Source organism: Ochotona princeps, chromosome 5, assembly GCF_030435755.1.
Source record: "Ochotona princeps isolate mOchPri1 chromosome 5, mOchPri1.hap1, whole genome shotgun sequence".
In the NCBI taxonomy this organism is placed as follows: domain Eukaryota; kingdom Metazoa; phylum Chordata; class Mammalia; order Lagomorpha; family Ochotonidae; genus Ochotona; species Ochotona princeps.
In genome coordinates, this window is record NC_080836.1 from 36107816 (window position 1) to 36251994 (window position 144179).

At 38.2% G+C, this 144179-nt stretch overlaps 1 protein-coding gene and 2 pseudogenes across 1 annotated transcript; 1 reads left to right on the top strand and 2 right to left on the bottom strand.

The window, feature by feature from the left end:
• Positions 1–4722: 4722 nt before the first annotated feature.
• On the bottom strand, positions 4723–5461 carry LOC101532979 (small ribosomal subunit protein eS6-like; annotated as a pseudogene).
• An 86-nt stretch (positions 5462–5547) lies between these two features.
• On the top strand, positions 5548–115751 carry LOC101521522 (RNA-binding motif protein, X-linked 2-like; annotated as a pseudogene).
• A 620-nt stretch (positions 115752–116371) lies between these two features.
• Positions 116372–117070, bottom strand: RPRM (reprimo, TP53 dependent G2 arrest mediator homolog). Its single transcript, XM_004577162.2, has one exon. The coding sequence runs from the start codon at positions 116974–116976 to the stop codon at positions 116647–116649; it is 330 nt and encodes a 109-aa protein (XP_004577219.1). The 5' UTR covers positions 116977–117070; the 3' UTR covers positions 116372–116646.
• Positions 117071–144179: the final 27109 nt, after the last annotated feature.

Here is a 144179-nt window from a genome sequence, read left to right on the forward strand (position 1 = left end):
TTATCAAGCACCTAAGCCCCATACTGATATTGACATGGACATGACAGAGTAGGTCATTATCTCATAAAGCCATCCATTGGTTGGGGCTGTGCAGCTAAGAAATGTAGTCTGGGAAGTTATAGTTTATGCCCTTACTCTAAAGTTAGGAAACTTGCTCAAATGCCATTTGCATAGTGGAATAGTAATCTCTCTGCATCTCTCTGCATCTGACACTTTTGAAGATACTGGAAATTCTAATTTTAATGTATTGAAATGAGATGATGACTAAGGAGATTAAATAAATAATGCTTAATTACCACTTCCCTCTCACCATACTCTAAATAAACTTTGATTTAATATCTGCAGCTCAAGGAGACAGATAATGATTACAACTAATTTTATTTTTATTCTTGGTCTCTCATCTATTTCTAGACAGTTCTAATCCCTACTAAAGGCTCACTGTCATCTTTTAATCCTTTAATTAAAACATCTCCAGCTTCCTACTTTGGCAAATTGAACCGTATTGGGTTGTTTTGCTTTATTTCGGGTGCTGCTTACTTGTTTGTACTGACTCACTCAGCCTTAGTGTGGTTCTCATTACACAGCATACAGTTGCTGTTTGGGGTGAGAACAGACTGTAACTATGCCATGTTCTCCACAGCAACACAGGTTTGAGATTTCTTATTTGCTGAATCCTAGGATTGTTAAAAAGTGAATTTACTCCTGGGGAATAGTTCACATTTTAAAGTGATGTTTGTGTGTAAGTTAAAAATAATAACATACTCTCAGACTTCATTGCAAATCTCCCTTCCAAGTACTAACCAGGCCCGACCCTGCTTAGCTTCCGAGATCAGACGAGATCGGGCGCGTTCAGGGTGGGATGGCCATAGACTTTCATTGCAAATTTAAACTGTATAGATTATACCAATTTTAAGCATTTATTTTATTTTCATTTGAAAGACATTTTCAAACACAGAGAAAAGTAAATAGATCTTCCACTGGATGCTTCACTCTTCAAATGGCTGCAGAAGCCTGGTCTGTGTGAGGTTGAAGCAGAAATCCTGAAACTCCATCTGGATCTTCCTTGTGGGTGGCCCCACTATTTTCCCAGGGACATTAGCAGGAAGATGGATCCTAGAAGAAGCAGCTAAGAGTCAAGCTGCACTCATTTGGGATACTGGTATCACAACCTGTGACTTATCTCATTATGTCACAACAGCAGCCCTCAATCTGTAGCAGTTTTATACATCCTTGCATTCTTACAATTCACAGGTTTCACATCTCAGACTGAAACTTCCCAAGTGAACTGGTACAAATGTTCATCAGAGAAGAAGGAATCAAGATGAATGAAAAACGCTTATGAGGAATATTGGGTATCATGAGAAGACACTGTATTTGAATTAGTAGGATTCAAGTGCTTGAGGATGCCAAAAGGGTAGAATACATGCTCAAATGAGTAATGACAAAAAAGATTCTGAATCCTAGAGAAATATACAACTGTTCAAGTACAGCAAGGTTACCTATCAGATTGAAACCAGTCAATTCTACTTCAAGACAAGACTGTCAGGCTCTGCAAGATTAAAAATAGAGAAGATTCTGAAAGCTGCAAGAGAAAACATGCCAAGCATTAATAGAAGGGTCCCAACTAGTGCAGATATCTCAACAAATACCTCATAGGGCAGGATGGAGTATAATGAGACTTTTATAGTACTGGGAAAAAATTGCACACAACAATCTGATTAGACGAACTGTCGTTAATATGTTAGAGATTAACATACACCCAAACAAAACCTGAATTTGTCACAAATAGAACCTTGTTATAAGAAATGCTAAGTGAAGTTCTTCAAACTGAAAGATATACTAAAGCTAAGAAAAAAGTATCAAGACCTAGAAAACTTACTGTCAAGAGTAACCATGCCAACAAATTCAGAATGTTCTTATATTGTAAACATGGCATGTAAATCACTGACATCTTTACTTCTAACACCAAACAAAATTATAATTACTACACACAAATTTTAAAGTATTGGAACTATGAAAAGAGATAAAATGCATATTGAAAATTCAAAGTATGAAAAAGAAAGAAGCACAAATGCAGAATGAGTTATTAGGATTTTCTAATTCTTTTTTTTTAATTTGGTATAACCAGTGATACATGATTACCATTTCAGAATTGAATGTTGTAGTCAGAAGATTTGTGTAAATTTTAAGATAACTAGAATGCAAAACCTGTACATGAACTTTGCCCCCCAAATAAGCAAGGAATAGAAGTATTTCACTGGAGAAAATCACTTAACAAGTGATTTTCTTTGAAGATTGTAAGCCAAGGAAAAAAAATTACAATAAAAATATGTGGCAGCCATCAAAACAGCATTAGGAAGAACTTACTTCTCAATTACTGCCTTTAATGTGGCTAGACTAAATGATACAATTAAAAGATGTGCTTGAATGGATTGAAAACCAAGACCCAACCTTATGATGCTCATAGGAATTCTGCTTCAGGACCAATATTGTGACACAGTGCCTTAAACCACAATTTATGATACTTGCATCCCATATGAATACTACTTCAAGTAGTGGCTTCTGAACCAGCTCACTGGTAGTACCCCTGGGAAGGTAATGCAAGATGATCCAAGTACTTGGGCACTTGTCACGCAAATGAAAGTCAGATGGAATTCCTGGCTTCTGGCTTTGGCTGGCCCAGCTCTGAACATTGTAGCCATGTGGGGAGTGAACCAGTACAGGGAAGAGCTCTGTTTGTATCTCTGAAACTCACTTTCAGAAATAAATAAATAACGATGTCCTAAAAAAAAATAAATAAAAATGTCCTAAAAAATGTCTTCATCACCTCTAACACTGATTGGGAATGAACGCTGTGCTTTCAATAAGGGCTTACATATAGCACGTAAGAGCTCATGATACTTGGATCATTCAAAAGAGATCATTCAAAAGAAACTTTCCTGAGCTATCTCTGGAATTGGTGGAGACTTATTCAAGTTAAGGATATGTGCTTATTGATTGATTCTAAACAATATGATGAACAATATTTTTTTCTGCAAAGCACTAATATCTGAACTGAAACAGAAATCTTTAAATAAGAAAATTTCAATGTGTTTTCAGTATCCTTGCTTTTAAAATGTAAATTCATTCTTTATGTTCTACTGCTATGAATTACAGATGAAGTGATTTGATATGTTATAAAAATATAATAGTATATCTGAAATATTTTGATTATATATTCTTCTGAAGCCTCCTTCTTTTTATATTATCATTAAATATGGTATTCATTTCTCATTGATTCCCACATTACAGAAAAGTTCTTTGAATGAATAAGCTTTTCCTGTTCCTGTCAAGCATATAACATGTGTAGATAGGAATAAGAATTTGTGATTAACATAGGTACATTTATATGAGATATCAAAATTTGCAAATAGTCTGAGAACTAGAACATCTTGAGATGTACAGTTTGTATAGATTCAATGGAGGTATTAAGCAGCAACAGTTCCACCATGGCTCACTGCAGTCATTCTCTTCAAGCTGTACCCTTCCCTGAATAATTTTTAAGTAAAGATTCTTTTTAATTTAAGTGATGTTTTCGAAACTAATTGTTGTAATCAATAATATTTGTTCTGGGCCCAGTACAGTAGCCTAGTAGCTAAAGTCCTTGCCTTGCATGTGCCAGAATCCCATATGGGTGCTAATTCGTGTCCCAGATACTCTACTTCCCACCCAGCTCCCTGCTTGTGGCCTGGGAAAGTAGTACAGGATGACTCAAAGCATTGGACCCTGCACCTGCATCGGAGACCTTGAAGAAACTCTTAGTTCCTGGCTTCAGATTGGCTCAGCTCCAGTCATTGCGACCATTTGGGGAGTGAACCAGTGGATGGAAGATCTTTCTCTCTGTCTCTCCATCTCTGTGAATCTGCCTTTCCAGTAAAAATAAATAAATCATTAATAAATACATAAATAAATAAAATCTGTTCTAAAGAAGAGTAATCAGGGAAAAATCAAAGGAAAGAGTGTGTAGAATCCACAAAATGTAGAGTCTGTTCTAAATTTTTAAGAATTGACAGTAGCCCTCATCTTAATTTCTTTCCATTTTTAGACAGTACAATGAAGACTTGAGATGACAGTAACCTTTCCAAGTATTTACTTTTGCACTGATTATAATTAAGACATATTGAGATAACAGACTGAAGCTTCAAAAATGCCACTCAGACTCAGTAAGTGCACTTTAGCATTCTAACCTAAAAATATAATTATAGCAGTCTAAATAATGAAAAATACATTTATGAACAATGATATTCATGTGGCTGATCATTATAAAGTACTCATTATAGGACAGCAACTGGGACAAATATTTGAAATGTTTTATTATCAATATGATCCTGATATTTTACTAATATTTCTGTTTCATTGCTAAAAAGCAATAGTGATAGTGATGAACTTAGTGAATTCATGATTACACAGCTATTAAGTGGTGAAACTGGGATTACATTCTATATATGGGAGATCTCTCTGTTTCTCTTTCCACATCTGTTAATGTTAAACATTAATGTTAATGTAGTCGTTACCAAGGCTAATGTTTTTTCTTATATCTTCTTGATGAACTGGTCCTTTATCATTATATAATGTCTTTTTATATTTCTTTTTGAAGGTTTTTATGTAAAACCATCATACACAAAGCTTATCTTTTATTTCCTTTTGTGAAATCCAAATTTATTTATTTGTTATTCTTAAACCTTATTTTTGAATGGACTCTGATTTAGAAGTAGACACTCTCGGAGAAGACAGCCTATGTCTCTTGGCAATCTGTTTGTGGTGTTTTTCTTTCACTTCCTTCATTCTCTTGGCCAAACTTTAGCATTATTCTGTTATCTCTTCCTTGTTCTTAGCTTGCTGTTTTCTCAGAGTGATGCACCAGCATTTGTGCTGGAAGACTGTTGGAGTAACCAGACACTCAGTCTTAGGTGCTTTGTTCCTGGGTTTCTTACCTTGTTTTTTTTTAGGGATTTTCTTACGGTCATACTAATGTACGTCTTCTTTGGAGAAACTGAAAAAGTTGCCGATTTTGTTGGCTCTTTTTACCTGGATAAAAAGGCACCATGGTATCAATCCAGGAATATCTTTCTCTCCTTTTCTTACAATAAGCAAGTTGAGAACACTCAATTAATATCAACAATACAGCCCTGAGCTGATTTGTGCTTTCTTTCTCCAATTCTTCTTTATCTGTAACAGGATTGCCCCTTGTTCAGCAGCAGGTGAACCCAGCCATGGGTGAAGATGCCTTGCTTCGTTGGAAAGCCTTGTTTGTCATTTCTATCACTAATTTGAACCTTGTAGCCCTTCCGCTCTTCACCAAAACATCAGCAGCAACTTATTTGGCCATATGCTTCTCATAGAAAGTTTGAAGTTTGTGTTCATCATCCACTTCGATGACTTTTGGGCAGCCAGTGACTGTCAAGGAGATATTAAGCTTCATTGTGAAGCAGTTGATCCCCTGCTACAAAGCCTATTTTACAAAGTGTTGCATGTACCTATACATGCTGAAAATGAAAAATAACATGGATGTATGAGTATACAAGACAAAGGTATACATTTTGCAATGGCACAAGGCACAACATTAAAAACTGTTCTTTCAGCTATTTACCCTTGTGTATTTTGACTTTGTGTTAAAATGTTGATGCTACTGATAACTGAGTTCTGATGTTATTTCTGCTTCCCAATATCAAAAGAAAATCAGGCCATCTTGCTACACTAAGAAAAGATCAAATTTCAAAACTAGAAGGGTTCTTTTGAATGCACATAACCTTTTTTCTGTTATAAAGTTAAAATTTTAAATTCGAATTCATCTGTATACATTTACCTTTAACAATGGGTTTTGTGTTACTTTATGGTTTCGTATCATTAGTTGGCATTCTCCAAATTTTGCTTTAATTTTTGCCATTTCTAACAGGGTAGGTTTAGTGGCGACAAACTCCGTTAGCTTTTGTTTGTTGCAGTCTTTATGTCTCCTTCAACAAGCTGAATGAATGGGAGGGCCAGCTGGGCATGGCAGAGATGCCGTGGCACTCAGAATACAAGAACAGTGCTTGGGTCTTCCTGGGAGGGCTTTCTTATGAACAGATGGGGACATCATTTGTGTATATTTACAGTATGAGGAAGTTGTTAGTATTAATCTGGTGCAGGACACAAGACTGGAAAATACAAGAGTTTTTGCTTCCTCTGCTATGAAAACCAGAGGAGCACAATGCTGGCTGTTGGCAATATTAGTGGAATCAAGAGCAAAAGAAGAATCATCCAAGTACATCATGTGGCTAACTATCAGGTTAGTAACGTCTCAGAAGACATGGATGAGGTAACCAGAGAACTCCTGGAGATGGGCTGTGGGGCTAGGTAGCCCCCTCCCTAAGTGCATCTGATGCTTCTGAAGATGACAAACCCATAGAAAAGCACACAAACATAAAAACAGGAAAAAGAGAAGCATGATGGGGAGGTACAAGTAACACAACCATCCCCCTTTTCCTTGCCCAGAAGCAAGGCCATAAAGGAAAAGGATGAACCTGGACCAAAGCCAGACAGCTCTCAGAGCTCCAAGAAGGTTCAAGGGGATGGAAGGCCTGAAGTGAAAATGGGGAGGATGTTGCAGGAGTTTGGGAAAGCTGCCAGATTGTGGTGCAAGTCTGACCTCTGGGAAAGCAGGGAAAGAAAAGATGATGGCTCATCCTTATTTCTTTGGACAGAGCATGGGTTCCTCCTAGTAAAAGATCCTGAAAGAACTCACTGTAGTCTGTCACAGGTACTTTTAGGCAGTAAATGTGCTTTGTTTTTGTGTTTTTTTTTTACAGAAATAAATTATTTGAGTGGCAGTTATGGGGAGGAGAGAGGCAAGGAATGAGGAGCAGAGAGGTAGGAAGAGTGAAACAGAAAAATAAAAGAGAGAGAGAGGGAAGTAAATTCCATCCACTGGGACTTGTTCAAGCTAAAGTCAGAAGCCAGGAACTCCATGTGGGTCTCCCACATGAGTGGCAGGGATCTGGGTCCTAAGGCTAGGATGGGAAATGAAGCAGCTGGGAGTTGAACTGGCACTCTGAGGTGAGGTGCCAGTTTGTAGGTGGCAGCTTAGCATGCAGCACCACATTTGTCTAGGTTCCACAGTTTCTACTTGATTTCTCAAAAGCAATTTCTAGCTTTGTTGAATTTTTAATTTCTGTCATGTAATTAATATTTTTATCAAGTTGTTTATTATTTTATCATTCACTGAGGTTCCTTACAACAACTGTTTTGAATTCTGTCTCAGGCAGTTCATTGCTCTCCATTTCTTAAGATGAGTTCCTAGAAAATACTATTATTTTGGAGTTGTCTATTTCCTTGATTGTTTTGTGGTCATTGAAACCTCGCATTATGGTGTTTGTATTTGGAAAAAGTAGTCGCCTTGTTCAGAGAGTCTCAACTGGCTTCGAGAGAGAAAGAATTTGACAAGTTAACACAGCTGGGAATTCCGTGGGTCACTCAGTGAGTACTAGGATGTTCTGTTGGATTTGTGGCCTCCCACAACTCTTCCACTGGTCCTTATCAAAATGGGTATGCCTATGGGTGCAATGAGGGCTAAAATGTTCTATTCTGTTATCTTGCTTACATTTCTTCCAGGGCAAATATTTTTTTAAATTTTATTTTATCTCCACACAGTAGCTTGTAGTTGATTCTTAGCATATTGTAAGTGTTCATTAATGTTTGCATATTTGAAATATTATTCAGTAATTTTTTTCATCCAGTGATAAAAATATGTAGTCTCCCTTTGAGTTACTAAGTAAATAAAAGCTTTCTTATAATTGAATGTTTTCAAAATTTTGGCATCCCTGAGCTGCTTACTCTGAATTCACTTTACTTCTTAGGAGAGATGACATGATGTAGGCCACTGGATCTGGTTCTTAGATCAGCAACATCAGCATCACTCAGATCCGAGAAGTCAGGGTTGTGCGTTCTTGGCTCTCAGCCCAGGCTGATGAATCACAAGCTTGGGTGAGGTTCAGAAATCTCTCAGAATCTCCATTTGATTCTAGTAATGCTAAAGTTTCAATAGTGCTAATGTGGAGGAACAATGAAATTTTCATGAGAAGCATTGAGTTCTAGTCCCATTTCACATCCAGTTTTGTAGATTTGTATAGGTTACTCAACTTCTTTACATATGCATGTACTCATTTGCACGATTAATAATATGATTTAAAAACATGTTCATGAGTATTGTATATTGATTATACCAGATGTCAGGAGTCTTACACCTAAAAATAGTAGTCATTGCCATAGGGATGTTTCATTCCACATGGTCTAGCTTATAGCCTTTCAAAATGCCATATAGGCCTGCTCATGTATGATAGAGCTCTTCATTAGCTATTACACAATTCTAGGCTAGGAGTCTGAAAAAATCATGATTACAGCTTTTTTGTTTGTTCCTGGTGCAATTAGCTCTTTACAACAAGGGAAACTGTTGTAGGATGTTGTTAAGCACTAAACAAATACTCCTCTTCACAGCATATTGGTGATTAGCACTGCTAGATCTTGTATGTGCACTGATTGGGCACGTAAAGTAGATAAGCTATTTTCAGGGAAGTCCAGCCAGGTAGAAGTGATGGACGTAATTGAACCCTCTGGATAAAGAAGATTATCTTTATTTATTTATTTATTTATTTATTGCCAGCATGACCAGTAGGAAGAGTACTGAATACTCACATTTTGATTGGCTCCTGTTACAAAATAAATCTCTTGTGTGCTGTGCTTTATGACTGATGGGGCAAAAGTGGAAAAAAAAAAAGCTTTGGAAAGGACGGCTTGCTTGGCAGGCCTCCTGGGCTATTATACTGTGACAAAGCTGAACTTTCTCCAGGGCATTAATCACCCAAAATGACCACCTGGAGACTGAGTGAGGCCCCTTTGTTCAAGGTCTCTGGTTGCACAGCTCTGCGATAAAAACCCTCACCATCTGTGATCAGCACTAGTGGCCAGCAGCCACGAGGTAATAAAATCAAAACATTCCCCTTCCACTGTATCCTGTCTCAGCGAGACAAAGGCTTAGCAGAGAGCATAGGTCATTAAATTCTGTTTAGACTTCCAGAGTTTAGACTTCTGTTTTCATCAATAAAATAAATGTTTAAAACTAAAGCCATTTAAAGGGGCAAAAGCAACGAAGCATTGACTTATTGGCCTCTAGATGATGCTAGCTTCTTGCCATTGCATGCATTTCTAATAAAAGCAAGAAAAATTGAAGTGGTGAGTGTTCCCTATTGCCCATTTAAAATATATGTGTATTCTGGCTTATTTGTCCAGTGATCTTATTCATTTAAGATTAACTTTTCTGTATGTCCATGATCTTTGACTTGAGTATGTGAGTAGTATTGCACTTGCATTGAACTTGAATTATAGCTTTACATTTGCCAAGCAGAAGATTCTCTCTGCAGTAAATGACTTTTTAAAGAGTTTCCTAATAAGCGGTGGTGTTCAATATGTTGAGAGCCACATGTATCAAAGTGTTAGCTATTAAAATAGGTTGCCTTAATCAAACAATTAAATTTTCTTTAAAGGAGCCATTTGACTTTATCATAAGGCACATTATATTGATAGGAAGGAGGAGTCAGACACATTTGCAGGTGTTAAAGGAGTGACTAGAAAGATCAATTAAAGTTTCCAGTTCTCTTCCTCCTCGTTCTTCAGTCACCTGATTCTCTTGCTTTCAAGTTGACAGCAACACAGATCTCTCATCTTCATGCTGACTCTGGCTTTTTCTCAAGGCCCTAATCTGCCCTTGGCATTTTTGACTTCACAAACAACCCAAGTCACTCTGTTACCTTGAACTTGCACATTGCCATTCCATATAGATGACTATAAATATTTTAAAGATTACTTCCTTGTATTTTCACATCTACGCACATTGACCTTCCACACACCTAAAAAGAAATAAAAGTAAGAGGGAAAGACTAACTAAAAAGAAAACCAGCAGTGAAGGAAATAAAATCTGTATGCTGTTATAGAGTCTGCCATTACACAGCTCCATGAAAATCTTCTTCTAAAATGGAAAGAATTTACCATTACAGTACTTATTGAACATGAGTGATGGATGTCTTCTTGCTTAATTCTTTGATTTTGGTTGCTTGTTTATGCACTGCCACTATAGTTGTCCAAAGCAAGACCTATTATCTTGTGGCAGGTACAATTTTTTATGATTGTTTTGTCTTCCAAGTTGAATAAGAATACACATACAGTCTGGGAGGTGCTATCCATACAATAGCCCAAGTAAAATATTATTGAACAGTGTGAAAAAGTGTTACAGTTGAATAACTATTATTTTTATTAGCATGATACTCTTATTTTGTTAAAAGCAAGGAGGAATTTTTCTCAGTATTGTACACATTAATCAATTTATCATGGATATTGGGTAAATCCTAAATAATACATTATTGCCGGAGTCCAGCTTTGGCCCGGGGTTCAGAACTCGCGAAGGGTGCTTGGATGAGGCGCGAAGAGAGGATAAAGAAAGAGACAGATGTTGGACTCTATGCTTGGCAAATTCTTGCAGGGAGGGAACTTCAACTAAACTTGAACTATGGTTATGCAGCGGGGTGGAGGAACCCACCATGGGGGGAGGGTGGGGGGGAGAATCCCAGATTCTATGTAATTACAACACAATGTAATTAATGAATAAATTAAAAAAAAAAAAGAGACAGACCACTAGAATTCCATGATGATAGTGGACTATGCAATAAAGCCGTCTGCTTTATTTATACAGAATCAGTCAAACTCTGGCTCAGACTTTTTACGTCATGATCAAATGGGTGTTACTAAAGATAATTCTGCCATTTGTATCACCTAAAGCAAGCTCAATCAGTAACACATTCCTCTTGGGTCAGCTAAGGGAGGAATGTGTCCGGAGGCAGGACCCAAAGATCAAAGAGGGAAAGAATGGATTTCCTCTACCTCTGGAGAGTTAGCACCCTTGATTAGCATAAGATCAATAATAGAAGAGGATTCTAAGCAAAGGTAACTGCTCTATGCCTCTGATTAGCATAGGATCAAAAGGGGGAGTTAACACCCCTGATCAGTATATTGCCAATGAAGGCAGCTGTGACAGCAATTGGTAAAAACCTTTTTGCTAAAGCGAATATCAGCAACATCAACTTTCAAGTTCGCATAGATACTACGCGTTAACCCCGCAGGGGCAGACAATGCCTAGATAGGTTACAGGAAACTCAGTGGGAAAGGCCAGTGTCCAGCAATGGGAAGTGGGCTGCATTCAGGTGGTCAAAGCAACATCCCGCCATAGCCCTGCCCAGTGGGGAGTTCATTGCGGCCCTGCCTGCAATTCAACAATGCTCTTCACACCTTCCTGTCTTCCACATCCACCACACGGACCCCGGCACATTATTGGAAGTCTTCCACAACTTATATTTTATTCTAATAAAGGAATATATAAGATTATTGTTAAAATCTAGGAAAACAGGTAAAAAATGTTTAAGGAATAAAAGAAGTATAATCTTCATATCTAAAAGTAGCCTCTGAAATATTAGTTATTTAATCCTTTTTTGCATATCATTTAAAAATAACAGTGTCAAACTTCATCAAAGAACCCCTCACATCCTCTTCATTCTAACCAGGCCAGTGTCCTCCCCTACAGCTGCAGCTTTCCCTCAGCTCTTCATTTCGTCCTACTAGACACAGCTTTTTTTTTTTTTTGCAATTTTTTTTTATTGTTAATTATTTTGCATTATGTGACAGTTTCATAGGCTCTGGGTATCCCCCCCTCCCTCCCCCTCCCCTCCCCCCGGTGGATTCCTCCACCTTGATGCAGTATTACAGTTCAAATTCAATCAAGATTCTTTCATTGCAAACATATACCAAGCATAGAGTCCAGCTACTTATTGTCCAGATTGGTTGAACAGTTTCTTGGGGAGACCTTTTCTGGTCTGAAGTTTGAGCTGGCAGAATATCATCACAGTCAATTAAGAGTCCCAATATAACATCAACTGTAGGTGAGGGATCTCTAAGAGAAGGAAGTGATGTCTAATTCCTGTCTTCTACGTGTGATACCATCTACCCTGTATCTACTGACATTTCAACTGGAATGTTGAAAGAACTTATGTACAGGGCCCAGCACAGGGATCCCATTTGGGCACCGGTTCTAATCCCGGCAGCTCCACTTCCCATCCAGCTCCCTGCTTGTGGCCTGGGAAAGCAGTCGAGGATGGCCCGAAGCCTTGGGACTCTGGTTCCTGGTTCCTGGCTTTGGATCAGCGTAGCACTGGTTGTTGTGCTGACTTGGGGAGTCAATCATCGGATAGAAGATCTTTCTCTCTGTCTCTCTTCCTCTCTCTATATCTGACTTTCCGATAAAAATAATATAAATACTTAAAAAAAAAGAACTTATGCACAAGAGAGATTGGATACAATTCTCTATACCACTGTTTTCACTTAATATTTTGTTATTGTCTTATATCATTAAATTCCTTTAGATTTGCTTTTGTTGAGGCACATTTTTCTATCACACTGCTATAGTATAATGTAAGCACTTTTGTGTTGTTAGATGTTCAGCTCCACTCCTTTATTTTATTTGCTATTATAAAAAATAATGTATTACTGCAATGGAGTTAGTATAGCAAATGCTTTAAAGCATACATATTAACATGAAAATGGAGGGTTTGTTAAAGTGGAAAATATGTTAGATGATGTTTTTAACTAATTTTTAATTTCTTGGCTTCAATGGCATGTGCTTAAAGATAAAAGAAAAACATGTTATTATTTTTTGTGATAAATGCCAATGTTTTAGATAGCATGTAAGCAGAAGAAAAGAGAAAGAAGGAGACAGAGAAAAAGATTAATGAAAATTTAATATTTGGTGAATCTGACTAATTTCATAAATGGCCTGAATAGACATTTCTTCAAAGATATATTACCCAGTAATTATAAAAGAAAGGCAAATCAAAGCCACACTGACTTAGCTCCTCACATCTGGTAGAATCACTGCTATCAAAAAGAAAAAATATAGGAAGTATTGCAAGGATGTGGAGAAGAGATGATTCTGTAGTGATAGTGAAAGTGAGTTTACAGGTTCAGCCGGGAGGCTGGGACAAAAGGAACCCTCTGCAGCATGGCGGCTGCAAAGAGTGCCCAAGCCAGGTCAGACCCAATGCTTGGGACTCGGCCCAGGGACATCATAGCCACACGGTGATTGAGTCCTATGCATTCCCAGGCCTGAGAAATTTCTTCCGTCAGGGTGAGTACACCATGATGGAATCTTGGGAACTGGATTAAGCTCATGACTCCTCCCTGTCGCCACCATCTTGTGGCAGGAAGAGTCTGGGCAGTGTTTAGCTGGGGAACTGGGGCAAATGGAGCCCTCTGCAGTGTGGCAGCTGTGAAGATTGCCCGAGCCTGGTTGGACCCAATGCTGGGGACTCAGCCCAAGGACACCATTACAACACGGTGAGCAAGTCCTAAGCTTTGGGCAGCCAGTGCCCCCATTGGGTGCCAGGCTTTGCCTGCTGGCCACCCAGTGGCAAGCTCTAGAGTTTTTAGGGTATGTAATTGCAGCCTAGGTATAGCCATGGATAAGGCCAGTGTGAGTGCAGATGAGGGATGAATCCTGTGTGACTCCCAGTGACAGGGACACAGAATGTGCTTGCAAGCATGGGGACTGAGATTTGGTGGTTTGGAGGGGAGAGTCAGTAAGATCTATTTGGGCCAGACTGATTCACCAGCCCACATGGGAATCCTGAGATGGGCTGTTAGTGTACAGCATCTTTGATTGCCACATACCAGTCCACATGAAAGCTATGGATGGGGGTCTGTCTGGCAGGGCTAGGTACCAGTACCTGACTGAGTGGTGGAACAGGGTATGGGTCACACTTGCCAAGGTCAAGACACTAACCAGCACGTGAGAAAACGAGGTCTGGAGGTAGATTCTGTGGGGGATATGTGAGCCCAACCCTGTGGAAATACAAGCCCCACTGGTTAGCTCAAGAGTAGGGGTGGTGATGGGCTGAGCTATGTGTGACCATGGAACCTGCCATCACTTACGGGTAAAGGAACCAAAAACAGTCTGGGCAGGCCAAGGCAGCAGCACCCGAATGTGCATCCTAAAACAGGATGTGGGGTGGGCTGGGCTGCAGCTAGATGGGGTAGACTGGGCAGGGCTGAGCAAACCTTAACTCACAAGGAAGAACAGAAATCAGGCTGGAACACAGATTATGCCTAGCTAGGTTCATACACCTACTGATAGGCATGAGCCAGGGTACTATGCCACAACATCGAAGGCAAAGGCTGAGACAGGTGGGGGACTAAGCCAACTGGGTCAGAGCAACCATTGGCATACGTGTAATCTATTGCTGGAAATAGGACCTGTTGGGGAACTATGAGAGTACACCCTTGCTGGGTTGGAGTTTCCACTTGGTGAGTGTGGGGGCTGGTGCGGGGGCAGCATTCTGGTCTGGATGTGGCTGCTGTATCCCTTGGCACAAGTGTGAACTGGGGCTGGGCGCACAGAGCTGGGATAGACTCCAGCACCCTCTGGTGCTCTTGAGAACTAGGGTAGATGTAGGATGGACTAGGCTAAGTCTTGGCCTCTACTGAGCCATGTGTGAGCTGTGTCTGGGTATGAACAAGTCTTGGCAGGGCTGAAACATCCAACAGTAAGAACCAGAATGGGTTGAAGGCCAGTCAGGGCAGGCCACTGTTCCTGCCAGGACAGGAGGTGGACTAAGTAGGGCTTGCCTGTGGACTCACTGGTATGTGCAAGATCTGGCAATGGGAGAGGTTCTGATGGAGGAGCTTGAGACTCCTCTGGTAGGACACAGTCCCTGCAGGTGAACGCAAGAACCATGATAGAGAGCAGCCCAGTTCAAACTAGAGAAAGATACCCAGCAGCATACATTTGGCTTAGTTTGGGGGCAGACCAGGCTGAACCTGTTCACATGACTTGCTGGTGAGTCCGAGCGCCAGAACAGACTATGGATCAGGCCAGGTTCAGTTTCAACACATACCAGTACACGTTACGGGTGGGATTGGATGCCTACTGGGCTGGGCTAGACTGTAATCCTCACCAGCATCAGCTGGAATTGGGGTGGGCCGTGCTTGGCCGGGTTACAACACCCACTGGCAAATGTCAAGGTGAGATGGGCCATACCAGACTTGGCCGCAGCGTCCAGCCAGCACACATGAGAACCAGGGAGGGAGGCGGGGAGGAAAGCTTGTAGGTGGAATGTGGAGGGCTTCCCTGCTTGACAGCCACTCCCACTGGAGAGCATGAGCTGGGATGGGGGCAGACCAGACCAGGCAGAGCTACAACACTTGTGAGGTAGATCAGGGAAAAGCCAGGCTGGACTGTTTCAACTGGTGCAAGTATAAATCAGAGTGGGTGAGGGTTGGTTGGGCTTTGCCACAGCATCAGCTGGCAGAGGTTGGCACTGGGGGCTAATTCTGCCAAGTTAAACTGCAGAAGCACCTGGAGAGTGCATAATCTGGGAATGGGAGTGTCCTAGCAGGGAAATAGTGGGTACCTCCCTCTTGGGTTACAACTCCCTCTGGAGAGCATGAAAACCAGTATGGGGCAGGCATGGCTAGACAGAACGGTACCACCAGTATGTGTGTGTGAGCTGGATAATAGGGCTGGTTGGGTTGAATTAGGCTTCAATGCCCATTAACATGTATGAGAGCTAAATGGGATGGGGGACAGACTGAACAAGTCTGCGGTACATACTGGTATGCATGGGAACCAGGGTGGGGGGCATGTCTGGTGGGGGTTATGGGAAGTCACTCTCACTAGGCTGCAGCTCCCACTGGTTTGCGTGAAGGCAGAGTGTGAGATGGGCAGGATAGGGCTGGACTGCAACACCCACTGGCTCATGTGGAAGACAGGGCTGGAAACAGAACTGACCCAGCAATTGCAACGACCAGCATATGCATAAGCTGATTGGGGCGACTGACTGTTCTGGACCCTGTCCTGGCAAGCACACACGAGAATCAGGTCTGGGATCACCTCAGATGAAATTTCTTTGGGGATTCCTCCAACTGAACTGCTGATCTCAGAACCCAAACCATAAAGAGACTATGACAGACAGTGGATTCTGAATAAATTTCATTATGCTTGGAATGGAGAGATTGGCAGCAATTCAGAACTATTGAACTAGCAAAACTGCTTGAGCAGGACCTTTGAAGCAAGCCCCACATCGGGCACCTGGGATGGTTGGGAGGCTGGGTGGGGCTTTTCTTTTTATTTCTCCCCTTACCCCAGATACAGAAAAAATAATAATATCAATGTGGAAACGGTGGTCTTGGCCACTTTCCTGTAGCCCTTGACCCTTTGTGCCTTGATCAATTATATATATGAATTGAGGCATTTTCCTCTTTTGAAAAAACAAACAAAATAAGTGAGTTTACAGAGAAATCAGAACTTTAATCGTCATTTTAGTGTAGTCATTGAGTTTGCCTGTAGAGTATTCTCAGGGTGACACCCAAGAAGCAATGAGAGCCTAGAGTTCCTCTGATGTTGCTGCTGGAGCATACCTGGCCTGACTGGTCCCTCCTGAAAGCTTCTGAGCTGTATAATGTGTGCCTCATTGAGGAGGGAAAATATCAACTGTCTTTCTAGCTAAGAAGTCACTTTTGGGATGGGATACAGTATGAAATAACTTTGGGTACTTAGTAGGGTGAATTCTTAGATTTACCACGTTACATCCTTTTCTGTAATGTACAAGGTGGTGATTTTGGCTTTTTGTCTGCAAGAGATGTTTTCAAATTTCTTTTATCCTTTTTGTTTCATTACTTTATCTTTTTCTCTAACCATTTTCACTGTGCTAGAGAGTAGTTATTGTTCGCTATCTGGCAGTGATGGACTTGGTGCAAGGAGTCGATAATACACATGTGGACTACTGACTGATGGTCAACAGCAAAATTTATTAAACAGCATCAAACGTTTTAAAGAAAGGGTCACATAGCCATAAGGGAGGAGGGTTTGAGCTATTTTCATATCAACAGCAGGGAGCCTCCTTTCCTTCCTCTGTTAGTTCCTGCTCCCCTGGGCAGGGTGGGAAATAACTCTCTTTGTTTTGTATATCCAATCAACTGTTCTCATCCAGCTGATAGCCAATCATTTTTCCTCATGATTCCAATCAATTGTCCTACAGTTGTAACTTGGGCTTCCTTTGAGTGTCCTCCCATAGTGAGAATGGGTGTTCCTATTACCAGGGCATGCAGTGACTGACCATGTTCATTTTTTCAATATTTATTTTTATTGGAAAGGTAGATTTACATGGCAAAGGAGAGACAGAGAGGAAATTCTTCCATTCGCTGGTTCACTCCGCAACTGGCCGCAATAGCCACAGCTGAGCCGATTCGAATCCAGGAGCCAGGAGCTTCTTTCCGGTCTCCATGCAAGTGCAGGGTCCCAAGGCTTTGGGCCATCCTGTACTGCTTTCCCAAACCACAAGCAAGGAACTGGATGGGAAATAGAGCAGTTGGATGTGAACCTGCTGCCATATGGGATACTGGTGCTTGTTAGGCAAGGATGTAGCCACTAGGCTATCAAGCCAGGCCCATGTATTGTGTTTGCTGCTGGGTGCCCTGCATGCACACTCTGCAAACTGTTCTCTCCACATGGTCTCCTACAATATAGTTACATTCTAGCTATCATTTATTAAAAGATTCTATTTTCCTAACAGTTTCTGCATTTTGCAATTGGCTTTCCTCTTTATGCATTACTTTCTTGGTTTCCTTTAAATGTTGGAGTTTTATATTGAAAACCTACACATTTTAACGGTTGTGTTTGAATTTAAAAAATTATGGGCCACTGTGTTTTGATATTGACCCTGGGCTTTCAGAAATATACTCAGTTCCATGTTTTGACTCTTGTGCACATAGGGACATGCAGAGTATGTATTTATTTATTCATATCATAGCTTTTTGGAACCCTTTATAGTGTGCTAACTTCTAGTTCAAGACCTTTGCAATTATGTTTTAAAAATTGATCCCCATTGTAACTTTAGACTTTAGAGGTCATCATCGTTCCAATTGTCGTGATGGGAAAATTAAGGTTTATAAATGTTACCTGAATTTCCCAGAGGCTTACATAGTATCCATATAGTACTACTATTACTGCTAACCATCATGGTTGACCAAAGAATTTGTGGAGCCAACTACAAAATGAAAATGTGCGCCCCTTTTCACAAATAGGAAGCAGATCTTTTCTTGTTCTATTGGGCATTCTCTCTTCTTTTCCTCTCTCTCCTCACTGTCCTCTCTCTCTCTTCCCTACTTTTTCTCTCCCTCCCTTCTGCCTTCCGTTCCCTTACTCTTCCTCTCACGCTGTCACCACTTGTTCTGCATTTACTGTTGAATTGCCCTTGTTTGGGAAGAAGAATACTCAAATGTCATAGGCAGTTTCAAGCAGATGCCTGGAGCGAGGTGCCTCACTCTGTGACTTGTTGCACAGGACGTGCAAACACAACATGGTCCTTCTCTGCCCAGGCTCATATAAGGACAGACAACAGCCAGTGGTACTGGGTAGAAATAGCCTGTGTGAGAATGGAAGTACAAGGGAAAGAGGCAGCAACAGCTGAGAACCTGCCTCCATGAAATAGGGCCACCCACCATGGGAGGGAGGGAGGGCTGCATTGAGGTGAGACTCCAAGTTTTTGATGTGTTTACCATTGTCCCTACAGAGCTCCCTTCATAAATCACAGTACCAAAGATAAACTTGTAAAGAATTTAAAGACATTTGAAACACCAATACCCAAACACTTGAACACAAGATTCTTCTAAGTCTTGCCTTCAGAGAAGCATTCAAAAAAACACTAAAGCTCATGAAATTCATATAGTCACAGAATTATTAATTCAGTATAATTAGTACAAAATGCAGAATTTGAAGTCATTCACGGCAATGTAGACTTCAGGAATAGTTTGTTCCCTTCCTAAATATCATGATTTTTCAGCAGAGGAGATGAGAGCTGTACAAGTTTATGAAGTATCAAGACCCAGTTCATAGAAAGAAGGCTTTTGTTAAGGTAAGAAGAATCCTTAGAGGAGTTTAAAGGAGGGGAATGGGGAACCCCAATACTCACCTTTTAGACAATCCATGCTATTGCCATTACAGGCTTTACTTTAGTGGTCATTATGCTATTAATTAAATTATTTTTCCTCTGTAATCTCATCTGTGCAGAAGCATGCAGCATGAATAATGAATAATGTTGATCTATTATGAGAGTTATCTTAATTTTTTTTCTTTTATGATGGTCTAGACATTTTCTTATTTAGCTGCTTAGTTTGGTTTCCCTAGATCAGTGTTTCATCTTTACCACGTGGTTCTTGTGCTCAGCTCCCCTGGGATAGGACTGCTGAGCTCCCCAAGAAGTAAGACTGGAGCTCTCTGAAGTAGAGGCGGATTGCTAGCCCCAGCTCATGCGGCTGTTATAATTTAATGACAAATTTCCCTATTAAGTCTGTGTTCAAATTACATCTGAGGAAAGAAAAGCAAATTCACCACCGGATCTGCACGTTTCCCATTACCCTTAATAAAACATATTCCACAGCGTGGAGTGACATTTTCAAAGACCAGACCTTTCAGCAGCCTGTCTTGCTGCTATTGTGCACAACTGAAGCCTGCCAGGCTACAAAGGGAGAAGCTGGGGGAGTGGATTAACATGTAAACCAACCTAGGCCCCTTCAAATGATGAATTCTAAGGCATACTTTGTAAATTCATTTTACTGTGAGAGCAGTTGAGCCTGGAAATTAATTTGTATTCATAAGGCTTCCCTTTTTTTCTCTTTAGAAAACGATAGGCATTGTTCTTCTTAAAAAATTTGCTTTTCACAATATGGCACATTAGTTCTGTGGAATAAATATTTGTAACTAATGCATAATACAGACAATTATGGCTAGAAATCAAATGTATTTTCCAAAAACATACAGAATCCCCCAATTCTCACATGGTATTCTGCCTTAGAAATGCAATGGGTATGGTATGCTGTGTGGGTTTTTTGATGCATATAGGTATGCTTATTTATTTTAGCATGACACATATATAGAGCAGTTAATTTTTTGAACAAATGGCTGCAGGTAAAAATGTTGTTCAGTTTAATCGCTGTCCAGTCCTGTTCCCATAGCAGTTTTCCACATCAGGTGAGAGCCAGTGTTACAAAGTTTAAGGGATTAGAGCTTCCCTCCTTCGGGATAGGACTTGAGGGAGTCTGACATCCTTATGGAAGTGCATTGCTGCAGTAAATACAGTAAATACAACATGACAAGCATTATCTTACATCCACAAATACTCAGCTCACCATTATAGGCAGCACAGTGGAATGACTATGATGATATATTTTAAGCTTAGATCCCTCCTAGTGCACTGTTGAGAAGAAATAAGGAGATAACGGGTCAAAAATATATCAGCTAGTGATTTCCTACCAGTATCTCTGTCCTTCTGAAGAATGTTTTCTTCTGAAGGGATGAGTTCATAAAATAGACTATTTCATGGACTGTGCATTTTCTTTTCAGAATATGAATTAAGATACCCTGGTTTGGCAAGAGGCTGAAGGATGTATTTGATTACATGATGGGCATACAAGCTTTGTTGGTAAAATATTCCATCCAGCTTTATCAGTTTCCTATACTATACTGCTTAAGATTATTCAGACAGTATTTCTACAAATTTCAAAATATGCCATTGTCTAGAAAAATTTGCATCAATATTGCTTCAATAAAAAAGTATAATAGTGATTGAAGTTAGTATCATTTATTCTTCCTATCTATGTGGAAGTGAAAGCTAAGTCTTAAATGACAGCTTTTGCAAATAGTGTCACTAGAATGATACTGAGAATTAAGTTGCACTCTATGAGAAAGCACTTGGAGTTCTTGGCTCTTGTATACTGCCAAGCCAGGATCACTTCTTTTTTTTTTTTCATTTTTTTAATGTGAAATAATTTATTTATTTTTAAAATTAATTACATTGCATTATGTGGCACATTTTATATGTACTGGGATTCCCCCCCACCCCTCCCCAAACCCTCCCCCCACAGTGGATTGCTCCACCTTATTGCATTTCCATAGTTCAAATTCAGTTGAGATTCTTTCATTGGAGGTATTTACCAAGCATACAGTCCAGCATCTTATTGTTCTGGTAAGTTCAATAGTTTCTTGGTGAGACCATCTCTGGTCTGAAGGTAGAGCCAGCAGAGTATCATCCCAATCAATTAAAAGCCCCAACATAATATTTATAACCAATTACAACATTATGGCATTAATTGACATGCTATTGATTAACCAATATGTTAATAGTGAAATGCAGGTTCTCAACCACAACCTGTGACTTCTTCATAGACATTTCCATTTTGGTTTATATTCAACAGTGTTCTATACACCTTAAAATGGCTATAGATTGCCATTCAGCTGTCTCATGTCTATTTTAGTTTTAGTATTTAGCAGTTTATAGCATTGAAGCATGGTTTCTCTGAACCTGGCTGTTTTTTGGGTAATCTAACTCTATAAGAAGACATATGTCAACAGTTTAGCTGAACAGTTATAGCAGGGGTGTGCAGAGAAATCTTCAATACCCAAGTGAGGAGTAACTAATCTTTGTGTTTCACCCAGTGAGTTATAAGTGCATCCCCGCTGACCGTTCAGGATCACTTCTAAATTTTCCCTAACCCATGTACTAACTAACATTTTACTTTCTGTAGCACACAAAACAAAGCACATGACAAAGAAATACACTGTGGATGCATGGTGCTTCTGTTGTGGTCAATTTCTCTGGTATGAATTCTGACAAGCCGTTTCCTCTTAGCACCACAGAGAGGTGATAAGTAATGGAATCCAAATAAATAAGATACTAAAAGCTTTTATTTTTCGTTAGAATTATAGGAGTTTTGAAAATTGTTGAACAGAGACATAACTGGAATATGGTTTTCTCAAAATGTTTAAAGCCCCAGTTGCTTTGTGAGTATCCTAACACTGACTCCTACCTCCATTCCACACTGCTATTCTGGTCTTCCCTTCTGTGACCTGACTGATGGTATTCTCTCCCGCAGGTGTGGGTCTGCCTGGTTCCTCTATGTTTATTAGCACAAGGATTGGTTGAATTACACTTACTGTAGCATAATTTTTATTCTCTTTTAAGTAGTCCGATTTTTCAGATTTAACCATGCACTTCATCAATTGGTAAAAAAGCCTCTTTTAAAAATAAATGAGTAAGCAAAATGGAGAAATGCAAGAAACATTCATTTGCAAGCAGCCTTTGCTTGGAGCAGGACTGCCCGCCACACACTGCATCCTTTAAGAAACATGTTACCAGGGATGGGTGTTGTGACTTGGTGGGTAAAGTCACTGCCTACGATGCTTGCATCCCATAGGGGAGCCGGTTCATGTCCCAGCTGCTCCATTTCTGATCCAGTTCACTGTTAATGTGACTGGAGAAGCAGTAGAGTATGTCCCAGGTCCTTTGCCAGAGGCAGCTCATGCAACTATGCCTCAAAGCGAACCCCAAAATATGACTGCTGGATTGGCTACCCATAATGATGATAACATCCAAGTGAAAAGAGAAGTTTCCATTTTGCTTGCTTTTTAAGTTCCTGTTTACATTCTGAAAGAGAATTAGAAAATAGTCTCTGATTTAATTATCATAAAATCTAGGGAGAAAATATCTCTATGTTTTAAGATAAAAAATACTGCTCCAGTTATATAGTCTTTTGCAACAGTTTTTCTCAAATGATTAGCAGGTGTTGAAAAGAGATAGACCTCTCTTTTAAGAAAAGTCTCCAGAAAATGAGGTAGTACTTGCTACTTCATGCCTGTAATAAATCTCACTTTGTGATGAGATATATTTCTTTTTATCTGTTTTTAAATTTGATTTGCTAACAATTGTAAAGAATTTTGGGGATCTTTGCACTTTATAAATATTAATCTATAGTTTTCTTGTAATGTTATTATTAAGGTAGTGCTGGCTTCATATTATAAGTTAGAGTATTTTCTCTTCTTGTAACATTTGTAAGAGATTGTAGCAAGTTATTGTGGTTTATCTCTTAGACATTGGGTAGAATTCACCAAAGGCCTATCTGGGCCTGGTACTGATTTAGGAGTTATTGCTTATTTATTAGATTTCTTTAATAGATATAGGTATATACAGATTATCTATTTCTGATGTGAGTCATGACAAATTTTTCAAAGCACTGGTTCCATCTACCTAATTTTTAAAGTGCAATAACAACAGCCACAAAATCCTAGTCTTTTGTTTATTATGGTTTAAGAAAATTCAATGCTTTTCTCTGAAGGTCCAGAGTTTGAGCAAACACTACCTGAGTGAAAAATCTCAAAGGACTGGGACATTTTTCTCTTGTACCCTTTATAACAGTCCATCTTTATCCTGGGTCATTTTTTTGGGGTATCAGAAAATAGAACTTGGAAAAAAATGATGAATTAGTTTGGAAACAATGGTATTACTCACTTTCCTGTAGCCCTCGACCCTTTGTACCCTAATCAACTAAGTAAGATTATTTAAAAAAAAGAAACAAAAAGAGAATAGAACTGTCTTGTTAATATTTTGCCAGCATGCTGGGGTTTTCAGTAATTATGAATCATTGCTCTATGACAGTACTGAACAGAAGGGATGGAGATCAATATCTATGTCTATATCTATATTTATATCTATATATCTATATATCTATATCTGTATCATGCAAGAGAAGATGAATGGAAATGCTGAACAAATTTGGGAAATCTTTTAAGAAGCACTATGTAACCATTGCAAATGGAGGACAATGAAGAGTCAGTGCTATGATTCACTACAGGTACTATTTCCTGGAGCAGAGCTTGTTCATTGTGTTCCTGCCTCAAGTAAATCAGACCAGTCCAGGATGTTTTGTCCCTGTCTCATTCCATGACCTTTTGCTAAGTCCAGTTAATTGCTCAGAGTTTAATCATTTCAGTTCGTATTTTATAACAAAAGCCTTATTTTTCTACTCTACCTCATTCTTCTCGAGGACTAAACCTGACATTTCAAGGTGCCAAAGATTGTTATATCCTAATGTACCTTGATGGGAACAGCTTTTCACTCTGACCCATCCTGATACCAAAATGCCTGGGCTAGATCTCATAATAAAGGCCAATGTTTCCATTGTTGCAACTAGAACACAGAGAACAGGTTAGCCAGGCACTTTCAGAACTGAAATGTCCAAATATATTGGATTTAATTCCCAATCCAGAGCATCAAATCAAGAATATTCTCTAGAGAATTATTGAGTAACAATTCCCTCTCTTCAACATAGAACTAAGTATCACATGATTGAATACAGTAAAAATAAATATATATTGATTTCTTTTCATGGTTAGTATGAAGACAGGGTAATAGTTTAGCTAGATGTATCAGTTAATCTGGACAAAGTTAATAATGCAAAAATTTTTCCTCTTAAAAGTACACATCATAGGAGTCCAAAGCAAACATAATACATGTGCGTAGAAAATATACTACATTTTATGAAGAGAAGATGCTTTAAATAAACACCTGTTACATTTCTGTTAGACTCACTCATATTTATCTGTTACACCAGATGCCCTGTTATCATTAATCTATGTATGACTGTCACAAGACATTGTGTTTTAATTTATTTTCTTCAGTAGAAGGAGATTTTTACTTTTTCTATCAACCCAGAACATGACACAGCATCTTGTTTTAAGTGGTAGAGAATAAATATATTAATATGAAAATAATGGATTGAAAACAGGATGATTTATAATATTATCCTTTAGTCCAGTTTAATTTAATAGCTAGTTGTTTGCACTTCTTAATCATATGGCATGTAAACATGGATTGTTCTTGTTTAACTAACCCAGGAGTATTACTGTGCTGCTATAACTGTATGTGCATGTAATATGAGGACTATTGCAGTGCTGGAGTCTTCATGGAGATCAAATGCAGCAATTCATCTGGAATGTTCAACAGACTGCATTACTCACAGCAAAAGCCCAAGGAATATTATTTTAAATTAATATGTATGTTTTAAAAATTAAGTATCACATTATCACTCTTCTTTTTAAAATTATTTATTTTTATTGGAATGGCAGACATACAGAGAGAAGGAGAGACAGAGAAAAAGAATATGAGTGAACTTTGCATTAAGACACCTGATTTTGAATTCTAGCTCTGCCACTTCTTGATAATCAGAAGGATTCATAACTTCTCTTGATATTTCATAGGAAAAGCACATTAGAATTAATTCACATTTTCAAGAATTTAATAGAATAATGTTGTCAAAGAGCCAATAGCAGAGTGGTAGCACCATGCAATCATTTTCATTTAGACATTCAGTGACTGGGTTAAGTTAGCCTTACATTACAGAAATTAAGTATCATTCACCCAGAACCATTCAGAAATGACACAAATGTACCAGGAAGATCTGAGAACAATGTCTACAACTTGGCATTCCTAAAAAGCAAAAATATTCTCTCTGCTTGTTCAAGTGGCTTGGTCTTTCTGGAAAAGTCTTGGTGTTAGATAAAAAGATCATTTTGTGTCAGTGTAAGGCTTCAGGGGAGAAAGGCTATGTCTGATAATGTTCCATTGTCTTCCAAAGTATCTTCTTTAGTGAGGGCTGCTACCTAGCAATAAATCAATAAAGAATTGTTCATCAATGATTGATTAATTTCTGTTTGATTACCCAGAGCTGCAGGGAAGAAAGATTGTCTAATATGCAGAACTAGCTGGCTCAAAGCAAGTAAACCCATGCAGTGCTAAAAGCTTTGTCTAGTTTTCCTCGCATAAAATACTTTTAACATTAATGTAAAAATCAATTTCCTAGATAAAAATAGAGTAGTTGATAGTATATTTATGGGGTGTGCTATCATTTCCCACATTGGACAGATGGAGGACAGAGAAAGAAATAGATATCTGGAAACTTTGCAACTAGTTTTATCATGGAGAGAATTGATATTTATCTTCTATGTTAGTGTATCACTGGTGAGTTGAAAAATGCATACAACCATGGGCAATAGATATAATTGACTACCTTCTGTTTTACAAATACATCATCTGGACTTAGAATTAGAACACATTTAATGGAAAAATCACTCAAACTTAAGTAGTGAACCTCAGCAAGTAATTTGGATGAAACCTGATTACTAAAGGTGTTTATTCCAACTTGATTATTCTTTCTTACATTCCATTACTATTTTATACTGATTAAAATGCTGATGTCCTCTGTTAAAAAGAATTAAATTGTTAAACTTTTCAAATTAACCAGACTGAACCTTTAACAAGAATGTCTACAGGTCTGTACACTAAATAATGGAATATGAGATTTCAAAATAAGATAAACCAGAAGCATAAGGGTGCCATATATTTTTTTTTTGCTTCTTTTTGCGACAATTATAAAACTTGCTTAAAACCTTTTAAAGATATCTATAGAAATACTGACATATGGGTATAGAAGTCAGATCTTGAGCTATTCATAACTCTTCCACATATAGTCTTCCATTACCACTCTGCTTAGAGTTTATCACACTGGCCTTTGGTTTGTGCTGATAGCATCACATCAATAAGGCAACTATGCATTTATAAAAATATGTGATTAAAGGATGCATCTGAAAGTAGTAAATATTGGTTCCAAATATTTTACAATTGTTTGCAGTGATTTTTTAGAGGGATAAATCCTAGTCACAGCACTAAATTTGTTATTTTATATTATTTTAAAAATTTATTTATTTTATTATGTGATAATACAGTTCCATAGGCTCTGGGATTTCTCATTTCCCCTCACCAAATCCATTTCCCTCCTAATTTACCTTATATTTTTATAATAGTATAATCTTTTATGAACAGTCATAAGTCCATCATTCTGCTATTTAAGTGTATCCTGACATTGTAGTTATAGACAATGGCAGAGAGTCCAGCATCCAATTGTCAAGATACATTCAACAGTTTCATTGGGAGTTCATCTTTGAAATGTAAGTAGTGATGCACACTTCATTGTATCTTCACATCTGGATATAATAGTCTCCATTACACAGTGACTGTACATCTCTTTAAATGAAAAGTCATAAAAGAAAAGCAACAGCAAGAAGAAAAAATGGAAAATTAACAACAACATGAGGTTTAACAACATAGTACTAAATGACCAATCTGTCACTGAAGAAATGAAAAGGAAAATCAAAGCCTTCTTGAAGTAAATGGTGCTACTGTATGACCTATGAGTTAGTGAATAATTAATAAGAAATAATTTTTTAAAAGAAATGACAGTTAAAAGAAATATATCAACATCCAAGCGATATAGCCAAACATATTAGTACCCAGTCGGTTGTGTAGTGTGCAATGATTTTCAACCATTCTGTAGGTTGCTACTTCACTTTGTGATCATCTCTTTTGCTGTACAGAAGCGTTTTAGTTTGATGTAGTCCCATTTGTTTATTTTGGCTTTGACAACCTATGCTTTTTGGTGACTTTTCTAAGAAGTCTTTTCTGATTCCTATATCATGGAGAGTGCCTCTTATGTTTTCCTCTAATAGCTTAATGGTTTCTGGGTGCAGATTTAGGTAGCTGATCCATTTAGAGCTGATTTTTGTATTAGGTGACAGGTGTGGGTCTTACTTTTTACTTGCAGGCTGTTATCCAGTTGTCCCAACAGCATTTGTTGAAGAGACCAGGCTTTTTCCGTGGATTATTTTCAGCTCTCTTGCCATAAATGAGTTGGCTGTATATGTGTGGGTTCGCCTTTGGGGTTTCTATTCTTTTCCATTGATCTTTTTCTCTGTTTCTGTAGCAGTACTAGATTGTTTTGACAATCACTGCTCTGCAGTATGTCTTCAGCTCTGGAACTGTGATTCCTCCAGCTTGATTTTTATTTTTCATGATAGCTTTGGCTATTTGTGCTCTCTTGTGTTTCCAGAAGAACATTTGTATCATCTTTTCTGTTTCTGAGAAGAATGTTGTTGGGATTTTGATGGGATTGTGTTGAATCTGCATATTACTTTTGGTAATATGGACATGTTAATGATGTTGATCCTGCCAATCCAGGAACATGTTAAGTCTTGCCATCTTTTAATGTCTTTTTCTATTTCATTTTTAAATGTTTTATAATTTCCATTATTGAGGTCTTCCACATTTTTAGTTAGGTTAATTCCAAGGCGTTTGAGATTCCTCTTTGCTGTTTTAAAGGGGATGCGCTTACAATTTCTGTCTGAGCTATGGAGTTACTTGTATGTATTAGTGCCGTTGATTTATATTCATTAATTTTATATCCTGTTGCCCTGCCAAAGTTTCTTAGGAGTTCAAGTAGTCTCGATTGAGTCTCTTTGTTTTCGTATGTGGAGAATCATGTCATATGCAAATAGGGGTAATTTTAATTCCTCATTTCTGATTTGAATTCCTTTAATTTGTTTTTCTTGCCTAATACCTCTAACAAGGACTTCCAATACACTATTTTTGCAATATTTTATAGCAGTGTTGAAAGTGAACATCCTTGTCTAGCTCAATATCTTATAGAAAAATTTTCTAGTCTTCCCCCATTTTTCATATATTGCTTTGATTGTGTTATAGAATGTTCCTCTATGCCTATCCTGCGTAATGTTTTTAGCATGAGGTGGAGTTGGATTTTATCAAATGCCTTCTCTGCATCTATTGAGACGATCACGTGGTTTTTATTTTTCAATTAGTTGATGTGATGAATCACATTTACTGATTTGTGAATGTTAACCATCCCTGCATGCCAGGAATAAATTCCACTTGGTCCAGGTAAATGATCTGTCTAATGTTCTGTTGGATTCTGTTGGCTAGTATTTGGTTGACAAGCTTTGCGTTTGTTTCTTCAGGGATGTCGGTCTGCAGTACTCTTTTTCTGTTGTGTCTCTATCTGGCTTTGAAATAAAGATGATCTTGGCTTCATAGAAGGGTTTGGAAAAATTGCCTCCCTTTCTATTGTTTGGATAAGCGTGTGGATAATTGGGGTAAGTTCTTGAAACATTTGGCAGAATTCGGCAGTCAGCTACCTGGATCTGGATCTTTCTTGGTTTAGAGGCATTTAATTACTGATTAAAACTCAGTTCTTGTTATAGGTCTATTTAGGTTTATTAATTGCTTCATGATTCAATTGCGGTAGCTTGTACGTGTATACAAATTTATCGATTTTTTGTAGATCTCCTGATTTGTTAGTATATAGTTGCTTGTAATAGTTTCTAATAATTCTCTGTATGTCTTAGGTATCTGTTGTTACATTTCCTGTTTCATCTCAGATCTTTTTCATCTCTTATCTTCTCCCCCCATTTTGTTTTTGGTTAGTTGGACTAATGGAGAATCTATTTTGTTTATTTTTCTCGAAGAACCAGCTCTTTGATTAATTGATATTATGTATTGTTCTTTTGGTCTCTATTTGGTATGTTTTGATAATTTTTTTTTCTTGGTAATCTTGGTATTGCTTTGCTATTGTTTTCCTAGCTCTGTTAAGTGTGTGGTTAGTTCATTCATTTAGTGTTTTACTAATTTCTTAACATAAGCATTGACTGAGATGAACTTTCCTCTTAACACTGCCTTGATCATATCCTGTAAGTTTGATATGTTGTGTTGATGCCTTGATTTGTTTCAATTAATTTTTTATTTCCTCTTTGATTTCATCTCTAACATGTTGTCATTTAGTAGCATATTACTCGGTTTCCTGTTCTTTACATGTCTTCTTTGGTATTTTGAGCTGTTGGTCTCCAGTTTGACTCCATGATGGTCTGAGAAGATGCATGGTATGATTTTGACTTTTTAAAACTTTCTGAGGCTTGTTTTGTGGCCTATAGCATGGTCAGTCCTATAGAAGTTTCCATGTACTGATGAAAAAAAGTACATTCTCTGTCTGTAGGGTGAAAGTTTCAGTAGACATCAGTTAAGTCCATTTCCTCTAGTGTCTGGATGAGCTCTGTTGTTTCATTTCCTTGCTGAGTTTCAGCCTTGTCAATCTGTTCATTATGTTAGTGGGGTATTAAGGTCCCTCATTATTATTGTATTGGAGGCATGTCTTCAAAGGAAATAATACAATGATTATTTTGGATATCTTTCTGTTTTATTTAAGTGATATTCTATACATATCCTTTTGCAACCTGCTAATTTTGTGGAACTTCAATTTTGAAATTTTTATTTTTCAGTGCATATAAATTAGCACATTCATTTCAACTTATGTATAGCATAAAAGGCATTTTTCGGAATGCTAGCATTGTGCGAAAGTGGATAAAACCGTAATTTCTGACTGTGAGTGCGGATGCTTGTCCTAGCTGCTCCACTTCTGATCTGGCTATCTGCTACTAGCCTCATAAAAACAGCAGAAGGTGATACAAGTGTTTGGGCCCCTGCCACCGATAAAGAGACTTGGAGGAAACTCATGGCCCCTGTTTTTGGCCTGACTCAGCACAGGCAGTTGGGACCATGTGGGGAGTATACCAATGAACACAGGATCTTTCCCCCATTTTTCTGTCTTTCCCTCTTTCTGAAATTTCGACGTTTAAATAAATAAACTAATTGACTAACTAATTAATTAGTATTCATTTAAAAATCAGGGGGCTGGCACCATGGCATGAGTTAAGCCACTGCTTTCAGTGTGGGCACCCTAAGGATTTCAGTTCGTGCCCTGCCTGTTCCACTTTTGCTCCAGCTCCCCATTAATGTGCCTGGAAAGTCAGGGGAGGATGAATCAAGTCCTCAGGTCCCTGCACCTAAAAGGGATACCCAAAGGATGCTCCTGGCTTCAGGTCAGTCCAGCTCTGGTCTGAAGAAGTAAGATCTTGCTCTGTGTCTTCTCTTCTTTTTGGAACTCTGTCTTTCAAATAAAAATAAATATTTTAAAAAGTGAAAATCACATAGACCACAAAAGAGAAAATAAAATTGTATTTGTTGTTGTAGGTGAGGTGATTGTCTGCAGATAAAATCTTAAAATATCTACAAAAAAGCTCATAGTCCCTATAAATGAACTTATTCAAAATTCATCATACAATATCAACATATCCAAATCCATTGCATTTTTGTATTTTAAACAACTGATTCATGAAATTATTATAATATTACTGTTATGATACCTCTAATTACACTAAGCATGTAGGTATGAATCTAATAAAAATGTGCTGTATGGTGAAAATTATGAAAGATTGATATAAAATAATTATAGCATAAATAAGTAGACAGATATGACATGTCTGTGGATTGGGAGACTCAACATTTTTAAGATATAAAATTTCCTCAAAGTGATTAATAAATTTAAAGAAATTCCTAAGTTCTAGCTGAGATATTTTGCACATTTTTAAAGCTGATGCCAAAATGTGTCCTTTCTTGGATGTTTTTAAAGTGTAAGAGCCAGTTAATAGCTCAGTGAATTCTTTTGTGTGTTTTGAGCATGCTTCACTTCAGGAGAAGGCAGTGCTTCTGCAGCGTTTCAGGACTGGAGCTCCATTCTGCAATCTTTCTCTCGAACCATTGATTCTTCTTATGAGGAACTATAGTGTTCCAATTAAGTGTGTATATAAAGGACATGGTTGTCCATATTCCATTCACCTGCTACTTGAAAAAAAAATCTCCTCTAAGCTCCATTTATAACAATATGAATAAACATGTGGCTGTCAGGGAAAGGGACAAGACCTAGGTTTTAACCACCTCATGCTGTCGATTGATCACCAGATCTCCCATCTGATCCTTTATCTCTTTTTTAAGAAGTAAGTGGAGACTCTCCTCTGGCCAAGTCTTCCATGGCAAATGGGTGTTCCTTCTGGTGGTATCTCTGTATTATTAATAATGCTTAAGTGCCCCTCATTCTTTTATGTGAATTTCCATGTCTATATCCTCTTTCTATCTTGCACATATTTGAGGACATTGAATTGATTGTTATTTTTTTCTACTCATATCAATCTACTGTCAGATTAGTAGAGTGGCATAAGGCAGCAGAGATAAATAAGCATTTTACCTAAATTTTGTTACATGTCTAGATTGATATGATTTTCATATAATTGGTTTTTTTCCTTTCTATTATGGATAGTCAGTTCAGAGATTTTGCTCCCTTTTTTGGGGGGAGGGGAAATGTGTGTGTGTGTGTGTGTGTGTGAGAGAGAGCCAGCCAATCTACTTCTAGGAGATAAAAATAATTGGTACAAGAAAATAAGTTGGAACAATAGGTCACACAAACATGACTGCATTTTTTATAAAAATAGAAAAATGTATGTACTACAAATCTTTTTATTTAAAAAGCTAAGCTTCTACCAATACACAAAATGCTAGGACTTGAATACTGTGAAGATAACTTTTATTTCTCTTAAAGTACCAATTTCAATTTATACACCTTCTCAGGTACAATCAACCATCTGCTCATCTGGCTATAGTCATTTGCCTTGCTTCTGACCTGTTCTTCTAGGGAAAATTAGAAGACTTTGATTTAATTTATACTAAATCTAAAGCCAAGGTGTATTAGTGGGGAGCTTACTTCTTTGTAAAAGTGTATAGGGGAAGCCATGCTGGCTCGGTGGCCACAGGAGGTGGCGGGTGGCCTGAGGGGGCCTGAGGATGTGGGCTTATGTGGGAGTAGGGGCATAGCACCAGTGGGCGTGTGGGAATCTGGGAGCTCACCTCTAGGCAGGTAGACTGAACCCAGGGATTTCTGCATGTGCCTGGTCCTAGGCAAGGTGAGGAGAGGCGAGGAGAGAGCCCCAGGTCAGCATGCTGCCCTGACATGCTGGTGGACCAGGCCCGGAGAACTTCAATGAGCCTGGATCTTGGGTGTGCGGAGGGGTAAGGCACCAGGCCAGCATATTTGCCAGGAGCTTGGAACTCTGGTGGATGGGCAGATCTCCTGATCTGCAGACTACCCACTGGGCATTCGAAGGCTGGGTTGGAAAACACAGGTACTGTTGGGCATAAGGATTGTGGTTAGGGAAAGGATCAAGGAGATACAGGATAGGGAGGACCACCGTGGGAATGTGTTGCAGGTGAGGAATAACTCCTGAGGGACTCCCAATGACAAGGCCACTGTACTTCCAGGTGAGGGGACTGAGATCCGGTGGTTTGAAGGTACAAGATTGGAAGAACTTTATGGGTCAGACCGATGAACAAGCCCACATGGGAGAAGTGAGCCGAGGTTATTAGCATGGATTGTTGCTGACCACCAGATGCCAGCCCACATGAAATCTAGGACTGGGTCTGGCAGGGCTAGATCCCATTATTTGACAGTGAGTGTCGGAACAGGGGATGGATCACATTAGGCCTGCATGTGAGGCTGATTGAAGGAAAGCCAGGCTGGGCTAACTTTACCTCCTGATGCATGTATAGGCCAGAGTAGGTGTGGGTTGGTTGGGCTTTGCCACAGCATCAGCTGGCAGATGCTGCCACAGGGGCAAATTCTGTGAAACTGAACAGCAGAACCACCTGGGGAGTGTAGGATCCAGGAGTGGGAGGGGCCAATTAGGGAAACAGTGGGCATCTCCCTCTTGGTTGCTACCCCCACTGCTGAGCATGAGAACCAGGACTAAGAGCAGGCATAGCTAGGAAGAGTGTAGCACCCACCGGCATCAGTTTGGGCTGGATAGTGGGGCTGGGTGGGTTGAACTAGGCTTCAATGCCCACTGACATATATGAGAGCTAAATGGGATGTGGGACAGACTGGACCAGTCTGCTGTACATACTGGGAAGTAGGGGAACCAGGGTAGAGGGCAGGACTGGTGGGGGTTAGTTTGGGTCACTCTGACCAGGGCGAGTGTGTGGTGGGAAGGATCAGGCTGGGCTGTAATACCCACTTGGTTGTATAGAAGACAGGTCCTGAGACAGAACTGACCCAGCAATTGCAGTTACCAGTGTGTGTGTGCAGCCTGATTTAGATGATAGACTGAGCTGGATCCTGTATTGGCAAGCACACACAAGAATCAGATCTAGGATCACCTCAGATGAGGTTTCTTTGGGGATCCCCCCCCAATGGAACTGCTGGTGTCAGAACTGCAGCCATGGAAAAAATTGCAGGTTCTATGGTCTGACCGTACAGTACATGGGCTTCCTCAGTGGTTTTATGGAGCAGTGGACAGCATGACCAGATGCACATGCAGGGTATGGCCGTACATAGGAGTCTGCAGAGGATACTTGGTACCATAACAGAGGATAGAGGACAGAACAAATCTATCAACTACCCCAGCCAAGCATTGACAGAGAATACCTGGGCAAATGGAGACTCTAAGGTAGACTGTGTCAGCCAGTGGATTCTGGAGAGATTTTGTGCTTGGAGTGGCGAGATTGACAGCAATTCAGAACTGTTGAACTATTAAAGCCATTTGATCAGGACCCTGGGAGCAGGTCCCATATCAGGGACCTGGGATGGGTGGGAGGCTGGGTGTGGTTTCTTCCTTTATCTCTCCCTTTCCTGCAGATACAGGAAGGAAAAAAGAGTATGGAAAGAATGGTCTAACTCACTTTCCTCTACCTCTTGTCTCTGTACCCTAATCAACTATATAAAAGTCAAAAATAAAAGACAAAAGAAAAAAATGTGTGTAGGGGAAAACATTGGATGGTGTGTCAAGAGGGGTGGGAGAAGTTCCAAAGCCTAAGCAATTGTGTCATGAAAAAGAAAAGTGTTTTGAAATGGATTTTTCAAAGAATGAGCATTTATCATTTTATTTTTTTGGCATTGGACACATTGCCATGTTTGGGCAACTATGACTTATATCTCTCTTCAGAACAGTTTGTTGCTACTCCATAATGTAACTTAATACTTCTTTAAGCAATACCATACTTTGGATGGTACTCCATTATGTAACTTGTTTATTTACAAATATTTTCTGCTATTCTGTAGGTTGTCTTTTCATTCTGTTGATAGAATATTTTGTCATACAACAATTTTTAATCCTGACGTAGTCCAGTCTGTGTTTTAAAAAGTGTCATTTGTGCTTTTTATGCAATTTGTAAGAGATTATTGCCATATTTAATGTTAAATCTTTGTTTTCTTATGTGAGATCTATAGTTTAACTCTTGCATTTATATCTTCAGTCCATTTTGAGTTCACTTTTACACATGGTGTTAGATAGTTTTCAGCTTCATTCTTTTGCATAATGACAACCAGTTTTCTAATCACCCTTTGTTCATTAATTTCTTTTTTTACTCTTGAACAACATAATTCCAGATATTGCCTCTGTCACAGACTCTCCTGCCTATTTTTCTTTTAGAACTTTTAATAAGATAGCATGTATCTCATGTGCCTTTTTGATTTTTCATCACTTTAACTCTCTATTCTGCATTCTGGCAATTTACATGACTTACATTCCAGTTCACAATTCTCGTTAAGGCCATCTACTGAAATCTTAATCTTACTTTGTTTGCTTGATTATATATGGCAAGAGAATAAACTCTCTGCAATGACCAATGGATACGTGTTAAGTTCAACCAGTCATGAGTACTGAGAGATGACTAAAGGAGGGGAGGAAAGAGAAGGCAATCTATTCATTACACCGGTTTCATCCTCCATCCGTGAAGGGTATCTCTGTTCTACCAGGCAACACATGAGCTTAAATTTTTCTTTCTGAGTTATGTATGTCCTTAATTTTTCTTCTTCACGTTTTAAGGGGTAAACTGCCCAGCCAATAACAGTTTTCAGACAATACACTATTAGTCTATTTTTATGTCCTTCACTGAGTTTTGCAAATTGCTCTTTTTTTTAAGGCTTATTTTTATTTGAAAGATTTATACAGAAGGAATGGCCTCCACAATAGCCAAGCGTAAGCCGGGTGCCCCAACCAAGTCTCCTATGTGGGTCCAGGAGCCCAAGGACCTATGCCATCTTCTGATGTTTTCCAGAGGCCACAAACAGGGAGCTGAATGGGAAGAGGAGCAGCCAGGCATAGAACTGATGCCCATTTGATATGCCTGTGCCTGTGCCTGAAGGTGAACAGTTAGCCTGTTGAGCCATGGCATTGGCTCCTGCAAATTATTTTTTTCACTGAAAACTACTCTACTCACTCAATTTAAGTACATTATTTTCTTTCTGGAACATTGACTATAGTGGACTTAAAATTTAGAAAATTTTGATTTTTCAACATTTGATTAGTGCTTATGAAGTTTGCCACACTTTAAAAGCCCATTTTCATACAAAAACCCATTATTTTCATAATTATTACTACTTTATGACCTGAAAGTTTTGTTTATGTTTTAGCTGAAAATTTGTGTAATATTAGAAGTGAATAATTACTCATATTTTCTTATAATTTTCTGTTCAACTTTTGGGATCTGTTGAATGAAAAACAACGTATTTTTTATTAGACAGTTATATAATTTGTCAGTTCAATTATAGGTAATTGACATCCTTGTAGGTCTAAATAATCATGATTGTGGGATTCTTTTGTTGAAGTCCTCATTTTTTTCACTGGATTTTCATGTTCTTAATAGTTATCTTTTACAATTCCTCCTCGCCTAGGCATTTTATGAAATTGTTAGTAAAATGCCTTCTTTCTTTATAACTTATGGTACATTTCAGTTTGCACAAATGAAACCAACTGAGTCTTGATATTTCTATTTTAGTTTTGGACCCTACCACCTTACCAAATTATCTTAATGTGTGTGATACTTTTATGCTTGTGTATTATTCCTTTAGCCAGTTTCTGATATCAGAAACAGAAATATACCTGCATAATGTGTTTAACAAAAAGCTTCAAGCAAGAGTTGATCCCTTCCCTTTCCTGGAGTTCCCAAGCTCAAGTGGGATCTTGGCAATTATACAAATAAAAATAAGAGCAAAGGAAGAGAAAAATAAAAGAAAAGGAAGGAGGATACATTAACGACACAGAGAGATAAAGTATATTGTCAACCTGAGGACTTCCACATCCTTCAGTATCATGGGAAAATGGGCTATGAAATGGAGAGCTATGAGACATAAAAAGTTAAAGAAGTTCGTAAAATCCAAGAAATGTTTTTTTTCCTATTAGTGAATTTACTTTTTGAATTGTCTGACTATGTTTATTAAAGTACATCATTTCCCCTTTAAGTGCTTGAAAAAAAAAAGGATAATGGTTCAATTGCAGTGATGAGCCCCCATCTCTTATGGGGGAATGCATTAGTTTGGAAGCCAGCTCAAATAGTCTCATACAATAAAAAGACATGTGCTGGCGCATGTGCTAAAATGCCCAGGGTGTTAGCCAGCTCCAGGAGCTGATTAATTGGGCTTCTCTTCCATTTTTCAAGGAATCTTTTGGCATTTCTTACTTAGTTTGCTAATCATGGGCTCTCTGGGATTCAAAAGTGCTAAAGCAGTTCTCATCTCACGGAGAGCATTGTGGCCAAATAGGGCCTGCCCCTTTCTCCTGGAGTGTAGATAGTTCCTGGTAGTAGCCCAGGGAAATCATGAGAGCTCCTCTATCAGGGAGTATGGGAAATGCAGGAAGATAGAATGGAAAGTATCACTGTGTTTTTAGTCTGTATTATAAAATACATGAAATTTGTTCACTTTATATAAATTAAAATAAGGTATAATAAAAGAGTGCTTGTATCCTTAGGTGTGATTATACACAAAGGTCTCTTTTAAGTAAAAAGAACGAATTTCATTCTTAAAGACCTCACTATGAATTTCAACCTAATAAAGCACAAAAAAATGTTGTACTTAGAATCAGGGGCAGTACTTCTGAATCAAAATAATAAAGTAAATCTGTGATGTAATTTTTTTCCCAAAAATTCATGCTAATATACTAATCTTAAAGATAGAAGACTGTTTAGATGACTTAGGTTTTCTAAGAACTCACTGATTGATTTAATGTAAAGAGCAGCCAATTAAAAATCAATGCTTACAAGGATCTCCAGGGAAATAGATTTTGTTAGGTGCTAATCTGTTAGGATATGATCAGATTTTTTTTGTATTTAAAATAAAGCAATTCACCCTAATCAATTATATAAACATCATCAAAAATAAAAATAAAGCGATTCCTATGGCACTGTTGTTTTACTTACTCTGATTAGAGCTTTTTTGTAAGGTATCAAGAGTATTTAGGATAAATCATGAAGTGTATGAAAACGTTGAGAAACATAGAATCAAAAAGTTGAGAATCAGATTTAGAACTAATGTCTTATTTAATTCCATGCAAAAACTAGATGAAGCATTATTTATAACCAGGTCTTAAAGTTTATTACATGGGCACAATAACTCTGGATCATACAATCTTTATATAAACTTAGTCAATGATTGTTTACTGGATATCCATTTTTTCATATGAAACATGTAATTGTAAAAATTGAGACAGTCCTTATATTCAGAGAGCAAATGGTTTAATGGGCTAGATACATCACAGAAATATAAAGCTAAGTGCTGAAACGGGGTATAAATAATATTTCAGGACAAAAAGAAAGAACCACACAAATGTCCTGGAAGATGAAGAATTCAGTGTCTCATTCTGTCTCTGCGAAATCTTCTCAAGTAAAAATTCATTAATCCTAAAAAAGTAATCTTTCAGCTGTGCTTGACCAAAGTGAACAGCAGTTAACAAGTGGAAGTGAGCAGGAGGAAGAGTGATGCCACAATGGAGGAATTCATTTGAGTGAACATGCTATAGTGGGAAATGCTAGCGTAAAACTTTGTTAAAGCCAAATTTACAATGAAACATTTTGAACATTGTGATGAGGAATTTAGATTACATTTTATAGTTAATGGACAGTCAATTAAGAGTATACAGAGAGTAAAGGATTATACAGAGCCATGATTATATGGACTAAAAACACTTCTGGCTGCTTTAATCATTAAACTTTGAGAAGGTCCAATGCATAAAGGGAAGAAGGAAAATGACTGAAGAAAAGCAGGGACTAATTATTTACAGCAGTACCAGTGATGACTATCTGCCATTGGGGCCAAATGGGAGAGTCAGATTTGAGAGACATTTTGATAGTGGGATTAATAAAATGAATGATGTGAAAGATGAAGCAAGCATTAAAATCAAGCGAAACTGTAGCTGATATTGCTAATATCTTTTGGTATTTATTCTCCCTTTCTTTCCTCATCACTAATCAACATTTTAGCTGGGTATATACTTATTTTAGAGGGAAAGAGGGAGAAGAGGCAGAGGGAGAAAGAGCACATTTACATCCAATGACTGATTCCACTAATGTCTCCAGCAGCTGTGACTGGGCCAGGCAAATGTCAAGAGACAGGATGCCAATCCAGGTCTTCAACATAGATGGTGGGGATCCAGTTACTTAAACCATCACTGCTGTCCTCCCATACTTGCATTAATGGGAAGGTGGAATCAGGAGCTAGGCCCAGGAACCAGGAGCTAGAAGTCCTCCAGTTTGGGATTTACCACATGTTTTGCTAGTCCAAGTTTCCACTCCCAACAGTGTTACTACATCACTACCCAACCAAATGATTATATTGTACCTGCTGTAGCTGGATTGGCAAGTGATTAAGTTTGAGCACATGAGATAAAAATATAATTTCTAGAGATTTCTACTCAAGAGAAGTATTTCCATCTTGCCATTTTTCCTCCCAGTTGCAGAGATGTGGATGACATGTGTCAGAGCACATTACACCCCATCGGTATGATGAAGTGGAAGCCAAAGGCTGCAGGTGATGATTTTGCACATCCACGTAGAGAAGTAGGATCCTGAGTCAGTCACTGGTAAGTACAAATTCCCACTACAGCCCAGTGGCTTGCCTCTGGACACATTTTATATGACATAGTAATCAATGTAAAGATGTGTTTTTGTCATTCATATTTTAAGTTTTTGTGTCACACACATTTAAATATAATCCTGACTAAATCAATGGTGTGAGGCTTCATATCTGCCAATTATATAGCAGTCAGAACCAACTCAGCTATGTTTTAATGCCATACTGTTTTCAAACATTGATGACCTAAAGCAGCATTGGCTACTTGATGCCAGCATTATAGCACAGGAGGTTAAACCTATTATACATACATTATGCCATATGGGCAATGGTTTCTGTGTAGCTGCTTTGCTTATGATCCAGCTCCCTGCTAAGGTACCTGGTAAAGTAGAGGGTGGCCTAGGAGTTTGGACCGGTGAACCTGCATGAGCGACATGGAAGAAGCTTATAACTCCTGGTTTTTTACCTATCCCAGCTCTGGCCCTTACAGCCTTTTGTGGAATGATAGAGTGGATTAAAGATCTCTCTGTCTTTCCTTATCTTTATAACTCTGCTTTTCAAATGAATAATAAATATTTTTTAAAAGCAGCTAAAGCTGGTTTTCACTACATCACATGGATGTTCTTAAACTGAAGAGGATGTGGAAGTGACATCCTCTTAGTTGCACAAATGGAATAGAGAACCAGGAATATTGATGAGCACCATGAAGACTTACAAATGACATTTCAAAAATGAAAGTTGTCATGGGTGTTTCACCTAGTGAGTGAGATGCATGCATTCCTAATTGGAGTGCCTCGTTTCTGGACCCAGCTCTACTCCAATTCTAGTTTTCTGCTGAGCAGTGGTAATGGCTCAAGGTAGTTGGATTCCTGCCACCCACAAGAAAGACATGGATTGAGTTCCTGGCTCTTGACTTCATCTTGATCCTTGCCCAGTTACTGTGGTCATTTGACTAGTGAACCAGTGGATAGAAGCTCTCTTTCTCTTCTTCCCTCTCCCTCTGCCTCCTCAAGCTAACCAAAGCCAAGCAAAACAAAACAAATAGCAGTAAATGATGATGTCATTAATCACAAACAGGAAGTAGAAAGAAGAAAGGATATGAACTTAATTATGGATATCCTGCCTATATAAATAAATTTTTCTTGTAAGTAGTATAAACATGGAAAACTGAAACCCAACTGTGCATATTAAGTTCACACTTGTCTATTATTAGAAGATTAGAATCAATGGTGTTAATGAGACCACAAAAGTTATATTGCAAAGAATAGATATGACCAAATCTTGGAAAGAAAAACATTTATATAAGTGAATGAGGCTGCAATAGCCCAGTCAACCTAGTCAACCTAGTAAGGTGTAGGATGATGTGAATTTTATAATTTATCATTTTATTGAGGAAATAGTTAAGTATAAGCTGCCAATTTGGAACAGTATTAAATATTGAACCAGCCAGTCATTTTGCACTTATACTGAATCGGTCTGGCTTTTTTTTTCTCTGTATAAAATCAAGATATAATTACACAACAAATTTTCTAATTATTTCTCCACAGTGAATTTGTACAGTGAAGAAAAATAATATCATATGCCTAGTGGCAAAAGACCCAATGTCTTCTGGCAGATAATCTAGGAATCAGCCATGTCAACAATGAAGATTGACTGTTTCATAAAATTGGGGTGATTCTCAGAATGGCTAGTAAGGAGCTATGTTTACTAAGAATGGTCTCTTGAGTAGTCCATGTCCTCACTAGCCCTAACCTCCTTTGCATAATCCTTGCTTTAGGACCAAGTCATTTTTACTAAGCAACAGAGTAAAGTTTTCTGCTTTAGTTAGGTGCTTCAACTTTCTTATTTCTAAATGATTGTATAACATTGAGGTCTGAATACAAAATGTGTAATTCAGAAGTGAACCAGCAGTCTGGACAATAAAAATACTTAAGCTGCTAGGTAAGCTTCATTGAAGCTTTAATTTTATTCTTTGACAAAATTTTATATAAATATGTGACAAACTTGAAAATTGATCAATGAGCAGTAAAAATTTAAAGTGTAATAGTTTACTAAGAAAGAATAATAGTTATAAACTCCAAGTAAGTCAAACTGAATTTTGTATTATTCTTATAGAATATTTTAGTTGAAAGCACCAAATGATATCATATAGATATTATGAGTTTAAAAATCTTTACAACAATTAAAAAAATTTTTTTTCCTTAGTGATCTATATTTTAAGATATTTAAGAGATTGGTTCCAATGTCCAGCTTATTTTGGAAGCATATTCATAAACTAGACAATGTTGTCTACTTTCAAGCAAACATCAAGCAAATAATTTTACCTAGGAAAATGATCGGTCATATTTATGGGTGGCAAAAAAGAGCAGCACATGTTAGGTTAAGTTAGAAGGAAATGCTCCTGTATCCCAAGGACTTAGTAACCATTACTAAGGAAACAAGTTTCTTAGGGTCCATGCATCATGGAGTCGAGAATTCAGAGGGCCTCTCTGTTGAGTTTACAGAAATATAGAATGACCACACACATAAAACATTAAATGTTTTATTTGCAGCCGTATCAATTACCTTCATTTTGAAAATCATTGTTTACTTGAAATTCATTGTTTACTTGAATTCACTTTCTAAATGACAATACATCTTGTTAATCCTAAGGTTGTGTAAAAACATAACCATGTATATGGAAGCATGAATATAAATCAGATGGAGTATCATTTTATGCCGTGAAGTAGGTGAATATCTGAGAACTACCTGAACAATACATTGGAAGAGAAGCAGTTTATATTATGTTTGAGGAAGAAAACAGAGTGTTCAAGGGTACTTCCATAAATTCTTAGGGTAACTGGATTTTAAACATTTTATAAATAAATATGTAAATAGAATACAGATTTTAAATATTTTATTATTAATCAATTTTTCATGAAATTATTAGCGTGTGTTTACATTTCTAGTTTTATCATTGGTTTTTCACTTTGCTTTCTTAAAGGACTTATTATTTTTTTAAAAAAAATATTTATTTATTTATTTATTACTAAAAGTAAGAGTTACAGAGCAATAGTGAGAAAGACACTGTGTTAGGACCCATAATGAGTGGCAGAAAAATTAGACTTTAAGCCCTAATGTACAAAAATGTTAAGACTTCAGGAAAGATGTGCAGAATACATTTTGATGGCCTTTTTGAAGAAGCAAGGTGGATTCAAATAGGGGAAATGGGTTCATATAAAAAATAGAATATACATATGTACATATGTATATATATGAAGTTGATTGAAGGATAATGCAGAGAGCTTTTTTCTGTTTCTCTATATAGGGTACCAACTACATTTTTTAATGAGGAAAAATAAAGTTTAAAAAGTGTCAAAATTAATGAGTTCTTTTTTTTCTTGTTGTCCCCCCTGGAAATAGAGTTTATTCCCTGTGGTAATTAAAGCCCTGGGTTGGTTATTACAGACATACATGGTGCCAGCAACAGGTGGGTGACTTACTATGATCAAATAAATTCTGAAGCCATTCTGTTTCTCTGTGAGACTTCACCCTTAAAGGCTCTTACCTTGAAAAATGCTAAAACAGTGTTTTGAAAATTCTCTATTGTCAAATGATGAAGAGGATGACTACATTTCAATAATATCACTTTGAATATTATCTGAATAATATTTGATACTATTATTTGATCTTTGAGGTCATATAAATAAGTGAACCAGGTTGGATGCAAGACAACAGAGGATGAAAATGAGATAAGAAAATTGTTGCTATTCAGACACCTCACCACTCATTCCATTTCCTTGTCATATTGAAACTATGATTCAGTCTTGGTGACTCTTGCCATTTTAAAAGGAAAGACAAAATTTGAGGCCTTTATGCTGAAATCTCTTGAATTTTAAAGCAACTCTTCCAAAAATATTTTTAAAAATTATATCCTAGCCCACTAAAAGCTTATTTGTTTACTCCATCTAGTTGGTTGATGGAGTGCTAGCTTATTGCTTCTGTTCCGGTGAACTTTTTATTATACATTTTTATGTAGAGTGGGGAAAACAGCTTATCTTTGTTTTCAAATTAATTCAGAACGTAGACATTAGATATGCAAGTTAGGCATGGTGACATCCTGGGATTCAAGGTATACAAGCACATGGATAAAGTATGATTATGGGCTTTGAAGAGTTTGAGGAGAGGAGCGTGCCCACATGTGTAAAACTGAAAACATAAAGTGAGTCACCTCTGTTCATGTTTTCCACATCACTCCATATTAAAAAAAACTTAACTGGAAAAATAATTTATTTGAAACCAACCATTGCTATGGGAAAATTACAAACACAGGACAGGGACATTGTTTCCTCTCACGCATTATCAAGCACAAGACTGTGAGCTTTCCATACCAGGCTTAAGTGCTTTACTTCTGGGAATTTTTATTTTCTAAAGAATAAATATAGAGAAAACATCCATTTTTGGAGGATTGGGTTTTGGAGGGGAGGGAACACAAGACTCTAAATATATTACTGAGTATTCTACCTGTTTTTTTGGGAAACTTTTAGGAGCTTTCAGTAGCTTCTTAATGCAACAGAAAACTTTTTTGCTGAATTTATGTGACAGGAAAACTGAACTTGTATATTAAATAGGCAGAGGAAAATGAGTTTTAAGCTAAATGACTTGAACTAAGGGCAGTTATAATTTGGTGTTTCATTTGTAAGTTTTTATTCGTAGTTAAGTGGAGGAACCATGAAACGGAATGAACAACCTAATAGAAGGCAGTATGTCCTGTTCCCATCCCACCATATTGAGCGCTTTATGTTTGGTTCCCTGTTTGGTGAGTACTCAGAGGCCTCCAGAAAAGACGCTTAGCCCCAGTGGTGGCAGAGGTGTTGGAGAGACTTGATCAGTGCCCGCAAAGCACCTGCAGTTATACTCACCTCAAGACACAGAGTTTCAAGCATGGTTCAATTTTATGCCACTGTTAAAAAATCAAGATAGCAAGTTAATTAATTATTAAATATATACTCTTGCCAAGTATTATACAGTTTCCACCAAAAGTGTAATCTTGAGAGAGTTGCCACACAACCAGACAAAGTGAACTTTTAAAAAAAAGGAAAAGAAGGGCCTGGTGTGGTAGCCTAGTGGTTAAAGTCCTCACCTTGCACATGCCGAGATCCCATGTTGGTGCTGATTTGTGTCCCAGAAAGTCCCACTTTCCAACCAGCTTTCTGTTTGTGGCTTAGAAAAGCAGTCGAGGATGGCCCAAAGTCTTGGGACCCTGCACTCGCATGGAAGACCCGGAAGAGGCTTCCAGGTCCTGGCTGTTGGTCTCTGTCTCCTGGCTTTGAATTGGCTCAGTATCAGCCATTGCGGCCACTTGGGGAGTGAATCAATGAATGCAAGATCTTCCTCTCTGTTTCTCCTCCTCTCTGTATATTTGACTTTCCAATAAAAAATAAATAAATCTTAAAAAAAAAGAAAAGAAAATACAACAGAGAAAACTGAAGAAAAGGTCAAATTGGTAAAGTTCTGATGTATCTCTTTGGGCTTTACAAATGAGACAACTAAGGACTGGCACTGTGATGTAGCAGGTGAAGCCACCGTGTATGACATCAGCACATCATGTGGGCACTGGTTGATGTCTCAGCTGCTCTACTTCCAATCCAGCTAATGGCCTATGAAAGATGACTCAAGTGTTTGGGGCCCTGCCACCGATGTGAGAGACCCAGAAGGAGCTCCTAGCTACTGGCTTTGGCTTGTTCTAACTGGCTATTGCAGCCATCTAGAGAGTGAACTGTGACTGGAAGATATCTCATTGTCTCTCCCTCTCTGTCTATACTCTGAGTTTCATATAAATTAAGTAACTCTTTGAAAGAAAGAAAGAAAGAAAGAAAGAAAGAAAGAAGAGAGAGAGAGAGAGAGAGAGAAAGAAAGAAAAAGAAAGAAAGAAAGAAAGAAAGAAAGAAAGAAAGAAAGAAAGAAAGAAAGAAAGAAAGAAAGAAAGAAAGAAAGAAAGAAAAAAAAGAAAAGAAGGAAATGGGACCCCTAGCGGCTAAGGTCCTCAGCTTGCACGTCCCAGATCCCATATGGGCTCTGATTCTAATCCTGGTGGCCCTGTTTCCCATCCAACTCCCTGACTGTGCCCTGAGAAAGCAGTGGAGGACAGCCCAAAGCCTTGGAACCCTGTACTCCTGTGGGAGACCCAGAAGAAGCTCCTGGCTTTTGGCTTCAGATTGGCTCAGCTCTGGCAGTAGTGGTCACTTGGGGAGTGAATCAGCAGATGGATTATCTTCTTCTGTATACCTGACTTTCCAATAACAATAAATAAATCTTTTTTAAAAAGAAGGAAATGAACACAGAAACTGCAACAGAGAAAGAGAGCCTTGTGGATGGTGGGGATTCTGAGATGGTGGGCACTGCAATATAATTTCAGGTGGTGAAATTGACCCAAGGAGAAGTAGGAAGATGCATATATATGCTCTATTTCACTTGCTCAGGATTCTGTACTCTGCTTTGAGCTATTAAGTTGGCCACTGAGAACAAACCATGGGGGCCAGGTCACTGTGTAACTTAGCCCTCTCCCCACTCACTATGGTTTAACTTCAGACTAGATATAATACTTTATCTCCCAAATTGTTAATGGCCAGGCTGCTGTGAGACATGTGTTTGGATCTAGGCCTCCAAACAAGCTCTGCTATTTCCTATAAACCCTCCATATGCCCTCCATCACTGCTCAAGTTTGAATGCTTTAGTTAAAACAAAATTAAAAAAAAATGACGAGTAGCTAACACAGATTTACAGCTTAAAAGATAAATTCCAGCCCACCTCTCACCAAACATGTCTTGTTGACAACAGTCTGATTTCAAGAAGGAAATAGAAAAAATTACATTGTGCATTGCTTCATGGCATTTGGCTCTGGTACTTTATTGTAGGGGCTTAAAAGAAGAAATGAAAGTAGTTTGTGAGAAGAATCCAAGGGTTTTCTAAGACAGTGACGAAGGAAGTGATGTAAGACTCTATGAAGGTTTTCTTCTAGTTTCTGGCTTTCATTGTATTTAAATACTATATAATGCAATATTTATTCTATCATGAAAAACTTTTAAAAAAATAAGGCAGTGGAAATTTTCTGCACCTGTAATACCATCCCACTACACCTGGAACTTGAACATCCTTGGGTGCCATTGTTGCTGGTGGCAGCTTTTACCACTATACCACAATGCTTGCCCCTTAACATAGCTTTTCAATAATAGCTAAAATGAATTTTTGTTTATTTGAAGGATTTACATTTAACTATTTCCTACGTGCATGGGTACAGTGAGGTGAGTATTTGGAGTTAGAATGGTATAATTGAAAACACCTCATAAGAAAGCTCCATTAACTGCTGGTTTGGACATCATGTGTCAATGGCGGTGTATAAACAAGAAGGAGGAAAAAGATTGGCCAAGGCGCTATTGAATAATAATTTTTTATAAGATTTATTATTATTGGAAAGCCAGATATACAGAGAGGAGGAGAGACAGAGAGGAAGATCTTCCATCCGATATTTCACTCCCCAAGTGAGCCGCAACGGGCCGGTGCGCGCCAATCCGATGCTGGGAACCTGGAACCTCTTCCAGGTCTCCCACGCAGGTGCAGTGTCCCAATGCATTGGGCCGTCCTCAACTGCTTTCCCAGGCCACAAGCAGGGAGCTGGATGGGAAGTGGAGCTGCCGGGATTAGAACCGGTGCCCATATGGGATCCCAGGGTTTTCAAGGTGAGGACTTTAGCTGCTAGGCCACGCCGCCGGGCCCTATTGAAGAATAATTATGCAGCCCATGAATCAAAAGGAAGATTTAGAACATGCAAAGCATCACTCCAGTTGTTAGATCATGTCGTGCAATTACTTTGGGAGTTGCAGAATGAATGACAAGAAGGAAGGAGAAACAGGGCAGGCAGAGCTGGAGGAAAGGTGGGCACTGATCCTTAATTTGTAATCTTTTAAGTAAACTCTGTTGTCATTTTTACATTCATTAGAGCTTGAAATATGCCCTCTAAATGGCCTTAGCACCACAGTTTCTGGTTTTCTAATTTAAATATATAATAGGAACATTTTCACATCAGGTTCTACAAATATGAAGACATTTTTTTGAAAACTGTATAGTTGGAGCTGGCACTGTGATATAACAGGCTAAGCCTCCACCTGTAGCACTGGCAATGAATATGGATGCCAACTCATGTCCTGCCTCTGCACTTAAAACCCAGCTCCGTACTAATGGCCTTGGAAAGCAGTGGAGGATGGCTCATGTCATTGGACCCCTTCACCCATGAGGCCTACCTGGAAGAAGTTCCTGGCTCCTGGCTTTGAATCAGCTAAGTTCTGGCCTTTGGTAACCACTTGGGGAGAGAACCATCAGATGGACATCCTTTTCTCTCATTTTCTCTGTAACTCTGCCCTTCAGGAAAAGAACAAGCCATGAGCCCGATTCAGTAGCCTAATGGCTAAAGTCCTCGCCTTGCAAGCCCAGGATCTCATATGGGCACCGGTTCTAATCCTGGTGGCCCAGCTTCCTGGCCAGTTCCTTACTTGTGGCCTGGGAAAGCAGCCGAGGATGGCCCAAAGCCTTGGGACCCTATACCTAGATGGGAGACCTAGAAGAAGCTCCTGACTTTTGGCTTCAGATTTGCGCAGCTCTGGCCATTGTGGCCACTTGGGGAGTGAATCAACAGATAGAAGCTCTTCCTTTCTCCCTCTCCTCTCTATATGTCTGCCTTTCCAATAAAAAAAAATCTTTAAAATACCAGGAAAAATAGGAGTAAATATTTCCATGTTCATAGTGAGTCTGTCTACATATAGTATTTAGCTTGATGTTTGTCATTTAGCTCAATGTTGGGACTGCAGACTCATTTTTTTGCATAGGAACTTTTCAGTTAGAGCTTCTGGCAGCCTTCTGAGGAAGGATTAGGTATGAATTGATTAGCCAGAGCACAGATTAGTTGGATTTCTGAGTTTGAAGGGATCTTTGTGATCTTTCAGTCCAACCTTCTCAGTTAAAATGAAAGAACAGGAACCGTGAATTTTGCTGATTTGCGAAGGCCATTTAGTAGATTGGTTGCAAATCCAGGAGTAGCATTCTGGTTTTCTAATTCTCAGTCCAGGCTATCTTTCTTATGAAGCCCAAATTCAGAAACACAGCAAGAATGACTATGTATTTCTCTGTTTAAATATCATGACATCTTTCTCCACATCTAATATAATGTGGAATTTAATGCTTCTTTTTTTTTTAAAAAAAGAAAGAAAGCTCAGGTGGTGCTTAGGATTTCCTTGAATAAATTTAAAAGGGGTTTATCATATACCATGGAGAAATTATTTCAAGTTCACCACAAAACGTTTGACTATGAAAAAGTAAGATCTGCAGCAGAATTAGGTCCTTGCTATCATGACTCATAGCAATACAGTTCGTCATGTCCTCTAAAGGACACTGGCTCTACTTGCTTGCTTTGCGCAGTTGTTAATTTGCTAATACCTACTTGAAAGTTTCCATATAACACTGACTCAGACCATTTTTTCTGTTACCAATTTGTAAGGTATTTATATATAGCATGGCCAACTTCAGAGTTAAAATACTCTACTGGTAGTTGAATTACATATTGTATAAGTTATGAATTTGATTACCTACATTAATGATGTTTATTCCTGTTTATCTTCCTGTGTCCTGGTGGAAATTCAGTGTAAGTACCATGGGTATCAGTAGGGAGATGGAGCTGGGGAATAGGAAAGACTTGCATGGACAAGCCCTGAGCCTACACTCATAACCACTGCCTCCATATTGTGGTTCAGTTCTGAAGAGACAAAGGGTCTTGAGTCAAGCACATCATTCATTGATGACAGTATGCCATTATTACATGTACTTTATGCTGTGATGCCATCAGAAAAAACTGAAACAATGTTGCAGAGTCTTGAGGGATGGAAGAAGGCCCTGAAGGTCACTTGCAAATGTGGACATGAAAAAAAAGTCCTCTACATTTTACCCTGTAATGGTGGTGGAAGGTCTATGAACCAATTCATATAAAAATGAGTGTTTCCACAGCAGCACTTCATAGGGAATTTATTTAGAGAGGGAATCTCTCCAGAAGCCAAATCCCTGGGCTTGTATGATCCAGACAATTCCCTGATTTCTATGAGACTCAATTTCTGACTATGAAATGGCTGAATAATTCTTACTTGCTTTGTAAGTTTATTGTAAAAGCTGAGAATAACTGTGCTTATAAAGCCACTTCAGAAATGATTTAGATCCAAGTAAATGCTGAGATAATTATAGAAAATCATCAGCAGGTATAGAAGAATTTTTGCATTCTACCTATAGGCAGCAGTTAGAGTTAATACTACAAAGCAACAATTAATATTATACTATTACTATTAATTGCAATGTTACATTTAGTTTCTTCTTCCCAATGACACACTGATACTCAGTCTATTTGTTTATAGCTGTAGTCATTCATTCAGTCAATATATGTATATGAGTGTCTTTAATGAACCAGAAACTGTTCTAACCACTTGGCGTTATCTATAGAACAAATAGGCAAAGGTTCCTAGATCTCCATTCTAGGAAAGGGTTGAAGATGGGAAAAAGATGATGAACATATTGAATAAGAAAATTATATGACACATGCTGGAAAGTGTTGCAGAGGAAAATGAAAGCTGGACTAGGGTAAGAGGATTTGGGAGAGCCTAAATTGGGGGCAATTGTTAATGGAGTGGTCAGGTTTGGCCTTGTTAAGGAGGGGATGTTTGGGAAGATAACTCCAGTTGAGGAGGACATTTGCCACTTTAACGTTGGAGGAAGAGCATTTGAAGTACATGGGCTATGTAGCGATAGAGGATGGTTTGAAAGATTTGGTCCTTTATTTTGAGAATGGGATGCCATTGAAGGTCTGTGATCACAGAAGTGACATGATATCCTTATATTTTCAGTGATAGTCTAATTGCTCTCTCAAGGACTAATCTTGGGGACACAAAAGAGGCAGCAGTGATAGGAGTTAAGGGGTAATTACAAGAATCTGGGAGTCTGATAATATCTTAGCCTATACTGAAGAGTTGGGTACAGACAGGACAGTTAAGGAACTGCTCAGAGGACATGCTATTATTTTAACAACATTTGGTTCTTCATGTAGGTCATCTACAGCTGTAACTGAAAAAAACAGCTTAATTTTTTTAAACAAAACCTAGCATTTATGTTTTAATGCATTTGAACTCTACTAGCCAACCAAAGCCTATCTTTCTTTTTTTAAATTTTATTTGATTTTTACTTCTTTTTAGGTTAGTATCGTCATTCTATGATACAGTTCCATAGGCCCTGGAATTTCCCCTGTGCCTTTCCCAACCGCCTGCCTCCCAAATTCCCCTGTATTATTACTATAGTATAGCTCTTCATAAACAGTTTTCATCATTGCGGGCATGGACAATGGTAGAGAGTCCAGCATCCTGTTGTCAAGATACAGCTAATAGTTTCAATAATAGTCCATCTTTGATCTGGAAGTAGAGATGCACACTGCACTGTATCCTCACATCTGGACATGATAATCTCCATTACACAGTCACCACACGTCCTTCTTAAATGAAAAGCCATAATACAAATCAACAACAGGAAGAAAAAAAAAGAAATTTACAATGCCATGAATTTCTCAAGAGGTTTTGACAGCTTAACAGTCCTGAATTGCTGGCGATCCTGCCACTGCAATCATGATGAAATCTCTTGAATCCATTGACTGCTGTAGTCCACCTCAGTGTTTTCATCTGCCCAGATCTTCACTGGCAATGCTTTGTGACAGCCTAGACAATAAGAACAATGACAGTAAGGCTAGATCTGAAAAATTTCTGGGAGTTGTCCATAATCCAACATTTGCCATAACTTGAGTTGTTAGAAAGTTCCAAAAGGGGAGTGAAAGTGCTTATTACAAGATGGTATCTAATTCCAGGATGATATTTTACTTTTCTTTTACAGATCAGGCAGTAAGTTGATTTCCTCAAATTGATTTCTGTACATGGAATTGGAATGACCTGTTTGCCTCATTCTGTTGTTTGCTACTCGGCAGGATATGGCTCTTACTGATTGGATAGCTTGAAGTGCATGATGTTTAAACTGATTGACTGTGTTCCACACCACTACAGTTGATTGGATAATCTGTGTTGTACACTGATGTAAGCTTAATTGATTGAGTGATTCATACCATGTGCCAATGCTGTGTTGGTTGATTGGCTGACTACAAACCCCTGAACATGGTTGGTCAAGGGCTGCTCCCTCCTTCTACTTGTGTGGTGTGGAACAGACCACCAGTTGGCAATGGCTGGTCCTGAGATTCTAAGAGTCTGCATCCGACTCATTTCTGGGCTAGATTTGATCAACTTACAACATATACATTGAGACAAAAGACAATAAGCTGTTTCTACCAGTACCATGGCTTATAGGTCAATTTTAAGAACTGATGAAATGTTATATTAACTTGTAGGTTTAAAATATGTGAAAATGGCTTTTTAAGAAATGTCTTAACAGAAAACTTTTTCCTGAACCCTCTAATCTCCTCCAAGAATAGAATGGATTTTTAAAATTTTATGGTGATTTGGAACATATTTGATGCAATATGACTCCCACCAGTAAGAAATGTGAGAGGTTGCTTTTTTTTTTTAGAGCAAAGCCTTCTTTCTGTTCCTTTTTATAGAAGATTTTGTTGAAAAGGATGCTTCTCTTAAGTATATTCATAGTAGTACAAATGTACGAAATGTAATTTTGAGATTTGCAATGGAAAATCATAATTTCAAAACTATCATCTAAATAAATGTAAAAGCTATGATTATAAAGCTCTCTTTACCTTTTGAAATGCAATGTGCATGTAATTTTAGTATTTATTAGCACATTAAATTTATTAAATAAAAGTAATTGTACAATTTGAATATTTATGTCATACTAAATATAAGCTTAGTCTGCAAAAGTTTCATGAAAAATTTGAATTATCTTTTATTTTAATATTTTAAACTTTTAAACTCTGTCATGGTATATTTTAAATTTTACCATGAAATAATATTGACAGGCTTGAATACATCGCTCACTACAAATCCCACAAATAACCCAGTCAGCTTTTGTTATATCCTCTTTTTTAATTAAGTTTTTTAAAAGCTTTGAGATACGTGGAGTGCTTACATTCATGACCTTCAAGCATTAGTCTAACAGAAAGAGATTCAAACAGCAAAAATTCCCAAAATTTAACTTGTGATGCTTTAAGAACAGGGCATTATTTCACCCATTAAAAGGACAAGTACAAGAGAGCATTTATTTCCATTTCCAAGTAGACTAATCCTAACTTGAGGATCTTCATAATTTCCTATGGAAATATATAGCTGTTGCTATTTGTTGAAAGGGTTAAACCAGAGAGGTAAGAACAGAAGGTAGACTCAAAGAAAAATGTATTGCATACTCCTTGGAAAGCCAGTGGGTTTGCTCAATCTCTTTCCAATAAGCACCTTCTTGAAATTTTTAAAAAAGATTTATTTATTTTTATTGGAAAGACAGATATATATGCAGAGAGAGAGAGAGAGAGAGAGAAAGAAAGAGAGAGATAAAGAGGAAGATCTTCCATCTGTTGATTCACTCCCCAAGCGGGCACAACAGCCAGAGCTGCCTTGATCCAAAACCAGGATCCCGGAGTCTCTTCCCACACGGGTGCAGGGTCCCAAGGATCTGGGCCATCCTCAACTGCTTTCTCAGGCCACAATCAGGGAGTTGGATGGGAAGCAGGAACACCAGATTAGAACCGGCGTCCATATGGGATCCTGGGCGTGCGAGGCAGGAACACTAGCTGCTAGGCTATTGCGCCAGGCTCACCTTCTTGAAATCTTAGTACAAAGCTTGGGCTGGTGCTGTGGTGTGACTCTTCAGCTAACTCCAAAAGTGACACCAAATTCTCAAAGCTATAGTAGTAGGAGCTAGGTCTTCAGGAAGTGATGAGGTCCTTTGGACAGAGCCCTCCTCAATGGAATTAGTGCCCAAGGGTGCTGATTTAATGCTTTCATCACTTGAAGAACCAGTGAGAACACACTGTCCATGAAATGGATAGTAAACCCTCAACACTGGACCTGCAGGATCTTGATTATGGAGCTGCCAGAGTGTGAAGAGCAAATTTCTGCTGCTTCTCAGTTTCCCAGGCTAAGATATTTTGGGGAGCAGCCCAAATGGGATTAGCAGATAAGCTGAATGTGAAGTTCAAAGCTGCATCAATCTTTGAGCCTTGCTATGTACACAGGCGTTGGTGTTCAGTGAATCCAAACAGGACTCGAAGGCGAGTGAGATGATTTTATTTTCTAGTCCAAGGGGCAACCTCTTGCGATAAGCAAGAAGCATCCCAAATGAAATAATCGTGGGGTTTCTATAGTAAAAGAATCAAAAAGCTACATGACATTGAGCAAGTACACGATTAGGGGCTAGCAATGACACAAGACAGAAAGCATGTGACAGGAATTTACAACGAATAGGCTTGGGGGTCTGGATTGTATCACTTCAACGCAGACAGTAATAAAATAGCGTGCCTCCAAGGTAGCGGTTTTCCTGCAAATCCAAAAACTCCAAGATTCTCCCTATCTCCTGCCTGCTTCCTGGTCTTTCAGGAAACAGGAGCTTTGCTCATAAGAGGATTCAGGTGTCTCTTTGGAGATTCCAGACTTCCAGGAGTACAGTCACCTTTACAATTAACCTTTACAATTAACCCTTACACACAGGATGCCAAAATCTCCCCCACATCTCATTAGGCGTGTATTCTAATTTATTTTGTTAGTTCTGACAACATATTCAGCAGTCCCTAATTTTTTGGGGGGTGGGGTGGGGATTATTTTTTTTGAACCAGATACCTCCAGCTTTATTTTTATTTTTGAGGATAGCTTTGCCTATTTGTGCTCTCTTGTGTTTCCATATGAGCTTTTGTATCATCTTTTCTTTTTCTGAAAGTGATCATCAAACAATCTGGTACTAGTACAAAATAAGAGAAGATAATGCAACAGAACAGAAACCCCAAAAGGGAACCCATACATGTACAGCAAACTAGTCTTCATTAAGAGAAGTGAACATAATCCAAGGGAAAAGTCTGATCTCAGCAAATGCTGCTGTGACAATTGGATAGCAGCCTGCAGAGGTAAGAAGTAGGAACTAGATACAGTGCCAAAACAGACATCTCTGGATTCTTTATCTTGTTTTAATTTATCAGTTACCAAATAATTATGGTTCTCTGTCTACCAAACTTATGGTTGCACTCCTTTCTTAGTTAATAGTTACATTTAAATATATAATAGTTTTATGTGGCAGTTTGGCTACATGGTACCCAGGTATTCTGTTATATTATACTGTAGACATTTCTACAAAGCTACCGTGCAAAAGAAGGTAGAATTTGACTGAGTAGATTTTGAGGGAGGTAGATTTACGTCTATGAAGTAAGTAGGCCTTATCTAATCAGTTGAGGTCTTAGGAGAAAAGTCTCTGAGAGGAAAAGGGCATCCTGCCAGCACATCGTCTTTGAACTTGAGTTGCAATATCATCTTCTCTCTGGATCTCCAGCCTGCCAGCCTATCTTGCTTATTTGGAATTATCAAGTTTCTCAGTCACATAAAACTCTCTCTCTCTCTCTCTCTCTCACACACACACACACATTGTTTATCTTGTTGTCTAGAGAACCCCGACTTATATAGGCTACATGACTTGTCTTAACTGATGAATGTGGCAGTCCAAAGCATGGCTTTAAGAGCCGGTGCATGGTTTGCCACATTCAGCTTTTCCTGCTTCAGGAAACGTGAGAGCAGAGAACAAAACTAGAGTGGAAACAGGCACACCATGATGGACAAGGGGTTTGAACCAGAATTAAACTTTCATTTTTATAAGCCTCAATTATTCAGAGGTGGCCAAACAACCTATATTTTTGTGATTGGCAAAACAGTTTCTAACTTTATTCCTTAATATGAGAATTTTCTACTTATCCTGGGTTTTATAATTTCACTTAGTATCATTTTAAACCTTGGGATTGCAACAACTTAAATTGGGCTCTTTCAAACAACTGAACCATTTGTTTAATTATCCAGTTGACCCTGAAGACATTTTGAACTCAGGGATGTAGAATCAATAATCCAATCTATGCAAATTCATTAGCATCCTCATTTCTCTAGCTCAAAACAAACAAGCGAACAAAAAAAAAATCTCAAGAGAAAAACTAACAAACAGAAATAGGTATTGATTGCATACTAATAGATCCTAAACATGAATTTCTCTCATGGGAGATTCTGTGTGTGTGTGTGTGTGTGTATACACACACACATATATACATATATATGTATACAAAGACACATATGTATGTATATAGATATACATGCATCTCTCTCTATATATACACATATGTATGAATATATTTAGATAGATATATGTAGAGAGAGCCCTCTCTCCAGCAGTTCATTACCAAAATGGGTGTAGCCAAACCTAGGAACTGGGATCTCAGTAAGGCCTCCCATAGGGTTAGTGGGAGTCTTATCATTTGGGTCATCACTGCTGACTTCCAGAATCCACTTTATTAGGAAGGTGCATTTAGGTGATTGAGCCAGGAATTGAGCTTTTGTGCCCAATGAAGAATGGACTGGAGTGGGAGTATATGTGTAGGAAGAAGATAGCGTTACAGATAAAGGCAGATACTGCAAATGATCAGAGGTAAATCTTTTAGATTTGTGATACACATATTTTTGTTTTGTTTTTGTGATATATATAGTGACAGGGAGGGAGAGAGAGAGAGGAGAGAGATCTTCTGTCTGCTGATTTAATTCCCAAGTCACCACAGTAGTCAAAGCTGGGCCAGATTGAAGTCAAGATTTAGGAACTCTGTGCTGGTCTCCTACATTGGCTGTAGTTTGGTCACTCTTGTTATAGATCATTATGGTCTCCTACATGGATATCATGGGCACAGGTACTAGTTATCTTTCACTATCTTGCTATTGTGTTGGCAGGAAACTTGACTGGAAGAAGAGCAGCCAGACCTGAGCCAGTGTTTCAATATGACATGATGCTGTTGCAAGAGTGAATTAACCCACTGTACCACAAAGTTGGATGCTGTCTAGATAGTTTTTATTTTTTTATTCTGTTCAGTTCTGATCTTACAGCATGAAAGCTATCATAATTTGTAAATATATGAGTACAACTCTTATTACCACACAGCTGTTTACAAAATAAGGCAGCAGGCTATGTTTGTATTATTGGTTGTAGTTTGGTCACTCCTGTTATAGATCATTATGGCATTAAAGCAGTAGCAGTGCTGTTGGGTATAACTTAGGTCTGGTTGGCTTAATTACACATTTCAGTGCTTATTATATGCATGAAGCACTCATAGGCATGAGAGATATGCAGTGAACAAAACAGACAAAATCTTTGCCCTAAAGGTGTATTACTTGTAGGAGAATTTAAAATAGAAAATTATACCATATATGAAGGTATTCCAAAAAGCTAATGGAAAATATGTAATGAAAAATTATGCATAGATTTAGAGGGCTTTTTTTGCACCAATAAATTGCCAGTTTTGTTTTTTCACTAACTTTTTGAGGAACCTTTATAATTTCACCTGCTAACATGGAAAGATAAGCAACTTGAATGAGGAGGTGGATAGAAAATCTGCACGTTCATTGATAAACATTCATTATTGGAAAGGGCCAGAGTTTGTGTGAGAAACATGGGATTAATTAGAGCAAAGTTCCTCAGTTACACATGATGTTATTTTTTAAAGCATATAAATGTGGGTTTCAATGTGATTTTTCTCAATGTAATGGCCATAAAATAATCAACTGAGCTAAGAAAATGTTTCCATGTGAATGATCTGGAGCTTCAGCCAGAGAATTAATTTGGTACAAGATGAGTAATGTGACCATAGAGTGAATTGTACAAGAAGCTCATAGCAAAGAAGAGTAAAATGGATTTCTTGTCCACAGAGACTAAACGTGAAGTGACGATTTTTACAGAAAGGTTGGATCGTGTCTCATTCCCCTGTGGAAAATGTGAAAAAGATGTCAGATTATTGGGAACATTTGATTGCCTTGTCCTTTTTTTTTTTTTAACCACTGTCAGCCCTCTGTGTTTGGCTACACATTCAGGAGCCAAGTGAGAGAAGCTTCCCCTTGGGAGTAACACAACAGAGGCTTGCTTCCAACTATGGCATGGTTGGGTAAGAGTTTAGTGAGGAATAATGACATGAAATGATAGCAAGCCATGAGTAGGTGACAGAAGAGTGATTTAGGGGTTGTTTTTGCCACCTGTTTTCATCTCCTCGTCCACATTTAGAAACTAATCATAGTTTTAATGAGCATTTGTTCTATAAGCTTACAGTTAGCAATATGTAAAAGATCCAACCTAAGGCACTATATTAACATCTTCTTTAATGAAAATGCTCTTAAAATTGTTAGTAGCAGAGAATAAGGATATTTCTCATTGTTATGTCTTCTGGTTATATATTCAAATGTATTTTCAAAGGATCTGTGAAAGAACTTCAGGAAGTTCAAGGGAATTAGAATTGAGATGTATCTTTGATATCAGAATTTTTGAAATTCATGCTTAGCTTTTTCATTATAGACATCTTCCATGAAATTTTTGAATAACTTTCTTATTAATGGATTTAAACAAATTTTTCATTGCCTTTTTTTATTATTTATTATTTTTAATTCATTAATTACATTGTATTATGTCACACAGTTTCATAGGTACTTGGGTTCTCCCCACCCCTCCCCAAACCCTCCCACCATGGTGGATTCCTCCACCTTGTTGCATAACCACAGTTCAAGATCAGTTGAGATTCCCCCATTGCAAGCATATACCAAACATAGAGTCCAGCATCTTATTGTCCAGTCAAGTTCAACGGCTTCTTAGGTATACCCTCTCTGGTCTGAAGACAGAGCCAGCAGAGTAGCATCCCAGTCAATTAAAAGCTCCAACATACCATCAGCAAAAATTTACATCATTATGGAATTAATTGACATAGTAATGCAGTTCTTTGTGGCCAAATGGGCCAAACTGGAAACCATAATGCTAAGGGAAATGAGCCAATCCCAAAAGGTTAAATACCACATGTTTGCCTTAATTTAAGATGATATGATGTTATGTATAACATGCTATGTTATGTATGTTATATGTTGTGCATAAACTAAAATTGAAACGTCAATGAGGTGGTCACAGAAGGTGGTTAAGAACTCGCATTTACTTTTAACATATTGGTTACTCATTACTATGTCAATTAATTTCATTGCCTTTTAATTCCATGAATATTTTGAATTTTCCTGCTATATTCAACCATAGGAGAGTTAATTTTCAAAAATTATTTAATGGTCACATTGTGTGAAACTATTTGACTTAATGAAGAGCATGGAAATAAATGCTATAAATCTCAGAGCTCTTTCTGGCAGGGTTGTATTGTGATTGGGTGAACTGACTTTCCATGAAGGCCAAGTAGACTGTAACCCATGAGCTGATATTTTGGAGTGTGGGGAAGACTAGAGTCAAATTTTGTTTTACCTGATGATGATACTGACGTTTCAATATTTTAAGCAGATGTTATCAATCTTGCCCCGTTATTTGGAATCCATTATGTCAAATTCATGCCTTGAGTTCTGCAGAGCTGAAAAGATATTTTGGGAAGAGCTTAGAGCGAAGAACTAAAGTAAAAGCTCCTGATTCAGTTGTTACAGCTGATCAGAATCCCGAGTCTGTTCTGCTTTCCTTTATCATAGCTGAATCTTCATTTATTGGGATGGATGCATTTCCCCTAAATGACCTCATCTCAACTCCACTTTGACATTCTGATACATCTGCCAGTTTCCCAGATTTCCAGTAATTATAGGACACATGTAAGAAATGTATTGAAGATGTAGATTATCAATCTCTTCTTTGAATCAGTAGGTATAAGACAGTGGTTCCCAAAATCTGTTTCTACCAAACCCTGTACACTTTTCCCATCATCAGGAAAGTTGCAATGAGCACTTGTTGAGTGAGGCTTGTTGATGCATTGCAGAACCCTGGTGACTTATATCGGTCCAGGGGTGTGCTGATGACTTGTCTTGATCCAAGTTGACTTGTGTAAAGTTTTTTATTTCAAGTTTTTTTAGAGAATATTTTTTTCTTTACTGATGTGAAGCTAATTAACTTTAGGATGAAGCTGATGTGTATTTGTGAGAGTTGAAAAAGAAAATGAATCAGGGATCTTAACAAAATGAGCCATCAATCAACAAACCCCAAAGCCTGCCCTTTCCTGAACCATTTGTTATGTGACAATCAAGTACCCTTACTGGCTAAACAGATGATATTGCCTGTTCTTGCAATTGGAAGCTTGCTAATTTCATCTACTTGTGATATTTTTTTCAAGAGTGCTGCTCTTGCCATTAGGAAAAAGAGTTAAAATACTGTTCTGCAATATTCTGCTCGTATTAGGTATAATTGTAGTAAACTACTACTTCATATCATTTATAATAAGTTTTGAACACAGGGAAGAATGCTTATTTGTTTGTTTTTTGCAATTATATGCTTGATACCTTTACAGGAGAAATACAAAGAGCCTTTGTATCTTAGGAATTAGCAACTTTGAAAAAGCAACTTATTGACTAATAAACACATGGAAATTGCTTTTTTGAAGAATTTGGGAAGAGCAGTTGTTAAATACTAAAGTAATAAGCCTTTTTACTTTGTAGGTTTTTTAAATTAAATTTTTTCTTTATTTTTGACAGTCTTTACATAGTTAATTAGGGCAAAAAGGTTCAAGGGCTACAGGAAAGTGGGTAAGACTATTATTTCCACATTGTTTTTTTCCTGTATCTGGGGTAAAGGGGAAAATAAAAGGAGAAGCCTTACTCAGTCTCCCACCCATCCCAGCTCCCTGATGTGGGGCATGCTCCGAGGGTCTTCCTCAAGTGGTTTTGATAGTTCAACAGTTGTGAATTGCTGCCAATCTCGTCATTCCAAGCACAATGAAGTTGCTGCAGAATCCACTGATTGACATAGTCCACCTTTGAGTCTCTGTTTGCCAGTTTTTCACTGCCAACATATGGCCGGGGTAGTTGATTGATTTGTTCTGTCCTCTGTTGTGATGCCAGGTATCCTCTGCAGGTTCCTATGGTCTGCCATATCCTCCACGTGCAGCAGGTTATGCTCTCCACTGCTGCATCTGAGCCTCTGAGGAGGCTCGGCTCTGGCATTTGCACTCCATGGGTCCAGCAGTTCGATTGGGGAGGTTTTTGCCATGGAAAAATGATATGCTTCAATACAAATATTTCTCTGTGTGTGCAGTGCTCATTTTATCTGTGAGAGGTTTCTAGGCTAAGCCTCTGTTGGTTTGGGGTAAGAAAATGTCACACTTCCTTCAGGACACCCACTGAAATAACTTACTACTCTATCTGAAGAGATCTGTTGTGTTCTTCACATCAAAAATTCTCTTATATGCAATATGTTAATAAATCAGATTAGTAAATATCTCTGACAGTAGAAAGGACTGGAAACAAGCCTCTTCCCATTAGCTTTGTGCATACAGACTGCTGACTGCGTACAAATTACCAGAAGGATGAGACAGTTCCTGTGCACATACAGACCTCTGACTGTATGCACAGCACCAGAGGGATGAGACAGTTCCTGTGTAAGTCTGAGGAGTCTCAGCCCATATAAAGAATGGGATGCAAAACTGAAGGATTGGAAAAAAAAGTTGTTCCCTACCTCATGTAATGGTATTTCCAAGATTTACTTTAATTAATCTGATTAAAATCGTATACCCTAGAGGAAATGTGTGTGTGTGTGTGTGTGTGTGTGTGTGTGTGTGTATCCATGTATATATATGTATATGTGTAGTTTCATGTACTTCTGCATCCATAGGTGACCTGTAACACTTTGTAGCCTTTGCAGGGTGGCTGAAAGATGGTACTTGACTGGCTACTGTCCAAAAGGAGAGAGAATTCTCCTTCACTTTGAACCCCTGTTGGGCTACCCACAGTGAGTAAATGATGTTGAGCTACTTTCGATGCCATTTTTATGGAGGCTGTTGTTTTGGAGCCAATCTCAGAGAGAATAACGGAATTCCTACTCTCCCAAGGAGCACTGATTGAAAGATTTTAATAGATGAAAATCTCAGAAATAGTTGAAAATAAAAAAAAATTAAGGAAATATTGGAATTTCTGTTGGTCAAGCAAAGGATGAAGGGAACAAGATTTTGGAGGATTAATGTGAATATAATCTTATGCCTCTCAGCATGCTGATTATGTTTGTAGGATACCATAGTCCATAAAAAGAATTACCATTCCTAGACCTTTGACATTTCAATTTTCTCTAAACTCACACCTTAAAACTTGAATTACTCCATAGGAGCTACTAGAGTATTAAAGGGAGACCAACAAGCAAGGCTCCACTCACCAATATCCCATGGTTTCATACTTCAGGTGTGGTAAACCAGCATAATGGTATGGCAGTCTTCAAAGAGTTGACAGAAGATGTATTTTAGGTGCAGAGAGAAAAACATAGAGAACTCCCATCCAATGACAGTCCCCCAATGTCTTCTGTAGCCACAGTGGAACCATGTCAAAGCTAAGGGTCAGAATCCCAGTCCAGGTCTTCTTTTCTAAGTGGGCAGCAGAAACTCAGTTGCATCAGCTGTCACCACTGTCTCCAATGGTCTGCATTGTCAGGAAGCTGGAATCTGAAGCCAGAGCTAGGCTATAAACACAAGCACTCCAGTGTAAGATGTATACTGCTAACCAATGGTTAAATAACTGATCCCCAGATAAACCCATTTTTAATCCATTTTTCCACAAATGTTTTGAAGTGCTCTTCTACTTCCTCTGATCCTTGAACTAAGGAGATGAGGATATCATTAAAAAAAAAAAGGTAACAGCAGCATATGAACATGTAGTCTCAAGTAACTTTGTCCGCAGCCTTGTGAGTAGTGCTGGAATATGGATAAAGAGTTTTCTCCTGTAATTGGAGGCTTACAGTGTCAGTTTGATAGCCTTGGTCATGGCTTTTCTATACCAAAATGATTACCTAAAGAAGCATCTTCTTTTTACAAAAATGACATGTTTCACTGATATTTCAAATACCCATTCTTCCTTAAAGTTCAATTTGCAAATCTTATTATTTATTTACATGTTTATTAATATTGCTAATTTTAAGAACACTTTTAAGTGGGATTTTAAAATTTGACTAATTAAGTTCTTATAAGCACTTTAAACTGCATAGAGAACAATTTTTTTCTAAGTGGTTTGTCTAATAAGCAAACCTTCTAAAGTAGCAAATTAAATCTTGTATACCTAATGAATTGAATTTATATGTGTCATAATTGTTAATTGTAATAATTTTTAGATCTTTTAAATACTGAGCTACCACGTTCACATGTGGTTGAACACTGGTAATTCTCACCATAAACTTACACGCTTATGTCAATAACTGAATTGAAATATCAGACTGACCTTTTGGTTTAGGTGTTCTAATATTTTAACTTTTTAGATCAAAACAATTAGAATAATACATATAGAGATATTATTCCTTCATGTGACAGAAAATGTGGCTGTATTGCTATTTTGACATAATGTTTTAATTTCCATTTCTACTTTTTATTTCTGAGAACTATTCTCAAAAACAACAGCATTTGCATTCCCCGGGGAAACTAACAGAAATGCAAGACACCAACCTCAGACCTTCTGAGTCAGAAACTCAGCAATGGTGTCAAGCAGTTTATAGCTCAATAAGACCAGCAGGTGATTCTGATGCATACTAAAGTCTAACAACTGCTGTCTATTTAATTCTAAAGTGCCTCAAGAGTAAGACATTGGTGATACAAACATAATTAAACTATCCAAAGTATTTAGGGTAATCTTCCCAAATAACTTGGGGTTGCATTTCATGCTGGCCGAAGCTAAATATTCATGAAAGGTTTTCGCTGTTTTTGTTTTTGGAAGAATGGGAAATAATGGGACAGTAGATGGTTTAGGTTATCTTTCTTATGAAAATGAGTTATCTATAGAGTCTCATGTATATTAGTTCATAATCTGCAAACAATCCAATTTCGCTAGACTCAAATCACACATTTGTCAAATGTGATTTAAGTTAGCAACTCCTTTCAAAGCATCTTCATTACTTGATTGAATTAAAGCATTTTCCTTTTTTAAAAAAATATAGATACTTTCATATGTTTTATTTATTGGTAGGACTACAATACTTACAGGCATTTTGAATGAATACTACTTTTAAAGACTTATGTGTATGTATTTGAAAGACAGAGAGAGATAAGAAGGAAGTTTGGAAGTTAGGAAGTTAGAAAGGAAAGAAAAAAAAGAAAGATACTAGATTTTTTTGCACTTGTTGCTGGAAGTCCAAACCCACCAGGATTGGAGCAGGCTGAAACAGAAACCAGAAGCTCCAGCCGGATCTCCCTCAACAATGTGAGAAACTCAAGAATTTGAACTACTATCCACTATTTCTCAGGCATATTATCAGGGAGCTGGATTGGAAGCCAGAACAGCTGGCCTTCTAACTGGTACTTGTATGTGGGATACCTGTGCTGACAAGCAGCTTAACCAGCTACACCACAGATCCCTCCCATTGCTATTTAATTCATTATTGTGTGATATTCACTTTGCTTATTCCTATGTCAATGTCTCACTGCCAAAGCATTATAGTCATGTTAATATTACAAAGACTAGAGATTAAAGAAGGAGGGAGATTTGTATGCATCTTCCACCTAAAATTTGTGAGGTGGCACCTGAAGTGGTAAACCAAACTGCAAGAGTTTTGCAAGGGCCAGCTGCAGTAGGTCTGATGCCATTATATCCAAAGTCATCACAATAAATCATTACTATAAGTAAAACAATAAAGACGGAAGAAAATTCCAAATTTCCTTTGGCTCCTAATGAGACCCTAAAGGGAAGTAGCATTAGACAAGAATCACCAGGAGAAGTGACAGTGTCATAGAGACAGAGGAATGAGTCATGAACCGTGGGGTGAGGAATAGAATGTGGTTAATCTCAGGAGTTCAGGGTGAAGGAGCCGATTTCTGATTGCCAAAAGAAGAGATGTGTGGGGGTGGGTGGAGATGGGGGGGTGGTTGTTGCAAGCTGTTATAAGTTGTATATTGGACAAAGTTGTATATTGGACAAAGTATATAAAAGAAAGATATATGTCTTTCTTGTTAGAATTTGGATTTTAATGAAAAAGAAATTAATCTCAAAGTTTCCAAAAGGGAGCTTTGGATTATTTACAAAAACAAGAAGCAGAACAATATTAATCTCATATCCAGATTGGCATACTAGGGATCAAAATAGGGTGCATTGTCACAAGTCTGAATGGAAATGCTTCTGAACATTCCTATACTACATAATTCTGAGAATTCTATACTCCACAAATGTCAGGGGTCTCTAGAGAGTGCAGATTTCATAAGATAGGTGCTATTAATTGGCAGCACTAATGTGGGAGTCATTAAAGACTTCACAGAAAATGTGTATTATGAAAAAACTATGCATGGACTTCAGCTTTTTATACCAAAGTAAAGCTATCTTTTAACTCAACTTTCCAGAAGCTTTTGAAGTATCCTCATGGTATTTGAAAATAATGATACTGGAAAGACCTCTTTCAACATGCAGAGGATCTGTAAAAATTTTGTTTTATAGATCAAAATTACTCACTTACTGAATAAATCAAACAAACGTATCAAAGAAAGAGGAGGATACAGGAAAAAAACCTGTAAAATTTGTAGTAAAACTGCGTTAAACCCTTTCTGATGTGAAAATAATTATTTTCAAACTAGTTTCTAAAAAACATATGAGTAGAAGTTTTAATTTCAACTTAAATTCTATATGATAGTATCAATCAAACAGTTGCAACTAGAGGACTGGAGAGGAAAAATATTCTAGATATATACACATATAATTATATGGTGTTAATATTACATGTATTTTCCAATCCACATTTTGAAAAATACACATTTTATAATATATCACAATATATTCAAAGTACAGTACCACAAAATCATTCATGTATTCAACAAGTATTTATTGAATACCTGTTCTATGCCAGGCAGTGGGGTTCTATGTAGGCCTCCAAAGGGGAGATGTGATTCTGTCTCCAAGAAGCTCAGGGTAAATTCCAGGGACATGGAGAACAACGAGAACTGGGGAGTAGACAAGACTGATGTTTATCTCTGGTTTGGTGTGGGATGGGAGTGGATATACCTTGCTTCAATATACGGTCATGAAGATGAGATAAAAGTGTTGCAGAGAATTAAAGAACGAACTGCACGAGAGCATGACAATGAGTGTCCTAGTACTGTTTTCAATGAACTGAAACGTCAGGTGGGTCCAAACATAATGTTGAAGTGGACAGTATTTTGAAAGCAAGAGAGGCAAGTAGGGGTTGGATCATGCCTGTCCTTCTGACTGATTTGGAGCAATAGTAATAATCGTTGAAACAGTCTCATGCAGGAGAGTAACAGGATATATTTGTAGGTTAAAAAATTAATTCAGCTTATGAGAAAACATGATAGAAATACATTCTTTTACTTTTCTGAGATAATTGATTTGCTGTATGTTGGTTTGAAGAAAAGCTTGAGATTTGTCGTCCTGGATTCAAATATCAGTCCTATCTCTTACTTGCTATGTGACTTCAAATATCTTATTTAACTTCCTGGAGCCTGTCTTGTAAAATAATAGAAAGAACATTGTGCTATCTTCCCTGCAAGGCTTTGTGGAATCAAGGGCTACAAATGAGAATTTAATGAGAAGGTATTCAGCTGTGCTCTCTGTGTATAGCTGCTTTTGTTCCCAAAAAGCAGGAACCCATCTCATACTAGATGAAGTGAGAATCCATGTCGCTGAGAGGCCAAAGGCAAAACTTGGCCTCTGCAAACACTAGAATTAGGAATTGAAATCATTAAGATCCTATCATGTCTCCTCCACATGTTGGAATTTTTTCTTATTCATTGAGTACTGAGTTCCCTTTTTAGCCTACAGTAGCTTGGGGCTCTGAAAGAACAGTCCAACTGAGTTGTAATTTTCTTAGCTTCATTTCCAAATTCATAGAAGAACCTTTCTGTGCTCTTCTGTTTGTTCTGCACCCAAATAGCTGTGGCAGTAGCTGAGTCATAAACTGATACGACAGTAGACGATTTTGTATACCAATATGGGGTGAGGATACTTCTCAGAAGAGGATTGCTTCCTCAAAAGGTGACAGAGGAGTCAGGGCCTTGATGAAGTCAATATGGTTCACAGAAATAAGTAAACATCAAAAATTTTATTCATAAAGAGTGACCAGTCACAAAAATGTGGGTAAGTTGAAGGACAGCCATCAGGGATCATGTGCAAAACAGGGCAAGGCTCATCTGTATACTATTGAAGCATTTATCAGAACCCAAAAGGAGAGAGTAGCTAGCTCAGTTGCCTTGAGGGAAACACGGAACCTTCTCCTTGGGAATAATGTCAACCCAAGGACATTTCTTAGAGGATATGTCTAGAACATCCACATTCGGACTCCTTACCTTCTGCTTATATACTCTCTGTGCTCTCTATTGGCCTAAAGTACATGGAAGCTCAACAGCAGTGGGCTCTATGGGTTTCATACGTAGAATCCAGACCCAGGGCAGAAGGCAGAAGGTGAACAACACACTGGAGAAATCAAGGCTCCCAGCTCAGGAGGTTGTTGGCAGACACAGTATGAAGTCTCAGCTTCCTTGCTTCATAGGATATCCCTACTAAATTGTAGTTCCTGCTTTTGTTAACAGAATCTGTATTATATTTAGTATCTGTGTGAGTAAATAGAATCTACCATTTAGACATCAACTAATTTATCAGTTGACTGCTAACTAATTAATTACATCATTTTAGAGGTGAGTGATATAAATTACAGTTTTTATCACTCCCATAGTTGTCCTTTATTGAGTTCATGTGAAGTAGAACTTAATTCTTTCAGGTTCCTAAAACATGAAAAATAAATGGGTAGATTTTAAATGGGAAATTAGGTAGCACATCTTTAAAGGCAAGTGCATTTTGACAGATGTTTGTAGAAAAATGCTGTTTTCAGAAAAATTTTGCAATATCCTGGCTGATAACTCTTATGTGAGTAAGTGTTGAGTTTATTCAGAGCTCCAATATAGACATTTGTTAGAATTTTGTTCTAAACTGAACTTGTTTGTAATCCTTAAAATATAAGTTTCAGTGCATATGGGACAAAATTATAATTCTGTATCTTTTCTAAAAATAATGAATTCTTAAAGGAAGATGGGAAAAAATAACCTCAAAACTTAATGAGAATTTCTTTTTTGGAATAAGCTTATCAGTAGCATATATTTTATTATTTAAAAAATGATGGTGTTTTCTTAAAATTAAATTTGATAATTCAGTGAACATATGTGTTAGGAATCCTAACAGATTCGAAAGATTTAGGTTTCTTTTGGTAACTGATGTGTATAGCTTCCACAAAACTGGAAGATGAAGTCAGGACAAGAACCGCCAAATGAGATACACCAAGGTAATTCAAAAAGAAAAGTCCTCACAGCAGTAATGGCCCTGAGACCTGATATGTAACTAAGGTTGGATGCATTCATGCACAGGTGCTGGAATGAGATTTTAAGAGGAAGGAAAAATGGATTCAAGTTTAAAAAATTAATTTTGAGTGTTTATAGCTTGAGAAATATTCTATCCTCTTTCCCACTCCATCCTGAATATCCCTCTTAATTCTCAAAATACATTTGTACTTTCAAACTCCAAATTTATTCCTAAAATCATTGGAAGATCATATTTTAGCATTTTCTTCACACAAACTCTTTTTGTTTATAAGTGAATAAAACATATATAGTTTTAATAATTAATTACATTATATTATTCCATGATACAGTTCTACAGGCTTCAAGATTTCCCTTTCCCTCTCCCCAAATCCCTGCTCCCCCTACTAATTTTCCCCATGTCATTACAATAGTGGAGTCCATCACAGTCAGTCCTAAGTCCATCACTCTACTATTTAAGTGTAACTTGACATTGTAGGCATGGGTGATGGCAGAGTCTACCATTCTATTGTCAAGACACATTCAACAGTTTCATTGGGAGTCCATCTTTAATTTGGAAGCAGAGATGAGCATTGCAGTGTAACTTGACATGTGTATGTGATAGTTTATATTGCACAATTAATGTACATCCCTCTAAATGAAAAGCTATGAAACAAAATCAACAACAGAAAAATAGGCAGTTCACAACAACTTGAAGTTAAATGTTACTGAATGACCAATGTGTCGCTGAAGAAATGAAAAAATCAAAGACCTCTTGAAGCAAACAACGCTATTGTGTGACGTATGAATCAGTGAGTAAATAAGAGAAATGAAAACTTTTTCTAATGAATAAAAATCAAAAATATAAAACAATATTGAATTTTTTAATGTTTAAGGGCCACCAGAAAGCAAAATCCCTTAAGGGGAAGGCCGTGTTCTTCTTTGGCAACAAGGAAGGCATTTTAAGGACATTGTATCAGGATTGCTTTGCTGTCCCAAGTACTAGAAATTCATTTTAATAAAAATCACTGATATAACATTATCAAAAGGCTTGGTATCTTAACATATCAATTTGATCATTCTATACTAATAGAAGCTTATTTTTAAAAAATAGATTGAAAAGGCTTATAGCTTCATTATATCATACAGATGTTAGGAAAGTCACTGAAAGCCTTGTTCATTCAAGTGAGCCCTTCAAGGCTAAAGATAGAAGACGGGAAGTGGGTTACATTATATGAAAAGAATGCCAATTCACTGGGTCACAGTATTCAGTTGCATTTGGGAGATTGACTAGTTATTCCTGACTACCCTGAACCAGGAGAACCAAGGAGAGAGAAGGAATCATGCATTTTAAATGCATGAGTCAAGCCTGATTCCTTGTTTTTCCAGTATAGCAACTGAACAACAATGGTCTTTATCTCAAATATAATACATTTACAAAACGAAAATTATGCATTTCCAAACTTTTGAACAAAACATAATGCTATGAGAAAATTCCACAATATGAAATTAAATCACAAAAGCACAAAGCAAGATAATATGGGCAGTACAATTTCAGCCTTATAAGAATGTAATTAAAAATTTATTGTAGTCTTTACATATAAAAATAGAAACTGTTTACATGGTAAGAATAGAGAATTTTTTCTTTGCTCTTTTATATTTCTGTTTCTGTTGTGAAATGTTTTTAAGTGAAAAGATATTTTTAATCAGAAAGTAAGTAAGTATGGTTTACAAAAAGGAAAACAACAATATAAATGTTCTGCTTTAGCAGTAGACTCAACCCACTTTAAGATGTTTAAATATTCTAGTTAATTATTCAAAGGACATTTGCTATAAATAAATAAGTCTGTTATAAATTCTATTGGAATTAAGACCTGTATTAGAATAAGTGTATGGATGTTGCCTATAATTAATGACAGTGGCACAAAAGCAGTTCCCTGTTTCTGTAGTTTTGGATTCATAAGCAATGATTTTCTTATCCAACGCAAATACATATTCCCCCAATCAGTATTGTATTAGGAAAAAGAAAGTGCTTTTGAATGACTGCCTCTGCTTCATGAGAACAGTCCATTGTGTCTCTTTGTTCTGGTCCTAACATACTGGAGTGGAGCCAACATAAAATATTGTTAGTAAATAAAAGTACTAAGCAAGCTAATGTAATTATCACTTGTTGTGTTCATCCCTCTAACCTGTGTGGATTTTTATTCAAGGGCATTAAGGAATCATTTCACCAAAACTGGTGGAAAACTGCCTACACATTTGCTTAACAGAACACTCCAAATTTTCACAGCCTTTAGTTTTTGCTGGTGTTGCTTTTGGTATTAAACACATTCAGCTTTGACTGCCAAGGCTGTGAAAAATGTTTTCCCAGACCAGTGATTAACATTTATTTTTACTTATTTATTTTAATATAGAAGTTATTTCTTTAATCTTTATATTTTTATATGTTCCTATGTCATCCCTTTGTGAATTTCACTAATTTTATTGTTTGTGCATTTTTTTTCTATTTTAAAGGATTTTTATTAATTTTTATTTTAAAGGCAGTATTACAGAGAAGACGAGCTAGAAAGAGATCTTCCATCATTGGTCAACTCCCCAAATGGCCCAATGGTCAAAGTTGGGCTGTCCGAAGCTGGGAGATTCATGTGGGCCTCCAATATGGGTGCAGGGGCCCAAGTACACTGGTCCATATTCTGCTCCTTTTCCCTGCACATTAACATTTTTCCAGTGGGGCAGCTGGGACTTGAACTGGTACATATATGGGATGACAGTGCTGCAGACAGAGGCTTAGCTTGCTGTGTCATGGCACTGATGCCACAACCACTTTTCACATATAATGTGTCATATACAACTCTATGCTCTGTGGATACAACAGTGACTTCAAACAACAAAGGCTTTGTCCTTAGGGGCTTACATGCTTATGGAGGTAGACCATAAAGAGGTAAAGCAGGTTCAAGTGTTGCAGCATCTGAAGGTTAAATAAGTTAGGTGCTCAGTTTAAGAAAAAGAATACAAAATAAAACCCAGGGCTTCTGAGTATTTTGTGTGGAAAACAAAGTGCAGGCGAGAGTAGGAGGTGCTAAGGCAAAAAGAAGTCACAACCTTGTCAGAGGATTATCATTGAGAGATGTAACATAAACAGAAGTGGAGAGGAGGGAGGGAAACATGTCAGGGACTATGTGAGATAAGAACATTCGAGAAAAAGAAAGGAGAAAATGTATAATCCTTATTTGGAGAGCATAGCTGCTATGTTTTTAGATAGGGAATTGGTGGAACAGAAAGAAGCAAGGCAAAGAAAAAGAAATAGAAGATATTTCATACAAGTGCTTGGAGAGAGAGGGGTAGAGAAAGAGAGAGAATGTGAGTGATGGAGGACAAATGATGTAGGCATCTGTAAATTTTCTGTATATATCTAAATATTTACTTTATATTTATATGAAAGGTAGTGTGATAGAGAGACAGAAAGAAAATTTCCATTCACTGGCCTATTCTTCCCTTGGTTGCAGTAGCCATGACTGAGCCCAGATGAAGCCAGGTGCCTGAAACTCCTTTTGGGTTTTTCCCATGAGTAACTGGGGCATATGCACTTGGGTCATCTTCTGTTGCTTTCCCAGTGCAAAAAGGTGGAGCTGGTTGGGAATCAGAGAAGTCAGGCTTGGACTGGCACTCTGACACTGAATGTCAGCATCACAGGCAGCAACTTAACCAGGTGTGCCAGAAAGCCAACCCTTCTCTCTTTTTAAAAGCAATTACTTATTTAAAAGGCAGAGTGTCTGGAATAGGGCAGAAGCAGGAGGAGACATGGAGGGAGAGATGTCTTATATGATGGTTTCCCTTCCAAGGCCTTAACAGGTAGGTCTGGGCCAGTCTGGAAGCCAGAAACAGGAATTCCATTTGAGTCTCCCATACTGGTGGCAAAGACCTAAGTCAATCATCCCTAAGCAGAAAATCTGAATTTCATACAAATCTAAAGTATTCTGAGCATTGAGATAGCTAAAATGTACTGAAACTGTTGTGAAAAATTATTTTCAGGCTATGTGTGTAAAGTTAATATGACACAAAACTGAGTTTTGTGTTTAAGCTTGGATTGGATCCTCAACACAACATATATTTAAAATTTTAAGAAATCCTAAATCCAGTGTATTCTAATTCCAAAGATTTTGGATAAAGTATACTTGACTTCAATGAGTCAAATAAATCGTTATGTCAATGAACATAAGGAACTTACAGCGGAGAAAGAGGTGACAATTAAACCCTAGAGTGTCTAGGTTAGGATGAAGTAGACGAATCAATAAGGGAGAATGTGGAAGAATACAGTCTGTTGACAGTATCCACATCCTCGTCTCCCTAAATCTGTAAATATGTCTGAAGAAGTTTTCCTGGGATATTCAAGAGTATCTAGTATCATCAAGACTATTTATAAGGAGACAGAAAGATCACACTAAGAGATGTGATGAAAAGAAGAGATTAGTTGGAGAAATGTGATGACTGGAAAGAATCACAAACCAGAGAATGCAAGCAAAACTCGAGGAAGTGAGTGCTCCTTTTTTTTTTTTCCTTTAAAAAGACCAGATCATAATTTGAGTACAGATTAGAGAGAGAGAGAGGGAGAAAGAGAGAGAGAGAGAGAGACTCATGCATCCATTGGTGAGCCTCCTAAAAGCCACAGTGGCTGGGACTGTGCCAGGCTGAATCCAGGAATCTGGAACAGGCCGTGAAGAAGCTCCTGGCTCCTGGCTCAGCTTCTGGCTTCAGCCCAGCTCAGGTCTAGTGATTGAGACTCATGACTCTCTCTGTGACTGTGCCTTTAAAAAAATTAATGTTCAGGCCACAGAAAATAAAATGATAAAAAGTAAATTATTACAAATTAAGCCTGTCCTCTATTCACTCCCTGTTATTTCCAAGGAGAAACACACATATTTGTATGTGTATCTGAAACGACATAGTAAATCTATGAAAAATTAATACTGAGCACACACATCATTTACTTAAAGCTTTCAGTATAGTTACATATGTGAAAAGTGGCATAGCTATACCTGATAATGAAGACAAGTTCATTAAACCTGACAAATAATACCCTAAAATTTTATATTACCTTTAATGTTACAAAAGCATGACAAGCAATTATAATCAATACTTCTCATATTATAATCTATTTGAGTTTAATAATATGAGATAACTATTTCCTCTTCTGAATCATTCTGCCTCATTCCTATCTCATCCTCTTTCAGTAGTGATTATTCTAATCTGTCATGATGTTATAGAAAGGTAAAAAAAAATCTCAATTGTTTGTGATAATCTAAATTTCCTTGGAGTTCATCAATTTTGTTTATTGGGTCAGAAAAGGTCTAATTCTAAATTAGTTGAGCTTATTATTTAGCATTAACAGTGAAAGTGAAGATAAAATATGAATAATGACTTGACCATTACCTTACTCTGTTAAAATGGAAAACTGTAATCACACAGCTTGTACAAGTTCCAGCTCATCTCTGCTGCTATTAATCAGCAGATTAATAATTAATTGAGATTGAGATTGAGAGGTTTTGATCAGCTTTTTTTTAATTGATACTTGATCTGTTTTGTGGTCTTCATGTCTGGAAAACACATAACGCTGAGATATTTAAAGTACAGGGCCATAGGGCACAGAATTTCCATCAAGCTGAGCCCTGATTTCCACACACCTTTTTGTGTTTGCTAACAATAATTACTACTAAATATAGATTCAGGCTTTCAGCTTACTTAATGTGGAGAAATTTCACAAAGTGTTGCCCTGGGCCGCGGCAGGCTTCGTGTAGAAAATCTAGTGCTGCAAAATAAAGGTAGCATCATAAAGACTTGTTGAATCACAAGAAGATAACTCTTTGCAAAAGCAACTAAGGTGGTCATCATTTTACTTCATGTTCACGCAGGTCTACTTTGTGCTACGAAGGTATGTTTGCTACATTTTTCGAGCAAATCCAAATTTGTTTCCCTGCTGCACATTTCACATGTTTTGTTGATTTGCCTAACTTAAGGTTATGAGATTAAAAGAATTTGAACATGTGAATAATATTTAAATATTCAGAGCAATCAGTTTTCTTATTAACTGACTGAAATGATACAAACTTGTGTATGGTATCCCGGTCTATGAAAGCATTTGTATGTTGAAAGGAAGCAAACACTTTGAATAAGTAATTTGAAATAAAATGTAACTGAAAATTTTTGTTTTCAAACACTTTTTAAAAAGGATTTATTTATTTTTAGTGGAAAGTCAGATATACAGATCGGAAGAGACACAGAAAGGACCATCTTCCATCCAATGATTCACTCTGCAACTGGCTGCAGCAGCCGGAGCTGAGCTGATCTGAAGCCAGTACCCAGGGGCCTTTTGCTGATCTCCCAAAGCTTTGGGCTGTCCTTGACTAATTTCCCTACCACCATCAGGGAGCTGGGTGGTAAGTGGGGCTGCTGGGATTAGAACCGGTGCCCATGTGGGATCCTGGTACATGCAAAGCAAGGACTTTAACTGCTAGGCTGTCGTCTGGGCCCTCAAAGACAGTTTTTAACTTTCTTGTTGACAAGTAGCAAATTAGTAGGATTCTTAAATATTAAAATATACCTTCACAAAACACTAAGAATAAAATTTTAAGCTTTAATGTGTCTTTCATTTGGAAATTACCTTTGCCTTTAAAAATTTTGGAATTGTGTTCCAAGTTCCCAGTTTAGACCCAGTCCTCAGCCCAGGCCAATGTATTCATTTGGAGTGAACCAAGAATGGGAACGTATACTATTTCCCTTGCTGAGTCTCTACCTCTCAAATATATATGTAAAAATTTTACAGAGTATATGGTTTTCTTAAAAAAAAAAACTGGTGAATTTTTTCTTAACTTAGCAGGTGGTAGCAGTGTCACCTTGGCAATGCTGTTAGTTTTCAATCTTTGTTTTGTAAAAAGCAAGGAACAGCATTATTTAAAAATCTCAGAGCAAAATTGATAACAGACTTCAAAACTGAAAGAAAAACTGTTTTATTTCTTTTACCTACTGCTATTACTGATATAAAAAAGCTACAACTTTTTTTCTTTTGTTTTCTGTGGAATAGCTTCATTTTGTGTGCTGCCGATTTCTGAAATAGCATTCTTAAAACATAAAATATTTAATAAATTTTTAAGAAACTTTGAAATTTAAAACTTCAATCACTGGAATTGTGTGAATCATTAGGTTATCACAGTATGAATGTTTTTGTTTTTGTTTTACCTTAAGTGAAGAAAGTTTTGAATTGGAATCATTAAGTATGTGATTATATATAGAAACAACAATGTGAATTAGTGAGATTTGAGTGGATTTTTTACATAGTATAAGCCCTAGAAAACAGGACTTCTAACATGAATAGTCAATCTTTTTTTTTTATTTTTTTGATGATGTTTACATAGTTGATTGGGGTGGGAAGGATCAAAGGTTAGGGGAAAATGAGTGAGACTATTGTTTTCACATTTTCTTTTTTCTTCTTCCTGTTCTTCTGCCCACTTCCCATTTGGCTCTTGTACATGTCAAAGAGCATTGAAGCTTAGCTCAACCCAACCAACCCCATTAGCCAGCCCACACTCATGCCAGCAGGTCCAACCACCTGTCTAGACAGCCCACCTTTAGTCCTGGTTCTTGTGCTCACCAGTGAGAATAGTTAATCTTTTTTTTTTTTTTTCGGTGGTGAAAATGTTGTTTAACAATATAGTGAAAGCTTACTAAAAAATTATGGTTCTTACTTTAAGGAATTAGTGTCTCAATGAATGAGTTTTATAATACCATCTGCTACTATAATAAAAAGATGTTGACATGAATAGAAATGCTATGAAAATTGGTCCCTATGCATATGTGACAAATAAGTTTCAGTAATTGTATTCTCTTCAGATTGTCATGAGCAGTAGGGACTTCCTGTTTCTGAAAATACAAATAAAGTAATAGGTAAATATGTATTGCTTAATATGTAAATCGGTTAATATGTAGGTGGATGATTAAATAGATTGATTGCTGTATTGGCTATAAATTGACCTTACAGTCCTGTTCTGAGGCATAGACCTCTTTGAGACTTTAAAAATACATTATTTCATCTCTAAAAACTGAAGTTACTATTAATTTATTAACTTTTCACTCGTATCACATCTAAACAATGTTTTCTCTTTGGGAGGCACTGCTAGATTATTGTAACCGGAGGCTGTGTAGGACTTCTTGGCTCGTTAAACACTTTTTTATTCAGATCTATGGAGCTTTCTTCACTTTGTTTTCCAAGAGGGAAAAATCTATTAATTGTGAAAGGGAGCATTTGATGGACCATATTGAATGTTTGATTGATGATGTCTATCTAGATTCTGTTTTACAAAATTCATTTGCATGCTTTCCAGAAACAAGAATGCCTGGGATATGTTGGCTTGCTCTGTGCTCATATGGAATACAGAATCATCTTGTGAGCTAGAAGTCTTCTATATTGAGCCTCATATGTGCACATAAACACAATGTAACAAGGAAAAAGCAGTTTTTGATTCTCATTCACAAATAGAAGTCAACTCTTACTGGTAGTGAAATAGCACAATTTAAGGATTTTGTTATGAGTGTTTTAGATCATGAAATAAAATTATGTCAAATTTAAAAAAAAAGAATACATTATTTCATTTGATCTCCTATTTATTCATATATTCATATATTTGAGTGTATTTATATATCCCTTGGGTATTAACAACTTATACATGGTTATATTATGTTAATATGAGATTCCTGAATGATATATTTAATAATTTAAGTTTTATTATTAAAACATACAAAGAAACTTCAAAAATTTATGAAAATGTAATTTAAATTGGTTATTTTATGAAAAAATTTGAAATTCATACTTAGCTTTTTCATAGTATTCCTTTGTCATTAAAGTTTTGGAGCTACTGCATACTTGTTTAACTCTCAATTCTCACCAATTATTAAATTTTTATATAGGCATTATGAAACTATTTAAGATGATATAGGGGAATGCTTTTTAAGCCTTGACCCAATCAGATACACTCTACTAGGACACATTTTGTTGGTTAGAAACATGAGCTAGGATCTCCTACTGTAAGTTAATAGTGTAATTTTTCCCTTTGTTGCTAATCTTAGGCCTCTAACATTGTTCCTGGTTTCTTTGCTGCATTCAGTGCCATTTGGACTTTTGAGTCTTTTTTTTTTTTTTTAAAGATTTATTGTTATTGGAAAGCCGGATATACAGAGAGGAGGAGAGACAGAGAGGAAGATCTTCCATCCGATGTTTCACTTCCCAAGTGAGCCGCAACGGGCCGGTGCGCGCCAATCCGATGCCGGGAACCTGGAACCTCTTCCGGGTCTCCCACACGGGTTCAGGGTCCCAAAGCTTTGGGCCGTCCTCTACTGCTTTCCCAGGCCACAAGCAGGGAGTTGGATGGGAAGTGGAGCTGCCGGGATTAGAACTGGCGCCCATATGGGATCCCGGGGCTTTCAAGGAGAGGACTTTAGCTGCTAGGCCATGCCGTCTGGCCCTGGACTTTTGAGTATTAATGTGTCTTGAGGCATGCAATTATTTCAGCTACAAGTGACAGAGTTTGAAAATGACAGCTACTGGGTAAAGTAAGAAGCTTACCTGTTTGTGCTGTTTGCGTGATTAAGCTTCAGTTGCCAGGACAACACAATGGCACTGAATTAAACTGCTCATTGTGGTACCCAAATCCCACATCAAATCCCAGTTTGAATCTTGACTTCTCTGCTTCCAATCCATCTTCCTGCTAATGCACCAGGCTAGGCAACAGATGGCTCAAGTACTTGGGCCTCTATCACAGATACTGGAGACCTAGATGGAATTCCTGCTTCCTGGTTTCAGCTTTGGCAATGTTCTGAATGTTGCAGCCATTTGCAGAGTGACTCAGTTGATGGAAATTCTCTCTCTGTCTCTCCCTCTCTCAAGATATACTCTTGACAGAGAAGAGGAATAGCACCCAACAAAACCAAAGGCAAATGTAAAGAATATCCCAGTAAAATGGCAGCAGAAGACTAAATCAATGAACAACCCATTGCTAAAATGACAGGACGAAATTACCACCCACACATATTAACCCTGAATGTAAATGGCTTAAGTTCAATCAAATGTCATAGATTAGCTGACTGTTAAAAAACAAAACCCATCTGTTTGTAGCCTACAGGAGACATATTTCACGAACAAATATCAGTGGAAACTCTATCTCATGGATTTTGATTTTTTTTGTTGTTGTTAGTTTCACCTCTTCAAAGCACTTTCTTCTGATTAAATTCTTCAATGACTCATAGATCATACAATAGCATCATTTTCTTCAAGAAGGTTCTTGATTTTCATTTCTTCCGTGACACATTAGTCATTCAGTAACATGTTATTTAACTTCATGGGTTGCTAATTTCTTTTTTCTTCATGTTGTTGATTTTTTGTGTGGCTTTTGTGTAATGGAAACTCTCATATCTAGTAACATGTTATTTAACTTCATGGCATTGTAAATTTTTATTTTTCTTCCTATTGCTGATTTTGTACTGTGGCTTTTCATTTAAGGTGATGTGCAATAATTGTGAAATGGAGATTAACATATCCAGATGTGAGGATACAATGCAGTTTGCATCTTTACTTCCAGACTAAAGGTGGACTCCCAATGAAACTGTTTACTATATCTTGACAATAGGATGCTGGACTCTCTGCCATTGTCCATACCCACAATAATGACTGTATATGAAAAACTATAGTAATGATATAGGAAAACTCGGTTGGGTGGAGGAATTTGGGAAGGGGATAGGGGAAATCCTAGGGGCCTATAGAACTGTATCTGAAAATGATAATAATAATAATAATAATAATAATAATTATTATTATTATTATTGTTAAAAGATTTTTAAAAGTGTCAGCATTTCTTTTATTTACTTTTATTGAAAAGGCAGATCTACCGAAAGGAGAAGCAGAGAGAAAGATCCTCCATCTGCTGGTTCACTCCACAAGTAATAAGAATGGCCAAAGCCAACTCAAAGCCAGGAGCCAGAAGCCTCTTGCAAGGCTCCCATGAAGTTACATAGTCCCAAGGCTTAGGGCCATGGGCATCCTCCACTGCTTTCCCAAGTCACAAACAGGGAGCTGGAAGTGGAGAAGCCAGGACACAAACTGGTGCCGATATAGGATCCTCACACTTACAAGGTGGAGGATTAGCTAATCAAGCCTGTGATCTGGCACAGGGGTCACCATTTCTTTTAGACATCTGATATATTATCTATACAATAGTTCTGAAAAACTACTATGAAACTTGTAAAATAAATGCTATTGCTTTCTCAACTGCTGTTGAAGACAGTTGATTTACAACCAGAAAAACAGTCATAGTATTTTGAATGGCGTTTTCATGCTTCATTTATTTCCTCCTTTAGCATTGCAGCTATAATAGCTGGTAGGAAGCTTTAAGCACATTTTCAATATCCAAGAACACTTAGACTTCACTATTTTTCTTTTGTATAACATCTTTAAATAATTAATTATTTGTTTTGTTTCTATTTTGATCTTCTAGTTTGGGAAATATTAAGGTAACTGGAAATCGAAGGGGAAAGCACAGAGAAATTTATTTGTGATTTTGCAATTTCCATAAAATCAACAGGCTTGCAACTGAGACTGACAGTGTGGTGTCTAACAGATGTCAATATACATTTGTGTTTCTTTGAAAATTGCTAGCACTTCTCTCTAAATGACACTAGGACATAATTCCAAAGACTGTGTGAATAAAAACTCCAGGCCTCCCCAAGATGCTGTTTTCACCATTGGATTTTTTTCAGGAGTGTTTTTGAGAAATGTTCATAAGCTAGCATCAAATGGTTTTGAACAAATATGCTTTATTGGAAGAAGGGTTTTAATTAACTTTTGAACTGCAAAAATTAATCTAGCCCTAAGTGATGATCTGGAAATTGATTAAACAGTGAACACTTACTCAGGAAGTATTGGACCAGGAAATAAATTCATTTCTTCAAAATCTGTGACCTGGAAAGTTGTTCAGCACTTTAGAATAGTATATACCTAAATATTTGGTTCAACTATTTCTTAGAAGAAGCTCCCTTCTGCCCCTACTCTCTTAGTGCTTTGGATCATATTCCTGACCTAGCTACCATCTTTTTCCTGAGCTGTTATCTTCTCAGAGAAACCACCTGCAGCACTTCAAGTGATTCTTTTTTACCGGGAGGACTGGGAGAGGCAGTAATGCTAGGATTGCAGTCTGGGTAGGCTTTCATTTTTTCATTTAAGATTGGATCAGAGGATGACTTAAAGAATGATACAGAAAGCAACTTCATCTAGATTTTACTTTCTTAAAATATTAAATGACTATCAAACAGAATATATCTATAGTTTAATGAAATTTCACTCGATATAATAAGCTGCTTAATTTTCTGTAGTCTTTCATTTTTTCCCTTAAGCATAAATAGACACCTCCTTAACACACCTGAACACAACATTAACATTCCAAAATGCTTCTTTATGTTAATGTATTAATGCATAGGTATTTCAAAATGTTCATGAGAAATGGTGAAAAGATAAAAGTTGATTGGAAAACCTTTTGAGATGCAGGCAGAAGTATTTATGATAAACACTTTGCATGAACATATTGGTTACTCCATACAAGTTAGGGGTTCAGATATTACTTTAAATTCTTAAGGGTATTTTGTTTAAGTAATAAATGAAAAGATGTATATTTACTATAAGAGAGAGTAAATGTCAGGAAAAGGGTCTCATCAATTAAAAAAAAAGTGAGGTGACATTTGAACTTGACATCCTCATTTTAAAAGTACTAAATTGTCTTACAGAGTTCACATATACTGCATTCTTAACAGAATTTGTATGCAGTGGCACTGGGGTGATTTAAGGTGTTTCTGCTTTCCCCTTGGCTTAATGACAAGTATAATTTCATGGGCAATTATATGCAATACCTTTGATAATTCATGATCCACACCAAATCACGCTTTGGCAATCCTTCTCTCATTCTGGTATAATTACTCTTGTAAAATAATGTACATTTTCTCTTGTTTTGCTTTTTTCTTTCTCTGTAATTTCTTAATTATTTCTGGAATATATATTAATTATGTCTGAATAAAAATTCATTTTAATAAAATTCTTGTTGTTGAGAGTATAACCTATTTGGAAGAAAAAGGTGTAGATAATACTTAGAAAAGCAAGCTAGTGTTTGATACAGCAGGGCTTGAAATACCTGTAGAAGCAAGTCAGCTTAGTAAGACAGCATTTTCTTTATTTTTTAAACTAAAGATAAAAGCAACTCCTCATATATTTAACTTTGACCCTTTGAAAAGTAAGAATTCAAGTGTAACTAAATTCAGACAATTCAAAACAGGTGGAAATGGTGATCCTATCAGATATTGATATTTAGAATGTCTTTCAAAAAATTCTACTGCATCAATAAAAGAAAAATGCAGCAATTTTTCCAAAGAATAGCTTCTACCAAAAGTAATTTGGGGCTGTGGTCCAAATGTCGTATGAATTTTATATTATTTAAAATGCTTGACATAGTTGATATTTGCCTAATTTCAGGACTGGTGTTGATAAATTATTCTTCTAACTTCGTGTTCAGGCTCTTCCTAATAGTCAGTGATTTCACTGGAGCCTGAATTTTTTCAGTGTTATCCTGGGGAAGTCCATTCACTTTGCTGCAGCTAGCGATAGATAGTAATGATCATCATTTTTTCCAGACCTGATAACATGCAGTAGTATAATTTTCTATTCAATAAATACTTATTGAATGAGTGAATGAATATTTGGATTGATATACTTAGATAAAAGTATATAATTGAAAAATATTTATTTTCATATTATCTGAAAGAAAGGGAAGCAGAGTGAGAAAGATATATTGTTCCTCTTTCCAGTGCCTGAGACACTCAGTGTTGGGACAGGCAGTATATAGGAGCCTGAAAACCAGTCTTAGTCTCTCTGAGAGGGGTAGGAATCTAAATGCTTGAATATTCTGCCAGCTCAAACTTCAGACCAGAAAAGGTCTCCCCAAGAAACTGTTCAACCCATCTGGACAATAAGTAGCTGGACTCTATGCTTGGTATATGTTTGCAATGAAAGAAGCTTGATTGAATTTGAACTGTAATACTGCATCAAGGTGGAGGAATCCACCGGGGGGAGGGGAGGGGGAGGGATAGGGGGATTCCCAGAGCCTATGAAACTGTCACATAATGCAAAATAATTAACAATAAAAAAAATTTTAAAAAAAGATATGGAACCAAATAAAATAAAATAAAATAAATGCTTGAATAATTAGCTGCTGCCGATCAGGGTGCTCTTTAACAGGAGGCTGATATGAAGCAAAGGAGCTGGGACTCAAACTAGGCCCTTTGCTGTGGGATGCAGTATGGATGTCATAGCAATTCCAAAAGCCCACCTCATATTCAATCCAGCTCCTTGCTAAAGGACCTAAGAAAGAGGCAGAATATACTCCAGTGCTTATATCCCTGCCACCCATGTGGAGGATTCAGTTGACGTTCCTAGCTTTGACTTTTTTTTTTAATAGAAAAGTTAGATATACAGAGAGTAGAAAGAGAGGAAGATCCTCCGTCAGATGATTCACTCCCCAAGTGGCCACAAGGACCAGAGCTGAGCCGATCTGAAGCCAGGAGACCCAGGAGCTCTTCCAGGTGTCCCACGCAGGTGCAGGGTCTCAAGGCTTTGGGCTGTCTTCAAGTGCTTTCCCACGCCATAAGCAGGGAGCTGACTGGGAAGCAGGGTTGCTGGAATTAGAACCAGCGCCCATATGGGAATCTGGCACTTGCAAGGGGAAGACTGTAGGTGCTAGGCTACTGTACCAGGCCCCTACCTTTGACTTGTAGTAACCTGGGCTGCTAAGGTTATTTGAGAAACAAACGAGTGGATGGAAGATTTTTTCCCTGCTTCCCATGCCCCAGCCCTCCCCATACCACCACCCCCTTCCAGCCCAATCTGTTTGTCTGTCTCTTGTATTTTTTTCTATTTGGCCCTGTAGCTCTGCCATCCAAATAAAATAGAATATTGTGTTTTAGTTGTAAAATATATATAGTGAGGTAAAATAGAAGAAGTTCTTCCATCACCACTCTGCTGACATTATTTTTGAAGTCCCATTAAAGAGAAACTGGAAAGATTGGGAGATAAACAGGGATTTTGTTTTTAAGGTCTTTGGTTTATTTGTTTACATTATATTTAGATTTTTCACAAATTTATTGTGTTTTAAAAGTGAAATCCTTTTAAGTAAAACTTATGCTTACCTAGCTGAAGCTTATATTTTAAAAAGAATTGGAGTCTGACCCGTTTCTCAATAAACCAGCCAAAATTCTGTTATTCTCTAGCCTACTTAGAGCAGATTATATAGACTTGAAGCTAGGAGCCAGGCAGAAAGAAAACCAAGCCAGGTGGAGATTTTAGGATGAGAAGCAGACTTGAGTTTTGGCTGATGCAACTGGGAATTTGGATTCAGTCGAAATAAATTGCTAGTCTTCAAAATTTAATAATATTCCATGAATGCTTAACCAAAGGAAATACATAAAAATCACAAATGAGGCACAATTTGCTTTGATTGACTTAATGCCACCCTTTATTCGCATATGAGATAAATGAGATATTGAGGAACTATATGATGTGCCTAAAATCAAACTGCTGAACAGAGGCTAGGCTGGGTCTTGAAAGCAATTCTGTCTTACTGTTAAGAGCACTTACTCTTAACTACTCAGATAGAGTGTGCCCATTAAGATGTTTCTCAAGTGAAAAATAGCTCTGAAATGCGAGAAATCTGCCAGGTTAATTTTGTCTGCTCATTGTTCCCTTGTGGAGAACTTCAAGCTCCATTTGAAATGCTTCTTTCAAACTCAGCTTTCCTCAAAGATTCACAGACTACACTGATCTTCCCTCAAAACATTTCTCAGAAATTATTGTTTTGAGGTGTGTCTTTCAGACTCCAGATCAAGAGCCAGGACAAGTTGTGAAATTAATCTGGGGAGTTGAGACCAGCATACTTTCAAATTTAAAAGTATTGGACAGGAATAAATAAAGAACATCAGAGTTTATTAAACACAGTAACAACATATATTATTCTGTGAAAAATTACTTCTCAATACACACACACATAGAATCGCCTATGGATGACAATTTAAAACATTGCCTATGTTAGAACTGTGCTGTCATGGCTCTCTGGCTTCCACAAACTGCACTGCCAAGGCAAGGAGACTAGATAGATACCAAATACCTCATGAAAGATATCAGATACAAGCACTGGCTGTTTAATAGGACTTATTTTTCCCCTGAAGTATTAGTTGGTCAATGTGGAAAATATGCACTGCAGAGAAAAGTGGAGGTGGGGGTGGAATGCCCACAGACCTGAAGCTGAGGGACAACCATTGTTAACATTTATAAGCATGAGCAGCCTGACAATTCACATTTTTTTCTGTCACATGCTCTGAAATTACTCTATGCTTATGGCTCATCATATTACAAATTCTCTTCATGTCATAGTTTTATTGGTTAGGTAACACCTTTTCATATCTCTTTATCAAAGCATACTTAAATATTCTCTTTACAGTCAAAAGTATTATTTTACATGTAGTTTGTAAATGTTGTAAATAATTGACCAGCTAGCTTTATGTAAACCTTTTCCTGACTTTTTATATCCTTAGGTTCTCAGAAGTAAAATGATCACAAACTACACTTTTCAAGGTTCTCCATACCTATTACTGGGTTCTAAATCTTCATTGACACGAATGTTAAGCCATAAGGCACTATGTTCTAGGAAACACTACTTAACAGGCATTACATTTTTCAGATAGATTGATTGATTTGGATTTTTGTAAACCATATGTGTAGTTCAATTTAAGAATATTTTGATCGACCTGCAGAGCAATTCCAGAGTCTCCTACAAATGTTTGCAAAGCCAGCATTTTAACCAATTTGTGCTTCCAGGTGTGGCTTGTAAGGGACAGCGTTAGTTTAGGGTATCGATTAGGAGAAAAGACTTAACCTATTTGTGAATAATGACAATAGACTGTCTATATTTATTTATTTAGTTTTATTGCTTTTCTGCATTTGTCAACAATGTCCACCTTATGAGTGGGTAGAGTGCACGATTAATAAGGAAAGTTTGAGGCAATGTATTTTTATTTGTTATCCAATTTATTATAATAGAATCTTATTTTCATCCTGTACTTCACAAGTTTATTTTTCCATCAAGCACACACATCTTTGGTGTAAAAGCAAACTTTCTGTAATACTCTAGTTGTGACAAACTTGCAGGTTTATGGAGCAGTTTATTTGATGGTAAAGTAGCCATTTTCTGTAGCCAAAAATTTAATCATAATTATCAAATCTACCAACATGTATTGATCTGCCCTTATGATAGTTAGGAAATATATATTTCAGATTATATTAAATTCAATCAATTCTGTAGGTTTCTAGAGGGGTTCCATTAAAAATCAAGTTTAAAAAATACCAAGCAAGATTGTGCAGGATGACTTGTTTCTTTTACTTCTCTGTATCTTCCACATCCCTGTATCTCAGAGCATTTTATCTGTGAGGGTCCTTTTCCCATATGTTTTTCTGTAGATTTCAGTCAAAGGCTGAAATTATGTTATGGAGTGTGTCCTACAAATTTCCTATTGTGAAGCCCTAATTCCAAGGTAGCTGTTTTGGGAATGGAACCTTTGAGGAAATAATGAAGGTTTAGTTAGGTCTTTGGGATAATCCTATAGGATTATTATCCTTGCAAGAAAATTCCTCACAACTGGAACGGTTGTGTGAGGATATATATGAAGAAGGCAGCTGTCTACCAGTCAGAAAAAAGAACACCAGCAAGCAACTAAAATACATGTAAATATCATCTTGGACATGTGGGTGGACTTTGTAACACCGCTCTCCCATACACCTGCTTCCTATTCAACTACCTGTTAATACAGTGGGGAAAGCAGCAGAAGATTGCCCAAGTTCTTGAAATTCTGCCACCCAAGGTGGGCAACTTTCAGACAGATCTGGGTTTCTGGCTCCACCTGGCCCTGGCCATTGTAGCAATATGGTGAATGACCCAGTGAGTATTCTCTCTCTCTTTCCTTTTCCTTCCTCTTCTCTCTCACGATTTTTAAGTGATTTTGTCTCCGTTATTTTGCTACGACAATCTGACCAGACTAACGCTGACAGATATTGGCCAAAAATTAGAAGGCAGAGAATTAAAATGTTTCCCCACATAGGTCTTCCCTTTTGCTTTTTGCATTGTTTGTGTTTCTTCTCAATAATTCCAGTTCCCCCCCGCCCCGAGAAGTGCTTCCCTCTGAAGTCCCAGTTATGAATGAATTATTTCCACTAAGCTATTGGCTCCCACCAGCCACATAGCAGTGCTTTCATCCTCTACCTGCAGGTGCTATGACTTCCTGCTGCTTCCCATCTCTGGTTGTCTCCTCTCTTCTACTTGTTTCTGAACAATTGCATCACCCATGAAACAATTTTCTATATTAAATCTTTCTGGCTGAAAGGTGAGTTGGAGACCTAAGGTTTCTTTGATAGCATTTGGCTGAAGCATTTCAGTTTTGAAGGTTTAATTTTCTAGAGGTTGGAATGAGTTTTTAGGTAATGTGCCCTTTAGATAGTAACTGTTAAAGGGCTCATATATTCCATTTTGACTTGACAAGTCAGTAATGTGAAATTTCTTTTACTATCAATTTCTACCAAACTCTTCCTCCTTTTTCCCCTGTAAGTTATAATGTACAGAAAACAATCAGTTAAAAGTCTCTTCCAGCATACTAAAATTGCTGCATTCACTTTTAATTTTAGTTCATATTCTTCCCTCCCTTCTGCCCTCCCCCTTATTCAGACACTTTTCTGTTAAAAATATCTGTCCATTTGGATGAAAGAAAAAATAGATTAAACCAAAGTAATCCATGATCACATTTAATACCCAGATTCAGAGAAATCATGAACTCAGACACTGATTTTGCCATTGTGAGTGCCTCTGTAAGGTCTTTAATAGTTCTTTAGGTGATGACTTGGCTGATGAGTTCTGATTCCCACACGAGCCCTGATCCTTAGGTTTAGCTTTTTTTTTTTTTTCCAGAATCCACACTTTAAATTGTGCCTGGAAAATCCTCTGGATGGAATTTGATTGCAGATGTCTGTTCCTTCCTGATGAACACCTATCAGCTCACTCTTCCAAAGCCTTTTATAGCAGGGTTAAGCTGACTTTGTGACACAGTAGCACACTCATCAGGCCTCTGAAATGTCTGTCTTATGTAATAATAGTTGCAATTGACTGGGAGAAATTTTGATGGGCTTCTGCTTGGAATCTTGTCCAAATATGTTCTTCATTTTTATTTATTCACAACAGGACTTTTGAGTTTCTCATTGTGTATTTCAAGTAAAGGCTATAAGGAACATCATATAGCATTTTAATTCAGACCTATATGATGTCTAATAACAAGATTTTTCATATATATCATCTATAAAGATGAAGTGTTTATACACACAATTCATTATCATATTTGTATATATCAAGCACATTACATAATTGCAATTATTTTCAAACTTATTCAACTATTATATTGTACCAATAACTTAATTGAAATTGATCTAAGCTTACAAGCTTTCATTAGCAAGGTCTGTATTCCTTTATATATTTTAATCTACCTAAATAGAATTCTTTTCTCATCTAATACTGGAATTAGTGACAGTTTGGTCTTGGCAAGAGATGACATGGAATATCATTCATTATCACAAAGACCTACATAACTTAAGTATGTAGTATAATCTGTAACTGTACAGAATTTCTTTCTTCATCTTTAAAAGAGTATACATTGATGGGAAAGTCGTGGTACAGCATCTTAAGCCACCAGATACGATACCAGGATACCTTATTGGAGAGCCCATTTGTGTTCTGACTGCTCCAGTTTTGATCTATTTTTCTGCTAATGAACTTGGGAAGGTAAAGAATGAGGGCTCAGGTACACTAACTGCTGCAACCGATGTGAAGACCACGTTGAGTTTCTGGCTCTGGATTTAACCTGGTCCAACCTTGACTGTTGCAGGCATTTGAAGAGTCAATCAATGCATGAGTCATTGATGTATGATTATCTTTCTCTCTCTTCTTGTTTCCTCCCTCTCTTTCATTTTACTTCTCCAATAAATAAATAAATATGTTTAAAATGGTCACAAATAGCAAGTGCTTTCATCACCTTTATCTTCATTAAATAGTAGTACTCTCCCGCAAGTACATGATGCTGGGCTGCAGACAACTAAATTGAATTTCACTGTCTCTGGCCACTTTAAGTAAGAGAAATTTCCTCAAATGTTATGCTGTACAAAAAGAGAAAGTAGAAGTTAAATATCCAATCCAAATAATGTGTTCTGATGCGCTCAACCACAACTAGCATTTTATAATAATTCAAGTATACCATGTGCTTTTGTTCTAAGCTAAAACTGAGCTTGAAAGGAAATTTCATTTTCTACGCTGTAAATTTGCTAAGAAAGAAATGGGAAATAATGCCCCCAGGCAGTGTCAGAATGACTGCTGCTTTCCTTAGTGCAATTAGAGTTCCAATCCCAGATGATAGGGTAGGTGCAGACAACAGGTCATTCATTCTTGATTGACAGCTTGTGAAACCAACTGGATCAGGGATTCCTAAGAATTCTTTTTACCTTCATAGAATAGATCATGGCTTGCTAAGTAAGCAAAATCTTGGATCTTCCTGCACGTAGGTCAGGATCGGAGGTAGAGTTGTAAAGCACCAGAGGGACTACCTCTCCAACAGCCAGTATCTTTATACACGATCTGGGACAGACCAGCGTTCAACCTTCAAGCTGATGTGTTTTCATGAGAATGTTATTACTTTGAGTTGCAGTTTTAGCACTTGATGCTCTTTTTGCCTGTTTAGAGAATTTCTCTCCAAATAGTTCTGTGGACTAAATAAAAAATCATATAACCCTGAAATAAGAAAACATTCTTCCTGAAATTGATATGTGATTTTCTGACCAAATTAGATTAAAAGTATTGTTTTTCTTTTAAAATAACATATTTTAAAATAAAATATTCTTCTAAAAGAACATAAGTACTAATGGACATGAATTTAGCTTTTATAAGTGATTTATATGATTGTTATATAACAGTAAACCATTTTTACTTGCTTTATCTTGTATTGTTATCAAATTATAATAGAACTCTATACTTAACTTCATCCTCCTTCCTAGCTAATTCAGAATCCTATGTTAAGTAATTCATAGAAAATGATGCAAAGATTCTTTGTCTTAACTGTCAGCTTTATAATAAACTTAGTAGCTCAGACCTGTTCCTTGAGTTACAGGCAGTTATAATTTATCTAATTACTTACTGGAAATTTCTACTTGCATACTCCCTCTACAACTGAAACAACTTCTAAAAAACTGAAGCCATTATCCCTTATGAAAAACAGTTTCTACCTTGGCATTCCTAGTTCAGGGAATGCCATCTTACCTTACTGATTTGTCCAAGAAAGAAAATTCAGGAATTATCTTACACTGTATTGTTCTTCTGTATGTTCAGTGTTGTATGCTATCTATCTCTTTATCTATTGCTGCTGAGTTCAGTTCTTTAACTTTTTTTTTGAATGAAAAGCTTACCAAGCTGCCTGGTATGTGCACTAGTGCATACAAACATTATTTGTAAAGAATATAAGTAGAAGACTAGTCACATAAATCACATAAGCACAATAGCTTGTGTCATAGAACACTTTGTGGACTTTAAAATATTGATGTGTATGTATAAAAGGACTTCAAAAATTTGTAGAAAATTCAAATTACAGAAAAACTATGTATAGATTTCAAAAAATCTCTGCACCAAGATGAACTTACATTTTAACTTCACTTTCTCATGAACTCTTCAAATTACTAAAATGTTTACATCTAAATCTCTACTCAAAGAGGTATGTCATGCTTTCTTTAGTCATTTAAACTACATATGGAAAATATTTGATAAATATGTTTTTGTTTTTAGAAGTCTGTAAAAATGAAGAGGTTATGTTGGTGATAAGAATGAAATATTGGATAAGATGGCGATGTTTTCTGTTTCTTTTATTTGTTTTAGGTAATGCCTGAATTTTTTTCATCTCATGTACAGTTCTTTGCCAATAATTTTAATTTCAGTGTATGTATTCATACTTAAAAAAGATGTCATTCATTGGGAAGATATTGTGTGTGGGGGTTAAACTGCCTTTTGTACTAACTGCATCTCACATCAAAGTGCTATTTCAAGGTCTAGATTCTTTGCTTCCAATTCAGCTTCCAGCTACCATATCCTTGGAGACAACAGATGCTGGCTCTAGGACTTAAACCCCTATTGTCCACATGGGACACCCAGATGGAGTTCCTGCCTCCTGGGTTCATCCTGATCTATAGCTGGCTGTTATAGGCCTCTGGGGATTAAACCAGGTTGGAGGATAATGCTCTCTCTCCCATTTTCAAGTAGATTTAAATAAATAAATAATAAACATTAAACAAAAAAAGAAATTTTGTGCCTAGTGCCATGTTTCAGTTGGCATATCCTTCCTGTGCAAGTGCCAGAATCCCATATGTGTGCAAGATTGTGTCCCAGCTGCTCTGCTTTCCATCCAGTTCCCTGCCTGCGAAAGCAATAGAGGATGGCCCAAAGCCTTGGAACTCTGCACTCGCATGGCAGACCTGGAAGAAGTTCTTGGCTCTTGGTTTCAGATCAGATCAGCTCTGGCTGTTGTGACCGTTTAGGGAGTGAACCAGCAGATAGAGGATCTTTCTCTTTGTCTCCCCTTCATTCTATAAATCTTCCTTGAAAACAAAATAAATGAATCTTTAGCTAAAAACTCAAAAATATAAAAATAATAAGAATAAATCTTTATTTGAAAGGCAGGGTTTCAGGGAGGGCAAAAGATCTACCACCTGCCAGTTCACTACCTAACTGCCTGTAAGAGCTGAGGCTGACAAGGCTAAAATACACAAATGTGAAACTCCATCCAGCTCTTCCACATGGGTAGCAGGAACTTAAACCTCCATCTGCTACTTTCCAGGCACATTAGCAGGAAGCTGGACCTGAGGCAGAATAGTCAGGACTCTAGTTCACGCAGTCTAACGTGTGATGTGGGAGCCCCAAGCAGTTTTGACTGCTTCACCACAATGGCCATCTCACATATTTGTAGCATTTTAAAATTTTCTCCAGTTATTTGAAAATTAGAAACACAAACACACACACTATTCTTTCATCTACCAGTTCACTCTCCAAGTGCCTGTGATAACTGAGACTGGGCCTGGCCCAAACCTAGAGCCCCAAATTCCACCTAGGTCTCCAAGGTGTGTGTCAAGGACTCAAGTATGTTAGCCATCCCTGCTATCTCCCTGTGTGTGCAGTAGTGGAAAGCTAAATCAGGAGTGGAGGTGAGACTCAAACCCTGGCAATCCAATAAGGAAAACTGGTGTCCTAAGTGTAGCCTAGTCACTGTAACAGAAGGCCCACTCTTGAATTTATTCATATTAAAATAATTTCAAAGACTAGACCAGGAAAGGACTAAGTTTAATCTCAAGGGCGTAGGTACAGAACAAGACTATTTAAATGGGATGGATGAAACTTATTTAAATTGGATGCATACCATTGAAAGAAGCTGGGAAATACTGATGTATTCCCAAAGGTATTAAAATCACGTCAAAACACTGGTCTCTTTTCTGCATTTCCCCCAAAGTGAACCCTTTTTATGTTTTTGTAAATCCTAGAAGAAAATTAGAAGAGATGTGTTGAAAGTGCTGATAAAGTGAGGCTGAGCATTAATAAGCCCTGGTTAAGGGAAACCAGAACGAAGGAGTTTTGTTTACTATAAGTGACTCTTTGAGAATAGTTGGACCCCTTAAGGTACCCATTTTTAAAAATTGAAAGACTCAGAGCACTTAAGGAAAATTGTTATTTATTGCCTCAGTGCCTAGTCCTAGGTACTAATCTATTGCTATGTGTTTTTCTATGGCTCTCTTCTATGCTATATTGTTAATTGTTACAGATGCTTTTAAATGAAATATGTTTAAAAAAATAAAAATCTAAAGTTTAAAACATCTAGGTAACTTGTTTTTGCTTACAGAGTAATTATCAAAGCCAGGATTTGGCCACTAGCTGTCTTACAATAGAACCAGGGTTCCTAAGCTAGTGTTAGTGAAGGAACTATCTGGGTGCTGTGGGGTCCAGGAAGATAGTATCAGTCAATACAAAGGTCCAGGTTTAAGGTGCCAAGCAGAAAATGATGGGAACTGTATGAATCAGAAAGCTGGAAACATCTGGTATGTCGAGTCTGCTATTTCCTATAAAAGAAGTCCATAGTGGCCACAGCAGTATACCGAGAATACTCACATCCATATTAAGCACTTACAGCCATACATTGGTCATTGATGATTTTCTGGAGTATTTTGACACAAGGTAGATGGCCAGCTGGCAATTTCTTTGGTCACAACTTGGATTATTTTCTTGCCTCCTGAAGTTCGTATGTTTGAATTTGCTGTCACAAGTGAATGGGCAACCCCTTTGCATTTTGCATGGAGATGATCTAGACAACCAATAGAGCAAATCAATAATTTTTAATTCTTAGTCTTGTCATCTATAAATCATAATTGAGAATGCCAGGAAAATGCCTGCCTGCGTGCTGGACTGGCTGTTGTACCAGGCCTCAGAACAGGCTTAGCTAATAAAAGTCTTTGGAGACAAATCACCTAATCTTCTTCCTTTTCCCAAACATCTAAAATAGCAACTGTGATGAGCAATATTTGAGACTTCAGCTCAGATTGATTACAGGACCTTTTTTTCTCTCCCCTGACTCCTAAAAATTAAAAAAAATATTAAGCGCTTATTGAGCTAGACACTTCACACTTATTATTACATTTAACCCTCACAAGAATTCAATGAATAGATATAACTTCACACTGTTAAAATGAGAAAACCAATATTCTGTTGGGTAGTAATACATTTTAAAAAAACACTGAATAAGTGGAAGTTGTGGAATTCCAATGTAGTTGTATGTAGCTCCAAACAGTGCTGCCTAGATTTCAATTTCCCCATTTATTTTCCTGCCTCCTTCTAATCCTTTTAATTTTCACTTTTATTACACAGCCCTCTCCTAGACACCTCAGCTGTTGCCAGGTAGGTATCATTGCTATCACCAGCCTGTACACTCTGTTCTTAACAATTCTGATGATGTTCAGAACAATGTTCATGTTCTCCTTATGTTCCACGTCCGGTCTATCTTGTCAGAGAGGCCAGAAGCCTAGTCATTCCTCAACACATTCACATCTTTCTTCATTCTGTTTCCAATCCATCTTGCAGCTCTATTGATTTTGCCCCCTGAATATTGCTCAACTACAAATAGCTCTTCCTGTTTCAATGCTTCCCATTCCAGATAAAACTGCCTTGAACTCTCATATGTGTTCCTGCAGAAGTCCCTGTCTCCTGCAGCTACCCCTGATCCCCAACTCCAATCTCCTCAGACCAAAGCCAAGGCATATTTTCTATGCAAATATTGACCAGTTCAATCACCCTGTTTCCATTCTTCCCACAATTTCCTTAATTCAAATATTTCAGTATTCATCCCCATCACTTTATTTATTTATTTATTTATTTGAAAGGTAGATCAGATTTTATGGAGGGAAGGAGTGACAGAGACAAAAATCCTCCATCCACTGATTCACTCCCCAAATGACCACACCTCTGGAGATGAGCTGATCTGAATCCAGGAGCCAGGAACTTCTTCCAGTTATCCCACGTGGGTGCAGGATCCCAAGGCTTTGAGCCATCTTCCATTCATTTCCCACGTCAATGGCAGGGAGCTGGATGGAAAGTGGAGCAGCTGGGACACTAAGCAGTGTCCATATGCGATCCTGGCACTTGCAAGAGGAGGATTTAGCCACTAAGTCATCGCACCAGACCTTCCCAATCACTTTAAAGATGAAGATTAACCTCTTCAGCTGACCCGAAAATGCCTACATCAACTTTACTTTACACAGCTTCTCCTGCAATGAAACCTCTTTCTTCATGCTAGCCTTAAAAAAAATGTAGAACAATTTAATTGCCCGCTGCCAATAGGCTTTTACACACACACTGTTGCTTCAGAAATGTAAAGTCCCACCACACATCCATGTTCATTACCTATTTGTTCTTTTGCCCTTAGTTTAGTAGTCATACTTTAGGAAGGCCTTTCTAGGAATCTTTGCTATTCATATTACATTTCGTTTCTTGGCACAGAACTAAATTTTACATATACTTTGCTGATATCATCTGCTGGTAGACTCTAGATTGCATTTTATGAAGCCACTTTTATACATCATTATATCAATAATACCTCTTCCTTCTTGCTTACTTATTATTATGCCTAATGATTGAATGAATATTTCTGTTTCTCTAATTCCCCAAGGAAATTCTAGAATGATACTCCTTTCACTCACTGTTTAAAAGGGCCTATGGATGCAAGCATTTGGCATTGGAACAGCTGCATCCCATATTGGAGTACCTTGGATTCAAGGTACCAGTTCTACTCCCTGGTCCAGATTTCTGACACTATTTACTCTGGAAGGCGGTAGGTGATGGCTCAAGTGCTTCAGTCTCTACCAGCCACATGGGAGACTTGGATTGAGTTTCTGACATTAGGAACCATCCGCAGTGGTAACCTAGACCCAGCTGTTATTGACACTAGAGGAGTTGGTGGGAGATTTATCTGTCTCTGTCTTTCAAATGAGGATTTTTTTTTCATGCACAGCAGTGAATACTATTTTCCTTCTTTGATTATCAAATTTTAAATTCTACATTCTTAGCGTTTATTTTTTTCTGTTTTTCTAGATGTGCCACTTAAAATTCAGGGTTACACAGTATATTATTTGCTTATTCTCTCACTCTATTGTCTTTCTCCAATACTTGAATCTATACCACACATAAAATATTTCCAGCTTATATTTTAATAAATATTAATATGGGATTTTATGACACTCAATAGGAAGTTCATGGAAAAAATTTGAGAAAAACAACTTTGGTTGATTATATTGCTCTCCTTTTGTGATTTCACTTGGAAGATTTTAAGAACATTAAAAACGTGTGGCAAAACACAAAATGTGTTAAAACAAAAACAACAGAAAAAATTCAGCAATTCAATTTAAGATGGAATTGTGAAATTTATGTGCGATGGTATCTAAGAAAGCATTTTATTTGTAAATAAAAAAGAAAAGATCATATTGGTTGAGATAATACAACAAGTACCACTTCCAGTTATGAACTCATAAGCACTGAGTGACAAGATCAGTATTAATTCAGCAAAACAGATATACAGAGAGAAACTGAAATAATGGCCAAATGCCAGGCAGATTAAGCCTAAAACTTGTAGAAATGATTATGAATATTCAGACACACCAGTAAAGCACACACATCCACATACAAACTACATATGACTTAACCAATCATATTGAGATCTTGCATTGTTTCCTAATATGGAAATTTCTCATAGTCTAGGATAAAGAAAAATTTCATCAGCTTGCTAAAACTAGATACTATTAATGTGGGTTAGGTGGGAGCTAGCTAAGGAGGTAAGAAGAGAGAGAAGCAAAGAAGCTTCCTGCAGTTTTTGTGCCACAGCCCTGTACTGTCATGCTTGGGAAAGCTACCTCTATGTGAATTCAACACACTTTCCTATGCTTTACCTGAGTGAGCCTGACCCTTCAGGCAGAGGGTGCCATGTTAAACATATGAGAATACAGGGCTCCATGTGGCAATGCCATGAAACCTTCTGAGACCATGACACACACCAAATCCTACCCAAATGCTACACTATTTACGTGTTCAGTCAGGTCACTGCCCTCTGCATGGTAAAGGATATGGCTAAGCTGGGGTGAGGGTTATTCTCGTGAATTGTCCACATTTACTTCTCAGTGTGTGCCATCTCTTTAGTCTGTTTAAATAAATCCTTCTCCCATTCTTACACCTTGTCTATGTCACTAACTTTGAATTCATCACTTATGCTGAGAAAATAATCTTAGAATAAATCCTGCTGGGAACCCTGCATACATCCAAATAGTTTTAAAGTATCTACAGAAGGGTAGACAGTATGTTGCAAATATATCTAATCATTTTAAACTCCATAAATTATAGATGTATCTTAAAGATGTAAAACAAAGGTCAGTTATGCAATTATGAACAATACTGAGGTCATCATAATACTTACCTCCTTGTTTACTCATGAATTTCTCTATATCTAAAGAGTATTTGTATGTGAGAACTGATATTATAGCTAAAAAGCATAAAATACCTTCTTAGGTATTATGAAATTGCCTCCTAACATATTGGCAATGATTTACACTACCATAGAGAGTTAGCATTTCTTCACATTGCTAACAATACTGTCAGACACTTGTTTTTGCCAGTTTGAAGAATGCACATTATTTTACTACTGCTTTAATTTTCACTCCCATTTTTGCTATGTTATGTAGAAGAGTTTTTCTTTCATTTACTCTTTGTTTTTTTTTTCTATTCTGTGAATTCTCTGTTCATATACTCTCAATATTTTAAGTTGCATTATTCACCTCAGAAAATATAACCTTTTTTTGAATGATCATTTGTAATGTGTGGATTGGAAACATCTTCTAAATGATACTTTCATTTTTTATGTCCTTTGTTGAATATAAATCACAATTTTACTACAGTAAATGCATTTATTACAAGAAAAAACCTAAACATATTAGGTATTGAAGTCTAAAACTACATTGCTTAAAAAGAGAGGAAACTATAAAAATTGCAAGAAAATGAAAACATATGAATGAATTAGAAATTCTAAACATTATATATAATAAAAAGGATAAGAATTGCTCTTTACAAAGTCTGAATATAGTTGACAAATTTTGTTCATGCCTGAGATGATGAAGAAATAAAATACAAATGATATTAGAAATGTAATTGATAAGATATTCAAAGAAATAGAATCAACAGATAATGAAATAAACGAATATGTAATCTTTTATAATGTATTTAAGTCTAGGGACCAACTGAACTCTACTTGAAAATATAAAGATTCATTGATTAGAAAACTCATACATATAAATAAATGTAGCCAATAGGAGGAAACAACCAAACAGAAGCAAGCTATCCCCAAAGACACCTGTCCCAAGGTTTCCTGCTGCGTTTATTCCAATCCCCGAGGAGTAGATTACTGCTACTTTTGCTCCATTAGTACATTGAGGACAATATAGATACTTGAAAAGATTTATTTTTACTTTAGCAGAGTCCTGAAAAATTAATTTTAGATGTTTAAATAAAAGAGAAAAATACTTCACAGTTGCCAAGAATACTTAGAAGACAGAAATGAATTCTGAATTGCCTTACCACATATCAGAGAAAAAGAAAAGTAATTTAAGCAGTTTGGTGTTTTTCTTGAATAGACAAATCCATTCATTTGGAAGCATACTAATTAATATTTCAATTCATTTGTGAAAACAGTGCTATATTTGAAAGCTATTAGAGTGTCTTGGAGGGGAAATGTTAGCATCCTACTTCATAGTGTGTCCAAAATAATTTTGTAAAGATTAAAGATCTAGATTCAGAAATCAAAAATAAAAGAAATGGAAAGCTTCTGAAGTAATACAGAAAATGTGACACCTAAAAAAAGCTCATTACGCTATATGCAGGAGTTTATAGGCATACAGACTTTATTATGTGGTTCAAAAAACTGTAAGTAATTCGTTTAAACAAAAGAACAAATTGATAAATTTAAGGAAAAGTGTACAAGTGTTCAAAAATATAAGTCCTTTAATACTTGAAATATAAGTAATATAAATGAAATTAGTAATAAGCTAATACTTTTAACCTAAACATGGAAAATTAATTTAAAAATTACAATATCAGTGATAGCAAGGGCATGGACAAAAGGATATACTTATACCTGGTAAGTGGGTAATTGGTAAAATGAAAACCCTGGAACGTTATTAATGTGCATATTCTTCAGTCTGATTGTTCTACTTTTAAGTATCTGTAGTGTAGAAATATGTATGAGGATACACATGTAAGATGTGCAAAGATATGCAGGACAATATTGCCTGAATAGTAAATTTGGAGAAATGTCCTGTAAGAAATATCTGTAAGGTTGATAAATTAAGGTACCTCCAAGAGTGATAGTAATAATAGTTAACACATTAACATACAATAGTACAACAGTGATGTTCAATGGGATGGATTAATCAGAATAAATAAAGACTACAGTTGGTACAAGATAACTGCTCTGTCCTAGCTTGATTTCAACCATGGATATTTTGGGCAATCGCTTTTATATTTAGGAGTGATTGGTGCGAGTTCTATTAGATTGATGTCTAACATATATTGGGCTTTTTAAAAATATTTATTTTTTTATTGGAAAATCAGATATACAGATAGGAGGAGAGACAGAGAGGAAGATCCTCTGACGATTCATTCTCCAAGCAGCTGCAATGGCCAGAGTCAAGCCAATCCGAAACCAGGAGCCAGGAGCCTCCTCCTGGTCTCCCACGAAGTTGCAAGCCTTCCTCCATGGCCTTCCCAGGTCACAAGCAGGGAGCTGGATGGGAAGTGGGGCGGCTGGGATTAGAACCAGCGCCTATATGGGATCCTGGCACGTGTAAGGCAAGGACTTTAGCCACAGGGCCATTACACTGGGCCCCACATAATGTGTTTTAACTTTTTTTTTTTTTGACAGAGAGGGAAAGAGAAGAGAGAGGGGGAGAGAGAGAAAGAGAAACAGAGAGATAAAGCTGGAGAGAACGCCCATCTGCTTGTTCACTCCCAAATACCCATAATAGCTCAAGCTGGGTCAGGTGAAAGCCAGAAGCTGAGAACTCAATCCAGATTTTCCATATAAAGGACTGGAATCCAACTACTTTGGTCACAAGTGCTGCCTGTTAGGGTTCACATTAGCAGGCTACTGAACCAAACTTAGCAGAGCCAGGAACTGGTACACCAGTGGCCATTTAACTGCTGTGCCAGACACCTACCCTTAGAATGCACTGTTTGAGGGAAATAGAGTAAATTGTACATGCTAATTATATACTTAATGTGATTTTTTTATTTTTGTGGAAATGTTTTAAAATTTAAAAAAATCACTGTTTACAATGATGGGGATGTGATATTTACACTGTCTGAAAATTTCGTTGAAGTCACTAGTGATATTTAATTCATGATCCACATGTCTGTTTTTGACTTATCAAGTGTATGTTCTTCACTGAATTTACTTACCCATATTAACCCTTCTTATAATCATCTGCTCTCTCCTTCCTGCCTTCCTCACAAAAGGATATTAAACGGCAGAGAAAAGACAGAAAAAAATAATCAGTTCTTGGATTCTTGGGTTTCAATTTAATTTGCAAGGAAATGGGAAGAAACAAGAAGATTTAGAGGAGATTTTGGAGAAGCCACCTAGTTAAATGGCACTCTGACCAGTACTCCCCCCTTTCCCTGCCCCCACTGCACCTCCACCATCCTGGTACAGAATGAGAGCACAGAGTGAGAGGACAGCAGCAAGATTTTGATAGAATCAGGTAAGTGAAAAAAGATTCAGAACCACAGCCGTCAGCCGTATTGATGCAAAACCCCGTGAAGTTCAGAATGAGCAATGACAGACTGTATGCAGTTTTGAATAAAGAAGAAGATTCCAGAGTAGAACCAGTGGTTATCTCATGTGCCCTGGGGCAACTTCACAATGCCAAGATAGCCAATGGTAGAAGGGTTCCCGAGTGCACACAATACTTCTTGTCAATCCAAAGATCCTTGGAGTTATCTGACCTGCAGAGGCTCTACAGGGAGAGACCAGTAAAATTCCGCGAATGAGCAATGCAGTAGGCAAGAGTTAGTAGATGCCATAGTGGAAAGGTAAGGACCGAAGCAACATGCTACCATTAAAACTTTGTAACATTGGCCTCCCAAACACAGAATCAAGTCTGAGTGAGTGGGTGTGACTGAGAGCTAGAGCTGATAGTATTGGTCTACCTAACATAAGTTAAACTGTGTAGAAATATACTCTTTTCATATTTGAGCTCATACAGTGAAATCTTTATTTGCTATGACCTGTGTTGGTTTCTCTTTTCACTTTCTGTAAATCTGAGACTTCTTTCGCTGCACACCCCTGGAGAATTTTTAGAGAGTAGAGACAGATTTTCACTTGCTTGTTTATAAGCTTCTGCTAATTTATGTTCAACTGTTCTACAGGCCCATGTAGTTTTTCTATAATAATAAAAAAATACTAATGGACATTTTTGCTATTACATGAATTAGTTGATAGAATAAATTTCAAGTTATATGTTGATGGTGGCAGGCGTTATAGTTCAACAGCTTAATCCAACCATGGAGATTGGAGCATGGATTTGCATCCCAGCTCTCCCACTTCCAGTTCAGCTTTCTGCTAACTCATCTGGCATGGCAGCAGGTGTGGGAGTTGTAGAAAGAGTTCCAGCCTCATGGTTTCAACCTGGCCCAGCACTCACATTCTCTTCTCAGCACTCACATTCACTCCCTTTCTCTCTGTCCATCTACCTTTTAAATAAATATTTTTAAAATTTATGGATGGTATATGTTTCCATCTTTCATGTTGACTGTAATACTATTCATATTTTCTGCATTTATTTTCAAGTTAACTAACAAGACAGATGATGTCTTTTAAAAGGTATTGCGGAGTAGTTTTATTTAATCTACATATCTCCAGTTCTCAGCAACTGGAGCAACATTAACTCTGCTTATGTCCACTATTGGTTGAGTGCCATATTTCAGAATTTCCTCCCTAAAACACCAGGGCAGAATCAATGACAGTTTGAGCTCTTTTGAAGATGGATGTAGCATTGTAATGCCTAGTGAAACCATGTGATCCTTTAATCAATTACTGAAATAAATTCCATGCAACTGGTATCAGACACCAAAGTCATTGCATGCTCATCTTCCTCATTCTCTGGAATTGAAAATGGAATCCAAATTAGACTAGCTGAACCATACTACACAGTTTCTACTCCCAAAGGGATATAAAATTTGTCACTATTCAAAAGACTTGTTTCACAGTGAAATGATTTAGGTTGGCATATTTGTCTATAAATATGAAAGTGGTAGAGCATCCCCAGTGGTCCTGGATCACAGATAGACTAAATCAGAATATTGTCACCTGAAACCATAATTTCTAATCACTGGCACAAAAAGAACTGTTGTATATTTTCATAGGAACCTGAAAGGTTTTACAAATATCTTATGATTCACTGCCTTGTTTTATGTGAGTCAATGAAATATTTCTACAAAGAAGATTCACTTTTAATCTTAACATTTCTGAGGAAATAAGTTTCTCCAAAAATATAATTTATAACCCTTCCCTCTTTACTTCTAGGAACCTCTTCCACATAAAATCAACTCTTGATTTAACCCAGATAGTGGAAAGATGAACAGACCAATGTGTACTAAATTACAAATATTTTTAAAAGTTATTTAACCTTACCCTAAGACATAGGAGCATTACATAGTAAAGAAAAAGGTAGTTATATATTGGTAATATTTTGAGAGCTTTATTCATTTACTTACTCAGAATTCAAATGTGTATTAAAGAAGAAGCCATAGTCAGTGTTTTTCAAATCTAAAATAGCAACCTCAGTCATAATCTTTCTCCAAAATTGAATGCAGAGCCTTTCCCTCAACATTTTGATAGTTGCCTTTTTCAGCCCTGAACTCACATGTAGTGGAAGCACCAGATATGTATTGTTTTTATGAATAGTTAGAACTAACACACTTAGGTGTATGAGCAACCAAGGGTCAAGTTAGTGAAACAATAGAACCTTTACTCCAGCTGTGCCTACCTGCTTTCTTTCAATCTGTGTTGGACAGCATTCCATGGCATATAAAAAGGGGGAAAGCACTTAGGGGTTTTCTGTCAAATCGGGGAAATAATAAAGGGTTGGAGAGTAGAGATGAGAAACTAATGTAATTGTAATTTTGCCTCCAAATAAGGAGCTTCAGTGGCCTTCCATCTCCCCAAATCATTGGGGTGTGGTTAGATTTTTGCTCCTGGATAGCCTAAGTACCCAAGCTATGTTATATAACCACTGAGATAAAACAGTAGCAGTTCCAAAGCAGTATTATATTTTATGAGGAGAGGTGGAAGCGTCACAATTCTGAATTGGCCCTGGCATCAGTTAGGAATTTACACAAAGTTCTAGTTTTCTGGAAGAGGAGTATTTCACAGGGTGTTAGGATCAAACCAGTTCTGCAACAGAAGCCTGATCATGTGGGTACATCAAACAAACCAGTGCACTTCAGCTGGAAAGTGGTGACTCTCTAGCTGAAGGTCGTCCAGACATCACGCTGAGCACACCAGATATAGGAAGATCAACCACATTCCACCAACTGGTCCCCTGGAAGACATTGTTCTAGTCCCTTTATTTCAGTAAAAATTCGTTCAAGAGCAGGGTAAGAATGAGCCTCTAGCTTGAGCTTCAGGCTGAGGATGAAGCAGAGCTGTGAAAGTTATGGACAAGTTATTTCTATTGGCTATGTCAAATACTTGGGTTTTTATTCTATCCAACCATTGTGCTTCCAGGTTACCTTGGTACATAGGACATACAAGCTGCAAGATTCCTTCTATGATGTGTTTCTGTCTGATCAGACTTAAGACCGTATCATCTGCTATTTTTAAGTCTAAGTTGGAAGATAATTTATTGTCATTTCAAAGCATATGCTACTTTGCGATTTATAATTGGTAACTGGGTGAGATATAGCCTTTGAAAGACATTCTTGGAGCTATGATTAATGAAACTGTAGCACTCAGAATGATGACTTCTTGGCAGAATTTCAAAATAAAGGTCATTCTGAGCACAGAACATGAAATTATATTGTAGCAAGGAATAGTTAAGTAACATACTAAATGGCAATGACAATTCCAATGTAATATAGGACTATTAGGTCACGCACGGTTGTAAAATCAGGTCAGGACATATTTACTTTGTAAGATATCTTAACTGTACTGCCACCTAGAAACAGACAAATCAAGCCTTATGATTTCATGATCTTCCCATTTATTATAAAACATAAAATATTTCATTAAGAAAAGTTACCTGATGTAGTTTTATATTTCTTTCTGCTGAAATACATGATAACAATAGACATATGATGTGTAGCGATTATCATAGAATTTTCCCAAATAAATATTTACATCATGGAAAAAAGAAAACTAAGACTTAGAAAACTAAGACTCCTAAGTCACTAGCACGGTGGTACAATTCTAACAGAACTGAATCTGATTCAGGACAAGTCGAGTACTGCTTGGAGATGGCAATTCCTTCCTCGCTTTCAGATTTGAAGAGCAGAACCAATCAACATTCATGGTGGTCTTCATGTCTCCAAATGTCTGTCTGCTAAGAATGCCTCTACCATCTGGGAAAAAGTCTAGCAGGAAACATCCCTTTTGTGGAGAAAACATTCTTTGTATTTTTTATTAAGAGGCATGATACAGTTAACAACCGTAGTATTGTGGAAAGATATTTTGGAATCTCAACAGTATGCTGACAAAAAAACTCATATCCTTCGAAGCACAATCTGTGTGTTTCAGAATTTTGTGCAAATTTCAAAACACAATGATGTGGTTATAGACTTGGATTCTGTTTTTTCTAGTGGCTAGTGACACACAGGTGTCAGATTTTCTTCCTTAGGAATAATGAAATGACTCTTCAGTTTAATTTGTGTGACGAAAACAGCACCTTGTGCTACATTAACAAGAATGATTTATCGTAACAATTTTTACATGTAAATTAAGGAAACAAAATCCTGTGACATTTCTGAGAGCTCACACCTGAAGGAATCCTTTTATTTTAGACTTGTAGGTACCGCTGAACACATTTACTTTTCTTTTAGAAGCAGAGTTGAATAGAAGGACTAGCTTTGGGACCTGCAGGGAACTAAGAGGCTATGTCTGCAACTCTCTCAGTAAAATACTGCCAAATCCATTTGGAGAGTAACTTCTAGACAAACCAATAAGAAGCCATCCATTTAGAAGTTAGTTCAGAAATTTATGGTATTTGTGGCAAAGCCATCCATTTAGAAGTAAGATCAGAATCTTATAATGTCTGTGGCAAAGATGTAATAAAAGATGATTTTAGCATTACGGGGGTGGCGTGAGAAGAGATTGGCCCAGGAGTGAGAAAGGAAAATGCCGCCTTCTTATTCCTACTACAAGGCATGCTACTTCAGTGTCTTCACAAAGCCTGAGATTTAGGGCAGCCTTCTCCCAAAGTCCTTGAGTGGAATGCTCTTATTTGGAGTCAGAAAGCAAAACCACTTGCAGGATGCCTGTGCTTTCCTATCCTGGAGGAGAGAGTCTTGAAATAACAAAGCCATGTAATTGGAATGCACCGTGAAGGTTTAGTCTATCCATCTACCTAATTTGTGAATGTTCTTGTGTCTGTACTGTGTCATCATGCAGGTGGAGAACTCATTCTCTCCCAATGCAACTCACTCCACATTTGTATACCTCCAGCTATTAGAAAGATACTGCTTGTTTAGTCTCGAGTTCTCTCTATGTCAATTCCTCTTCTCACTATTGCCAGTTTTCTATTGAGTTTATGGTAAACAAATGCAATGTTCCCTATGTCATCAGTTCTTCCGGTATTGGAGGATAGCTATTTTGCTTTTCCTGAGACTTTATTTAATTTTCCCCTTGTGGTATATACCAGCACTTCTGTTGACCACTTCTCATCTGGCATACTATTATAACCCTGCCAGTTACTTTCTTTTGAATACATCTGAGTTGGTTTACAACTTATGGTATAATGGCCATAACCGATTCTAAGATGAGAATAATGGAGTCAGAGAGGAGAGCTGGACTGTGTTTACATCCATGCAGATTAAGTTTACTACTGTTAGCAGCCTCAATACTCCATTAACTTTTCTGGGGCCTTTTTTTAGCTCTACATCTTTTATTTTTATGGTGTGTTGATGTCACATTTTCCCTATCCTGTACCAGGCAGTTGTTTTAAGATTCAAGTACAGGTCCTTGAATGTTCTGGTTAAGTTTAATCCTGTTAAAATTAGACCATAACATAGTTCTCTTAGGATCTTTTTGTATCCAGCTTTAGTCAAGTAACCGTCTCTGTAACCCTGATGCCACATTAATAGGGAAAAAATGTAAGATGCTTATGTAGATAGTAAAAGGCAACACATAAAGTGCTTATAATAGGGCAAAGATGTGGTAAGTTCACTGAAGTCAGTTATAATAATTTTATAAGCATTTTGGCTCTTCAAAAAGCATCCGCTCTCCTTTAGGTACATTTGTTAATATCATGTAAATAAGCTTCAACATTTTAAAACTTATTTTGTCACAATTATGATGTTGGTAATTTAATGAAAAAAAACATTTAAGGAGTATCTGTGTAGAACAGAAGCCTTTACAATTAGTGATGCTGAAGAAAGTACATTCTAGTAAATCTCTGTACCTTTCCAAATAAGGAAGTTAGGCAAATTGGGGCTCATTTTGCATATCCTCCTAAAGCCCATATTCCCACCTTCTAGAGCCATCTGCTTCTAATAAACTCATGATCTACCATGATGATAAATTGCTTTGCATCTCTTCTATGTGAAGTCATTACTCAAAGCTGTAGGGTGGATTCAAGTTGTTAATGATGAAGCATCTTGTGTATGAGGAAGTTGATCCTATCTTTATTGTCAAATCTGCACTGGAAGGACCAGCAGGGTGGCATAATGGAGAATGCTGTGGTCCCTGATGCTCTTGAGCATTGGTCCACAGTTAGTACAAGAACATTTTACTTACATAATCTTGAAAGAGTTACTGGTTCTGTTTTCTCTTTTATATAAGTGGAGTGATAGTAGCTTTAGAACTGTTAGGGCTTTGAAACAATATGTATAAAATACTAAGTATCATTAATAGTAGCAGCAATCATTCATAAGAATGGAAGATGATGGCAATAATCAGCAGGAATTTACTTAATGTCTTCCGACTTTTCATGAATGGCACTTGAAAATTGACCATGTCAATAAAGTAATCCAATTGGAAGACACAATAAAGGAAGAATGTAGACATGTTATATTGTGATTAGATACTTTGGAATCAATGTGGAAGTAAAGTCCTTTTTAAGAAAAACAACTTTTCATTTCTTAATTGAAAAAAAAATGAGGATAGGGGCCTGTATGGGGGCTCAACAAGCTAATCCTCAGCCTACTATAGCAGTATCCCATTTGGGTGCCAGTTTTAGTCCCAGCTGTTCCACTTCTGATCCAGCCCCCTACTTATAGCCTGGGAAAGCAGCAGAGAATGGCTCAAGTCCCTGGGCTCCTGCACTCTTGTGGGAGACCCAGAAGAAACTCCTGGCTTTTGATCGGTTCAGGCCTGGCTGTTGACACCACTTATGGATCGAACCAGCATTTTTCTTTCTTTCTCCCTGTACAGATCTGCCTTTTGAATAAAAATAAATTAAAAAAAAAAACATGAGATAGAACAATTTCACAGAATGGCCTTGTAGTCTAAAATTTTGCCAGAACATAGGAATATTAAATTACTTTACCTTTATTAAGTGACTGCTATATTCCAAATAAGTCAAACTTTAGACAATGGTGTGGCTGATCTTAAATGTATTTTATTTTGTTCTTGCACTGTGTCTAAGCACTCTTTCTGAATCTATGAAATCATAAATTGAAAATATTTTTATCTCAAAATCATTGAATCATGGAACAGTTAACATTTTCTTTTTCTACACAGCACACTAAGCATGAAATGAAACTCAATACCAAATAGCCAAGGTTCACTCTCTGAATAGCTTTTCTTTCTCTCAACAGATAGTAAAGTCTTTGCTTTGTAGAATGGAAGTATGATGTTGGGGGAATTAAAATAAATTTACCATATGCAGAGAATCCAGTAAAATCTAACCTGTATGCTGTTTTATTTGATTTATTTAATGTTATTAAAGCATTGATATGGATTTATTTTAATTTGGATATAAATATTTACATAAATTTTAAAGAAATTCTTAGAAAATTATAATTTAAAATGAAGACTACTTCATTGTTTATGAATTTTTAGGTTTTCAGTATTATCACTTACTCCTCTATAGAGTAATTTTTAGAGATATGCCTGATATTTAAAAGTTAATTGCTTTGGCATGGCTTAAAGTTTCTGCTCATAAATCTTATAGATATTAGCTAATTTGAATTTAAAAATTTTAAATAATCTTTACCATATATTGAAAGAATATAACAGGGCCCGGCGGTGTGGCCTAGCGGCTAAAGTCCTCGCCTTGAAAGCCCCGGGATCCCATATGGGCACCGGTTCTAATCCCGGCAGCTCCACTTCCCATCCAGCTCCCTGCTTGTGGCCTGGGAAAGCAGTCGAGGACGGCCCAATGCATTGGGACCCTGCACCCACGTGGGAGACCCGGAAGAGGTTCCTGGTTCCCGACATTGGATCGGCGCAGCACCGGCCCGTTGCGGCTCACTTGGGGAGTGAAACATCGGATGGAAGATCTTCCTCTCTGTCTCTCCTCCTCTCTGTATATCTGACTTTGTAATAAAAATAAATCTTTAAAAAAAAAAAAGAAAGAATATAACAAATTGTACACTTAGTTGACTTGAAAACCTCTCTTCAGGTAGATTGAGGTATCACAGGCTGTACTGAATCAAAATAGGGACAAGATTTCATGCATTATTATGTAAAAAATGCAGCCATAATGGTCAGATATTAAAGCAGAAAGGCACAAAACACTGACACAGGATAGTGGAAATCAGCATGAAATGGTGCAGGACAACTATCACTGAGAAAAAACTGGCAAATCATAGTATCAGTATAAAACAGTTTATCAGTGAGTAGCCACAAAGTGAATCATATCTTGAGAGGAAGGTGATTTGTATTACTAACTCTACTGAAAGATTTTTTTAAAGTTACCATTTCTTAGAAAAGAAAACATCAAAATGGAACAGACACCATAATTTCTTGAAAAAGAGGGTTTGTTGTTGTTTTTTAAGTATTCTCTTATATTTGTACAAAAGTGTCCTGGAGACCAGTATGAAACCAGTATGTACATTGCATATACAGAGAGCCTCCACTGTGAACATTGTGCTTTCGATCTTCAGATTCAGGCTCCCCACAGCAGGATGCCTGATGAGATGAGCTTACCTGCCGTGATGAGCTGTGTGTGAAACAAGCTCCTGAACACCAGCTTTTACAGTTGACAAATTTCTTCTCTGAACAGCATCAGCTAGCTCCCTGACCGCATCCTTATTGGTGAGTAAGAATAAAGTCCCACTGATATGGGTGTTAGAGAGACAGAAGATACTGCAAAGCAGCTGCTGAAAGCTGGGTGAATAAAAAGCCAAGCGTACGTTCTGGGTCAGGATGAGTCTAGACAAGGACACTTTGGAAATAGAATTAAGGAGGAGTCAAAGAAAGGTAGTAAAAATATTCCTTGTTCTGCCACGGTAGCATTTACAAGCTAGGGCATAAGAGAGGCTCCATCAAAATGAGTTTGTCAGATCATATGGGTAATGCTGAGTATGTTAGTCACTTTATGGACATCCACAAAGCTTACCAGAGATACTCAATAAATGAATTGGCTTAATTTCTCCAATAATTTGTCATATTGCAGATGGTTTAACATAAAATTTACCATCTCCTATTAAAGAAATCTGCACACCTAGTCGGTCTAGTGAGGACAGATTTTATTGTCCTGAGCAAACAGAGACGTCAAATGACTAATCCAAATTCATTCAGATGAATGTTTGCTGGAGAAATTCAGGCTGTTGTTCAGGGCTCTTGGAGTTGCATACCCTCAGACACCGTGAACCTTTAAGGGAACTGCAGAAGGATGTTTTTCAGTGTTGTGGAAAGATAGTTGATAGAATAGCTTTAGAAGGAATTCTAAATTAAGAGGCATAGTTTCCACTGGCTACAAGAGTGGAGCCTTGGGAAATGAAATAACCTTTCTAGAGTTTGGTTTCATTGAAGTTGGTGAAAATCGTTTTAGGCCCTCCCGCAGTTCTCTTGCTTCTTTTGATAATAACATCTCCTCTCCCATGAGGACTCATGGCCTGATTGTATGGATAAAATGGGCTCCATTTTCTCTTGTTCTCTGTTGTGTCATCCTGAGGGTGACATTGACAGCTGACAGATATACCCTTCTTCCTTTACCCAACTAGGCCGTGGGTTTGCTCAGCAATTGATGTATGACCAATTGGATCAGAATTGCACCAGGAAGATACACTCTCTTTATGCTGGGACTGTTGTAAGATGTCACTATGGGCCATTGGTATTCCATTTAAAGAGTTTTTTGCAAGAGTTGGAGGGTTTGAATGACATCAGACTGCAGTCTCTAAGGTACCTCTATCTTTTACTTAAAAATCAAGTGAGTGGGGCAATTCAGGTTTCTTTTACAAATTAACTTGAAATAGATCTATGCTGACTAAAACTCAAAGATTCTCAATTAACATAGCCCATTCCAAGTTGAATAGTTGATGATTTCAGAAATGTTTATATTGCTTAAAACAAGGATATACCATCTTAGCTCATTGCTAGAATGTAGTGAAGGGACCTGCGCACTTGATCTCGTTTGTAGATTATTCTGTCATTGACATTCACAGTGATAGAAATGAATAAAAGACTTGTTTTGAGACTGAATTTGTAGAAAAAAATATATGTTGCCTCCAAGAAATTCATTTAGAACACTTTCTTCAAACCTTTCATATCCATGTTTATTTTGAGTTTGAATATAGACAATAGAATAAACTTTGTGTATGTTGCCTGTAGATGTGGTTGGCGGGGAGTCAATTTTAAACTGTTGGAGTAGTTCATGCTTCTTATTATCATGGAGAAAATAGAGAATACATCATTTGTGAGGAGAAGAGCCACAAGTATGTATGTGCAAGTACATAGGCACATGATCAAACAGAAGTCTGGACAGAAGCAGAGAAGTCCCCTTTAATTTTCATGATGTTCTGCACTCAACTTCCAAGGTCTAAGTTAGTAGCTTGTACAGAGTCATGCCTATAATGGATATTAAATAATAAATATTTATTATGATAAAGATAAGAAGCTCTGGCAAGGCCTCCTTGTCCTTTGGATATGAGAAAATCGAGCCACTGACAGAGTGTTTGTAACTAGTCCAAGACTCCAGAGAGAAGAGAGAAATGGAGAAGGAATGAGCAGTCTTCCACAAGCTTCTCACAATGCTTGGCACAATCTTTGACCCTTTTATTAATTCCTCTAAACATTATGACGAGCTCAGAACCAGCTTGTACATTGCTAGAGATTTTACTTGGTGAGTTCTCTTTGTTTTCACTGACTTTGAAATGTGGGGTCTCTTCTCATTTCTCTTTCCTCAGCTTCCAAAGATTTTTCAAGCTTGTACCATATACAATTAACTTTTCTACCTTTTCTGCCTCAGAATTTTAGCTTCCTTTTCTTTCTAGCGCTTAAACAAAGACTGAATAAGTATATATAATACATATATATGTATATGATGTATTCAAACAATGAAGGCACTCATGCAAATCTTTTGTTAAGTTTTCTTTTACATTGTTTTATTGTAAACAAATACATCATATAAAAGAAAGAACTGGCAGCTATGAGATGCTTATTTTTAATCTATAGTTGAATAAACATGTTCCATGGATATACAGCATAAACAACCCTGGGTACATGAGTATGTACATGTGCACCTGCCTTAGTCAATAGTAGTAAGAGTATGAACTATCCAATCCTGAACAATTTATAGGAAAAATAAATAAAGCAAAAGAGGCACTCTGATTCCAGAGAGATTTTTTCCCCCAAAGCAATCAGACATCTGGAGTCTTGGTCTGATAAAAATCAATGACTCTTTCAGGGTAATATGTCTTCAGACGTGGTGAGGGAAGGAGGACATAATGAGAGAAATCGCTGAGAGTGGAAGGCCAAAAGAGAAACAAAAAAATTAATGAGAAAGCCTGTTAACCCTTTGCTTCTCTACTGGACTATGTCTGTGTGTAGGCGATAATATTCTTGCACATGTATCTTTCTGTCACACTAAGTCTAAGAAATAATGAACAGAAACAATTTCAATATTTTCTGACACTTGAGGGTGGATCGTATGCATCTCTCAGGTGTTTGTGCTTGTATTCTGTAGTTCCAGTTGATGGGAATCATCTCTTATTTTTCATAAACAAAAATAGGTAGCAACATGACATGTATATTTTGCTTGAAAAATACTATATGTTTGAATTAATAGCTAATAAAATATTACTAACTAATGTGAACCCATTTTGAAATAGGAGAGCAAGACCAACCTTTGTCCTAGCATTATCCCAGATCAAAGATGTATTGATCACTCTGTGACTATGTTTACCCACTCAAAACATTTCAGCAAGCAAACTCCTAAAATATTTAATCTTTCAAAATATGCATGAATGACCAAATAAATGAAAAGAAGCCTTGTTTATTCTTAAATAGTATATATACTGTTATTTAGTCTGGAAACATTGTAGGGTTTGCAAGTTTCAAAGAGGTATTTTAAAGTGTGTTTGGTGATCCTTGTAACTTTCCTTATAGAAATTCCTTCTGAAATATTTTGAACTCCAAAATATAATGAGTATTAATTTGAATTCAGACTATTTTATTGCCATCCTTGTAAATGATACATGGCTGATACATACTGTATTATTTCTAAACGATCCTTTCCAGGAATCTTTAAATCACAGCTGATGCTATAAAATTAATCCTGGGCTTTTACGCAAAAAAATCTGGAAAGGAAGACAAAGTGACTTAAGCCATGGAAGCAATTATTGAACATTCAAATTCAGACATTAGGAAACAATTACTCCTGCTGGAGCTGACTTTAAAACATATCCCATTTGAGCCATTGTGCACATGTCTAAAGGGGGTTTGGCAGGTGGACAAAAGATTTATTGATTCCTGTTCTGAGGATTGTTGCGGATGTGCTACAAACTAGCATTGTGTTTTGCAGAAGAAACTGAATCCAGAGTCTTTTCCTGATATTGCAAACCCAAAATGATAGGTATAGTATGTCAAGGGTAAGGAAGGCTCTGAACTGCCTATGAAACAACCTTTGTGTGCTGATACCTAAGTTCAAAGGGACAAGCACGTGCTGGAGGGTTGGGGCAGCTGGTCCAAATAGTCTGTATAAAGTGTGCATGATAGTCTGAATATGTACTTAAAATTGCTTATTCCCAGTCCACTGGGTTTTACCCCCATGGCATCATCCAATGAGAACAGAGAGATCTGAGATATGTAAGACATGGATGAGTGTGTATGTTACCTAGCAGGTGAGACACTGCCATCCACCAGGCCTGGCTGGGTGTTTAAAATTTTGCTTTGATGATTGTAAATAACATTTCATGAGTCAAGGAATCCTTGACTTGTGAGGAAAAAAAATCTACATAAATATCAAGACAACAAAGGTGAAAAAGAACACTTTTTTTCAGATAAAAGAGTGATCCAAGAAATATCTTGTGAAATAGGAAATGTTAAGCAAATTAATAGAATCCTAGAACTGGAATGTGCTTTTGGAATTCGTTTTCCATGAGTTTACCCAATCTATCAGAGACCCAAATTAACATTTCTATCATGTCAATTCAATGTGTCTTTCCCTTTCTCAGAGTCAATGCAGGCAGGGAGGCAGGCACAATAACAGGACTGAATTTGGGTGCTGTGAGAATCAGGCACAATAACAGGACTGAATTTGGGTGCTGTGAGAATCCAGAGGTGCTTGGAAAGCATAAAGCACAGGTCCAGCCCCCCTGGAACCAGTGTGGTGGCAGACTGGACAGGGAGTATGACCTTTGCTTCTACTTCCTTCTAGGTGTTCAGCACTCAGTTCCTCTTCGTTTTTCAGAGGGGGGAGATCCATGTCAACAATCCATGTCAAGCATCTCTCAAGGATTGATTAAACAATTTACATGGAGGCCACCCAATTAGGCTTATGAGACTTCAGTAGCTTTTTGCCCAGCCAGTCAGTATGTTCATTCACCAGCTGTGTCTCACGAGGACCTCCCCCTGTGCCAGCTCTGTCTATGTGCAAGGGCTTTGGGAGGTGTCAGATGAGTCCCCATGGGCAATAGCAGATCAAGCCAGCTTTTACAGGATGCTTTCTCAGGACCTCCCAACTATTACTGATCAAATGGTGGAATTCAGCATAGTTTAATAGTACCTGCCTGTCTGCATTTAGCACCCCTCCTCATTCACAATCTCTTATGGCTGACATAGATTTCTTAGGGGAAATGCAGAAAGTGCCTTTCAAAAACCATTTTCACTACATGGTGTCTGTGGGAGAGGAATGATGCTCCATAAACTCTGGCCAGGATTAAAAAGTTTCAATTAGTGCATTTGTGAGTGGGAGCGATGGAGAGAGGCAATGGCAGGCTGAGAGGAAATTGTGTGAGGCCCTAGAAAGTGGTTGCTGAGTAGCCATCAGGGAATGAGGAGTGTAAAAAGCTCCTTGCCACATCTATAAAATCCAGAAGCACTTGGCATCTCTCTAAGTAACAAATGGATCTCAACGCTGGAGAGGAGAGTTGTTGGCAGGCAGCAGTCCCCAGAGTTCTGTGTGTTTCAGAGTGGGTGTATCGCCCCCTATTGCATAGATCATAGATTCCAGAACTGGATCATATGTCTTTCTTACCAATGACTAAGATTTGCCGGTCTGCTTTGTCTTGTGATCACAATTTCTAGGGATGAGAGAATGAATTTGGACAGTTGAGGTGTAGAGGAACTCTTAATTTTTGCTTTTGAGGTCTAGGAAAGAGAAAAGGTATGAAATGATATCAAAGGAACAAGATAGAGCAGGTATTAGAGGTCTTCTACCATGGGAAGATTCCTCTGTCAACTTGAAAGATGCTTGTTTTAAAGGAAAACCACTGTGGTATACTATCTAGAATTGACCTATGAGGCTTGGGGCCACCCCCCACCGTCATGTCTAAACTGTTATAAGCAGGTACTTGGCACACATCAAAGCACAAACAAGATCCCCACAAATTCTGATTTGTTTTTAATCCCGGACTGATTTTTTTTTTGCCTGTGCACTAAACTCACAGTGGATTAGTAAATCAGTAGGAAGAAGGGACCGCCGGTGGATGCTGAACTACTGACAGCTGGGTTACATCTTCAGTGTCTGTCTTGTGCCATGCCAAGCCCCTGGCTTTGTTTTATTTCTCCCCCTGGGAACATGGAGGCAGCACTTTAGCTTGGTGCCACAGAACTGTCTACATAATAAGCTGTCTCCATTTCCTGTCCTCTCCATTAACAGGTAACACGCCTCACAAGCCTACCCTGACTCGCGACCCTACAACCTTCCCAAACAAAACAAAACAAAACAAAAAAACCCAGACTATTAAAATCCTTGCCTGTTGAACAGACAGAATTTGAACACGAGCTCCATACCCTGCCTGATATTAACTTTCACAACTGTGTTAGGTTTTAATTTCTGGGGAGATTTAGCCTAGGTGTGAAATGGACAGGTAGCAGTGGACAGCATGTCACCCTTTGTGCCCAGCCCTTTGGATCATCCGTATTGTTTATTCCAGTGGTGCTTTGTCCAGGAGTAAATGATCCACATTTTTTATTATTTCATTTATTCAGGCTTCCAGCTGCCACAGTGAAAGCTTGGATTTTTAAAAACTGTTCTAACATTTTAAGGGAATCCTCTATATGCGTGGAACTATTTAGAATTCCATCCCAGACATACAAATAAACAGTTCAACATCTTTTGTCAACTATAAGCTTGATACTAATGTGTCCCTTGGGTTATATCCACAGGCAAGGTTTTGGAGGCTCTTTTTTCACTGTTCAATTTCTGTGCCCTAAATGTGCTGTGACCATAACCAAGCATAACTCTACTGGGTCCCAACCTTCCCATGTGGGTTGCAGAACTCATGCCTGGCATTCAGGACCTCGGCCAAGTCCTCTGATACCTTTGCCTGGCCTGGGGCTGCCCTAGTTATAAGGGAGGTCCAGCACAGGCATCCAATCCCTCACCTACCCACCACCCACGTCGCTTTTCTCTCTAACTGACCCGTAATGGTTGGTGCTAATAGAGCCAGACATGGTGTTTCTTTGCATATTTCGCTGTGTTGATGATCCAATCTGGCTAACAGTGTTCTAACACTGATCCTTTTTCTGGAGCCTCACTTTGGCTAAAACAGGTACATACTATGGTGGATAGACAACAATACAAGGCGTGCATTGTAAGATTTAGCCCATGCAATGTCAGTGTCTTCCTTGTGGACTTGAGCAGTCCCTTGGTCTTTCCTTTTTGCTCCCTCCTTCTCTCTCTGAAGCAGTACCCAATGCCGCTGCCTTTCTGCCAATTCTGGCCTGCACCGAGGTTCTCTCCCTACAGGCGGGCCCCTTGCTCCTTGCTTCCCTTAGCGGCTTCACCCCGAGTTCCCTGCTGAGCCTGGTGCGGAAGTGCAATTCTCCCGCAGGGGCCCTCGGGTTGTCTCGCCTAAACTAAATAGAAAACATGAAGCCTAAGAGACAACAAAGGAGGCTGCCTCTGGGACTCCAGGTCTCACCCCTCGCTCTCCAGGCCTCGCTCCGCCTTGGCCTCTCTGGGACTCCGGAGTTCAGCTGCAGCTCTCCAAGACCAACTCCCCTGGTCGGAAAGCAGACTCCACCAGATTCCCCTATGCCAGCAGCGCGGAATGACCACGAGGAGGCCAGGAACAAAACATCTTAAAGGTCGCATTTATTAAGGAAATGTTAAATAAGAAAAAAAAGAAGTCGAAACGTTGTCACAGATGTCAAGTGCACTTTCGTGGCGTGAACCGTGCAGCACGAGCTACTTAAGTACGACTACAATTCCGGGTCTTTGTTGGGGGAGGAGGGCAGCGGCAGCTTGAGCTCCCCAGAGACCCAGCATGGAAAGAAAACCACTCGCCCGGGTCCCTCCCAGGCCTCCCTCCCCCACCCTTCTCCCGCGCGGACAAAACTCTACCCACCCCCCCACCCCCTCGCAGGCAAGGCAAACAGGCCACTAGGGCAGAAGAGGAAAGAAAACACGACTTATCAAATATTTGCATTCAAGCAAACACACACAACATCCCTTGAAGACGGCACATTACAATCAATCAAAGGCGCTCGTTCAGCGCACGCCCCTATCCCCGTGGGGCTGGCGGAAACGGGATGGGGTGGGCCAGAATGTTTGAGTCCCCTAGCAAGTCTGTTGTGTGATGTACGACATCGGTGTGGTCGCTTTTGCCGGCGGTGGGCTATCGGAGCCCCTATCGCCCGCCCCTTGCCTGCCCCCGCTACCTGCCCACTGCCAGCGCTTGGTCCACCTGCGGGTGGAAAGGGCTCCCCGCGTCGCACGCTAGCGTCAGCTTCCAAAGTTCTGTGTGCGCCCATCGCCCAGTTCTTGCCACCTGCTGCTGCATGTCCAAGGCAGGGCTCCCTCCTCCTCCAGCAGGCCGAGGGGACTCGCAGAGGGTGAGCGTGAGACATGGGTCGCTCCATCCCTTAAGGCAGAAGTCAAACAACTGACTCCCACAGGTTCGCTTCGCCTAGTCTCTGATGGCTAAGGCGCGCACCCGGGCTGACCGTGGGGGGCGGCCGCCCCGGAGCCGTAGGGCCGGTCAGTAGGGCCCCACGACCACCGCCTCCACTTCCTTCGACGGCCTCCGGTCCTTCACCAGGAAGTTGATCATCCCCTCGGACTTGATAAGCAGGTTGCAGCCCAGAAAGAAGATACCGAAGACCACGGTGAGCGACAGCACACACATGACGGCGATCTGCACCACGCGCATGATGTACAGGCTGCGCTCGTCCGGGCCGCCTTCGGCGAAGCCGTCGTCGGTCACCACGGACGCCTGGGTGCAGCAGCGCACGGCGCGCTCCAACGCCTCGCTGCTGTTGGCCAGAAACAGGCCTGTCAAGTCGGTCTGGTTGCCCAGCGCTGGGTTCATGGCGGGAGACCAGGAGCACCCCGGGAGCCGCGGGTCCGAGGGGCAGGAGGAACAGGTGCTCTGGCTGAGCGCTCGCTCGCTTGCTCTCTCTCTTGCTCGCTGTCTCGCAGGCTGACTTGGGCGCGTGGGGGGGCTCCTCGCTTTCTCCTTTTCCAAAGTCGTCCAGCCGCGGGAGTTTGCCGGGAGCTCCTCTCCGACGCGCGCTGCAGCCTGGCTGTCTGCGCTGTCCGCCGCTGCCCAGGCGGTGCTCCTTCCCGGAGCTCGCTCGACTGGGGGCTGTTGGAACTTGGCGGGGCTGGGCCAGCGGGGCCGTGGGAGGTGCGGGACGCGCGGCGGCGGGGAGCTGCTCTGGGCCAACAGCGGCCCCTTGCGGCCGCGTCGCCGCTCTGCGCCCGCTGCGTTGGGCCGGCGAAGGAAGCCAAAGGGCAAAGGCTCGGTGGCCTTCCTTGCTTGCTCAGTTTTGCAACTCCAAAAGCCGGGCAGAGATCCTCTTACTCTGCAGGCTAAAAGGAGGATTCGAGAGTTTGCGGGCTCAAGATGAGAGCGGCTGGGCGTTTCAGAGGTGGTGGATCGCTAGAGCTCTCTGTGTCCGTTGCCTGGTGCCTCTCTCAACTCTGGGCAGGTGGAAAGTGGCAAGGAGGTGCAGGTGCCAGATGCTGCTGGCCAGGGCACCTACCTGCATGTTGCCTTCGCCTCGCTCTGGCTCTCCACAAACCATTGGAGGGGAGAGAGGGAAATTGGTGGGGATGGTCTGGAATTTAAAAGGAACTCATTTAGAAATAAAGAAAAGCATGGGAGAAGGAAGGAGAGAGGGGAGTTAGGAGGGACAGAAAGGAAGGGAAGAAAAAGGAAGAATTGGATTTCCCCCTTCGTTCAAAAAAGCGACTAGGAGGAAGGTTTTACAGCGATTTCAGAAAACTGTGGAAAGGGAATTGGGGGGACGGTGGAGTTCTTTTGTGACCCTTGTGGGGGTGCTTGCCAGGAGCAGGGTCACCTCTCTGCGAAGGGAGGTGGACAGACTGCCCACTTGCTTGCGATTTTAATTGCAGATGGGTTTCTGGATGTGCTTCCAGCGTTTGAGTCTGTTGGCAGTAAACCAGTTGTTTAAGAGAATTGCTCATCCACATCCCTCATGCTGGCCACCTGCTGAGAGCCCTCCCCACTCTCCACAGACAGATGGGTTAGACGCTGTCATTTAAAACTCCAGTGCAGAAACGCGGGGTGGGGATGCGTTGAACCTTAAGCCCATTAAGGTTTTATAAACCTGTAAAATTTAGTATTTTTAATCTCTGGAAGACTAAGTGTCAAACTTCCCCCTCCTCTTTTCCTTTCTCCTCTTTTAGCTTTAATAACTAGAAACCAGTACGTTGATGCCCGGTGCAAACTGCTGATGGAGTACATTTACTCAGTTTCTTTTGGCTTCTAGCTTTTTTCAGTGCTATACTTAATTCCACTGTGTGCTTATTGAACCCTCACTCCTCCCAAATTGTTTATCCCATGTTCAGAGGAAATTTTCTTAAATGTGTCTGCAGCACTTTCTTACCACCATAAAACAGAATGGATTACTTTTACAATTTAGGAATATTTATCTATCAACTTCAATAAGTTCGATTCATGGAAATTGCTACTGTTATTTGGAGCATGAAGCAGGACCAGGGCAGCTTAAAACCTTGGATCCCATTCACAGTTCTCTGTGTTTATCCTTTTATTTCCCATGGTTCAATCAGTCATGAAAAATGCCCACTCCCAGCAATTTTATCTTGGACAAATTTAGTATTATTGGACAGAGCTGTTTTTTAAATCTTGCTGCCCAGTTTATCTGTTAAGATGTCATACTTTTAGATCTGGGAAGAAGTAAAGTTGAGCTAATAGCCCATCACAGAACCATTGAATAAGAAGGTAATATTCCTTCTGTGTTAGCTAGCTTATGTCTCTTAAGTTTGTGCCTTCAACTCACTTTATATTCTGATTTTGTTGAATAAAAATTTTAGAGTGTTCAGGTGGATTGCAGCCTGGGGAAATTCTGCTGATTGACTCCTTAATGGATTTAAAGGAGTCTGGAGTACCAGGGATCCCCTACAGAAACCTTTTGTCTTTTCCTTTTGCATTTTCGGTAAACAGTTGCCTCTCACCTTTACTCTTGGTACTGCATAGTTTCCCAGGGAAACCAAGGCAAGTGTGGGAGGTGAACCTCGAAGAAATGTCAACACAGAACATAGCTTGATTATTCACATGCTCTTCTGCATTTCCCCTGGTTTCAACTCTACTCTCTTCTGTTTTTCAGGAAGACACATGTCAATATTCAAAACTGTGCTGGAGAGGAAATGAACAGAGGTAGGTACCTGTACATCCATGGGGAGTGATGCCAGAAGAAAAGTAAGCAAACAACCCATTAAACACACACAGATATTCCTAAGACAATAGAGTGCGACTTTGGAAATGTTTCCTATGGAAAGAAACATAGCTGGGTGACAGAGTCTAACAATGTGTGAAGGTGTGGTTTTGGTCCTTAGCTTGCTAATGGTATGATCTGAGGTAAATTGCATTTTTATTTTTAGCGTCATTCAGTGTTTTTTTTTTAAACTTTGTGTAACTCACTTGTTTGTGAAATGGAGATAATATTATGCAGGACTTTGGAAAGAATTAATCTATTCTGTGGAAGCTACTAGGAATGGTGTTTAGCACATTGCAAGATCTCAAATCAGTATGTCTGTAGTCGTTCCAGAGAAGGCATCCATGTACAGAAGCCATTTAAAGAAAAAAACAGCATTAAATATTACATAATCATTCATTTGAAAAAGACTGGAACGTGAATGATGTGCTTAAGAAAGATTCCATGTAAGGCCTGGCGTGATGGCACAATGGCTAAATCCTCATCCTGCAAGCCCCAGGATCCCAATGGGCACTGGCTGGTGTCCCAGCTGCTCCACTTCCCATCCAGCTCCGTTCTCACAACTTGTGAAGGCATCAGAGGATGGCCCAAAGCCTTGAATCCCTGCACCAGCACTGGAGACTCAGAAGAAGTTCTTGGCTCTTGGCTTTAGATCAGCTCAACTGTGGCTGTTGTAGCCATTTGGGGAATGAACCAGTGGATGGAAGATCTTTCTCTGCCTCTCCTCCTCTCCATGCATCTGATCTGTCTTTCCAATAAAAATAAATAAATCTTTTTTAAAAATAAGATTCCATGTAAAGTAATTATAACTGATCTTGTTAATTAAAAAAGAAGAAGAAAGAAAAAGGCTTTATATTGAATTGGAATCCTTGTGCGTTTCTGATGAGGATATAACATGCAGGCTCTGTGGGAAAAGGTTGAGTGGTTTCCCATAAAAAGTAAACATGGAGTTGTCATATGATTAAAAAATTCCACTTCTTCACATGTGCACTCCTAAATTGAAAATATACATTTGAATAGATATTTGTTTACTGTTATTAATAACATTTCTCATTATAGCCAAAACTCTTAAATGAACTAAAAGTCTATTAAAATTAAAGATGAAAAAATGTGGTATGCACAAAAATAAATATCATTCATCATAAAAAATAAATGAGGAACAGGTGTTTGGTACAGTGGTCAGACATCTCTGCATGATAATGCCGTTTGATGTCCCTGTGTCCCATAGCACCATGGCATATCTGAACCCCAGCTCCACACCTGATCCCAGCTTTTTGCTGTTGTTCACTCTGGGAGACAAGAAGTGAAGGTTCAAGTCCTTGTTTCCCTGACACCCACGAGAGATCCAGATTGGGTTCTGGACTCCTGGTTTTGTCCTGGAATATATGTTGTGGGTATTTGGGAATTGAACCATTGGATAGAAATTGAACGCACGCTCTCTCTCTTTCTTATTCTCTTTCAAATCAAAATACATAAACCTTTTTTTTCAAAGAGTGAAATTCTGACACTATGCCAACTTGGATGACATCTGAAGGTACTATTCTGAGTCAAATGAGTCAGATACCAAAGGACAAAGTTTGTGTGATACAACTTACATAAGGTACTTAGAATAATCAAATTCGTAAAGACAGAGTTGAATAGTGGTTATCAGAATCTGTGGAGGAGGGAGTGATGGGGAATTATTTTGTAATGTTTGGCAAACTTAAAAAGCTCTGGAGAGGGATGGTGGTGATAGTTGTACAAAACTACGAATGCATTTAGCATTACCAAATTGTACATAGGAAAATCATTAACAAAGTTAGTTTTATGTTTTGTGTACATTAATGCAATGAAAAGATTTTTAATATTTTAATTGGACCTAAATAATAAATTTTTGAAACAAAAAGAGTATTAAAGAGTCCCAAAAGTTATCCATCATCTCCAAAGATAAACACAGGTTGAATTTCCTTCTTGATTTTTACTATGATAATGCTAACATTGTCACCACTATGGAATCAATATGGTCTTATACGTTGCTTTTTTTTCTTAGCATGTTTAGTATTTTCCTATGACATTAGAAACTCATATATACATTTTAAATGAATATTGTACATTCTAGGAACATACCATCATTTTAAATCATTTTCTTAGCAATGGCTTTTATGTTGATCTCAAATATTGTGAGTGAATCAATTATGCACAATGAATGTCTTTGCTCATAAATATTTTCTACATTTAGTAACACTGATCCAATTAATTTACCAAACTGGATTTTTTAAAGCAAATAGGGCAACAAAAAAGCACCATAGCCAACAAAGCAAAGCATGAACTCTTTGTAAAAAGAGTTCCACCCGTGTTTATTTCCATGTGTAAGTCATCCAAACACAAATTTTATCACATGCTCTATAGCAGAAAAACCTAGAGATCTTTTTAAAGATTTTGAGACCTAAACAAAACCAGCAAAAATTAAATCACTGTTTCTGGGAGTAGAACTAAGTGTCAGTATTTCTTAAATTGAGCGAATAAACTAGCCAGGTTGCAGATAAATGCTTGGAGCAATGTTCTCCCAAGTTATCTGAAGATCACCTGGGGTGAGGATGGGAAGCGACTGACTCACAGCTCAGACTGTGCAATAACTGAATCAGTCTCCCAGATTTACTAGATGGGTCTATGCATTAGGATTCTGCTGGGCTGGTATGGCTGAGTCTAATATACTGTGTCTTTCCTAAATACCAGGAAAACACTGTTTGGGGCTATAAACATTATAATAAAAAATCATGCTTTCAGGGTCAGTGTTATAGAGCAGCAGGTTTTAAGTTGCTGCCTGTGACACCAATATCCCAAATGGACACCTGTTCCAGTCCCAGCTATTCCACTTCCAATCCAGCTCCCTGCTAACGTCACTAGAAAAACAGCAGAAAAAAGCCCAAGGGCTGTGGTTGTTTACCCACCTGAAGATCACAGGGAGTTCGAAGCTTCTGACTTTGACCTTGTTTCAGCCTGGCTGTTGTGGCCATTTGGGGAATAAACTGGCTCATGGAAAATTTCTCAGCCTTGCCGCTCACCACTCCATAACTCTGCATCTCAGGTAAATAAATCAGTATTATTAAAAAAAAAATCACAGTTGCACATTTGATGGGAGAAGAATGATACCTTGTTTGAAGTTGCCCATGTAGCAGATAATTTTCCCACGTATTTGTTTCTAAACTTTATTTAATATTTAGGTCCAATTAAAAATTTTCAAAATCTTTTCATTAAACTTTTTGTTTGGGCCCTTTCTCTATTTCTCATTCGAAATACTATTATTCACCCTGATTTATGATCTCTTCCTTAATCACATATTTTAACTATTTGAATGATATTTGTAAATATACTTCAGTTTATTTGCATTTAAAATTGGGTTATATCCTTTCCAAGCATATAAGTTGTCATAAATGTAAATTCATCAACATTTTCATAAGTGGTTTCTTTCATTGTTTTTAAACATTGAAATTATCATCTAGAAGTTACTTAATGGTCTATTATTGTTTGAAAAAAAACTTTGATACTTGTACTACTTATTACTTTACATTTAACACAACTGGACCAACTAGAATACATTTTATGTAAGATAATTTGCCCCTACCATAAGCGGTCCACTATTAAGCAAATAATGATATTGAAAAAAAAATAATTTTGGAATTTAAGGGGTTTTAGGTGTATTTTTCTTTGCAGTGGGAAATATGTAACCTTTCGTTTTAATGAAAATTTAAGCTTTATACTTGTAAAAATGTGTAAACTTATTTATCTTTTGAGTTTGGTACCTATTCTCCCATGAATTTGAAGATATATGATAAAGGTGGCTCAAAGGAAAAATAATAAGGTGGGGAGAAATAATGAAAGTGAAGCCAAATGCCTGGCTCTTTCATCCTTTTTTTTTCCTTTTTTTTTTTTTTATTACGTTGCATTATGTGACACATTTTCATAGGCTCTGGGATTCTCCCATCCCCTTCCCATGCCCTCCCCCCATGGTGGATTCCTCCACCTTGTTGTAGCATTACAATTCAAATTAAGATTCTTTCATTGCAAACATATACCAAGCATAGAGTCCAGCATCTTATTGTCCAGATAAATTCAACAGTTTCTTGGGGAGACCATCTCTGGTCTGAAGGTAGAGCTGGCAGAATATCATCCCAATCAATTAGAAGCCCCAGCACAACATCAACAACAATTTACAGTATTATGGAATTAATTGACATGGTTTTGAGTAATCAATATGTTAAAACAATGTAAGTTCTTATCCACATCCTGTGACTACTTCATTGACACTTCAATTTTTTTTTTGTACACAGAACCGGCTGCTATACACCTTAAAGTGGCTATAGGGTACTATTCAGCTGTCTCACGTCTGTTTTCATTTTAGTATTTAGCAGTTTATTGTGTTGACGAATAATTTTGCTGAACTTGGCAGATTTTAGGATAGTCTAAACTGGCTTATAAGTCTAACAAGGCCTTTGTCAACAGTTGAGGTGCTAGAACAGTTTTAGGAGGGGTGTGTAGAGAAATCTTCGATATCCTAGTAAGGAGTAACTAATCTTTGTGTCCTACCTAGTAAGGTATATGGGGATCCACGCTGACCGTTTCCTGTTTGGTCTGTTTGGTTCTAAGCTTTCCTTGTATTTCTCTGACTATCAATTCTATTTTTTTTGGGGGGGGGGAGCCTCTGGAGCGACCCTGATGGTCATTGCAAGAGAGGGTGGGGATCCAAAGTTGGAACTAAGTAAGGACCAGAAAAAGCTCCTCTCCCTAGTTCTGAAGGAAGTTTGCTGTACTTCTGTTTCTGTAGACCACTCAGGGCTCCTGGCTGTTGTTCCAATGGCCTTGGATCCTGCGAGGAAGGATCTGGGCTTCTTCCATCCTGTGTGGTAGACCTCAAACAGCCTGTATCGAATGCAATAAGATATTGTGATGTTATCAGTGAACATACACTCTTTCATTCTTATTGGAATACCTTCGCTGGCTTTCTTACCTGTGACAGTGGTCATATTTATCTCCGTTTTGGAGGAGTGAGTGAAGGCGTTCCGTGTGTCACATGGTGGACTCCACTGAGTTGGAGGGTCTTTGTGTGCAGACACATGGAACAACATTGTGAGTCGCAGCCGCAGTACTCTCAGCTGTTCATGATGTTCTGCTGCTGCTGGAAGAAGGAGCCAAGGAAGTCATGTGCAACTCACCCCAAGCTTGCTTTCAAAGGCCTGACCACTGGGCCTGAGAGTATGTCATAGACCCGTGGCATGCTATTTGTGGATGTGCAGTGTAGACAGTTTCACCTCCATGGAATTTTTGTCATTATTTCACTGTGATGATCTGCCCACTTTTGAAATGTTCATAATTTAGACTTTCATGTGAAAAAGTTGCTGAGTTGGTCGAAACCTTTCACATCGCTAATGCATCCCTTCTCACATGCAAGACAGTTGTGCTGCCGGCCTCAACCTTGGGAGAAGCTGTGCAGTATATAAGTTTTCAATTTCTGAGGCAGAATTCTGTTTTCATAGCATATGTTTGTGTCATTTTACTCTAGTGTTTGTGAACAAATGCGAAGGAGAAATTCGGTAATCAAAGGATGAATGCTAAAGCTCGCCAGTTAGTATGCCTCATTTGGATGTGTAAATTTGGACTCATGAAGATTTGGATCTGAGAATCAGTAGCCACTTTGAAGGAAAATGGTAAAGGTCACCCATTTCCAAGTAACAGAGTTGCCATATTTTTGCATTCATGCACTGATCTTTGTGAAAAGACTTACTGTAGGTACAGTTTTGCAGGTGAAAACTATTAAAAGTCAACACGATAACTGCTGTTGGGCAAGCCGTCTGCCAACACCACTTTATACAGGTTTTGTGACATTTGATTATTTTCCTTCTCCTCTTCATGATTCCTATGGCAATTAAAATATTTGTTCAGATAATGTTTATGGAACACTATCTCTGAGTGTAGACACAGTCACTGCCTTCTAGGAATTGGGGAAAGAGATAAGCACCAGGCAATTATTGTGACCTGGACTAATTCAGTGGGAAGAAGACGAAGAGCATCTGACAGACTGGGGCCTTGGGAAGGATGGTGATGAGGACAAGGAGCCGCAGCTGAGTCTGGAAGGATGCTCCCAGCAGGAGCCAGTCAAGGGAGTGTGCTGAATACACCGAAACCTAAGGTGATGTGCGTTTTTTTCTGCATGTCTGCAGATAGTTCTGCATTTTTGGAGAATTGACTACCTAAGCAAACTAGAGGGCGATTAAAGAGTTTGCAGAGGCCAGCTCATAAAGGGCTTTTTATGTCATCTTATGGAATTTAGATTTCCATTTAAAAGGCACTAGAGAGACATTGACTGGTTTAAGCAGCAGACTAAAGGGGAAAAAAATCAGATTTGCATAAAAAAGAATCTCTGAAGGCAATGCTGGACACTAAGGCAAAGAAACCTCTGGAAAGAGTACAAAGTCTTAGATCTTAGATATAAAACATGTTGCACCAGAGATTGCTTGGTAGTCTGAGGATGGAGATGGCTCCTCATTTCTGGAACTTCATTTTATTGCTCACTAAAGACAGCACAAGAACCCAAACATCTATGTTTTGGTTTCAGTTTTCTTCCATAGCAGTAGACTCCACTCTGGAGGAGCATGTTGTCTCCAATGTGAAGCTGGTTGAGATGAATGGAGAAAGCACTACCCCCTGGCAGACCTGCGTTTCTCCTCTGTGATGACTGCTGTCCAGTCCCACGGACACATTGAACCCAAGTCCTTCTTGCTAAGCTGCCCTTTGAGGCACTATTTGTTTCTTGGTTAATCCAGAGATATAACCCAGTACGCTCTAAACAGAGTTTCTGAGGTGCTTTGCATGTAATTAATTTTCGACTGCTGGGTGCTTCACTTTCCCTATCGTACTCACCAACCAGGTCCATGGGTTGCGAACTAATGATCCCTTTGGTGATTCTTCAGTCCAGCTGGTCGTCTGCCTGCACTCCACAACATCATGACTAGAGAACCTGCCTTGAATTTAATTGGTATGGAACTCATGCGGTGGCATTGTTGAAACTCATCTGAATTCTGGAGAGTGTATCTGTGTAGTTTCCAAAACTGTTCCCACCATTAGGCAATTGAGACCACTGAAAAATCTAAGCCAAATAAATAAATAATAAAGTTGGCTATGGTTTGAACATGGTCCTTCCAAAATGCAGGTGTTGACAATATGTTTGGATTAAGGAGTGGAGTCTTTAAGAGATGATTAGGCCTCAAGGGCTGAGCCCCGTGAACGGGAATAGACACTCTTAAAAAGGGCTCTATGGTGAGATATGGTCTCTCATGCCCTCTGTGAAGACATAGCAGTAAGGTCTCACGGATTCAGGCACCATGATCATGGACATTCCAGTCTTCAGAAATTTAAGCAACAGATTTTTGTTCTTTATAATTTACTGGGTTTATCGTATGTCATTGCAGCCACATAAAATGGAGTAAGACACAAATTGGCACCACAGAAGTGGTAGTTATATGTAGCCAATACATAATAACTTGGAAGGAGTTTTGGGAGTGTGTAATGGGCTGAGGCTGGAGTAATTTTGAAGTGAATGATGGATCAAACCCAGATCCTTGAGAATGGAGAAGCAGGGCTGTCAGCAGTGAGGTCTGAGAAGTACAGAGCTATAAGGGCAAGGCTTGACTCTTCTAAGAGACAGGTTCAGTGTTCAGAAGAATAACACAAGTAGAAACATGGGCAGTGAGACTGTTATGATGATCACCCAGAAATGAGTGAGAAGGTCTTGGAAATTGGCATCCTTGTGATAAAGGGACAAAGAACTTGGAAGGCAGAACTGAAGTGTGGTCAACTAGGACATTAGGAGGAAGAAATCTCTAAGCAGAAACATGCTGAAGGAGTGTGACCTAATTTAATAACAGTAAAAATCAAGCAGTGAGAAATGGTTTAAAGATAGAACTTAAAATTAAGAGAAACATGATAGTTTGTGAAATTCCTATTCATGTAGAGAATAAAATATATTTAGGAGAAAATTTGAAGAGTGGTCAAATCACCAATTGATGAGTTAAGTAGCACTCTAAGGAAGTCAGGTGCAATTCATCTGGAGAATGAGGACAATGGTCATTTTGGTAACCTTTGAAACCATCACTGTCTATGAGTACCAGGACTGTCAGGGTAGAACAGTGTTAGAGGAAGGACTCCAGGCACCCAGTAACCACAGGTCTTGTTAACCAGGATCATCCTAGGGTTTTGCAACCTGCGTTTTGGTGAAATTGTCCTCGGTCATCCCAACTCTGAATGGGGTATGTCCAAGTGAAGCTCAGACTGCCACTTCAGGGAGTACAGAGGGGAGACCCAGTGGCTCCCACCAGGTGCTTTATCTCATATATGCAAAGTGTAAGAGCTGTGGAGGGACAGCGCTTTACCATCAGACTTGAGAGGAGCCTCCCACAGTCTAAAAGTCCAAGTGGAGTTACTGCAGAGAGTTCCCAAAGGACAATGCCTTGTGGACATGGAGACAGGGCCATCTTCAGAATCCAGAACTGGACAGCTACCAGCATGCATGGCCAGGCTCAGAAAGTCACACACATGTGATTTCAATGCATAAAAATACAAGTAATATCTGTGTCCAGTAAAGCCATAGAGTGGAGTTTCTCAGGGCTCTGGCAAGCCCATTCCTTGTCTTAGTGTGTCTAGAAGGCAGGATACAGAATCAACAAAGATTTCTCAATGTTTATTTTGTTGGGTATTGCTTAGTTCAGACAAGTTATGCCTGTCTTATTCCTCATTACCTCTTCTGGAATAATGGAAATGTGTATCTCATGCCTGATCACTACTGTAATTTATCAATACATGATTGATTTCACAGCTCATAGATGGTGAGAAATTTGCATCATGATGTATTAAACCTTGATTCTCATTCAGATTTGAGTTAGGGAAGGCTATGAACTATGACTTTAAAGTGGGTATTGCAATGAGTTAACACTTCTGGGGCTGTTGGTATGTGATACAGGTATTTTTATGTAAGAAAAACAATTTTTGTGGGGGTGGTCTGAATGCAGTGTTTGGCTTCTCCAAATTTCAGGTGTTAGCGATGTAATGGGTTGGGAGCAGGAAGAGAAGGGGTGCTTGAAGAAGAAACGAGGCCATGAGGTTTTTGTGTCATAAGTGGGAAGAGGTGCATTTGTAAGACACTTGATGGGATGTGGAGTTGCCTTGTTCTTCTACCCTTTTGACAGGAAGCAGCAAGAAGGCACTTGCCATATGCTGGTAACATGATCTTGTACTACTTTACCTCCAGAAGTATGAGAATAAATTTCTGTTCCTTATAAATTAATCAGGCTATGGTGTACTATTACAGCAGCACAAATGGACTGTGACTAGAGCCCCTTTGCCATGTTTTCATGACTGCTTCCCACATGTTAAACATCAAAACATCACTTAAGTCCTCTATGATACCAAAATTGTTTGACTAGCACTTAGACATCCAGGGGAAGATGATTGTTGGGGCATGTTGATTGATTCTTAACCCAAGGTTTTATATTACTGTTTCAGGGACCAGCAGCACTAGTCACTATTAGATACAACATTATTACTGCTCTCCAAACTGTCTATTGATTAGTATAGGTTGTGGGGTGGGGGTAATGAGGCAACCTGCCATTTTGGAGAGAGACTTTGAATTAAGCACGTAACAGATGAGATCAGTTGTATACCATTGGTGTGTTTCTTGTTTACTATGAAATACTTCATAATAAATGGTGTAAATAATAGAACTATTTTCCAGTTAAAGCATAGTGAGGTAGAATTTCTTAGCATGCAGTTAGAATGTGTCACTAAAAAGAGGATGTCTCAGGAAATGTAGCATTAATCAAGGCAAAGGCAAAGTGGGAAAACTTGCTGCTGTATCGCCTTCTCTGTCACAGGGGTGGGGAACTGACTTTCTGCAAGCGCTATTTGGATGTTTGGTGTATTCATGGGCCATAGCAAAATTTTCAACTTAAAAATTAGCCTGTTTGAGATTTAGTGAATTTCAAATTCTGCCTGTGGCTGCCTTGTTGGGGCCAGATCAAATGATTCAAAGGCTTCATGTGGCCCTCAGGCTGGATGTATCCAGGCCCTGGTCTGGAAGTGTCCTGGCACATGGAATTGATTTGACAGGAATGTTGCTATTAAATGGCTGTTCTGTAGTGTATTCTAATGCAGCACAAGTTCACTATAGTTTCCATGAAATTATTGGAAAGAAAAAATAGCTAAATTCTTGAATTACTCATGGAGAAAATTATAGACAGATGAAAAAAATTTGAAAAACAACTTGATATTTTACAGGCCCCCAAAATTTCATTATTACGCTTATTACGCTTGGATAAAAATCACATAATTCAATAGTGAAACAAGAGAAAATTTATTTTGATGTATCAACCTGTAAAGTACACAAGAATGATCTTAATAGACTGTGTAAAATTATTATGAGGGAGAAATACAGCACATCAGAGTTTTATGAAAGTGTACTAGATATGTAGTGACACCTGTCATTCATGAATGGGAAGAAAAATGTCAGTTATTAAAATCTGAATGCGATTAAACTGTTCAGAATTTGTATCTGTGGGAGCAATTGCTATGTATCTGGAGAGAAAGGACTCACAAGAATAGAAGCTTTGTTGGGCTTTCCAGTATTTAGTCAATAATGGGTGAAAGGTCACAATGGAAAAGAACAAATACTCTGGTATGCTTCAGAATTTGTATTACACAGAAGGACTTCTACAAATTAGTAAGACATAGGAAGAGTTTTAGGATAAATGGATCCAGGAATATTGTATTAAATCAAATTACACTTTCATTTGATGCCATATAAAAGTCTATTTTATAAATAAGTTATAATCTTTGTCTAGACTAAAATATAAAGGTTTCCCTTAAAAGCCATAGAAGTGTAATTTGACTACATCAAAAATAATAAAAACAAGAATTAAAGTTTATCACACTTTGGCAGCACAATGCAAACATTGTAAAAAGTAAATTTACAATCACAATGTGGTAGGCAGAATGTTGTTCCAAGTATGTCCATATCCCAAATGCTCCCCGACCCCCAGAACTTATCAGTAGTTCACTTTCCATGGCAAACGGGAAAGTAGCACATGGCACTAGTGTGTTACGTAACTGATCTTTGAAAATGAAAACCATTCTGAATTAGCTGGATAAACCAGTGTAATCTCCAAGGTCCTAAAATGTGAAAGAGGAGGCAGGAGTTATCAGTGGTGGGTGACTGAGCTGCTGTGGTTAGATTTGTAAATGAAGGATGATGACCATTAGCCAGGGAAAGTGACTGGTTTCTACAAGTCTTGGGGACAAGGAGACTGACTCCTCCCTAGAGTTGCTGGGAAAGAAAGCCATCTTGCTTTTAGTCAAGTGAGATCATGTTGGACTTTTGAACTGTTGATCTGCAGGAAAGGATGTACGAAGTCCATGGATCCTTGCACCCTTGTGGGAGACTCCGAAAAAGCTCCTGGCTTCAGGTTGGCTTAACACTGGTCATTTGGGAAGTGAACCAGCTGATGGAAGACCTCTCTTTCCATATCTCTATAACAAGAAATCTGAAATTCCAATAAAATTAAATCTAAAACATCATAATGAATTCTTGTTTACAGCCACAAACTTTACAGTACTTTACCACAGCAGCTGTAGAAAACTGATTCATGTGGGTCTAGAGGTGATTTTCAAAATTAAACGGAAATACTGTTGATAAATACAAGCAAGCTCATTTTAAAGTGGAGTTGATTGATCAGATACATATGAACAAGAATAATTGACCCAACAAGAAGAAAACATGAACACCCCAAAATCAGATACTATGTTGAAAAGTTAAATAAATGTTGACATTCAAGAAAGATACTGGCCTCAAACCATCTTTTTCAGTTGCCAAAAATTTGTGTGTGTGTGTGTGTATGTGTGTGTGTGTGTGTGTATTATAAACTGTTAAATCATAATAAGCAGTACAGAGCTTCCTTGCACATTTTACAAATAAGGCCTCACCATGAATTCCCAGTCATACATAGAAAACACTAAACTGGAGCACAGATGAAACATACTTAGCAGTAATGCAAAATGGCAAAGGAATCAAATAGGAATTCAATCCAGTAGTGCACTACGATTTTATCTTGTCTAACTTCTGAAGCACACCAGAATATTTTCATAGAAGTATGACTCATTTAAAAATCTGTTAATGTGAATCACATTGGTTGGTATGGATGTGTTTGATCTAAATAGGAAGTGGAAAAAAAATCTGTCAATAGGCACCAACATTTTTTGCTTTAACCCCCAAATATCAATTTTTAGTATTTAAAGAAACACCACAATATAATCAAATATGTTGTGAAGATACTTCAAAAGATAACTGGAATTAAAAGATAAGTTTATTTCAAAAATGCTTCTGAAATCCATGTGTAATTTTTAAAATTATGTCTGAACTTTATGAAGGTACTTTCATGTAAGATATGCAGAATACAGAAAAATGTGAAGTTTCAGAGAAGAAAACTTAAAAAATTTCACTAAGGAAAAAAAAGATGAAATCAATATTACAGCAAATTCAGGATTTTAGTTGAAATCCCAAAGCAATTTACTTTTATTAAAGACTGGTTTATTTGTTTGAAAGAGTTACACTGAGAGAGGGAAAAACAGAAAGTTCTTTCATCTGCTGCTTTATCCCAGAATGGACCCAGTGGCCATCGTTGGGTCAGGCTGAAGCTAAGCGCTTTCTCCAGCATTGGAGGCTGTCACTTTATCACTTGGACCATCTTCCACTTCTTTTCCTAGGCACTCCCATAGTGAGTTGGATTGAAAGTGAAGCAGCTGAGTGTGGCGGCCAGGAGCGTGCAGCTCTGAGCTCTGCCATGGGACCTCCGGGAGGCAAGATCTACCACCTGGAATGCAATTGAAGAAGAAACTCCTCAAGTGCAGCAGGTGTTGAACCGGGACCACTGACTGAAGCGCTGTTCATAAGTTCCTCTTCCATTGTTGGCCCTGGCCAGGCCTCTACTGGAAGGATGTGTGGGCAGACAGGAGGGGCTTCCAGCAGCCAATCCCATTTGTAATAAAGTTCTTGAACTCTTGAAAAATAAAGAAGAAAGAAAAAAGTAGAGCACCTGGGATATGAACTGAAGCCCATGTAGAATGCTGGTAAATCCCGTAGAAACTACCAGCTACAAAACTAACCCCAGAAATTCATTTTTATAAGTATCAAAAACAGTGAATTAGGGCCAGTGCTGTGGCATAGTGAGCTAAGCTTCTGTCTGTGGTGCAGGCAACCCATAGGATGTGGTTCATGTCCCTGGTACTCCACTTCTGATCCAGCTCCTGGCTAATGATCTGGGAAAGCAGCAAAAACTGACTCAAGTCCGTGAGCCCCCTACACCCACATACGCGGGAGACTCAGAAGGAGCTTCTGCCGCTTGCCTCTGGATAAGCCCAGCTTTGGTCATTGCAGTCATTTGGGGAGTGAGCCAGCTGATGGATCACCTTTCTCTTTGTCTCTCTGTAACTCTGCCTTTCAAATAAAAGTAGCATTTTAAAAAAATGAAATTTGGAAAGTGATTCCAAAGAGCCTAGGCTTTTTCTGTAAAGCTTAGAATATGTTACCAACGAAAAAGCAATCAGGCCAGATGGATAGCAGAGAACTGCTCAGAAAAAGGTTCAAAGAACTTCTTACTTTTAGATTAAAATTTTCAAATCAAAAGAGGAGTGTAAAGATAATATGGAGCCAGGGAAACACAATTGTGAAAAATTAAAATTGCAATTCCATTTGAAAATTAAACAAAATCACTAACATGGTAAACTACAGATAAAAGGAGAAAACAAGAGCTCAGAATTCCGGGAAAATAATGGTGCAGATGTCGGTGGTAGACTAGTTTTGAATCTTCTCATTTACATTAAAATACATAAATTCAGGTAATCATCTCATTCATGTTTCTTAAATGTGAGGGAAATTTTGACTGGGATGATGCTGAAGACTTCATACAAATGCATGAATGCACGCACATACAGCCGGAGAAAATTGCTTCACCGCTGCATTCAAATGCACAAATATGATATCTCTTCATTTACCTAGAACTTTGCAATTCCTCTTGTCATGCTTAGTAGTTTTAACTAAATCTATTGTTAAAATAACCTGTAAGAATTATTAGTGGTATAGAGAAATTCAATTTTATTTTACAAATCGACCCGCGTTAGCCCCTAATCTTATCCAATTTAGTCATTTGTTCTACCAGTACTATTCTATAATCCCCTATGGTGTTTTACATATTATTAAACACATCTAAAATAGTAATTATTTCATTGTAAGCTTTGTAACTTGCCATTTTTGCTTCGTTGCAATGGTAAAAATTGCCAGTACAATTCTTAGAAATCATGAGAGCAGACGGGTTTACCTTCCTCCTGCTCATAGGGGGAGATGTTCATGAAGAATCTTGTAAGTTCTTTGTGGTGCCTTGTACCTGTGGTGGTGTCTTTTATGGCTAGTTTCTCAGTAATTTAAAATAGGGGATTCCATTTTTTTTTCAGAATTTTCTATTCAGCCTTCGAAATAGTTTCTTATTCCTTTATGAGTAAACTACATTGATTTTTTTTAATGTAAGCCAAGTTTGCATTCCTGGCACAAACCTTACTTGATCCAATCTATTTCCTTAAAAGTTTTTGGTTTAATTGCTAGCATTTCATTAAGGGTTCCTTATGAGTAAAGATATCAAAACCTAAGTGGCTCTAAGTGGCTCTTAATGACCAAAGCTAAGCTGATCTAAAGCCAGGAGTCAGGAGCTTCTTCCAGGTCTCCCATGTGGGTGCAGCACCCCAAGGCTTTGGGCCATCCTCTACTGCTTTCTTAGGCCACAAGCAGGGATGTGGAAGGGAAATAGAGCTGTTGGAACATGAACCAGTGCCCATATGGGATCTCAGCACATGCAAGGTGAGGGCTTTTACACTATGCTACCATGTAGGGCTAGAAACCTGATTTTTAGAAATGGTTTTTTCAAATGTATGAGTTTCTAGTAATTAAGTAAAAATAGGGTTATGGATTATAAAATGTTAACCATAAACACCTGATCCCTCCATTGTTATATATGCTATGATTGCTATACCAAATACCTGCCCTACCAATATCTTTTGTAAATAGGACCCTTTTGTTTACTAAATACAAAGGTTTCAAAGTGATATCAGAATGTTGAAAGAGTTGGTTATTTAAAAATAGATGTGATGAAGGCTTTGCAGTTTCAAAATTGCTGGGGAAATTTGAAAATTATTTTTAATTTTCAATTTTTTATTTATTTTACTTATTTTTATTTTGTTTTATGACACTATTTAATAGGCACTGGGGCCTCCTTTCCAACGTTCGCTCCCCTCTCTATTCTTCTCCCCTCCAGTCTTACAATGAGTGTCTTTCATGAATTTTCACAAGTCCATCATGCTGTCACTGAGGTGTCTCCCAACAACGTAGATTAGTAGCCATTTCACTGTGAGTCCATCCTTGTACTGCATGCATGGGGACATACTTCTCTCTGTATTCACCTATGAACATTAACTTCCAGTACACTTCCATTATGCATCTTCTTAAGTACAGTCCATCATGGGGAGAAAAAAAACATAAAGGAAAAAAAGAAAAAAAAATTAGTGGGCCTTCATCCACATGAAGTAGACTAACAGAACAAAGATATCAGTGTGACACTAGGGTAGTGAAAAAGAGTGTCCAGCATCTTCACACAGGAATAGATTCCAGCATGTGTCCTGTGTGGTACTGATAAGAGTACAATAGTGTTAGGGTCCAAAATCGTCCCACCATTGGGTAGCAAAGAACCAGATATGGATGCAATCAGCAAGCAGGTTTTATTGAGCTGGCTAGCCAGGGTCGAGCTATTCACATGGCCATGCAGGACTGGTGGATGAAGCAAGACCCCAAGCTAGGGACAAACCAGATTCTTATAGGCCAGTTTGGCCATTACAGCAAAGCCCACGCCCACGAAAAACACTCCAATCATTTTAAAGCAAATATGAAACACTCCAATCAAATACAGGCAAGACTAAAGGCCCACGAAATGCCTCAAGTCCCTATTCATCATGACAAGACAAAAACTATTGTAAGCTAAGGAGTTACAGATGCAAAGCAGTAGGTAGCATATCTGTGAAATACAGGGCATGGGGCTATTCATTTTTACCCTTATCAGGGCCACTGACCCTTACATCCTGAGCCTGGGTGTGGGGGACAAGGGCTCTTGGTCTTACTCTTATCAGTGCCTGCAAAAGACCCACTGACCCTTACATCCTGAGCCTGGGTGTGGGGACCAAGTTATTTGTAAAAACTTCTCCTTTTTACTTTAAATTCAAGTTGCTTCTGACTTATTCAAACCACTTCTAATATTTAGACCTTTTAACATTTTGGTTGCCTCTAACAATAGGGACTAGATCATCATTATAATTATGGGCAATACCAATACCAGCGATAAAAGGAACATTGGCAACCGCAGGTGATTACAAGCAGTCAGTCTCTTATGGATGATTGATTAATGGAGTACATCACAAGGCCTTATTACAAAAGATACAAGTAATTAGGAAGTGCAGTAAGGTAGAATTCACAGGAAAACTTCTTAGATTTGACATCATATTACATTAGGGCAAACATATGATATCTGACCTTTTGGAACTGGTCTCCAGTTTGGTACATTTGACTATAAACAGTTATATTTCATTTTAGTAGCTGAGTAGTATTCCATACAGTAGATGAGCCACAGTTTCTTTATCCAGTCCTATGCTGATGGGCATTTAGGGTGCTTCCATGTTTTTATGATTATTGATTGTGCTGCAGTGAACATTGGGGTGCATGTTGCCTTCTCATGTAACAAGTCTGTTGGATATATTCCTAGAAGTGGTTTTACTGGGTCATATGGTAGGTAGATTTTCAGTTGCCTAAGTATTCTTCATACTGACTTTCATAGTGGTTGCACCAGCCTGCCATCCCAGCAGAAGTGGAGTAGGGTTCCTTTTTCCCCACAACCTCTCCAGCAGGTGTTGTTGGTAGTTTTCTGTATGTGGGCCATTCTTATAAAAGTTAAGTGGAACCTTAATGTTGTCTTTATTTGAATTTCCATTATTGCCAGGGAGCTTGAGCGTTTTTTCATGTTTTTTAGCCATTTGGAAATGTTCCTTTGAAAAGTATCTGCTCATTTTCTTTGCCCATTTCTTGATTGGTTTATTTTTTGTTTTTGTTGTTAAGGTTGTTCTGGAATTCTATGTCTATTCTGGAAATTAGTCCGTTGTCTCCTATGTAGTGTGCTAAGATCCCACATTCTGTTGGTTGCCTTTTTATTTCGTTGATTGTTTCTTTTGCTGTGCAGAAGCTTCTTAGCTTAATGTAGTCACATTTGCTTATTTTGGTCTTGAATTCCTTTGCTTTTGATGATTTTTCTAGGAAGTCTGTGTCTACACCTATATCTTGCAGAGTATTTTCAACTCTTGCTTCCAAAAATTTGATGGTTTCTGGGTGTAGGTTTAGATCTTTTATCCGTTTAGATTCGATCTTTGTGTATGGTGAAAGGTATGGGTTGTACTTACTATTTCTGCAGGTCGTTAACCAGTTGTTCCAACAACATTTATTGAAGAGACCTTTCTTTTTCCCTGGATTGTTTTCTGTTTTTTTTTTTTTTTTTTTTTTTTTTTTTTTGTCAAAGATTAGATGGCTGTGTATAGGCGGGTTCTCTTCTGGTGTTTCTATTCTACTCCATTGGTCGTTTTCTTTGTTTTTGTGCCAGTATCAGGCTGTTTGGATAACTATTGCTGTATAATATGTCCGAAGGCCTGGGCTTGTGATCCCTCCAACTAACTTCTTATTCTTCATGGTGGTTCTGACTATTCCTGTTTTGTGTGTGTGTGTGTGTGTGTGTGTGTGTGTGTGTGTGTGTATGTGTTTCCAGATGAACCTTTGTATTTACTTTTCCAGCTCTGAGAAGAAAGTTCTTGGTATCTTGATTGGAATTGCATTGAATGTAGATATTGCTTTTGGTCATATGGGCATTTTGCTGATATTGACTCTACCCATCCAGGAACATGGTATGTTTCTCCACTTTTTGAAGTCTTCTTCTATTACTTTTCTTAATGTTTTGCGGTTTTCCTCACAGAGATCTTCCACATCTTTTGTTATGTTTATTCCCGGGTATTTCATTTTCTTCTCTGTTATTTTGAAGAGTACTATGCTGGTTAGTTCTTTTTCTGCCTTGGAGTTGCTTGTGTACACTATGGCTGTTGATTTCTGTTCATTGATTTTGTACCCTGCCACTTTACCAAACTCTTGTGTAAGTTCTAGCAGTCTCTTTATTGAGTCTTTTGTTTCTCCTACGTATAAAATCATGTCATCTGCGAAGAGAGATAGCTTGACTTCCTTGTTTCCAATTTGATTTCCTTTGATTTCTTTTTCTTGTCTAATAGCATTTGCAAGTACTTCCAGTACTATGTTAAATAGCAGTGTGATAGTGGGCATCCTTTTCTGGTTGCAGCTCTTAGCAGGAAGGCTTCCAATCGTTCCCCATTCACTATAATGCTGGCATTAGGCTTTTCAGATATTGTTTTGGTTATGTTGTAGATTATTCCTTCTCTGCCAACCTCATTTAGAGTTTTTAGCATGAAGTGGTGTTGGATTTTATCAAAAGCTTTTTCTGCATCTATTGAAACTATCATATGATTCTTGCTCTTCAGTTTTTTGATGTGAGATATCACATTTATAGATTTATGAATGAATGAATCTCACCTGGTCCGAGTGAATAATCTGTCTGATGTATTTTTGTATTCTGTTGGCTAGTATTTGGATGAGGATTTTAGCATCTATATTCATCAGGGATATTGGTCAATAGTTTAATAATTTGTTTTTATTGATGCAATTGTTCAAGCAAAGAAATTGCTATACTTGGAGATCATTTTGTAGATCATATACTTGGAGATCATTTTGTAGATAATATACTTGGAGATCATTTTAGGCCAAATCAAGTGCTGATCTGACCTAAAATGAGGGTAGTAGCATAGATTATAGTTACAACCAATATCTCCAGTCATAAGTGATAACTAGTGTGTGTTAGGGACATTCAGCAGATTCATATGTCCACCTAGCTCTCTGAAGACAGAATTTTCTTAAAGTTCTTGTCCTAAAGTTGTAAAGCAAAAGTATGTATTCTTTTGCTTACATTTAAGAGCTTGTAACTATCATAAAAGATTAAAATATATTAATGCATAGATCATAACTAATGTGGTCAAAAGAAATTTTGTAGGTAAATTAACTGAGCTTCTTGTTTAAAATATTGGAAAGGCTACCTGGTTGCTCTTACATTTAGGAGGTGTTAAATTCTAACATTCAACATTTGGGAAAGAAAGATTTAGTTTAGTTAAGGAAGTGGCTAACTATACTAATTATTAATTACAAGTAGATCCTTCTCAGACTCACAGGATTGACCCTTAAAACAATGAAAACTGACAGATAAAAGTTTTTTTTTTTTTTTTTTTTTGGTTCAGAGGAGATAAAGTTTTATAGGGAGAACCTGGCTTCACCTATTTAGTTGAGCTTGAGTGATTTTCTTGCAAGTTAAACTCTTTCATTTCAGATGCAGGAACTGATTTGATTATTGTGAGAGTTCATTTTTGCTGTAACTGTATTTTTATCTCCTGCTTACTTTGTACTGTGTTGACTTCACTTACTTGGTGAATTTTCTAGTGCTAACATCAGGACTTGTTTTCTAGGAACTGTGGCCTTTTAGGGGAAGCAAAGTATTTAAATGCAGGCAGGGAAAACTATTTAAATTACAGTATAGAAATATCTTCTTTAGTCTCATTGCAACTCTTCTTCCCTTCTTTTCACAATAAGAGAAGCAAGTTACAGGTTTTCAGGAACAATCAGTAAAACTGATGTCGCAAGGTTATGGCCAGCATCCTTTGCTACTTTAGCTGGACTCAATTTTTCAACAAGTGATTATTGAGTGTCTAGGACATTCCAGGGATCATCCTAGGCTTGGAGTAAGACTCCATCCTTGAGAAATTTGTTGACTGTCTGATCAGACTGCAAACAGCAGTATACAAAACAAATGTGGGTAGTAGAGGGTGTATGTTGTGGGAGTGCTACTTTATATGGTGTGACCAGGGAGCCCCTTGCAGAAGAGATGGTATTTCGGTGAGTGAGGATATTTAAGAGACGAATGTCCTCAACAATTGGAACATCAAGTTCAAAGGCAAGAGTGTACCAGACATGCTTCAGGAATAGTCTGAGGATAATGCCTGATGTGCTTGAGTGGAGACAGCATGAGAAAGTGGAAGAAAATGAGCTCAGAGGGGAGCAGAGAGTCACAGGTGAATGATGCCTGCAGAGCAGGCTGTTTTGAGGGAGCATGATCTTAACTGTTTCATGAAAGGACTGCTCTGACTACTGTGTTGTGGTACCAGTATAGCAGGAAGAGCAGTTATGAACTTCAGTAATGCAGAAACCAAAGACAGGTGCTTTCATCGGAATGAAGTATTGAACCTGGTGAGAAGGAACCATATTCTGATCTATTTTGAAACTGAATTGTTTGACAGTTCACATGGGAGGTTTAAGAGTAAGAATGGTATGAGTGATGACTCAGATAGTAACATCTACCTCTAGCAGGTTCTATGTTCAGAAAAGAGACCCTTGTTAGTTCCTGATAAGGGGATAAACACAGGAAAAGCATGCTTGTCAGGACTGAGAGCTCCTGCCTAGTGTGGTGGCTCTACTGTCTAATCTTGCACAAGCAAGCTCTGGCATCTCATATGGGTGCTGGTTCATGTCCTGGCTATTCCGTTTCCCGTACAGCTTAATTCTTATATCCTGGAAAGAGGATGACCCACAGCCTTGGGACTTTGCATCTGTGTGGGAGACTTGGAAGAAGCTCCTGGCTTTGAATCAGCTCAGCTCCAATTGTTGCATCCATTTGGGGAATGATCCAGAAGATGGATGAGCTTTCTCTGTGCCTTTTCCTTCTCTCTGTAAATCTGCCTTTCTAATTAAGAAAATAGCACTTTGGATGTGCTAACTTTGAGAAAGGTATACCCATGTGTAAATGTGGATGACAATGGGAACATATATATGGTACTTCAGAGCTGAGGAGAAAGGTTGAGGCTATAGATGTGCCTTCAGAACAACCTGATATTTATGATGCCCAAAGCCAAGGACTGGCTGAGTTTACACAAGGAAGGCAGATGGAGCCAGCTCAATTCTCAACTCCATCCAAGACAGTGTTTTCAGCTTTTGGTGCAATAACATAATTCATGGACCTTTAGGAGAGTCAGCTTGGTCCACCACTGTATCTCCAGAGATTTGGATTTAATTAGTGTGGTTGAGGCCTAGGCATCAGCATATTTTTAAAACCAACAAGTCCTTAACTATAGCCAGAATCAATCCCTGATTCAGACGTGGGAGTGATGAGGACAAAATAGTTGGAGAAATATGATCAATGTGGTAAAAATTAAAGAGCTATTTTGCAGGTTGTAACCCATGGAAATATCTAAAGGAGGGGGTGACCAGTCTGATACTACCAAGTAAAAGGAATGACTGTGTCTTGCCATGTGGAAGGCACTGTTGACCGAAAGCAGGTGTATTAGGGTGGTGAGAATGAAGTATTGATTGAGAAGCTGTAGGAGAGGGGATAAATAGATCAAGGACAATTGAGTTCAGAACCTTTGTGCTATTTGGGTGTAAAGGAATGGGTGGGAGATGGAACAGGACATCAAACTGGAAGAGAAGGAATTTTCACTTACCTCTTTAGACAGGAGCTATTAAATTTGTTTGCGTGGTTATGAAGACTGTTTAGAAAATGGGAAGCAATCAAGGCAAGAGAAAATAAAATTTGCCAGCATGGCATCTTAAAGGATAGTAGTGGAGCTTTAAGACAGTGCAGAGTGTGCCAGGGATTATGGTGTCTCCGAAGACCAGATGTTTGTGGGAACGTGAACAGCAAAGACCATGCTGATGAGTTGTGAACTAGAAGTGAGGGTTCTTTTGGCAACTGGACTAGAGGCCACCCTTGCGGTGGCAAAGGGCCAGGCTTCATGGTGCCCATGTTCTTTGTCTTTAAAGTAGACTAGTTTGCCTAGTGGAGATTTCTAGACAACAAAGCATTGAGGCTACAGCATGGATGTTATTAGCTGCTGGGGCATTCACAAGGAAGATCGAGAGTAGAAAAGATTAGAGCTGTAAGATTTGGGAAATTTTCAGCCTGGCCAAGAAAACAAGGAAAAAGAGTTGTCTGGGGGCAGAACAGTGAGGTGTTGAAATCCCTTGTTTTAGAGCTCAGCCTAAGAGAACACTTAGCCACATGTTATTGGACAGGACATTGAGAAAAAGTCCCTGGAAAATATATCATAGATCTTGAAGGCAGAAGCTCCTGGTTTGGTCTCCACAGAGACCCATATGTGTAAATTTATTTCAAACATTGTCAAGGACAGAGTTCTTTCAGGTAAGGGCCCCTTGGGCACCCTGTTAAGAGGAGGACCAGCTCTGGCTTCTGACCTCCCTGTAAAAAGCTCTGAGGCCACTCCAACCCTCACTCAGGAAGTTTCGGGCATGACTCCTGCTGGGGCAGCCCTTGGCATCATTCATGTGGGGCTAGGATCTCCAGATATGCTGAATGAACTCCTGTAAGTTTTCAAAGGAAAACATGGCCATCAGGCAGAGCTGAGCTGCAGGGCTGGAACCCCTATGTGCAGCGATGGATAGTGAAGTTTTGAGAGTGGAGTTACAGACACAAACTCAGAAACTTGCAGTTGTGGCATCTGAGGAAACCTGCAGACATCGTGTGCCACCTCCCAGGATAACCATGTGGGCACAGAACATAAGAACCATTGAGGCCTCTACCTAATTTTTAAAGGATGTTTTGAACAAAGGATGTTTCCCACAGTGTTAGTGCAGGGAAACCCTGCTAGGATAACAGGAATTAGAAAGGTTGGGGAGTTCAAGTTGCTGAAAAATCTCGGCTGGTATGATGCCCAGTAGAGCTACAGGAATGAGATTCGAACCTGTGGAGACTCAAGCGTGCCCTGCAGCCCACAGTGTGCCCAGGTGGTCAGATGCAAGCTTGTGGATTTAATGTTTGCGCTTGCTAGATCTTAGCTTCATTTTGGCCAAGTTAAAATCCTTTCTATTTCCATGACTTTCAATTTAGGAATAAAAATATATGCCCAAAGTCTGTTTCACCACTGTATTTTGAAACTATTTGTCTTAGTGTACAAGAATTTACATCTGGAGGAATTTGAATTTTGGACTTTCGAGTTAGTGTTGGACTGAGCTAAAATTTGGGGATTTGGGGTATATATTGAATGCAGTTTGCATTGTAAAATAGACATACATTTTTGAGAGTCAGAGTTAGAATATTATGATTTGGAATTGCCCCAAATGCCCATGTATTGGTATGTTTATACTAATCTTAATGATTAATCAATTAATCATCATAGTCAATGGACTAAGGGTGGAAAAATACATCTAATTGTGGCATCCAGGAGGCCGGCCCAGGAGCAAGTCTTTAGGCCAATGGAGGCTTGTTTCAGTAGGCTGTTCTTGCTAATGAGTTGGTTATTTAAACTGAGTTCAGCCCAGCTTATGTATCTGCTTCCTGACTTCCCATGTGGCCCTTCCCACACCAAAATCTGGCCTTACAGATGCCCAAACCAATTAGGGACTCATGCTGAACTGCAAGCCGAAATAAATCTGTCTTAAAACCCAGGTATTCTGGCTTAAGTAACTAGCCTGATCCATACACTTGCCAATCTGGATTATAATATAATGGAGAGCCCATCTATGGTTTTCTGTGTGTACACGTGTGCATGTAGCTGCAGTGAACTTGGAAACAAACTCCTCGTACTTGCTCTCCTTTTTCCTTCCCTCACTTCCCTTCTTTACACACTCCTGTCATCCTATAATTGCAGTTTCTAAAAAATCCTTGCTTGTAAGCTTTGCCTCAAGCCGTGACTGTGGGGATATTTATAACTGCCTTATTTTAATTCTGAGGCCTTTTTTTTTTAAATTCTAGGGAAATTTATTCTCATTGTTTCTTCAAAGAATCCTGTTTATACCTCTCATATTGATGTTTTTATTTTAAACCTGATATATTTTCAGTCTTCCCCTTATTTCTTGCTTACTTCTACTTGAAGAATATTTTACCCTATTATTCCAGCTTATGAAATGATTCTTAAGGTTTAATCAAATATTTATAAGAACACATTCACTGAGGTTTTATTTCAATGACTGTATTTTCAAGTCCATTCTCACCAAATGGCTATTTTCTTATTTTATGTTTCTGCTTTATGGTGCCCATAGCTTTGTCATTTTACTGAAAGCAAATGGTTATTTTTATGCCCATTCTCTCTCTGGTCCGTAGTTCTACTACTTCTGTTCCTGTTAAAGCTGTGCTGGCCAAGCCTATCCACTACTCATTGTTGCTGATTATAACTTCAAATTACCTAGTTAAACTTGTACAATGAAACAAAGGAGCAGTACAAACCTGGACCCTAGTTTCTGATCCACATAGACTTGGAAAGTTGGGAGTAAGAGCCATTAATGAATAAGCATTTCTTAGATTGTATTTTGAGATTTAATGATCTCTTTTCCTTGCCCCCACACCACCTTTCTCTTTAAGGGAAATTATAAGGATTTTTGCCTGCTGCTATTCAGGAATTCCCACTCAAGATGAAATTGAACATGGATTAGTGAAGTGAGGATAAGCTTGCACTCCGTGCTCTTGGGTCCTATTCCCTGTTACTGTGTGTTTGAGCCTGCTGCCTTTCACAGATTTTGTGCTCAGAAGGTTGCTTT

What these genes read in the sequence shown, in the direction of transcription:
- RPRM (XM_004577162.2), bottom strand. Translation starts at nt 116,976, where the DNA reads ATGAACCCAGCGCTGGGCAACCAGACCGACTTGACAGGCCTGTTTCTG.